The 144179-nt window shown below is 38.3% G+C and overlaps 1 protein-coding gene across 4 annotated transcripts; it reads left to right on the top strand.

Annotated features, from left to right (window-relative positions):
- The first annotated feature begins 27517 nt into the window (after window positions 1-27517).
- On the top strand, window positions 27518-135107 carry PLCL2 (phospholipase C like 2). Of its 4 annotated transcripts, XR_012041154.1 has the most exons (8): window positions 27518-27802; window positions 28578-29114; window positions 86435-88921; window positions 92408-92611; window positions 95173-95298; window positions 95786-95874; window positions 109306-109381; window positions 124925-124987. XR_012041154.1 is itself a non-coding variant. In XM_072854023.1 (7 exons), the coding sequence occupies exons 2-7, from the start codon at window positions 28797-28799 to the stop codon at window positions 134047-134049; spliced, it is 3375 nt and encodes a 1124-aa protein (XP_072710124.1). In that variant the 5' UTR covers window positions 27518-27802; window positions 28578-28796; the 3' UTR covers window positions 134050-135107. The 4 variants fall into 4 exon arrangements, 2 of the variants coding, with proteins under 2 accessions (XP_072710124.1, XP_072710125.1); XM_072854023.1 differs by lacking the exons at window positions 95173-95298; window positions 95786-95874 and adding an exon at window positions 133870-135107 and having other exon boundaries at window positions 124925-125034; XM_072854024.1 differs by lacking the exons at window positions 95173-95298; window positions 95786-95874; window positions 124925-124987 and adding an exon at window positions 133870-134007.
- The last annotated feature ends 9072 nt before the right edge of the window (window positions 135108-144179 follow it).

Genomic DNA, 144179 nt, shown 5'->3' with positions numbered 1-144179 from the left:
GAAAATATTCTCTGAATGAATGAGGTGAGTTATTCCAGCAGACAGAGAGCAAATGTACTGCAGATGAAATCATTGCCCTGCAGAAAAACTAAGGAATGTTATGTGGTTCGTAACGCATTGTACTGGGATTCGTACAACGTGAGTGGGCTCTTCCATTACGCATTCTTATAATGTCTAAGGGTTTGTCTTTGGATGCGGACATTGATGAGGAGTTTCCCACTAGGAAGACAGTCTTTTGGTTCATATGCAAAAAGTTTCAAGTGACTGAGCATCTAACTTTGGATAAGCGTTTGTATTATTGAAATCACATATGTAAATATGCATATACATAGTCCAAAAGCCATTTGTATATGGTTCTGGTTTTAGTGTTTAGAGGTGAAAATATAATGCACATTCTTTATTTCTTTCAAATGCCTAGTCAGTCCTTAGCCGTGAAGCATATTCTAGCAGTGACCTCTGCCCAGTGAAAGCTGTGTCCTGTTGTCTTTCTGCCACTGTGATGGCTTTTCTATATGCTGCCAAGGCTTTGTGTTCAATCAACATATCTGAGTCTTGAAAATCATCTTGATATTTTTCTCTTCAAAAAATAACCATAGATGAGTCAATAATAGGTTGATTAGCTTTCTCTGGAGATGTACCTTTTTAGTGTCTATTTATTGATTTCTTCTTCTATCTAATCTACAGCACAATAAAATAAAATGACAGAAACAATATGCCTAATTTGGTGATTCTCACTTAAGAAGCATACAAAAGAGGAATTAGTTTTTCCTCTCTATCATTGAAATCAGACGGTACAAGAAGGAAGTTAAAATTTTAGAATTACTCCTTATACCTATCCTGAAGTCTTTCATTTGCATTTGGCCATGTATTTATTTTATCACTGGGCAACATAGGGGGGAAAAACCAATCAAGTTAAAACCTTTTTTTCATATAGTCCCATTACTCCATCTTCATCTTGCTGACTGCGCTTGCTGCTAGTTGTTGTATACAGACTCTCTTTATTTCTCCCATTATATTATCACCTAATTAAAAGGGAAAAAAACCCCTAAAGTGAAACCCAAACAAGAAGAGGTGCCTTGCATCTCATCCAGGCCTTTAGATAGTCCACCAAGCAACTTCTTTGTCCATCAGCAGCTGAAAGACAGTTTGACTCCTTTGTGGCTTGGGTGGTGCTACGTGCCACCCTGCAAAATAGCAAACTAGTCCAGAGATGAGATTTTTTCTCGCAACCGGTGAGTCAGTCACACAGATAATACCCAGATCTCAGCTCTTCAGGCCACCTAAAAGAAATTGTGTTTTCCTCAGTCTTCTGATGGAAAGGTGCTTGTGGGCGAAACGGCTGGCTAACACAGGCTCTGGTTGCCTGGGAGGAAGGCATGTGAGGCCTGGGAGCCCTTGCTGGGCTTCCCCTCATGTGTGTCCTTCCAGATAACATCTTCCTAGCCCTCCAGCAGCAGTCAGACCTGTGGGAAGGCTTGCTGGGAAACACCATGCGGGAAGTGTGGGGAGGAGGATAGGAGAGCCTAATCTTGCTGAGCTGCATCTTTAGTGGCCCACCCTCATCATTTGTGTTGTATATTGTTGTGCTAATATATTCCTTTTTCCCTTTTCTTCCCAGCTGGATAGCCTTTAAACAGTCTATTTTTCCACTGAAAAGATTGTTTTCCAGTTTGCTTATATGAAGTCCCCTTCTGAGCTCATCTAGGTTCACTTCACAGAAGGGGCATCAGTGTGCTATCAAATGCTCCCTAGACGAGTGACAACATCTTATTTCTCCACCCTGTGTAATTTTTTAACTTCTCTTTTTCTCTCTTTATGATGTAAAATGCATTTGTGGCTTTTCCTTAGTCTCCAGAAATCCCAGAATTTACTTTCCTTTTCTCTTGAGTGATGCAGCTTTCAGACTGGTGTAAGACTTCTGGCTAAAGTCAACCCACTCCAGATTTATTCCAGCATAAGCAACATCAGACCATGCTGCTCAGTTGCTGTGTGGTTGTTATACTTCTATTCCTGTTTTTCTCTTCCTCTCCTTTGTTTTTATTATTTATAAGCAACAGTAGATTGAAGTTCTTTGAAGCAAAAAGCATTTCCTCATATGTATTTGTACAGTCTCTAACATAAAGCTACCCTGTCTTAGGGTCTCTGTGTAATGCCAACAGTACTATGTAATACACTGTAAAAACAATAAAAATACAATAAAACGAATAAAATACAACTGGTGGTAAATACAACTGTGTACACTAGGGAGGAAAAGTTTTCATTTAATTTCTGAGCAACGTTTTGGGGAGTCTTGTTTTGATGTCCGTTCCCCTGACTTAGGTAAAGATACATTTTCAGCTTTAAAATTGGGTCAGCAGACCTTGTACACAGGCAGCCAGTGGAGCTACCATTCTACCTGTCACACCTACCTCATCTCACCCCTTTTGACACTGAGCATTTCTGAAGGGCCTTTCAGTGTCATCCACCCTCTACCTCTGCTCAGCATATATATATAAGCCAGAAAACATTCCTCACCTATTGTTTCCCCTCTTCTCTTGGAGCATTTCATGTAAAAGCTTGGCATAGTCTTGCCCAAATTACCTGAAGTAATACAAAACGAAAAGTTGGAAGGTGGAGAAATATAAATCATTATTTCAGTTATCTTCCTCATTTATACTGACTGAACTGAGCTGAGGGTAATTCTGCAGTAGATCAAGACGGCAATTTTATAGTAGGAGTTGTAACTTCTGGTACACTGCTCAGAGTTTTACTTGGTCTTGTGGGTTTTGATTTGTTCCATGTAGAGTGTCAAAACTTTTAAAAAATTATTATTATCTTCTGCCTTCCTCAGCCCGAGTTTAGCTTAGTTCATTTTTGTAGTACTAGTGGTCCACATTAAAGTTTGGGTGGTTTTGTTTGTTTGTTTGTTTGTTTGTTTTTAAAACCAAGCAAAAAGCTGGATATAGACTTTTTCACAAAATAAGTGAAACTGTTTTTTTTCTCTCGGACAGTTTCTACCTATGCTAAATCAGATTTTCACCAGAATCAGAACATTAACCTGCTTATATTTTTTTGCGGACTTTACATTTCTAGGGACAAGGCATCATGTCACACCTGGGATGTCAAACAAGCCTTGTCCTTCTATTTGAAAAGGATTACATCTTTTCTTCTTTTGTCTGTGCCTGTGGGCCACAGTAAGCATGGCCGTCTGTGCACAGATCCGCTCTGTAAATAACGATCTTCAAGATACATTGTCCCTATGCACTTTCATCATTTACTCTCCTTCCTCTCTTTCAGGGTCTCTTTAATTTCTTGGGATTCTGCAAGTGAGCAGGCATAATGCATGGTATATACCTATGCTTGGTGCAGGAGGAGAGAGGATATGTGTGCATCCATCCTAAAGATACTGCTAACTGAAAAGTGTTTGATCTTGAATGTCTATGGCAATGCGCATGAGGATGGCACATCTGGAAGAATTCCAGCTACCTTTTTTCTCTCTAATTGCACCACACAAATTTTACTCCTCAAAGTCTGCACTAGCTGTGTATTCTGAAATGTCAAATTTCAGCTATATTTTCACTTTTTTAGCAGACTCCTAGATGTAAGACAATGGAACAAGTGGAATTTCAGAAACTCCAAACAACCACAAAACCATAATATTCCCACTTATGCAGACATTTCTCAGGCATAGAGAATAATTATAGACAAAATTGCTGCAAGTATTAACCAAGAGCCATTTAACCCTGGAATGTGCTTCATCTCTGGCTGCTGGAAGAACCAGTGGTGTTCCCCCCCTTGCAGTTTCAGATTACCATATTCCTCAAAATAGAACTATAAAAAATAAATTGTAGCCGGAGTACTATCCAAGCTAGTAAAAATGGTTTTTAATTGAAAGGGCACTTTGAAATCCCTGTCCTGAAAAGGCTGAAATCAGTTATGGGTGTCTTGGAGGGGAGGGAAGGAGGAAATGTTTCCAAGAAGAGCAGACTGTTCTTCCAATAATAAAATATCATCAAAACTACTGTTTAACATTTAGAATTTACAAGCTGGCAGCGGCATGCTACATGCCATATAGACAGTAATGAAAATAATCGGTCACACTCTTTAATGCAGTACAACCACTTTGTGCTATAAAATAATGGCAGTAGCTGGCCCCCTGACAGAGTAACTGGCACAGGGAGGATTACTTCATTTGAAGTGCGTGCATGCTGTAGAGACCATCTACCAACATTACTACTTCCCTCTCCTGGCGGTTGGTATATCAAAGCAAAGCAAGGGGGCTGAAGGAAAGGAATTCTCTGACCAGGTTTACTTGGAGACCTTTCTGGTTTTTGTGACCTACAAGAAGCTTCCTCTAAGATAAAGGGGGTAATCCTGAGCAACAAGGAGCAGCGGTGATCAAGAGTACAAACGATGGTTTACTTCAGGTTTAATCTTCAGATTTCTACCCTAACTGTAGAATTGGCAGCACTGAAAAATAACAGAGGGTTCATCCCTGGTTAGTGTTACAGACACATTTCTAAGAAGTTGAGATTAATATCTGTCCATAATGAAGGCAGTTTGGATAAGATCTCTTCAGCAATTGTTAGGGGAAAATGCAGAATTTGCCTTCACTGAGAAGTAACGTCTTGAACCTTAATATGCTAGATATGATGTGACTGGACTCTCTAATCACTGTTCTTCTTTTTGAGTTTTTTTTTTTTAATTTTGTTTTAGCCTGCTTGCTGATCATGAATCATAACTTTGTTCCAAGAGGAAGGGAAGATTCCAAACTTTTTGCTTTTCAGATACTTTTGCAGTGACTTTCAGACTAAGAGCCCTCAGGACTGGTGCTTACTGAATCTCATAAATACAGTCTCACTTTGAAGTCTAGACTAGAGGAGTTAACTGTAAGCCCAAGTGAAATGCTCTTGTTTTTCCCTTGAATATGAAAGGTTATACTCTATCTAGGAATACAGCTACTTTATTGGAGAATTGAAGCAAACACTGCTGTAATTAATTCCTCCAAAGAAGCAGCAAGCAGCTAGGCCACATATGACTTTTGACATCTAAAAAAAATCTAGCAGAGAATTAACCCTCTGAGCTGAAGGTTAAGTATGTAACCTGTAAAGCGGGCATTCCTAGGAGGAGAAAAGAGAAGCTTGACCTTGGTTTTAGAGACCTGGGACATTGGAAGGAAATGATGATCAAAATTATGTACAAGGCTCTAAGTAGAAGTGACCAAAAGAGCAGTTATCACCTAAAAGATCTTTGATATTTACAACAAGGAACAAGCACTGACAGATGAATGAGGAAATGGGGGGAAAACAAGATATTCAGAGAAAATGACTACTAATTCTTTGAGGATTTTAACCTAGCCAACATACTAATGAAAATCTCTATTGTTGGTTTAAATGCAAAACACTGCAGAACACCAAACTCTATTGAATGGGATTCATTAACCTTTGAGAGTTAGTGATTTCCATATAGGGGGAAATGTAATTCCTTATTCTACAATGAAACTTGATCTGTAAACAATTTGTCTAGAAAGAACTGTCTCTCAATAAATCTGTACTCTGAGAGGAGTTTGGGGTAAGTTGGTTATCTATATTTGATGTTGGATTAGTTATACATAAAAGAGGCAGATATACATTAAGGATAAATGATGCTGTGATACCTGAACCTCTAAATGGCAGAAAGCAAGGCAGAAATTTAAGATCTGCTAGGACTGAGGAGAAAAGGGGGTCGAATATGAAGGACAGAGACATTTGATGGTGAAACAGTATCCAGGAAGTGAGATAGGAAATGGAGATGTTTCCTTGCCCAGAAATATGAGAACTAGATCATTTTCTGGCAGCAAAAAGAGCCAGAGTATAGAGCAGAAACTGGATGGGCTTCAAGAGCTTGAATGAATCACGGGAGGGATAATAGGAGAAGATTGCAGGGTATGCAGCATGTACAGAAAGTGTTCTGAGGAACAGGGGACAGGGAGAGGCTCTGAGAAGAGAATGAAAGATGCAGGCAGACATTATGATATTTCTGATACTGTATGGAGGTAGGGAGTAACAAACAGTACAGAAGGAATGATTTCATATAGGGTGATAGCAGACATGAAGATCCTGGTTGTCAAAAGAACGAATGAAGAAAACAAAAATAGTGTGAAAAGATGGAGACTGGAGGGAGGGAGAGCATGGGGGCCAGGAAATGTGGGAGGCATTTAAAAATAAGGGAAGGAGTGGCAAAGGCAGATAAGGACAGTAGGGAGAGGGGGAAGGAGAAATTTTACAATGACCTGTAAGTATGCATCCACTGAAAAAAGCAATTCCTCTAAAAAAATTATATCGAATACAATGTCAACATACAATACAACGTACAATTCATTACACCTTTTATCAGATACTCCCTAACTCTTTGCAAGGCTGGAATAAATAGGATTTGAATTCTCTGCATAATCTGTCTTAGAGAGGCAGTCAATAAATTAACTATTTAAACAATATTCCCAATCTATTAATTCAAATCCCAGTTTGTGGAGTTTGTGTAATATGGTATTTAGTTAGTTGTAGTATCTGTGCAGATAGACTCCACTGCAGTAAAATGCACCACTTTACTTTGTGGCCTGTGGTAAATTTTAAAGTTATGGTACAATTTATTACTGTATTTTTAAATTATATAATAAAGGAAAAAGAAATCAAACACAATCTCTCAGCTGATGGACCCCACAGGCGAGGAAATGAGTCACACAGCTCCTATGTCTCCAGTGTTATGAATTATTTCAGCCCACTGGAGAAGAAGAAAAGAGTAGGGAAAGAACACTAGAACTAAAGAGTGAAGAGCACGCATCTTTGTTGGGCATAACCCAAACAGAGGATATGGGCTTGATGTAGATGGTTGTGTTAGGTTCTCTGGCCTGTCATGCCTGCGGCCAGACTAGACAGTCCTACTTAATTGCTCTACTACCTTACATACTCTACCAACATACTCAGTAGAAGATAACATGGGAGATAAGAAGAAGGTAACAATGAGAAATGGGATACAAGAAAGACAGTAACAAGGATGAAAAATTGATATTAGTACTCATCTGTTAAAAAAGTGCTTTCCATTAATAGATTTGAAGTAACTTTTCCAATAGACTATTGAAAACTTCTGTTATTGCCATTGCCATTGGGAAAACTATGCTGAATATTTCATTATTTTATAAATTACTAGATAATACTGTATCAGATGAGATCAGGGACATTCTTCAGCATCAGGATATGTAGTGATGTTGCCACCTCACAGTTGCATTGCAAGTCCTAATATACGTAAGGCTTGGCGCAGTGCTTGCTATACTCAGGGGGAAGATTCACTCTGACTTTTCCTGTGTTACAGAACCATTTCCCAGTTGCAGGAGTGTTTTCTATCATCTCAACTAAAATAAAAGGAATACTGTGGTTTCTACCTCAGTCTTATTCAAATCCAAACTTACTGGTGACATAGTAATTTTGTTGAATCCTAGACAAACAGAATAGCTTTACCAAGTTACAGAAGCACAAGACATTACTTGACTACCATCGGGGTGGATTTTGATAGCTTGATTCTTTCCAGTCTTTTATGGCAACATCTCCAGCCATACATTTGTTGGCTTGTTTATGTATTGATTACATCTGTTGAGGATTAAAGCATTATTAATGTATTTTGTTTAAGTGATTATATTTGTTCTTGGCATCTGTTTGAATAATGGCTGGAATTGTTTCCTGGTTAGCTTTAGAGCACAAATCGCTTGGGGAGATAGGGGGTAGATGTCATTTCTCATGACTGTTTTGTCCTCAGAATGCCTCACAAAGCAAGAATTTCCGAACTGTCAGTCATAAATTTGTCTCTCTTCCTTTACCAGCAATGTTAATACATTTTGAAATAACAGAGGTTCAAAAGTTCACTAGGAAAATATTGGTTTTCATTGCTCATTGAAAAAGCTTTTATCTGTATGTAACTGTAATTCAACATCATGATAACGTCATCAGCGTACCTAACACAGTAAATGCTTACATGTTTTAACTAAAACTCCAGCTAATTCTAATCTGATTAGTAAAATATGTTGATGGTTTCTACAGCATTCTCCATCATGTTCTTGCTGGTTTGCTCAGGCTTTTTCAAGTTGTTGTTGTTTGGATCGGGATGCTGGTGTTTTTCCTTGAAATAAAGCTGTCTGGAGTGACTGCATTAGCTGCCTGTGACAGCTAAGATTCTCAGTTTCTTGACAGTGTAATTCCAAAAAATGCATCTGGAAATTTTCATGGTCCTGTAATCAAATAAAAAAGATTCTAAGTAGGCTATTTTTAAAAAAGTTTGGGACATACTACTGGAGTTTAGGCTTCTGATTGTGAAGCTGAGAGGGAGAATAATAACCTGCTGGAGTAAGGGAAAGATCTGGCATATATGTTTGTAAAGATCATATTAGATTTCTCTGACATAAAAATGCAAATTCTGAGCAGGTTCCCTTCCTGCATGGACACCGCCCCTTCCTACTGCCTTCTGCTAAGCCTTGTTTTTGCTCTCCAATTGGAAATAATCCTTCCCTTGAACGTTGGTGTTGCCCCCAGGCCTGGATTCTTTCTCTGTCTGCTCTGCTGTTCCACTCTCTCTACTTCTTTTCCTGTCACAGAGAGGCCAGCAGTTGCGATATTTGGGGAAACATAGCTCTTATATGGAGTATATGGCTCCATTCCTTTACCTGCATTCCTGCTTCTCACTACAGTGTGGCAGTGCACAGTGCCAGGCTCCCTAACCAATGTAACACATCCAGCCTAAACCTCTCCCTGCAGCTGCAGGGAATGGAAGCATCTCCTGAGTCAGCAGTATTGGCCTTGCTGTCCCTGGGGTGGTCTGGCCGTGGCTGGGACAGCCTTATCGTGGCCATGCCTGAAACACACAGCCTGAAATGCACTCCAGAAGTGCTGTGGGCTCCCAGGAGTGTGCTCACCCTGAACATGGAGGTTGTGAAAGGGTGGCAGGGGTCTGCTTTTTCCTAAAAATCCTAAAAATGGGATGGGGGGGAAAGGAGGAAGAACACAGTACTTAGCTAGAAAGAAAGAGGTTGTTTTCTTCCCTCCCTTCATCTCATAATTTCTTTCTCTCAGTGCAACGCTCTGCAGCCCTCCTGCTGCTGCAGACTTCCTGAGACCTCTCTCTGTCTCCCCGCTGTTTGCCTCCGGGGCTGTGGCTTCTCTGCTCAGCACCAGCAGCCCACAGCTGGGAAGAAGCCTTTGGGGAAGGCAGCGAGGCCCCCGGGGCATTTGCTAGCAGCAATCATCCCCGCAGGCTCTGCCAGCCTCCAGCTGGCAGCTGCGTGCTCCTGGGAGCATTTGGTGAAGCCACCAAAATACAGATGCTGCAGAGCTGTCAGGCTGGAAAATTCCCACAGGAGTTGACTGCACTGTTGCTCTTTTGCCCAATTGGGCAACCCCGTCCACTATGTCTAAATTAGTCACTATTGGAATCTTCACATTTTCCCCAATACAGAAATCTAGATTATAACCAGTAGCTGAAAAATTGCCAATCTATTAGTGTGACTGCAGTGTTCAAACCAACTCCTCTATCAATCCGCTAGGAAAAGACATTAATCTACAAGAAAAGCTCTCCAAGTTTTTAAGCTTTCTCTGTGCCCCAGTCTCTGCTAAAATACCCTGTTTCTCCTTCTCCCTGGTGTTAAGGGCTATGGGCAGGAGTGAACGATATCTGAAGTGTCCTCCCTGGACCTGAAAAAGGAGTGGAAAACCTACGTAAGTGCAGAAGGAGCAGAGGTGGACAGTGGACAAGATAGGATGATGAAGCTGATGATAATTATATTACAGGCTACAGGTACTAAAGCTGGGAAAAACCAGTATGAACTGTAGAAGGACTGGTATGTATGGTTGGAGCTATCACCATGAGAGACAGTTTGAGTCCAAGATAAAGTGTGTCATTGTGAACTGTGAGACACTGTAATTAATGCCAGGCTGAAAGGGCCAGAATAATTTATGGGACTGAGAAGATACAGGGTTGAGAAGTGTACAATTAATTAATGTGGGATGGTAGGCATGTGGGAACTTCTGGTTGAGGATGAGGGATCCGGATTTAGCCATTTGGAATTTAGGGAAAAAATGAGTCTTTTGTGCGACCAGACAGAAGTCTGTGCAAATATATGTAATTTATGTGAGTTGTAGGATATTTGTAATTGTTGCAAAATGTGGCCTGTTTTGAAATGCTAATGGCATCTTGCATCACTGGGCCAAACTCTGCTTCAGTTACACTAGTGTACTGACAAATTCACCAGGGTTGCTCAGACAAGAGAGTAAAATGTAAGCAATTGACATGTTAATTTTTGAAGTCATGTTGAATAGCTGTCATTGACAGCATGTAAAAAACTTCTACACTGCAGTTATTAAATCAGTGTTTTTTCTAAGCTACAGAAAACTTGTGAAAAATCCTAAATGTTTGACTCTGAAATTGCATACACTCATTTCTTACTGATGTAAAACTAAAGATGCCCATAAAGTTACTGCAGAATTATATTGATAAAGGGGAACTATTCTCTACAGAACTGTATTATGCAAAATCAAATGCGAAGGAAATTTAGACTCTATTTAACAACCTGCAGGTAAATCAGAAGGATATTTGAATCCCTACTACAGGACTGTAAATGGAAAGAGGAACTATTTACAGCTGAAAAGAGATGCATCCATAGTTTCCCATGTCAAAACTAGCACTGTGTACTATCTCTAGGACCTTGTGTGGCAGCACATCTAGCAAACCTGTGGTGAGTTGACCTTGGCTGGATGCCAGGTGCCCACCAAGCTGCTCTATCACTCCCCTCCTCAGCAGGACAGGGCAGGGAGAAAATAAGATGGAAAAAATTTGTGGATCAAGATAAAGGCAGTTTAATAAAGCAAAAGCAAAGGCTGCATGCGGAAACAAAGGAAAACAAAAGATTTATTCTCCGCTTCCCACCCTGCCCCTTAGCTTTTATTGCTGAGCAGACATGATATGGTATGGAATATCCCTTTGGTGAGTTTGGGTCAGCTGTCCTGGCTATGTCCCCTCCCAAGGTCTTGCCCACCCCCAGCCTGCTGGTGAGGGGGGAATGTTGGAGAGACAGCCTTGATGCCGTGTGAGCACTGCTCAACAGTAGCCAAAACACTGGTGTGTTATCAACACCTTTCTAGCTACCAGTACAAAGCACGGCACTATGAGGGCTGCTATGGGGAAAATTAACTCCCCCTCAGCCAGACCCAGTACAAAACCCTATTGCAGAAACAGGAAGCGCAGTGGGGCTGGATGGGGCAATGGCAGCAGCGCTCCAAGGCCTGCTTGTGGCTGCTCTCAAACCTATCAGGGAGGATCTGTCTAGGACCTGTCTTCTAGGGCAGCATATGGTTTGCTAAATGTTTTTGCAACTGTAGGATGGCACACGTCCAGGCGGCTTTCATTCCCTGCCAGAATTTTAAAGAAATGTTAACAATGTTTACACTTTTCAGTTTTGAGTCTCTAAAAATTACCTATTTAAACCTTCTCTCCCTCTCTGACAACACAAGATGCAGCTCATCCTTCAGATGCGAAGTGCCACAGTGCTCACTCAGTTCTCGCTGCAGGACTCGAGGACAAATCCTGTTGGCAGTGCTGCTCCCCCTCTGCCACACCAGTGGAGCCTTGGTCAGTGCTGCAGCTCCCTGGGCTTGGGGCGCGCGAGTGCCTGTGCCCATGCCACACACAACTGAGAAATGGGAACATTTCTGCACTCAACAAATTTAGCACCTCAAATCTGTTTGTGGGAGTGGCAGCTTGCACAACAGAGGGCTGGGATTTTAACAGCTGGGGAGCTTTTGTATTGTACAGCCTTTCGTTTTTTAAAAAAGGGGTGATTGTGTTTAGAAGGAGATCAATCAATATTACAGGTGTGCAAGAGAAGCTTGCTTGACCAGGGTGTGAGTCTTGATAGTCAACTCTCTTCAAAGATAAGGAACTGCCCCTCATTACTAGATCAGGCACTTTCCTCTCATCCCCTTCTGAATAAACACAGCTCTACTGTCAGAATGATGAAGTCTGATTCGTACAATGTGGGGCAGACTAATGAAAGCCATGGAAAGTACCTCCCTCAGTACGTTTAGAAAAGGAAGATAACGAGACTTCTGGGAGATGCTGCTAGTAGAATACTACAGCACACCAGGGGGTGTTTAAATGAAATGTAAAGACCAATATTTTTTGCAAGGTTAAGGACACAGACTATAGCCAGAATGTTTTGCTTCCAAATGGACATCTGGCAAATATTGATCTACAATCGTATTTAGTGTGGCATGGAAAGTACAGGTTGTGACATGAGCAGTCAATAGTTTTTTAGACTATTGATCCTTACAGTGGCTATTGATTGGTTTTCAGGCAATAGCACAATCTATTTTTTCATTTAGCTTAGCTTAAAATAATTGGACTGCAAGTTGTGTGCCTGTATATGTGGAAAGGGACTCAATATGCAAATATTGTTTCTCATCATTGGCAATGTATAAAAAAAACCCACTTCATTTTTAAGTGCTTTTTTCTCCCCTGTTATTTAGTAAGACTACTCAAATATTATAACTTGGATATGATAAAAAGTGAAGTTGGCTTCAGGGGAGTCCAGATGCCACCATCTCCCTTCTGCTTCGTGACTTGAACTTTTTTCTCAAAAAAATCCTACTTCTATGAATAAAGTCAACTGTTAGAATGAACACATAAGGGATCTAGCTGATTTCTGTAGACACATCGTCTTTTCACTCACTCTCATCCCATCTGATTTAATTGTTTGCTTTCTTCTGCAGAGAAAATACGCTGTTGCCTACCGCTTGGGGATTTTATATAAGGTTCAGTAAGTACTCTTGAGTGTACTGGATTTTACGAATTGTAAAATAAGCTGATGATATTTTTTGTGCAGTTGAAAGAAGCTGTACGTGGGGAAGGACTGGCATACAAGAAATGGCAGTAAACTACAAGCCAGGTCATGCCTTGAGGTGTTAGTTCTTGTGATTGCTATTTATATTTCAGTGCAGACTGGAGCCTTTCTTTTGACCAAGGCATAACATTCCCACTACAGGCAATAGCCAGCTAACGCTCCAGCCATTCTGTAAATAAGTTAATCCAGTGTTTGCATTTGGTCCCTCCTGCAAGAGCTAGAAACAGAACTGAGGTGTTTATTGTACAGACTCAATGCTCATCTATGCTGACTTTTGGAGTAAATAAAGTGTCAAATGTATGCATTGAGCAACGCTATTTATGTTATCTAGACAAGCTGAGAATGCATCATTATGCTGTACTGCGCTTCCCAGATCCAAGAAAGCGAACCACAAATCTTTCAGCTATTATCTAGCAAGTAGTTGTATACCACTTTTACAGCAACAGCAGTAGGGAATGGAACTATTTTTTTCAGGTGTCATATATATCCTGATGCACTGTCTGTCCTGAAGGTCATGATTCAAATCATTCTGGGAACTGGTTTTTATCTAGGCTGAAAACACTAATCACTTACAGTTTTATATCTAAAATAAGGCAAACAAAAAAAGTTTAACAGAAGCCTAACAAAAATGAAAGCTACCCTTATAATTTAAATTAAAAAGTCTTATAAAATGATGCAATTGACCACTGCAGAATCAAAAACCAGGCTGTTGAGTATTCTGAGATTTCACCCTTGACATTGTTTTAATATAAATTTGTGTAACACACCTGTGAGGGCTATTCACTGATAGTATCTTTTTTTTTTTTCGAGACTGAGCTGCATACCTTCTTAGTAATTAAGAATTAGGGACTAAGAATTCAGTACATTGCATATTTTGGTGGGATGACATGGGATATTTTTTTATAATTAAAGATTCCTCTTTCGGTTTGGGAGTGAAAAAACTGCAAAAGCCTTCAATTTCTTATCTTAGTGTTACATAAAGGTGAATTTGACCCACAACATGAAATATGAAACTGAATCACAACTGCATAAAAGGACCTAGAGTTACTTTGGTCAAGACCTAGAATCAGACCTTTCTTGAATGCAGCTTGATTCCAGATGAAGGGCTGCAAGCCATCCCTCCCTCCCAATGATGATTTGGGTTAAGAGGAAGTGTGTGGTTAGATTGGATCTGGGCCCATCTTTAATAACTGGTATCGAAAGCAAAGATTTTGTGGCAAACTGCTGAACTTTCTTGACTGTTTTATTGACATCAAACCAGCAAACAAAACAGGAAAAAAAGAGCTTTGTCATACAGACAGCATTTTAGTCTTTAGGACACTGAAAAGTACTTTAACTTGATGTCTGTAACTGCTTCATTAGTTTTGCCTTGATTGTAAGATAAGGGCTTATGCAAGTGGCTGTAGAACCTAAAAGGCTGTTAATTGTCTGAAATAACAACTGAAGCAGCTTTCTTCTGCAGTGTGGTCTATTTTAGCGTTATAAATTCACTTTGGATGGGAGTTCCTCTATTAGAGAAGAGGTTTTTTTTCAATCTCTGCATTTCTATGAAGAAAGAAATCAGCATTTTAAGCGTTTAAATGTCTTCTGGGCAGTAGCTATTTATCACACAAGACAATATTTCAGGACATCTTTATTTTCTTTGAGAAACTCTGCAAAAATACAGTATAATGGCAGTTACTGCTGGATGTGCATGCAGAGCAATATTGTTCCGTTGCCTGGTAACCAAGTGAGAGGGAGGCACTTTGGAAACACTGATAGAAAAAGAGAAAGAGAAAGCTTAACTGCACACACTTGAGCAGAAGACTTATAAAACTGGTATTTGTTCCAGGTAGGTTTGAAGAGGAGTTTGGGTCAAGGTTCTCAGAGGGTTTTGTGAGGTTTTTTCCCATTAAAAACCCCAGCAGGTTATTTTCTTGTGTTAGAATTTAATGACTAGGCTTATTTTTTTCAAGCCATGTTTAAAATGTGCATAGTTTGGAAAGAGGAATGTTCCTTTTTCTTCATATACATTCGTGAATACTTTCTGAAGGTGTGTCCTCCTTAGAATAGTGCACTGATAGTGTTGTAACAAAATAAATAAGCAGAAGCGTTTTGAACTGGTATTCTTAACAACTCTGGATGATCACGAATGTATTTTCAAAGCCAAAATGCTCTGACAGTTCCTGGATTACTGAAGTGCTAGGCATTGTAATAAAAACAGTTAACAAACAGTAGATTTGCTGAGTCAAACAAACAAACATGAAAGAAAAACAGAAAATATTTTAGCTGGAATTCAGTCTGGCCGTAGCTTCCTGTTTTACATGCAACAGAAAGTCAGCATAAAATTAAGGCAGAAGAGATTAGTTCATAGGAACCAGTTTAACCTTTGGCCAAGCTCAGACAAAGTGCTCACGAGGATTTTAACTGGCTGGGTTAACATGTTCTCAGACGCCTCCCTGACTTCCTCCTTCTGACCAGGGTCAGAGGCAGACCGTCTTTTTTGCGTGGTCTTTCTTACCGTAGCACGAGCAGGAAGTGCTGAACGCCTGCGAGGCAGTTTGTTGCTGCAAGGTTTACAACATCGTTTTGAGAAGTTAAAAGGGTTGTGTAGCCCAAGCGCCATTTGAGACAGTCTTCGAATTTCAAGGTGTTAATTTGAATGGAACTGAATGCAACTTTTCTTTTTTCTGGCAGCTAGTTAAACTCAGAAGCTTTGTAAACCTTGTTGGTTTTACCTGTGGGGTAATGTTTTACTTCATGCCGAACATCGGTATACTATGAAGAAGGAGTGACGCATCTTTAGATGTTGATCACTCCACTGATTATTTTGTACTGGAAAAATTAAGGTCAGAGATCAACTCCTCCGCAATAACCTTCTGTGGCATTCAGCTGGTGGCAGAGAGTTCATGTGCAGGATGAACACATGAAGAAGATGATACCCTTCAAATCAGTGCATTAGCTTTTCACTTTTCCTCTTCCAGAACAACTTGAATATCATTAAAAAATATAAGTACACAAGCACTGGAAAATTCTTAATTATGATCTCACTGATTAATATTTCCTGTTTACTTATATAGGTAATGTGTACATATCAGGACCAAGAAGGAATTTTGCTCTAATAGAAAGCCTTGGAATTTTTGCTAAAATCATTAATCTGAGTTATTTGATGAAAGTCTTAAGGAAGCTGAAAGATGAGCACTGTTGTTCTGACTCCATGGTTGTGTCACTTGTTAACAAATTAATTCCTCCTAGTATAGTGGTTCACTGAGCTCTTAAAGCTTTGCACCCGGTATGTCACAGTGGAAACAAGCAGTGTCAGAGAGGTCTGTAAGGGCCAGACATGGCTGGACTTTCCTATCAGGCCTGATAAAAGGCATATCCTCTTTCCCTTCTGTGCTTGGTACCTCAGAGAAAGAACTGGCAAGTGACCACAAAACCTCATTCTTTGTGAATTTCTGTTAATGATGCTATACAGGAAAAATACATCAGTAATGAGGGCAGACAGCCATTCAGTTACTGTAGAGGAAGAATAAAAACTGAATCTGAGCTATGTCTTACATTGAATAATCGACTTGCTGGATTATAGGGCAAAGAACCAGCATTCAGCTGCCACACTGCAATACTAGTTTAAGATTAGACAGGCAACATAGTGCTGAGGTATACTGATGTTCTTTTTCCATCAAAAATGCTAGCAAGTTTGGGACCTGGTCATTTGCCTTGTTTTAAAAAAAGTTCCCTCACAAAGATGCAGGAACTAGCATTGCTGCAAATGTTTGCCCGACAGCAAACTAGCGGTGACAGAGACTTAGCCAGCTCAGTGGGGCAGATTTGAGGTCACAGTCAGTCCCTAGTACAGTCCCTAGTACGTCCTATCTTTTCAATCTCAACACCCCACAACACTGCAGAAATACACAATGACAATTAGAAATACCTTGTACTTATTGGAAGTAGTCGCCTACCTTTTTCATGGGGTTGGCATGAAGTTTGGTACAGTAATTGTTCACTGAGTATAAACTTGCATATTTCAAATAATTTGGAAGGCAATTATTATTGCATAAAGCATTTGTGCAATAATAATTGTGTATGATGTCATGAAGGGTTCAATCATTCAAGTGCTGAATAGTCTGCGTCCATCAAACAAAGTGTTTAAGGACAGGTTTAGCTTTACACAAATAAGTGGCCCAATTGACCTCACTAAGGCCACTCATCTACTTAAATGTCAACATGTATCTAAGTGCTTTCCTGGATTAGGGCCAGAACATTTTGTTTTCTGTAAGACAAAGCCCTAAGAAGACCTGTTGCAAATGGCTGTAGTCTGCAGAGTCCCAGAAAGGCGAAGCAAAATAAAACAGGACAGTATCAAATTATAACATAGTTGTTAATTTATTTAAGGAATGTAGTTTATCATTAATGATTGGCATTTACTGCAGAGAAGACTATCACTATATAAAGGCAGCAATACTAGGGAATGGAAAGGAAACATCATTAGGTATTTGAAACATGGAATAGGCCTGGAAAGCAGAGGGACTTTGACTGAGATCATGATTACCTTGTTAGCGACTCAGAGTTATGGGTTTTTTTGGCACTCATTTTGCAGTGGGGGACTATTTTCTGCATTACTGCTTCTGGAGTCCCAGCTCCACTGCTGGCAGCGGGGGGTCATATAAAAATGAATATAGCTTCAAAATTGGCTTGCCTGAAGTATGCAGTACACCCTTTCCCTCCTGATCCTTAGCTCTCTGAAGGGTCCCAAGTCCATGAATTGCAGTCCACAAAGGTTCAGTGTAACTGATTGCTCTTGGCCACATTAAAAAATGGAAAAATATAAATACAAGTGATCCTCTCTCTGTATTGATCAAAGTGAATATAATGTGAGCCCAAGCATGTCGCTATGAATTAAACAGAATTCCCTTCAGGGTAGCTAATGTAGCTGCAGTCTTGCAGGTCATACCCTCAGTTGGTGTAGCCAACCTATAGCTATAGCCTGTTGTACAGTATAGTTGGTGTACAACCTATAGCCAGACTATAGCTAATGATAGTCTGCATTTGAAAGAAAAGCAGCTCCGTATGTAGAATAGTATGTTTTAATACTTGGTGGATTTGTAATGTTCAAACTGTTGTATTAAAGTGTAAAATCAAGATGGACCGTTTGCTTTGCCTGGCAGATATGTCAGAGAAATTTGTGCTAGTGAACTGAAAGGTCAGCCTTTAACTACAAAGAAAAGAAAGAATTACTATGCAGTTTGTATATCTTACATTACTCCTGTTTAAATTTAAAAATATGCTAGACAATTTCAGGAAAACTAGTTCACATATAATGAAACCATCTTAATGCCTTAGGGTAAATATTTTTTTGCTGAATTCATTTTGGATTCCCACTGGATTTGTAAGCCATTCACATATTAAAATCTTAAGTTAATTCCAAAACCCAGAAATTCAAATAAAGTACCCATTTACGGAACCTACTGTTTTTCTGGCCAATTTTGCTCTTTTCCTTGGGCAACTCATGTTTACATTTACAGCCAGTATTTGTGAGGTGTTTCCCGTGCTTGGTACTGGGGAACAGTGCTGTATATTGTTATTTAGCTTTATTTGGTCCTTTCACATAGTTCGTCTTGCTGGAAACATCTACTTCATCTGCTTCATGTAACTTCATCTGTTTTTTTCCAGAGCACAGCTTTGTATTTTATTGGGAAAAACAAAGGATACTCACCACAGAATGTGGAAACAAAGGAAATAGTTGTGAACATGTGTGTGTGTGCATAATCATCATCCAGAGATCATGCTGATAATATGAAACAAAGCATTATTAATAATTCAACAAGGTAGATAGAAAAAAAAAGGTAAAGAAACTGTTTTTTTTCCAGCTGAACAATATTTAAACATTTTAAGTGGTACCTCCTCAGTCAGAAGTAATGACTGAAATCAGCAGAATTGGAAGTTCTGAGATAATTGGTCAGAAAAAGAGCTGAACTTAGTTCTAAAGAGTTGGGATAAACACACCTGCATTTCTAAATGCCTAGGGAGCCTTTGTGAGGCTTAAGAGATATGAAGTTAAGTAAATCAGTCCCTCAATTTCATTGCCTATCTTATGTTAAAATGCTGCACTTAATGAAGATTAATCAAGACAATTTTCCTTTAATTGACACCATCACCCTTTGCACCTGTACAGAATCATTTATGTAAAACGGCTGGTATTATTATACTGCCTCTTACTTGAGACTTCAAATAAGATTAGAGTGTATGAGGTGCCTTAAAATAATGCAAACAAATGAAAATACCAAGATGCAGACTGGTAGAAATCAGTGAAGCCCAGTGATGTACACTGGCAGATCCTTTAGGCACACTTCAGTTCTTCACTGCTCTTTGTCCTAAATTCCTTCTAGCTACACACATATGCACCAGAAGACATGTTTCCAGAGAAGAAAGATGATCAAGTGCTTAGAAAGGGGGTCAGGAATTTTGGAGGTCCCACATCCATTTTCAACTGTTAGACATTTCCTAAATCACCCAGAAAATGTCTATGTGGTCTTTTGCGAGCAGATGCAAGATCACACTGTTTGCGTTCCAAGATGTATGGCTATGTGCCAGCTCTGAACTGGATGATGTCATATATTTATACAGTGTCAGCGGCAGTCAGCCTTGATCTTGACTGGGGCCTTTAGCCTTTTCTGTAATGCAGTTAGAAATAACATTAATTTAAAAATTATTAAAATCAGTAATCTGATCTTATTCTTCACAGATATGCAAATTCATGTTCTGTTTCTTGCTTAGGAAGAACTTAGGAACTTAGAAGGGAAAAAAAGGGAATTTTAAATGGACCAAAACCCCAACATCCTCTTTCCCCAGAAAGTGACTTTGTTAAGTACTGAAATGACTAATATCAAATAGTCAAGAAGCATGCATCTAGGTCTCAGCTGCTTCTGCTGGACAAAATGCATACAGAACATACCAGTGTTAGCAATGTAGTCTGAAAGAGAAAATCCTTTCTTCAGCCTGTGTCTGTTACTTCTTCATTGTATCTGAACATAAGGAGCTCTCACATTCATAATCATTTCATGAGATTGGTCTAGTTTTCTTCTTCCTCTGTACAGTCATAACCCTTGACAGCTAAGTAAGTTCTTTGAATTTTATTACAATATTGTATCTCAATACATTCTTTGCAATAATATATTTTTCTTCCATCTGATCAACCTTTTTTTATTGCCTTCTGTCCTCTTCTGTCTGCAGCTCTGTTTTCCAGTTCCGGTGGCTAACAGTTCTTACTCCCTTTCTCCTACCATGGCTTTCCATTTACCAATTCCTTGACTTTATCTTCCTCTCGTATTTCAACTTGCCCTTTACCTTGCAGTTCACTCTTTTCTTTTTCCCTGTCACTACATCAGTGCTATGGATTATGTTGACAGTAATCCTGAAACCTGTTAAAAGCAAATGTTAATAGTTTTTACCATTATGTCCTTTTGTCCTTCTCTGATGTCCCTTTTCATTAATTTTCTTCATTCATGCTCTTCCCCTATATACTATTTTCCTAACTTTTCTGGGGTTTCTTCCTTCTGTCCTTGGGCAGTGACTTAGGAATGCTCAGAGGATTGAAATTGGTTGTAGATTTTTATCTTAGATGGAGGAGGAAGAAGCAATTTGTACAATAAGTTCAAGAAAAGTGAAACGTACGGATCCCTAACAGAAAGGAGGAGCTGAATGGGAGAATGAAAGATGGAAGGATTTTTTCTGTACAAAAAGGAGTTAGAGGAGTGCCAGCTGGAACAACTTTGTTTTCCCAGCCTGTTTTCCGTCCTAATGCATGCAGGCAAAAAGCTGAGAGAACTAGAAATTCTTCAAGTACTGCTTAGTCTTACCATTGCCCCACTAGAGATCCCTCCTCCTGGTGACTCTTCTTCCAGGAGTACACTGCCATAGCAAAGAACAGAAGTGGGGAATTTACCTTCTGTTTTTTGGCGGAAGAAAAGTGGTGCTTTCCCCTTACTTCAGCTGCTGTTTACTCAGAAAATGAAGTTGCTGTATATTAACAGTGAGGTTTTGTATATATACATTTATCTGAAAATCCAGAGAATATAGGAAAAGCTACATTAACAGTCAGGACCCTGCTTTTCATGGTGGTTTATGCAAAATATAAATGTTTCAGAGAAGTGAAGAAGAGTATTTTCTGCCTACTGCACTCCTAACAGTTTGTGGTGATGGTACAATAGATACTTAGTTAAAGCCTTCTGACCAGATGTTTCAACCATAAAGCTATTTCTAGTAAAGAAGTTTTGAATATGCATGTGAAAGCATCTATAAATACTGTAACTTATTAGCATTTTTAGAGCTAAAAATAAAGAAAACAAATATGACTGTTGACTTATGCTTCAGAAGTTGAAGGATTAGGTAACAAATTAAATGGTGGAATTGACTTCTGTTAAGACCTGTGCTGCTTAGTACAACGTACCCAAGCCTACCATCCCTATGGGACAAGAGCAGATGTTGATTTTACATATGTGAGCAATACGAAAGAAATTAATGGGATTAAGGAACTGCATTACAAGCTTTAGTACAGGATACAATCTCACTGGCTGTTGTGATGCAGTCTACCAGTCTCCACGTCAAACAGCATGAAAAACTGTTCCACCATGTGTTAGTAACCTTTTTAAAAACTCTTTCAAATAATTTGTGCTGTGTGATTTTTCTCAAATAGCTAAAAGGAAATGCATTTGTGTCTTGGAGTATGACGAGTTTAATCAACTCCTATTCTCATCTTTTGTGGGCATATACTAAGAATACCATATGATTTCTTGTAATTCAGAAAAGTTACTAGGCTAAAGTGAATAATGTGGATTTTGACTGCCATTCATTAAAAGAACTTCATTCTTCTTTTATACATACCTTTTCCTCTTTCTGTGGTATTGCGTGTCGTAAGCTTTCTAACAAGAGAAACTAACACCAGCATATAGTTAACTGTTTATCAGCAGAAGTGTGTATGTGTTAACTTTCCTATTATGTCTTCAAAGTGTGTATGTGTTAACTTTCCTATTATGTCTTCAAAGTGAAGACATAACACACTGCAATTCCTACTAAGCATGTGTAGACCCAGTGTTTACCTTCATGGACATGATAAAATGCAGACAATTTTAGAAGGAACTCGGCTGACAAAAGTCAATCTATTTTATTTACTTACTCTCCTATAATGGAAGAAATGCAATTTTCCTCAAAGCAGTGAAAGTATTTAATATTCTGCTATGAAGAGAATTTGCAAAGCATATAATCCTGAAATTACAAACTAAAAGCTTCATGTTTTTTCTATGTGAGAATTTAATGAAAGATGTTGATGGGTATTAACACTTTGGTTAGCTTGCAAGAGAAAAGTTTACGTTTGAAGAAGTTATAAAAGCTCATTGTGGGCTATTTTATTTGCATGCTCCTGAATAGAGTCAGATGCTTTAAATTACAAAAGTAGATGACTTATGAAATGCCTTATGTCCCAGAAGTCAAATGCCTTTGTATATATCCAATAGTTACTAACAAATATAAGGAGGGACAAAATGAAATCCAGTCCTTTATAGAATTCTGGCTCTCAGCCCATTTTGTAACTCTGTAACTTCTCCTTAGAGGGCAGAGTACAACACCAGAGGATGGCAAACGCTGTTTGTACGCTCTTTTTAATGATGCATCAGAAACACTTCAAGAACAGGTTTGTTGTTGCAGGCTCTCTGGTAAAACATATGTGCCTCAGCTGAAATGCGCATGATGCAAGTCTTACCCACTGTGTCTGCCTTTCCTAGTGGAAGAAAATACAAATTTTGCTCCATAGAAACCTTACCCAATATAACCTCAAATATTATTGTTACAAAACAAGTTTTTCCAAACAGTGATACTAAAATCAAACAAAAAAGATTTGATTTTCAGCCTTTTCAAGAGTGGCAAACAAACAACATGCTATTAGAGTACAATAAACTCTCGTTTCCAGTTCAGATAACTTCAGGATCCCCAACAGAGTTACTCAAAATTAGTGCCTAGGTCAAGACTTTCAAAGAGACTTAATTTATAGTTTGCAAACTGAGGCCTTAAGGGAGCCTGATTTCCAGAAAGTCCTTCATGTCTGCTCTTTAACTTTCCATTAAAGTGTCTAGTTCACTATTTTGAAAGGCAGGGAATAGTGTTGCTCAGTTTTGAAAAATCTTGACCTTTTTTTAAACATATAAACAAAGAGTCTAATTTTCAAAGCAATGTGATTTAAAGCTAGATTGCAACCAACTAACCCCACAGCATGACAGTCTTAATAACAGGCAGTTCAGAGAAGAACTTTTGAATGATCCTGATTTGGAAAAGCATTCCTTCTGGATTCAATATTCTGTAGGGGAAGAGTTGATTTACTGTTAAGCTCTTGTTAATCCTCAACTCTCAAATTTAGTAGGCTGGTAGCCAGACTAATTGGCATGATAGGCAGGATAGAAAGTAAACATTCCTTAGGCTGCAATTAATAGGCTAAAATGGTTGATCTGCTTGTTAAAAAAAAAAACACCTCATACTTAGTGCTAGTATAATGAACTTTCCAAAATTATAAACATAATTAATTTCAAGTACATGATGTGAACAAATGCTTTCCAGTAAACAAATCTGTCAATTTAGCCTATGTTTGCCTACCTACATTTTTGCTGTCTTTAGTGCACATCCATTCATATTCCCTTACTTGTACCGTCTGCTCTTTTTATGTGTATACGACACCTGCACTTTACAGATGTTGTATACAATAATGCATTATTTATAGCTAAACTTTGCTTTGGATTAATTATGAATTAGATTCCGACTGTAATGGGACTGCTTAAACATGTATACTTAATTATGAACAAGTATAACAAACAAGTATGTGCAAGACTGTGACCTGAACAATCAAGTCAAGCAATTTAAAAAATTATCACTGGAATTGTAGAGATACTTACAATAATGAAAAAACATATTCCAAGCAGAGATGGCAGAAAAGCAACATTTAAACAAGATAATTGCTAATTAAAGCTTTTCGTGTTTGGAATAAAAAATATTTAGGATGTTAGTAATAATCTGGTATTTGGTTATTTAAATACTGGTCATTTAGTCACTGGTTAGGGGTTTAAACATAGCCTGTTTCCTGGCAGGTGTCTACTGCCGCACTATTTGAGTTAGAAAAGTTCAATGGGTAGTATTAGCTTAGCTGTGGAACTCTGATATTTAATAGGATTTTATGAAAATAGCTAATATGTGCACATGACAGTAAGTACTCACAGTTAAATATTGTCACAGAGGTGTCTTTTGATTCCATTATAATCCTTACTTCATTTAACAATTAAACAAATAGAGCCTGCTGAGGCCACTATTGAATAATGATAACGAGAAAGTTTCTTCACCCCATGATCTTCAAAAAGTTGTGGCAAATAAAAGTATATGGTTTACGTTAGTATAACATGAACTACTTCGGAAACTTGAGCTCAATGGAATAAACAAGGTCTCTATTGAGTAGCCCAGTCTTGGCCATTTCTGGGACTTTGGTTTATCAGAAATGCTTCATTTTGTATATGGAAGTATTTTTAAACTTAATGCATTCAAAATGCATCTGAATAAACACTTTGCTAACGTGAGGAAATTCTGTAAAACAGAATGGGGCAATAATAAAAATCAGTGAATGGTCATCAGAAGAAATCTCAGCTTCGGAGTAATAATTGTTACCTCCATCTTTCTAGCACAACCTTTCTAGTTTAGTGCCTGATACCATGTTTTTATCAGTAATTAAATTTCAGTAATTAGAATAAACATAATGCCAGTACTATTATATTGACTTACGGGCATGTGTCTTTAAGATGAGGTTCAGAAGTTTTGCTGGTTCCTTTGTATTAAATCATCACTTTTACAGCCAAAAGTCTGGCAATGTGTGCAGGTCTTGATATCATTCATTACAGAACTGCCAAGGCTACAGTTAAATGATTTCTTTTTCAGTGGTGTTATCTTGTTTCTATACAGGTTGGACAGATAAGCAGAGTTGAAAAGGGAGAGTTTTTTTCTTCTTTTTGCTCTAAGACAGGACTGATCAAATTTTGCTAAAGGCCTTAAAACTGGTGTTTTAGTATGTGCATCTTAAGTAGCAACATGACAGAAAGCACACATCTTCTTCCTCATCAGTTTACTGTGACAAATGATTCTAATAACATTTTGTACCTGTTGTGTGTAAATCTCATCCTCCAGAAGAAACAGTGATGATCCTAATGACAAAGCGTCTCCTGCCGGGATGGTTTGTGATGTGCACATCTGCAGATACAATACTGAATGTTCCTTTAATATTCAAGGCTGCCTTTTCCTACTTAAATGGCAAGGCAAGATGTTCAGGCAAGAGATGTTCAGAGAAGGGCAAATGGTAAAATCACTGTATCTCCAGCTAATGAAAACCACAAATTTTGGCTATTTCAAATCTTAACTTCAATATTAGTGACCCTCAGTGTTTACAGCCTAAGTCCTGCAGATATCTAGGTTTTCATTTAAACTTCAGCATTGTTAATAGTTTGATTAAAATTTGGACCATATATGTGAGTGATGTAGTAGTGTCAGGTTCTGAACTTCCTCGACCCACTAGAAATGATACTGAATAAGTAATATCCTCCAAATAGGTTCATACTTTCCTCCAAGCTGGATCATACTTCATGGTCCCTTTTTCCTACAGTGACGAACACCATTGTCCAGACTTGCAGGCAGAATATTGCCTGCAAGTCACAGACCAGAGATTAATGATTTATTATATGTAATTATTATGCACTTGAAGCAGATTTATTCCATGGGACTGGCGTGGCACTTCCATGATACAAAAGCAAGTGGGTTCCCGTATCTTAGTTACTAGACCTCTCACCTCCAGGGTGAGTTGTTTGGTCCTTTCCTTGCTACCGAGACAATTATTTAATAACGCCCATGAGCAGATTACTGCTAAACTGCAGTCAAATTCCCACTCGTGCTTCGTCTTCTTTCTGGGCCAGCGTCTCTTGGTTTCTTTTCTACAGTGTGGCACAGCTTCTTGAGGAAAACGCTGCCACCAGAAGCAGTCTGTAAGTTGGCAGCTGTCTAATGGCAGTGGGGACACGGATGTGAATCCCTTCAGGAAGAAAGGGGATAAAAATAAGGGCTCTCACACTCCAGGTGGTCTAATCACTAAACACCGACAGAGGAAGGCGTCCACCCCTGCGGCTCTCAGTGTTCCGGAGGAGTGAGCAGCCCCTTGCTGTCGTGAAGGAGAAGATGGAGGTGCCTTCCCTTTGGAGACAGCTCAAGGCTGTGGGCCACCAATGAACGGAGGCACTGTCTGCAGTCCGTGGTAAGGCCCTGGAGCTGAGGGACAGGACTGAAAATGTGCTCTTCATTCCAGCGTTTCCACCATGTGACACTGCACCAGCACACCAAAGGGGGATATTTATGCTGCTTTATTCTAGGTATAGGTGTCTGATCTCTTCTCTGGTGCCAAGGCTCCAGACACAGTCAGCGATCTCCAAAGGGCAACTGGGGGAACCTAAATTAAAAGCATAGTGCTTTCGTTTGCCTATAATCTGAGTCTAGCTCCTGCATTAAGCACTTCAGCCAAATGCCGGAGGTCAGATGGCATGGGCCATCTTAGGTGTCTCTTTGCTCAATGTGACTCTTCGCACTCCGATTTCTGCGATTCCTGATTTTGCCTGTGCTCCCAATGTAGCACCTCCCCGTCTGACTCAACTTCTGAATTTCTAGCAGAGGGCCAAGTGCCTCAACTGTGGCATTTCATTTCCCTTTATTCAACTTAATCGTGAAATATCAAGCTCTTGCAATACGCAGCCGTGTCAAGAGGTAAAAATAAACATGCGGCTCTTTGAATTATTCCGCATACACGAAGTCACTCGTGTTTGTCTCATGGCAAACATAAACAAGTATGTATGGGGTAAGTAAGGGAACGCTGGCCGTGCTTGCTTTGCTTACGGTAACCGTAAAGTTGCAGTTTTCGTTAAGCTGTTAATATTCCAGGACTCCGTGCTTCTTTCCTTTACTAATGAATGGATCGAACTGGACTCGTCAGCTCCCGCCCGCCGAGAGCTCCGGAGAAGCCCCGGCGGCAGGGCCAGGCCGTCTCCCCGGCGGCGGCCGCGGGTCACCTCACGGCGCGCGGGAACGACCGTTGGGCCGCCGCCCGCGCGCCCTTCCTGCGTGCCCTGGCGGCCGCCGCCCCTTTGACGGGCACGGGCGCGGGCAGGGACGCGGCCGCTGGGCAGGGCGGGTGAAGGGCGCGGGGCCCCGACGGGAGGGGTGGGAAGGGCTGGTGGCGCCTCGGGAGCCGCCGTCCGGTGCGAGCAGCGCTGCGCCGACCTCGGGGGAGAGGAGCTGGGAGCGGAGGATGCGGCCGGGCGCGGGGCGCCGAGGAGCGGGCTTTCCTGTGTTAGCCGGCAGCGCCTGGGCGGAGAGGGAGCGTGTGGAGGAATCCGGCGATAACCCCGCGGCGAGGGAAGGGGCCGGCCGCCGCCGGGGCGGGCGGGCGCGGGTCCTGCCCTCCGGCGGAGCGCCCCCGAGCTGCCGGAGCGGGGTGCTGGCGGCGGGGCCGCCCAATCCGCGCGGGGCTGGCCCCTGTGATTGGCAGCGGCGGGCGGAGGGGGGGCGAGCCCGGCTCGCTCATTCTGCCTTACCCGGAGAGTTTCCTAGCGGGGGCGGCCGGGGCTGCCTCTCCTCTCGGCGCTGCTGGCATTTCCCCCCCCGGGGCTGTTGCCGAGCACTGAGCCGGGGGAGGCGGCGGCGGCAGCAGCAGAGAGCGAGGGAAGCAACCACATGAATCAGTTTCTCTCTGTATCCGGCTCCGGGCAGAGGCGGCGACCATAGCGGGGAGGAGGGGAGAGGGGGAAAAAGCGGCTACTGCAGCGGCAGCGGCAGCAGGGGGGCTCCCCTTGCCACCTTGCCGCCGAGGTGGGTAGCGGGGGCGCAGCGTGCGGGAGCGGGCCGGCTGCGGGGTGGAGGCACCGCGGGTAGCGGCTCGGGAGGGTGGGAGGGCTGGGGGTGCTGCTGCCCGGGCCGCGGCTGTAGCCGCCCTGAGGCGGCTGGATGTCGGCAGGCAGCGGGGAGAGGAGAAAAGTTGCCGATGGCGCCTGGGAGGGTGCCCCGCGGGGCGGCGGCGGTGCTCGTGTTCCGCCGCTTGTCGCCGTCGCGCGTGGCCGGAGAGGGGCTGCGGCGGGTCGTCCCCGCGGTGCGTGGGACGGGCTTTCCCCCGGGCTGGGGCCGGAGGGTTTGGGGTGTGTTGTTCTTCAAGTTCTCTTTTCGCTCCCGCTTCGTTGCTCTGCGATTGTGGGTTTCACCGTAACGGTGAAAATACCGCCATCAACGTCTCTCTTGTTTTCCTGGTTGAGCAGCCCGAGCAGCGCAGTTCCTCCGGTCCCCCCCAAACCTTCCGCCCCCCGGAGCGGGCAGCGGTCGGGGCGGGCCGGCCCCTCTCCCCCGCGGCGGGGCTGCGCTCCGTGCGCGCTCGGTTCCCGCGCGGCGCTGCTGGCGTGCTGCGCGGCCCCCCGCGGCGCTGTGCCGCACCGGACCCGCCGGGTCGCGCCTGTGCCTTGCGTGGCGCCTCGCGGAGACCCTCCCCTCCCACGCGTGTGCGTGTAGGGGAGCGCGCTGTGGGGTCACGCTCCCCCGCCCGCCGCCGCCTCGTGTGAGGGCAGGCTGTCACGTTTCGTTTCTTTTCCTTCCCCAGGTGCTGAAGGACTGGTGCTCGCCGAGACGCGGCCGAGACGTTTGTCCCCCCTCCTGGAGCTGCGCGGCCTCAGCTGCCAAATGTGCGGAGGGGAGAGACTTTTGCTCAAAATCCCCCGATCGTAAATATACAGAAAGCGGAAGAAGAGCCACCGCCGAGCAGCTGCAGGAGGAGGGGAGGGGGACAGCAATATTGTTTCTGCCGTAGGCAGGGAGGCTGATGGCGGAGTTTGGCAGCGGTGGCGGCACCGGCGGCGGGGGGCTCCCTTCCTCCCCGGGGCCGGTCCAAGGGAAGGTGGCCTTCAAGGCAGGAGATGGGGAAGGAGGAGGCGGAGGCGGCGGCGGCGGCGGGAGATCCCGCTTTGACAGTGGAGGCAGCCGGGTCTCCAACGGGGACTGTGCCCTAGCGGGAGCCGGCGAGGAACCGGGATCAGCTCCTCCTGCAAGCCCGGAGAGCAGCAGCAAAGAGAAAGGATTTTCCACCGGTCAACAACGAGAAGGCAAACCCGGCATCCCCCGGAGGAGCAGCATAATTAAGGTAAGAGCACTTGCTCCTCCCCATCGGGGTCTTGGCTCTTTCTCTGTGACAGGGAGATGCGGGCGATAGATTTGGCTCACAGAGCCTTGGCTCTAGATGAAAGGATAGGCGGCTTCCCCCCCCCCCCACCGCCCCTCCCCTGTGGTGAGGAGACTTGATTTTTCCTTCATCAAAAGTGGACAACGGTGAGAGGGTGGCTTTGTACACATCCACGCTTGGGGGTTGGGGGGGCGTGATGTTTTGAGGTTTATTGAAACAGAAGGCTCTAACTCCTGTTGGAGAAGGCGAGAGAAACTAGCTGGCTTGTGAAAAGACAACATGGGCACCAGCCTGGCAGGGAAAGACATGGATTACACGGTATCCTTGTTATTTGGGATGCACCTGTGCAGAGCAATTTTGTGGTTCCATTGGCTTGTGTGTGTGACAGGCACACAGCAGGTGATGAGAGATTCGGGATCTCATTGGGCTGGGGGTGGGAGAAGGTAGAATAGGGAGCATTTTTCTTGTTAAAAGTGACAGCTCGTTTAACAGTAGGCTGTGTTGTACTTCACCTACAGAAACATCTTTATTTATACTTAGCCCTGCATATTCTGAATGCTAATGTTGCAGCTTGAAAAGTAGGAGGAGCATCAATGGTAGAATGTAGATTAGGGAAAAAGGAATGGGAGTGTTTTTTAATACAATTATTTATACAAATACAGTTCTCTTTTCTTAAATGCACGGTTCCTGAAAGATGACACTTTGCCTTGGGTTAGCTTTCTCAACTCCAGTGTAAAGGTTGAGAGAACATAGAAAAATTACTCTATTGGTATAAGGGCTGTACTAGCCGTAAAATGAAGCACAGCTTCAAGTACTTAAGAACTGAGTTTAATCAAGATCAGCTAGATCAAAATCAAAATCAGCTAGATATTTATATGCCTCCAGAATCAGCGTATGAAGTTCTCTTGGCTGGATGATAGAAAAACACATGTGGAAATTCAAGACTAGTAGTGTATCTCAAGTTGTGTTACTGTCTCCTGGACCTTGCTATAAAAACCAAGGGGAGAGCAAGGGCAGTCAGCAGTGGAACACATTTGACAGCCTGCACCCACCCTTCCTGTTCAAGCAGTGATGTTGGGTGTGTACGTTTGTGTGTGTGTGTGTGTTAAAGAAATTATAACAATAGACAAGGGGCAACTGAGCTTGGTGTTGGAATAACTTAATATTTACTGGATTTGCCAGTGATTTTTTTTACAGGTCTCATATTCCCTAACACTGTTTTTTTTCTTCTGTGGTAGCCCAAGAAAGATACTAGCATTGTTTGCAGTGTGTATCATGCCATCATACTACTTTGTAGTGTATGATTTGATTATACAGCAACCTTCTGCCTCTCTGGGGACCAAACAAAGATACCATACCCAGGGATTCGTGATGTATTAAGATCAAGAAGCACGAGATAAGGGAATATGTTTTGGATTACATTTCATGAATACCTAAGTCAAGGTTCTTAGTTTCTACAGAAATGATGGCACTTTGGAATATAAAATTATTCAACTTTCCGGTATTATTACTGATGAATACTTTTTTGCAAATGTGAACAGTAATCTGTTTAGCTGCCAAGACCTGATTACTACAACTTTGTGTTACCGTTTGAATAATTATGACATGAGTGGAAAAATTTGACAACACTACATTTGAAGTTATGTGGTCCATATTTATTTTAGATATGACTGTTTTAATACTTCTGGGAAGAATCACTTGTCTTCGTATATAGTGAATATTCTTCTGCCTGCTTAGTTCAGCAGTTCACAGGTAGTTTGAATCTGGTTGCGTAGGTGCCTAGTTTTCGATATGAAACCTTTTGGAAAATCTGGCATGAGTAGTAAACCTTAACATGCTTCTTGTTGTCTGCTCTTGAGAGCAAAAGTCTGTAAAACAGAGTGGAAAAAGTAAAATGTAATCTATTTTTGGAAAATGTTCCTGGAGTTTTAAATAACCTAAATCAATGATGTAAAACGGCTCTTAAAGAATATATGGAGTAACCTCAGGAAAAACAGGTCTGTGCCATGCAGATGCAGATTTCATACCTTCATGCAAAACACAACATTGTTAGTTGATCTGTAAAATGCATGTTTATGGAATATCTAGTACTTCAAATGTTTTTCCTGCCGATTACTGTGTAGGCTTTCGGGTCTCAAACAGAAAATGGATGTTTGAATAATAGTTACAGTTGAGACTAAATTCTTTAGAACCGCATGTTTGTGCATGAAAATTAGGAGCACAGAAATGTATTTTATTTTGGTTTTGGTCTGTGCTTCCAGTGGTTGTCTATTTTCATAATTCTTCTCAGAGCAGTTGCTGCCTTTTTTCCCTTTCCTTTTTTACGTGCAGTCTCTGTTCTTTCTCTTTTTTCACTGGTTCCATATTTTTTTCTTTCTATATTTATTTTGTGCACCTGCATAATTTTGACTTTGTTTCTTGTTTGGTACAAGAGGATATACTCTTCGAGGTTGAAGTGTCATCTAGGATGATGACAGGTGGTAGGGCCACTACTACTGGAAAAACTAATACGATCTTCATACCATGGTAGTTTACTTGGCCTTTCACTCTTGTATATAAGCTGCCTTTAGGCTGAAAGTGTTAAAGGTTGTATCCTTCATTTGTAGCGATTTTTATGGAATAGCCTATTTCATTGCTTACCTTTGCTGAACCAAACTTGAGGGCTAGGGACTGTATATCTGTGTTTACAGAGACTGTTCCACTTTCTATTTCTTACTTTCTGTATTTATGAGATTCTGATTTTTCAGAGGTGATAGTCATGACACATTGTGCATTCATGGGATTTAGGCTCTTCAGATACGTGATTTGTGAACCAATTTATGTACTGCTTATTTGTATGTAGTGGGTTTTTTTGGTCACTATTTTGTTTTTCCATAATATTTTCCTTGGTGGAACTAGCTATGGTTTCCTAGAATGTAATTTCCTACAACAGTTCATTTAATATTCTGTAAAATGAATTTATGGTGAGTCCATCTTGCAGTTCAAAGTGGATTTAAGCATGCTGTGAACTTCTTCTCTTAGGTGCTCTGACAGTCGGCAGTGGGCTTGCTTTATTTTTGTGTGAGGTTCCTCTGCATCTTTCTTAAAGAGGCTTTGAGGTGGTAGGAGTTTGAGAATCTTTAACGTGGCAAATGACTTGTGTATATTTTTCCTCAGAGCTGCTTGCTTGCAGGGGTCTCCAGTAAATGCTTACGAAACCTCACAGTTTGTCAGAACTATAGACCTAGACAGAAAGAGATCCAGTGGGATAAATATGTCTTTATTAGAAGAGATGTTACAGTGATAAAATGAGAAGAGATACACTTAGGAGAGACTGCAGTTATTTAGGAAGACAACAAAGAGAAATAAATGGAGAAAGGTGGCTTGGCATTGTGTGAGCAGGAGTGTTCTTATCAACATGTGTCTGGAAGCAAAGTCCAGGGTTTTTTTTTTTTTGCATATAGTAATACTGATCTTAGTGTCAATACGTTTCTTGGCCGATAACTTAAACAAATTTGTATCTCCCTTTTTTATTCTGGGTCTAAACTCAAGCTTTCATTTTGTAAAGTCATGCACTTCCTGAGCATTGGCAACTCCTAAGTTTCAAAGTCTGTGAGAAGAGAGGAATCAAATTTAGCAGGTAGATATTCTAGGGTATAATTTTCAGCAGAGCTTTGCTTTTGAAACTAAACATTCTTATATCTGTGTCTTTCTGTGACTGGGGAGTTCTACAGCATGTGCATCAAGATCTTCTTTTTTCTTATTAAAATGCCAGCATATGTTACTATCTCGTTCAGTCTTTTATGATGTCTAGTTCATACTGTATACCTGTTTGTATCAGGTGTACAAAATATGAAATATGGAGAATGTTATGCAGGATTTTCTACCACTGTGATTGTTTTAAAAGCTTTAATAAACCCTTTTGCATTCATGGTAAACTGTAACGTAGTATTTTCAGTAGATCTAGGTTCTCTGCAGTCCTAAATTACCTTAGCCACAGTGGCGTGTTAGCAAGTCTTCATGGAGACCCAGGAATAGATCAGCTTTCACCTGAAAGGATATAAAGGAGTTAGGTTGCTGGAATCAGTTTAAAGTATATGAAATTACCTGATTTTTCAGTCATCTTTCATATTGGGAAGGAAAACTGTGTAGTGACACTGTTGAGATAACGTGTGTGTGTATATATATATATATGCATTTATGCCCAAGTAGCTTTGCAATGTGCTGGACATTTTCAAGTAAACTTGATTGAGCAGTCACAGGCTCAAAGATGCTAAGGCTCCTTAAGTTCAAAGAAAACAGCCATATAGAGGAAAGGAGGAGAAAACTAGCATGTATGTACTTTCTCCATGCCCTTTCCCCTTGGAAACAAAAAAGATATGGTATGAGCTGAATTATTCCTAGTTACAGAAGATCCGCGTGGAAGAAAGACATGAATGTCCCAACAATAGGAGATATTTTGCTCAGAATGCACATGCTAATTGACACCAAAATTTACACCAATGCTAACTGACACCAAAATTGACACCACAAAAAAGCATATCTTTAGGAAACAAGGCTGTGATCGTTGAGCTACTCCTACGTCTTCCCTTGGGCAGGCTTTCAACTAGACAACCAAAGTGTAGATTTTTCTGAGGAGCTGTTTCTGGATTTGTTTTGTTTGTTTGCTTCTTAGTTTCTTCTTGCTGATTTATTGTAGATCTATCTCATCTCTTTGGTTTGTCAGGTAGTACGAGAGATCTGAATGGCTAACTGCAGCTTCATAAATCCTGGAGTTTTCTTTTAGAGGATACTTTCTCTTTGAGTTGTTGGACTCTCAGCTAGACTATAGAAGGTTACCAGCACCTATCAGTATTTATATTCCTCCTTTTTCATCCTCTACTACTTATTGGGTACTGGCTTTCTAATTTTAAAAAACATAATCTATATTTTAAAACAATACTTAACACCATATAGTAGCTCTCCCTAAATCATGTCTTCTGTCATACAAAAGCTGTATACCTTAGGTATTTGCATGTAGTATAGTATATATACATTAGACATATATAATCAGGCATTTTACTACTTGTTAACAGTGACACTGGACTGGGATATGTGTTATGTCACAGCCACTGAGTATGTTGTGCATTGCATTTGGTATATATTTTTATTTGCATTAGTACTTTCTATAGACCACAGTAATCAAAATTTTATTTGGATATATGTAATACTATTAAAAAAAAGAAACAAAAGGTGTTTGTGAAAACAGATACATGACAGTATTCACTTTACCCAAGTTCAGCATGTAATTTAGTTAGCTTACTTACTATAGCCCATGAAGAGAAAGTATTTTTTCCAAAAGATGACTTGGAACGGGAGCTTAATTTGGATGAATTTAGCTTCTCTCAGTTCTCTTCTGGAAGAGTTTATCTGCCTATTTCTGTTGACTGAGTAAAGAGCTTGGCTAGTGTGAATAATAGCAACTCCTTTACCCCCTCCACCCCCAAATCCTTAGAATATCCACAAAACATGTTCAGTCTGTTCAGTCGTGAAAAAAAAAAACAATTAATGGAATTTAAAAATCATTATGAATACCTGATGAGGTTTTTTATGCCTATTAGCAGGCTTGATCAGACTATTAGTTTAGGGTTTTTTTTAAACTAGGAATTAGAGGAGTGGTCTCCTACCCATGGCTCACAGAAATACATTGTGCCCATGATTTGATTGCATTCATGGAAGATTAAAAAAATTAAACTGAGACTGACGGACAAGTTAATCGCATAGTTTCCCAGTCTTTGCTGGTCCATGGGTGATAATGCCATAGGTCTTTATATTATTCTGACTGACTCTATTAAAAAAAAAAAAGCTCTAAATAAAATTTGCCGATTGTGTATCTTAAGGGCCAAATGAACTTAAAATGTGCGTTACAATACTAGTATGTTGATTCTAAAATATTTATCTTTGCACACAAATTTGGGATTTTGTTCAAAATTCAGAAATCTAAATATAAATAGACTAGCAGATAGATTTCAGGGAAGAAAGATGTATAATAATTTACGTTTAACATACCTGGAGAAGAGGAAAATATGATAAAAAGCAGCAGCATATGTGCATTGAAGAATGCTTAAAAATAGAGCTGGAAGAGACCTGAAGAGGTCAGTCTACTCTGCTCCACTGCTCTGTTACAGGATCAACTGTTAATAAATGTCAGTATGATGCTCTTTGTCTTTTAATCACCTTTTGTTTGTGATCCTTCTATGCAGAACTGCTGGCTGATTATTCCTCTTTGTATATGGGCAAAAGCAATCATCTGCACAGAGATTAAAAGCTTGTACTTGTCCTACTGACCGCATTCTAATTATTTCAGATCATATCTTCAATTTGTCAGGTTCTTTCTGATTTGAACTTAACATCTAACATGCATGCAACTCTTCCATCTTCAGGTGAACAGCCAGATGTAGCTATTCTCTCATTTCCATCATACAATGAGATATGATTTTTTTTTTTCATTAAATGATTGTAGTTTATGGGTTTTAAATATAAGTTCAAATTTTATACTCCATGGTTAAACTAAAAATCAGTTATTTTTACTCTTTACCACCTGTAAACTGGGCAATATGATGTTGCAGAATCTAGTTCAGAAATATAATTTATGAGAAAATGTCTTTCCTTCTAAATATATTAAAATAATAGACAGTAAGTACAAATTTATAATATACCTACTAGATTGCAGCGGTGGCATAAAAAAGGCTGCTTTGAAAGGGGCTGGTTTGTTTGTCTTTAAGGAGAGTAAGTAGCAAGTGTCATTTTCCCTGTTTTGCGGTTGTGTTTATAAAGACTATCATTACTGTTTTACAGTCGCTTTTCACATCTGGCATGCCTTTTAAACATGGGGTAGTGCCATCACTATACTTACTTCTCCCTGTTGTAGGAGATTATGTATGGAGCGATCCTTTGGAAGGATATGTTGCCCATCTTGACTGCAGTACATCTCTTAATTTTTACTTACTAGTTACTTTTCAAGAACTGTCAGTATAGGCTCATCTATCCCTTGCTTCTGAAAATGAGCATGCCTGAGTTCACCCACCTCTTGCCTCCTAGACCTTGACCCCACAAAACGTCAGTGTTCAAGACAGTGAAGAGTGCAATATAGCACGTGACTGGAAATCAGCAGTACTGAGGATCACAGTGTTAACTGCTGCAGCCTTGGGAAAGTTAAATAGATGTGATTCATGTCTGCCTCTCGTGGGATTTCTTTTAATGTCATTTGACCCTTTGGAATAAGTAATAAAATATCCCTGAGTACTTCAGATTGTATACTGTGCTCAGGGATCTTTTCAGATCCCAAATGTTCATGTTCTGGAAATTGTAATACATAGTTCATAAGTGCAGGCAGACAGGAAGTGCCTTTAAACAAACAAACAAACATCAAAACCCTTTGGAAAAATATAAAATACAAGATATTAAGCCACATTTCCAAATTGACTGTAAAACTATTTACTTCAATAAAATAAACTTATTTGTGGGTTTTATTTTGGTATAAGAAATAGGTATCTTGCAAATATGCAGCAGATAATTGATACTAAGCATATTAGTGTCATGACTGTCCTAATACCTTTGCTAAAATTGCTGAAAATGGTTTGATATTTCTTCTAGTTTATGAGATAATCAGTATTGCAGAAGAAAAATAATTGCTGCTGTTTTGTTAGAAAGCACTTTCACAGAATTTTCAAGTTCTCTTTATGGTTGAGCTTCTGTGATTATAACTTCTTTTTTCTTTCCCTATTTTCTTTTTTTTTTTTGTCCTTTTTTCTTACCAGCGTTATTATTTTGCCTTCATTAAAAAAGGCAGAGCATTATAAGGTTCTGTGTGTGCTTTGATGTGTTGGCATCCATGTGTGTGAACATATCCTCGTCCTTTACCCCCTTTTTTGCGCAGGATAGGAGAGGAAGAATGATTGTGAAATTCTGCAGCAGCAAAACAATCTGCATGGTTTTTGTTTCGTGAAGCACCTCTTGTGATGGAAAATCCCGGATGCTTGATGTGTTTCATTACCTAGTTCCTGATGACAAAAATGTTTGACATTGTCTGTCAACGGTTTACTCTAACCACATTTCTTAAAATAAAGTGTGAATGACTGTTTATGTAAATAAAAAACCCCTTAATTTCATTGCTTAATTCTTTATATTATTAAAATGTAATTTGGACTAAAAGGACAGGAATTCAGCTCACTGTCAAAGCTTTTGTTTAGATTGTTTTCTTCCTACAAGTTATTGTTGGTGTTTTTAGGATAGGCAGTTGTTTAGGTAATTCCTGTAAACGGTACAGGAACAATTTAAAAAAAAAAAAAGGGCAAGGAAGTGACTTTAATTTTATATACTTTACCATGCTTTTTCAATTAGTAAATTAGAAGAATGAATATATTTCATGTATATATTGTAGAAAAAGTTAGTTTCTGAGTTGCTGAAATAATACTTACATTCATTGCCATATTTGTGTATTTACAAATACATACATTTTTGGTATGTAGGCAAGAGAAACTCAGAAATAGTTGGAAATAAATAACTTCAGGGAATAGCTTGAATCAACTGAAATGTATTTTGCCATTTACAGAGAATGGTCACTAAATCTTTTTTTTTTTAGATATGCTGAGAGATTGTTGCAAAAAGCATTTCCAGTCTGAATCCTAGAGTTACAGACTAATATTTATGTGAAATGAGAACATATTTAGTCATGGCACGTTACTACCACATAGTGGAGAAAGCTAGAGCAGACATAAGTAGTTTGAGTTTGGATAGCGTTATGTTTTTCTTGCTTTTGAAGAACCCCCAAGAGCATTTTATGGCTTACTGGATGTACTTTGTTTGTTAAACTCCAACTCTCCTTTATTTTCTCTTTGTTCCCCGTTGTAGCAGTTGCAGTGATGCATCTCACAAGCATTGTTTGAGGGTGACACTTGTCAGCTTTATTTGTTCCTCATCTTAAATAACACGTACCATATGCCTCACGCTTTGTCCTTCTTCAGTGAATGGCCAGCCTGATTTGGAATCTGCTCTGAGAGTGGTGGTATAGTGTGAAGGCACTGAGTGCTTTTAGTTGTGTTACCTTTTGTAGATTTAGAAGTAAGGCTGTGGAAGAAGTCGTATCATTAGTCTTTTACTATCCTGCTTAGCCTGGTTCCGGTTTGTGTCACCTTGTCTATTGCGTCACCCTGTCCGTTTGTCCTTCCCCTTCTTTGGTCTCTCCCCGTCCCTCATACAGCTTGGCCTTTCTGCTTTAGCAGCAGAGACCACAGGCTGCCCATATTCTGCTTTTCTTGAGCAGCTAGTGGAGATCCTTCTATTCCCAGCAAAGTGCTGGAACAGAGCAGAGCTCTCCATGTGGCGTCTGCAGTACTGCAATAGTTCAGGTCTGCTTGTGAATCCCCAAAAAGGAGTAACAGAAAGAGAGTACAGGTTCCAGTGCAAGGCTGTTGACCTTCACAGTGGGTTTAAGTCCCACAGGGTTTGAGGCCTGAACCTGCGATGGAGGCTGACTGCACAGCTTAGGGTAGATGCATCTGTTTCCCCCAGTCTTCAAAAGTTGCCAGCCCGTGTCAATTTAAGAAAGGCTGTCCTGGCTCAGACTGAAAGTCCATCTGGCTCATCAGCTTGCCTCCAACAGCAATGGCTATGAGATAAAAGAGTAGAAAAAGCCTCCTTTCCTGACATCTGCTCCCAGCCTTAAGTGATTTGGAGTTAAGGCATCTTTGTGTTTAATAATCCTTACAGGTTTTTTTTCCATTAATTGTCAAAGGCCAGTTTGACTTTTGTAAGCTTTTCACCACTGTAACGTCCTATGGCAGTTTCTTAACTATGTGTTGTGTGAAGAAGTCCTTTTCTGCCTGGTTTTACCTGGCAGGTACTTACTTGTTTCCCTGATAACCCCTGGTTCTTGTGTTAGAACAGATAACAAACAATGGTTTTGTACTCACTTTCTCTATTCCACAAATGAGTTGAAAGGTGTTAATCACATTTGCTTTATGTCATCTTTTTTTTTCCCCAGGCTAAAGAGTCTTAATGTATTTAGTTGTTCCACCTGTTGAAGCTTCTCTGCGCTTTTTTCATTCTGGTGCCCTTTTATGCATTTTTTCCTTCCATTTTATTAAATTTTTGCAATGTGTGACTAAAATGATATTCCAAATGTATGCCAGACAAAGGTGTAAATCCACTATGGCATAATGAAGGTTTAGCAATATTGTGATACTACATTGGAGTGTAATTTATTTATTTTTAGTGTTGTCATCATCAAAGATTTGAATGGTATCACTGTCACTAATGGGAGAGTGCTGTTAAAACCTTTTACTAAATATTTAAAATCTTCTCTTTGAAGAACTGTGTAAGAATGTCTCGGCTGGTGATGATGCTTGTGTTGGAAGTGGCTGGCATTAACATCTTTGCAGGAGACTGAAGTTCTGTTAGAAATCTTTTAACACATTATAAAGTCTTTTTATGGTACTGGTGACACAAGACATTGCCGATTAGCACATCTAGCTTCTAGCTTGACCATGTAAAATACATTTGTTTGCCCAGTAACAGAATAAAATAGCATGGACGTTGCATAAAGCTGAAAAATATAGTACTAAAAAAAGTGGTTTCATTTTATAATAAGCTGTTAAATATGAAAGAGGAAGGACCTTGTTTTTGAAAATGCAGTCTGATAGTATTTTGGATGTCCTAGATTTTTGGATTTTAAGTTTCTTGCTCAATACTCATGTTAATGGATTATTTTAGCCAATCTTTTATTTCTTTTGCTTTTATAGTGTCAGAGTGTGTCAGAGTCCAGAAGAGCCAAGAGGCATTTCTAGTCTTTAGGAAACTCACCCAAAGTCTAACAATGAGATCAGATAGCTTCCTGAAAATAGGAAAGCATCTAATGTTTCACTTCAGAGAAGAATTTGTCTGAGGATTAAAAAGGTTATTAAATGGTTACAGTAAGCAATGAAGGATAAAAATAACTAGAAGTTTTTAGGTCCCACAAGATTGGTACAACAGCATTATCTTGGAAGGAAATCCCAACACTTTGTCACTTGAGCTGTTGAAAATAGAAATGGTGTGAGGTGTCTGTTAGGATGCTCTCCTGAGTTTTTCTTAGGATTATCTCCTTTTTTTTCTCCATCGTTTTCTTTTTTTTCCTTTCTCCTTTGAGGAGGGAAATTGCTTTGTTTTCTTTTTCCCTTCTTCAGAACTTTCTGGCTACTGAAAAGGAGAGTAATCCCTATTTGCCTATTCCTTCTCAATTGGGCTGCTGTGTTGAGACAGGAGAAGACCCCTTTGTTATTCCTGAGTTCCTGAGGATTCCTGAATCCTCATGCTTTTGTGTGTCCACTTTGTGACAGAGTCCAGTGCCTGACTTATAATTTCTGAGCATCACTGTCAGCAATATTACCTTTATGTAATTCTTAAGTTTCAAAGCTTCAGATAATTCTACTGCTTGTTTTAGAATGTCTGATTACGACTTATTTTTCTTCTGTTGGAAAGTGATACACACTCAGTTGGAGTAACAGGAATAGAACGTGACATGGATTTACATTGTTTTACATGCGGAAATTAATATTTCTATCCATAAATATTGAACTTAACCTCCCAAAATAGTAGCTTAGGAGTTCCAGCCTTGCCAGGAGAAAATTTACCTTTTTTGTCCTGGTAATTGCTGATTAATTTTTATATTAACCAGAAATCATAGCTCAAATATATACTTTCAGTGTGGTTGGCTGCAGCAAATATATTTTTTTTTTCTTCCACATCTAATCCCAAATTCAATTCTGTCCTTAGTGGATATATAAAATTTACAATAATAATTTGGGGAGGGGGGAGGTAAGAGGGATAAAAAAGAGCCTTGTGATTAAAGCTTTGGCCTCTAGAAGATGATTTGCAAGATTAACCACTTGCCACAGACCTAAGAATCTGGAATTAATTTTATTAAAAAAAACCAAACCTCTAATGTTTAGATTTATAGTACAGTCTGCAAACAATCCCCGCATATATTGGAAATATTCTTAAGTGAATCATTAATTACTGAATTTATTTCAGGTCTTTTTCACTTTTTCTGGTGAATTTAGTAAAATTATATTATGAAATACCATTAACTAAATGCATCTTTTGCTGAAAAAACATACCACCCTGTGATTTAACATGGTGCCTAATGGTCCACCATGAAATAGGTTTTATATTAATTCAATAGATGCTCAGAGTACTTGATTAAGTGGTACTTGTGGCTGAGGTGATGGAGAAACAAGAGTTTTGTGATACATTCTGTTAAAATACAGCGTAGCTGTTAAATGTTTAAAAAGTTTTTGTATAAAACAAATACAACTGAAATTATTTAGTATATAAAACAGAAATGCAGAGCCAACATTATGTTTTTTTCTGTTTGGTTCAGAACCTTACCCCTATCTGCCATGTCACTAAATTTTGGAAGAGACAAAATTGGTCATAATGAAAGCTACTCCTTTTTTTTTTTTTGCTTACTACTTAAAATATTAAATACATAAAATACAGTTCTGTATTCTAGAAAGGCACACCTCATAACCCTTCCTTATTTTAAATGTGTGATCCGCACCACGTACAGTGGTTGACAGGAATAAATCATGGGCTTCTACTGCAAACTTCTGTCTGCTGCTTTGATCATAAGCCAGGTGGGCTCTTGTGTTTGTTTACTTCTTTATTCCAGGATCTTTCAAAAATGTAATACAGAGTGAGCTCTTAGTCCATTGATTAAAAATCTTACATAATTGTTAACAATGCAGTTGTATGAACCTTCCTCTTTTAACTTGCCTAGAAGACATCACTAACAAACTTCTGCAGGTCCTTGCAGGACAATGTAAACAGTATTGGTCTTGCACTGATCAGCTGATCACGCAGTTTAAAGCCCTTTGTAACCTTCCCTATCCTTGAATTCTGATTGTATTCAGGATAAAACCAGTATTATTGAATATTCCTGTCCGTGAAGTTGGCTTGCAGTAAGTCCTCATGAAAAGCAGGCTCATAAGCATAGTAGTAACTTCTTCAGCCTTATCCTTAGGCTTTTTGGGACTCCCCAGCTGAATTTTCTTTCCTTTGTTGATCCCCCAGTTGCTTTAGATAGTGCGTACTCTTTGAGATAAAGTGTATGAAGTACGTTTTGCATTCCTGTTATGTTTACCTACAGTACTGTCTAACCTTAACATTCAAATATCACAAGTCAAGTCCTCAAACTCTGATTGTCTTTAAAAATCATAAGACATGAAAATTAATATATTTGTTTCCTTTCAGTGGTCCTTTGACTTAAGCCATTCTGCATGTGCACTACATTTTCCAATTCTTGGCATAGGAATGTGTGAATACATATAGAATTCAAGTGAATTTGAAGATTCTGAGATACAAGTATCCATAAGAACTTTAAGAAAACACCAAGTATCATGAGATTTGCCATAATATTTGAAAGACCATTTGATTATTATACAGACAGCTATTATGTTGGGCAGATAACAATAGATAACAGAATATAATACTGATAAATCATTTTACTTTTTATCAATTTACATACTTGGTCTTATTATTTTGTTTCTTTTTTTTTTATTAGCAGGGTGCTAATGTATATTTTAAGTAGTTTCAAACTCTTCCTCTTAGCAAAGATTTCATGAGTTTTGTAGTTAATTGTCTAATGTTTGGTTATGTTTAGGAAGAATGTGAATTGTTCTTTAAATTGATCCTATATTTAAAGTATTTGTTTCAGCAATTTGAGAGCAATTACCATATATTTCTGAATTTTGTTAGAATAGACACCCTGCAAGCTTTATCTACCTACTGTGGTGATAACAGGAATCAGATGCTCACAAACTTTTCTGTTTAGCTGACTATTTATGAAAATTTCTCTAGAGGAAAAGAAATTAGGATAAACAGTTCTATAAAATTCTCAAAACTTATAACCAGTTACAGAAATCTGAGGACCTAAAGTATACCAGTTAAAAAAAAAAAGTTCCGATAGTTAAAAATTCTTAAAATGCTGTTCTTGACAGGCAAAACTTCAGAAAAAAGTGAGGCCTCAATTCAAAGCTCTTCATTTGTTATACTAGAAAGGGAAAAAAATACTTCTGTATTAGTTCAGGCCAGCAACTTGGCAGGAATTTAAATCTGAGTTCAAGGTTTCTGAAACCAGAGGCTTGAGAATGTTAGCAGGTTTTAGGGCTGGTAATGAAGGGGAAATACAATGGTTTCACAGATAGCTGAGATATAAATCACAGTCACAATGTTTAAAGGAGTTACTTGAAAAATGTAGAATTACATATGATAACAAACAAAGAGGTGATAACAAACAAAGTTAGTGTTGCATATGTTCCTTGTTGCTAAGTAGTAAGGCAGTTTTTGAGAGCTGGTGAAAAAAATAATGGCTTTTTGGTCGTGGGTCAGGATGAGTTTTATGCCAAGAATAACGTGACTGAATGAGGCAAAATATTTTTGAGTCCTTTACCTACAACTTTGGTAGCTCATAAATGATTTCAGTATGGTATAGCATTGTGGAAAGCTACACTTACTTGTATTTTGTGGTGGTGTGGTTTTTTTTTTCTTTCTGGGATGCCAGTTAATTTCTTGCTGGAGAGTGTCTTGGGAGATCTTATTGTGAGAGGCAGTTGTCGAGCAGCAGCAAAATCCCTCTGACTTGTCAAATCATCTTCTCTCAGCATTACAGAGTATGAAATTAATGCGACATTTCTTAACCCTCCTTATGATGGTTCTTAGTTTATAAGATTTCTTTCTTTGTATAGGTGGAATAAATTTTTGCTTTTAATGAAAGTCATGGTCATCTCAGGGAGGAAGCTGCATTTTCTCTCCAATGTTCCAGTGGGAAAACAAACAGGACTGCCATTCTTGCATGTGCTGCACTGAGGAAAGGGAGAAAGACAACACTTTAGAGAAAATAAAACATGTTTGGACTTCTGTCTTAAATTGCACTACTGCTCAGGGGTAAGAAACGTTCTCATCCAGCTATGTTTATGTAGATGATACAGGAGAATTCTTTTCACTATGTCTGTGGTCATTCTGTGCATACACTAGCTGCAGTTCTGTGAGGCAGAAATTATGCTGCTTGAAACTTCCTCATTTCCATCACTGTTGTTTTTGTAGCTTGCCAAACTCATTATTTATTTTAAACCAGCAATGAAAAGCCATTTCTCCTTGCGTCTAGGAAATCTTTGTTTTAATGTAATTTGTTACTGTAAAACATGATAAGAAAGGTACTAAAACTGTAGGAGACTTTGAATCAAAACTGTTACTGAAAAATGTACTTATCTCACATTTTACATTTTCTTTCAATATTCACAATAACTCATTGGGAGAAGGTGACACCTGCTAGAATTTTATAACCCTGTTTTGTTTATCTGTAAGAAAAAAAAAAAGTCTGGTTTTAAGCTGTAACTTCAACCATGAATACTAGAAAAATTTCAGTTTATGGGCGTCTTTTCTCCAGTTTTTCCTTGACCAAATTATTTTGAGATTCCTTACTAAAGGTATTGGTTACGCTCAACTTTTCACAATCTATTTTCCTCCAGTTATTGCAAAGCCTATTAGGGATGAGACACTTGTTTGCGCTTGTATATGATAGAGAAACAAGGTCTCAGAAATCAATGTAAGGGACAGAGCCGTGATCAAGAAAATGTTACTTAACAAATACTTTGGAAAGAAATCTGGCAGTTTTTCAAATGGAGAAGGAAATAAGCACTTGATGCAAAAAGCTGTCTTTTAAGGTGGCATCATGTAAGTCCTTCACTTTTAATTCCATCCACACATCATCTTTTTTTTTTCCTTTTTTTTTTGTTTTGTTTTTGTGTGAGACTGTGGGGAGTCTCTTCTCTGGCCTGCCTGTTACCTGAGTTCTAGTAGTTGACCTGTGTTGGTAGCTAAGAACAATGAAAAGAATAGTGTAATTTTATTTTTCTCTACTATATGCATAAAATTATTTTATTATATGTGTTTCTTCCTCTCGTAGCATGCGTGTCCATTGTGTATCATTCATGTTTTTGGAACATTTTCTTTTAAAAGGGAGTAGCATAAAGTTTTGTCATTTTCTTGGGCCAAACTTGTAAGCTTGTTCTATTTAGTTCAATGCCCAGGATTAATTGAATAGACTACTTTTATTTTGGTGGATATATGTATTTTAAGGGGAAGACAATTTACCAGGAAAACAAAATATCCTATTTAATATGAGTATCGTTGAATCAAAGTTGTGGTTTTCATGGTATTTGTTCCTGATTCATAGAATGTTCTTGATTCATAGGATTCATTTGAAGAGCCAGATGTGTGAATAAAACTACTTGCATTTCTACTTGCATTTAAAATTGTCAATATAAACTTAGAAGCAGAGAGATTTAAAATATTCCTTATTTAATTTGAGACTAATTAAAAATACTAGTTACCCTTCAGGTTTATTTTGTGGCTTGGAGATGATTAACTACACAGGAAGCGAATGTTGTGTTGCTGTGGTGTTCCAAATGGGCTAACTGCCTTCTGGTCCATAGTGATACCAGTTTGCTGTTCCAACAAGTTTGTATCGTTAAAAAAACACACCACAAAGCAGGTCAGAGCATTAAGGGAGACTGTGTATAGAAAGGGAAAGGTACAGAGTATTAGAGTTGCACATCTCTTGTGCTCTGGTTCTTCTACATCTCATTTTCCTTTACGCTTTGATACAGCCAAGGAGAAAAGAAATGAAAGCAGCTTAAAGCTACTTTATATATTCCTCTTCTCTTGGGGCCAGCCACAGATGTGGTAGTAGGATCCTTGCCATGAGTGAAAGTAGCTTCATGAGTTGTTGCAAAAGCTCTGTATGTAAGTTCCCCAGTAAAACTCACTTCCATCTAGCCGATGTTCCTGTTAGAAAATAAAAGGTGGGCTTTTGGAAGCTGTTGAACTGGTAGCTGCTCTGTTCCAGTGGTGTGCTGTAAAGCAAGCATGGTGGTGCAACAATTCCATCATTTGAAGTGGGTCAGAGACTTAAAAACTGGAATATAAATTCAAGTTGTTTATTCTGAAACACATCTCTTTCTTAAGGTTTCTTAAGTCTTCTGTTAAGAGTGGCCTTTCTGCATCTAGCCCATCCTATCTCCAGTGAGAGTGGGCATGGAGAGGAGTGCTTGAATGCAGGCTCTGAGAAGCATGCAAGGAAAGCAAACCTGAAGGTCATCTAGGCAAAGTATGAGCAAAAGGACAAAATAAACTGATGCTTGAGTGCCCATGGAATAGATACTAGGTGGGGACAGTCTGCTCAGAAAAGTATGGCAAGGGAGTTGCATGGCTTGGCAAAGGCTGAACTCTTAATAATTGAAAAAGAGAACTTGGTGCTGAATGTCCAGGCTGCCCTGTCCCTGATCGACAAGCACGGGCTGGATTCTAGCACAGGGAAGGACAGGGTACCAAAGTACTACATTGGAGCCCCTCCAGCAACCCAGGTGCTTCACAACGAGGTCACCTGGAGGATATGGTCATGCTAGGGCCGGTGCAGCCATCACTGCTGCCTTTGTCTCCTGGGCTGCCTTGTCCATGAGCTGTTGACTGCAGTCAAGGCTGCCAGCCTAGGGAAGCTGTGTGAGAGCTTCAGCAAAGCAGCTTTGTGAAGCCAAGTATCCAGCTGTGTGGCCTCGTCACCTCTGCGGAGTTTGAGAGGCCTCAGGGAGGTGCCCAGGTGCTGTGACAGCCCCTCGAGCTCCGCAGTGCTTGGGAACAAGGACAGCATCCCCCGTTGTCTCAGAACCCTCAGCGTGGAGGAAGGAGACAGGCAGTGAAGCCCTGGTCTGTGCTTTGACTTTAATAATAACAAAGTTCACTGCTTTTGCCCCCGCCCCCTCCCCTTTTTGCAGAGAGAAGGGCAAGGATGAAATAAATATGTATCACTCTCCCTCGGCATTGATCTAGTATTTCTCAGTGGCCTATTGCTCAAGGGTTTTCTGAGTCAGAGGTGGTATTCTCATACTTAATATCTCATTTAAAGAGCAGGTTTTGCTCCCATTATTGTTCCAAGTTTCTTTTTGAACCCTGTACACTTTGGCATCTGTAGCACATGCTGTGGCTCAGAGTTCCATATCTTGAATGTGCTTGTAATGAAAAGGTACCGTCTCTTTTTTATTTTGAATCTGTCACCTGCTAGTTTAATTTGATGTCTCCTCAATTCTTTTTACAGGGTGAGATGGTGAACAATCATTTCTTATTCATGCTCTTTATTTCACTTTTTAATTTATATTCTGGTGTCACATTTGCTGTCCTATAAAGTAGTAATGTATAACTTAAAAGATTTCTTCAGATCTTGGAATCATATTTTGAACATAACAGCTGTCCAGTCTGCTTGGAAAGAATGGAAGTCTTTTATTAATAATGTGCTGTGCCCCTCAGCCTCTTTTTCCTCAATATGTGAAAGTGTCTTGGCCACACCTGGAATCTCAATGCATAGGGATCTTGCGATATGTGTTGACAGAGTTAGTTTATCTGATTTAACTGTAGCAGAACTTCACCTTTCACCTGTAGCAGAACTCTTCCACACTAACAGCTTATTCTGACTTTGTGAATCTGTGTGCTGGTAGTAATTTCCCACTGATAGTCTTTGTTACATTGAGTTTCTGAAACATCTGTTACATCAACATCCTCATTTAAAGTTCAGCATTCCTGTTTCTCCATTTTGTTTCTGTTTTATCCTCATGGACTATTGAAGTGTAGTCACTTTCTATTCTCTCTCTTACTTGAGTATACAGTGTCACTGTGATTCTTCCACAAAGGATTCATCATCTTAAATTGTGTGCTCTTCAATCCTTAACAGCTTTTCTCAGCTATTAAAATTTAAAAGGTCACAGAAAAGTATTGAATTAAATTGCTGACACTGTTCTTTTTTGGTTTAGATGAAGCCTTCTTCCAGTACGTGCTCACTCTGTTTCTTCTAGTTTTGGCAAATCTGCTTGGAATTATTCTTCCCAGAATTAGTCTCTCTAGGGCTATGAGCTTTATATTCTTTTATTTATTCTCCTTCCCTTCCATTCACCTCTTTTAAGAAGAAAACCCATCTTAGTTCTGAAAATTATTGGAATGATTTCATGACTTCTGCGTGTGGGAGAGAGGAAGGTTATTTTCTTCATTCTTGATGCCTTTTTCTCTTTTCAAGGAGTTCAAGCTGGCCTTTTGTTAACAGAAATTGCTTGCTGGTTGAATCCATTAACGAAGTTCTTGCATTGAACTTAAGATACCTGTGGCTATCTCATGGTGGGTACTGGAATTATTTCTTCATGCTCAGTGGGGGGGAAAATGTGGTGTGTATGAGAGATGAAAATGAACAGAAAACTGTTTCGTGATTGTCCATAGTATTTAGTAATATACTGATGGGAATTGATAAAATCCAGTTGATCTGGAGGGTCCTTAGCAGGTCAGTCTGAATCATTTGTAACTGGAGAATATTCTGCAGACATGAAAATGACATTTCTTAGTGTTCTTCCCTAAAAGCTGAGGCTACAAGAGAGGATTTCTTCCACAGCTCCTGCTTTGGATTCAAGCTTTATTGCTGCCATGTTTTTATTACTGATTTAAAGAAAGTAACATAAAAACTATTTGTATTATTTCCATGCTTTTTAAAAAAATTATTCTTAATTTTTTTATTGTAGATCCAAGTTAAAACATAGAATTAAATACAAACCCCCAAAATTTAAGGAAGATGACCTTGTAAATCTGGTTGCTTAGAATGGCAGAATCTCTGCCCGGAGGATTCACAGGAATTGTAGTTTTGTTTTCAGTGAGAATTCTTTTGTTACTTTTAATACTAGTTGGAGGCTTTGAACTCTGGTGTCTGTCAAGACCTTTGGGAGAAATCCCCTTTTCTCCCAAGGGAAATATGGAGAATGGTTAGTTCCTCAGAAGATTGTTGGACACATTTTCTCTCTAGAGTACTAGAAGCCACGGATAATTTGGAAGTAGAATCCAGAAAAAACAATCTGGACTGTGACTGGTTAGACTAAACAAATGGCAGTTTCTGGGGTACTGAGAAAAAATTTGGAAACACTTTGGCAACACAGCTGTTGAACAACGTGGTAAAATGACTCTTTCTAACTTAAGAATCTAAAATTATTTCTGTGACTTATAGAAGTGTATACAGGTTTAGTATCAAAATAATGAGGATACAACCCCAGAAGAAATTGAATTGGTAAGTTTTCTTAGTCAGAAATTTACTCATTTTATTGCTTGCTCTGCAGCATTTTTCTTGGCTATTTTTTCTCCATAATTTTTTTTTTTTCCCTCCATATATTGGCCTTTTAAATACAACAATGACAGTGTTATTAATCCCAAGAAGGTGCTAGTGATGATCCTTTTAGTAGAAAACAGGGCTGTAAAGGATCTTGAAGTTACCATGTGTAGTGGGTTGACCTTGGCCAGCAGCCAAGCACCCACACAGCCGCTCACTTGCCCTCCCCTCCCACGGCCAGAGGAGAGAGTAGGAACAGCAAAAGCAAGAAAACGCGTGGTTCAAGATAAAGACAGTTTAATAAGTGAAGGAAAGAGGAAAGAAAAACAAGTGATGCAAAGGAAATCACTCTCTGCCTCCCACAAGCAGACTGATGACCAGCAAGTCTCTGAGCAACAGCCACCTTGGAAGACAAATCCTCCCCTTCTGCCACCTGAGTTTTATTGCTGAGCATGATGTTACACAGTATGGAATATCCCTTTGACCAGTTTGGGTCATTTGTCCTGGCTGTATCCCCTCCCAGCTGCTTGTCCACCCCTAGCCTATTTGCTGGAGTGGGGCCAGAGTGAGGGGGAAAAAAGAGCCTTGACACCGTGCAAGCACTGTCCAGCAGCAGCCAAAACATTGGTGTGTTATCCACACTGTTTTAGCCACAAATCCAAAACACAGCTCCATACAGGCTGCTATGAAGAAAGTTAACTCCATCCCAGCCAGACCATGGTTTTCCCATGTCCCAGAGTGGAATCATCAGAGTAATACACTTCTCCCAAATAAATACATGTATGTATGGGTTAGGGTTTCTCTGTGTGTGTATTTTGGTTTGGTATGCTGATGTCTTTTAAATAAACCACTTCTTGCGGTTTGGTGTTGATGAATGTAGGGAGTATGATAGATTTGTGATCAGAAAACTTGCATACAGCTAGTATGGCTTTGAAAAGTGGTTGCCTTTAAATGCTTAAACAGCTCTTTAGAGAACTTGATTTTTTAAGTATTACATACATTAATTAAATATTTTGGCTCAATCTGTGATAGAGATTGAATCATTGCAAAGCTGGTGCAGCATGCAGGCCATCAAGGCTGGCTTTACAACTGCTCTGTCTTCAAATTTCCCTGGCTGCTGCTAATACCAGTTTCTCTCTCTTCTGCATTCGTACATGCCTCTTCCCTTCATTTTGCCAGTTGAGAATAGTGGTGTTAATAAAAAAATCTTAAGGCTAGCATGTATTTTCAGTCTTAACAAGAAAAAAAGACAGACTATGATCATTTGGAAAAGGGTGACGATTCACTCCTCTCAGTGCCAGAGAGCTGAAATCTTAATGAGTTTTTCAAAGTACAAAGTTTAATTTTAGTAACAGGGAGAGATTTTGATCAATTCTAATTTTCATCTCACAATCTACCCAGTGCATCAAACTTATAATTTCAGTAATTGTATGTCAGTTTTTAGGGATGATCTAGTACATGTAGGTCAAAAAGTCTTATAAGATAATAATATTTTAATAACATTTGAAAGCAATTAATTGCTCCTAAACGGTCAAAAACTCATCTTGAATTCAAAGAGAAAGTGCTGTGGCTTGCAATCTACAGTACTGATATATTTGTGAAAAGTAAGTTTATCTTTCACATAAGAACTGTTACACAGAAACTGTCGAGAAATGACCATAGTTGTTTCATTGTTCAGACTGCTTTATTTCCTCTTTTATACAGGTGAGTAGCTTAGCAGGAGTTAGTTTGAGAAATAGGTCCTAGATTTTGTATTGCCTGTTCTTCTTCTTTTTCCGTGTGTGGGTATTTAGAGCAGGACCTTAAATTAACTGCTCTTGAAAGCCATTGTGTATTTTTGTTCTTATAAAATTTTGATTTAGATAGTTGACTTAATATAACTTACAGGTAAAACTTAAAGTTATTATCTTTGTATAAACAAAATGAAAGATTTTTGATTCTCCTAATTGTTCCTCAGTGTATGTGGGGATTTTAAAAAGTGATGTTTTAAATGCTTATAGAAAATGCAAAGCTTGACTTGAAGTGTTTCCCTGTAACTAACTACATTGGCACAAATAGGTGCAATTTTATACATGAATGGTTTTGAATTAAATGAGAGATACACCAAGTGCTAAATTAGCATTAATTAAATTGGCATACATCTATTACTACTTTCTGTAGCCATCAGAATATTGCCAGCTAAAGTGCTCTTTGGTTGACATGTTGTACATTCTCTGACTAATGCTTCTTTGAATATTTTACAAAACAAGGCAGTGTTAATTTTACTTCTGTATTGTTACAGAGCTCAGTATGTGAGTGCCCTTAGTATCTCAGGCTCTTCTTGTAGTTTCATGCAACACAAATGGAGGAATTGGAAAGAAAGCCCTTTTGGTATAGAAGAACTTGCACATTGGTTTACCGTGGAGTATACTAGCCTTGCATGCAGCAGCTGAACAGGCTAGCAAACAGGTCATCAGAAGGCTTGAGAAACAGACAGCCGGGAAGGCAGCTGTAGACTGAACTCTTACTGATGGAAAAATACATTCCCGAGCTTGGCATCTGAGTCTGCCACTGCCAAAAATATCTGTGAATGGTCTGTTCTGAAACACATTAGGGAGAAAAGGTTAAAAAGAAGCACAGTATTAATACTACAAGCAGGAGGAAGCAGTGCCAAGATAGTGCTGGATTTATCCTCTGGCCAGTTTTCTTTCTAGCTGCAGTATGGTAGAAGGCCAAAGTGTGAGTTGCAGACCATGTTTCATTCACACCATATAGAAGTTGCAGAGAAGAGATTGCTGTGCAAACATCCGTTATCAAACAAGTTTTCGTCAACTATTACTGAAATGCCAAATAGGTGGGTTTTTTGTTTGTGCATTGTTAGGGAAAGTTTATTAGTCCTGTTAAAGCATGTTAATCCTATTAAACCCGATATCTTCAAACAGGAGCGAGAAACTGTTCTTGTTTTAAGATTTATGAATAGAAGATTACTAGAATTGTTAATGCTGGAACAAGGATATTATGCTATTAAAACAATCTTTTGAGGTGGGTATTTTTATCTGGGTTTTTTTGACTGTCTTACACTCCTTAGTTGTTGTAATTTAACATATAAAACGTGCCAAAGTCAAATAGAATGTGGGAAGAACCTACTTGTTCTTAATTTGCATCCATTTAGAAATTGAGGAATTAGTGGTGGGGAAAAAAGACACTTTGCAGAACTTAATATTTTTGCTAGGTTCTAGTACTTATATCTGTTACTATGTTCTTAGTCTTTGAAATATAGAATAGTTTGGTTTTTTAAAGTGTTTTAAAGCTTAGGAAAAAGATAATGTTTTATAGATGACGGTAGAAGGGAAATGTGAAATGTCGTAGAATGTTAAAGAGCCAGTTGGATTTTTCTTGGTACAGTGCTGAAATGAAGAAGCCAAACCATACTGATATCGCACTTTGCACTCACTAAAGTAGAAGTAAGTAGCTGTTATATAGCTCAGTGTTAAACACAATAGTGCAAGGGTCGTAAAAGCAAAAAATTAACTTCCCGTGTTGTGTTGGAGAATTTTTGCACGTGCTGTTCTCAGATTAAGGCCTGACCTGAAAGGTAGTGTTTGCTGTTCTAAGTAATGAGATAATCGTTATGCTTTTCTGCATTGCCTCCACAGATGTGACTCAGTAGTTGGCTTCCCCCACCACCCCCTTCGTTGAAGGAGACTTTTAGCTAGATTTTGTGGTCAGCTGAACAGCATTGCTTTCTTGACTTGAAGTCAGAAACGATAAGAAAATTGCAGATGAGTTTCAGTACTTTGATTTCAAAGAAAATGGTGTGAGCAAAACCATCTCTCTCAATTGCAGGAGTATATAGTTTGAAGACACTTGAAATTAAAAATGTAGCTTTTCCATTTCATTTGAACTTTTATTAGAGTGCTTGTAGTTTTTAGGCAGAACCAGTGTGTTAATAAAGCACAGTAAAATAATAGAAAAATCACTCAAGGTTGAAGATAAATAGGTGATATTCTTGAGTTGCTTGGATATAATTCATCAAAATAAGATACCAGATATACACAAATGGAATGACCACTTTAAGAATCTTTTTGTAAAAAGATTTGTACTCTTATAGAGACAGTAGCAGGCCATGGCAGCTACTGCCCTAATATTGTCTGTTCTTGGTCACAGTATAAATGTACCTTTGAAAGGAGTAAAAAAACCACTGCAGTCTTTAGTTGCAGAATTACTCAGCTAAGATGCACATGTTCAGAACTACTGATTATTAGTGAGTACTTATTCCAAGGAGTAAGAGTGAAAGTAGTTCTATATTGCTGTTTATAAATGTGCCTGTACAGCACCATTCTAACGCTGGTGCATTTGCCTTGCAAGAGACTTGTGTGCTGGGGAAGGGGTATTACCTCTGTTCTATGAACATAGTTTCTAGAGATTGAGTTTCATTCCACTGTTGTGTTGTTTTTCAGTGAAAAGTGGCCCAAAGGTTACATTAGTTACCATGTGAAACATTGCTGAGAAGTCACCACTTCCTTCCTTTCTTCCCCTCTTTTCCTTGTGAAGACTTCTTCAAGCTGCCTTTGCCTTTTCTTCCAGTTCCATGATCTTGCAGATCAAGCAGAACTGCTTTTCCCATCTTCATCAACTTGCACTAAATGCCATCTTAATTTCTTAAAAAAAAAGAACATACAAAGTGAATATGGCTTTTGTCATCTTCTTCACCAGTGCTGTTCATTTTCCTCTGGTTGCCCTCATCACGCTACTTGTTATAGTGATGCAATACCTTTTTACTTCCCTCACTTCTCCATGCATCATTTTCCTTTTATTTTACTTACGACTTCCCTAGGTTCTACTACTCTACAGTGGGATACCCTCAAGGACTCTTACCTCTCTAATGACAAATACTATCTTTACTCTCTCTGGCAAGTTGATTCTGTGTGCCCTGTCAGCAATGAAAGGGAGTACACCTCTACATGATTTGATACTGAAGGATCTCATAGCTCAATGTATGATAAAATTCCTGATCTTGAATGACACCTTCAGCCTTATTGTTTAGCAGTTTATAGAGTGCAGAACAAAACCTATGGACTCTTGATTTATTTTTGTAAACTCTGGGACTGGCAGTTTCTAATTACTGTGTTCAGGTGCCTCCCCTAGCTGTGCATCTAGGCATGGTCACAACATACTATAGTAATTGTTTAACTGACATAGTTTTGCATCCACTTCTGTTTAAACTTTAGAGGACAGTGGAGAGGTTATGTCTCTTCCTACTGCTGGCCTTCAGGAATTAGCCAAATGTGTGCAAACATTTGTAATCTCTCACCCAAGAGCAGAACAAATTTGCCAAAATAATTCTGTAGTCAGTATGCTTGCAGTAGCTGTTAGTATTTGCTTAGATTTTATAGCATGGCAGCTAGAAATGTATGTAACTAAGAGAAATTAGTTAATTACAAAGCAGCAGCTTGTACCAGTTGTAAATAATGATAGGCACAGAATGCAGCACTAACTTTAGCAGTTTGTTTTTGTAATATGTTTATGTAAGTATACTATCTAGATTGTATAATTTAGTAAAGCTTAAAAAATATTTATATTGGCCCTACTGACATCTTGGTTTTCTTGTATTTATTTCAGTGTATATATGGTTAAAATGAAACTGCAAATATGATTTGAAAATACTCTTACTGTATTAAACTATACAATGCATAAGGCACTGTTTGAAAGCTACTCCTGCTATTTGTATAGAATATCCTCCTTCACTGGGGACCTTGTCAGTGGACAATTCTACTGTTATATATTACAAGCTATTAGTAATAAGGACATGAATTTGACAAGGTAATATACAGTGTAATGACAGAAAAATGGGTAGGAAATTGACTTTCAAGTACCCAAGTATAAATGAACGAATGTAAATCAGTGTTGCCTATTGTTATTAAGGTCTGTAATGCAAAGCTTCCAAATCAATACAGATACTTAAATAGCTTCATTAAAAATTAGAACTTGAAAATTATTTTTGAACTGGTGTTAACATTTTAAGGTATATCAGGATATGTCTAACCATTTACACCATGTTGTGACAGATTCTCAGTAAAATGTGGGGTTCAAGCACATTCCTCAGTGCTTTACTAAGAAGCAGCAGGATTTTTTTTTGTTTGTTCGGTTGTCAGTAGTCTCAGGAAGTAATTTCTTCCTCTCCTGACCAAAGCAATTCCACGTTTGGCATTGAAAGTCGTCTGAATTGCCCTAATATCTCAAAGACTTGCACACCCTTCGATACTGAAACCTTTTTTGTCTATCAGATCATTAAGATCTATATCACTAGAAAAAAAGAATGTAATTGTTTTCACGCATTGATTGTGGCTGCTGCCCTTGTATTAGTATAGATAGGTAGTGTAATACTGAAAGTGGAATATGTGAACTACCGATTACTCAATAAGCATTATTACTTCAATTACTTATGTTTATCTGAGTACTTGACTGTGTTTGCTGCTGATGCAATCAGAAGTTTCAGAATAGCTAAATCTGTTGACATTTTGTGTAGTCAAGTACGGGTTCAGAGAAGAGATCTCTGAAAAAAGTTATATATTCCTAATGCAGATGTTATAAAAATTACTATAAAAATGCCTGGAAGTGAAAAGTGTCAGATGAGGGTTCACTTGGTTCTAAAGTATTTTGGAAGTATTCTGAAGTATTTCATGTAATTCTAAAGTATTGATAGGTATTGCATTCTGCTGCAGCCATCAAATCCTGTTGGACTGGGTTGTCTGAGGGAATTTTTTGCAAATGTAAACATATACCAAAAGATGAATCTGCCTTTTTTTATGTTTCAAGAAATAAGGTTCCTGGTCAACAAGAAATCTTGATACCGATGTTGTTCTTAGGTGGTAAAGTTTTATGACCTCATGTAAGAGTAGGTGAAAATAAAGTTTCTTTTTGGCCCTACAGCCGAGGAAATCCCAGAACTTGGAACTTGTTGCCAGAAGAGGTAATAACAACTGTTGACTTTGGAAGGAAGTATTCAGGAAGTAATTCAAAATAACCTTTTTTTTTAATAGGTTTTCAGAACTTGATGTCCTCATTTGCAAATTAATTTTAAAGGGAATAAATAAATGTTACTTTTTGATATTTGGAAAGTAAAGTTGAGAGAGAATTTCATAGTGTTGTGATTTTTTGTTTCAGGCTTTATTTTTTAGAAGCACTGGACACTTATGAGGGTTCTATACATTCGTATGTGCACAGGAATAGATAGCAATTAATAGAAAACATGTAAAAGCTGTAGTCAATATAATGACTGTTATTAGCTGACAAGAATCCAGTGTTTGGAGTCAGCTCCCCTCTGCCCCCCGGACAAAGATTAAAGTCAGGAGTAATAATGCTTGATTATTTGTTAAGGGACTCATGCTGAATCGCTGTTGAAGATGTCTGGGAACAAACCAGAACATGTAATTGGTTTTAATATATCTCATTACCTATCAACAGCGATCAAACCTCAGATGTATCATTTTCTGCCTTGAGTAAGTAGCACTAACTCTTAAATTTCAATTTTTTTTTATTCTTAGCTGACTACAATTCTGTAAAACTCAAAATATGCCCATAATAGCGGTAGTAAGACAAAACATGCTTTAAAAACTGCATTTGTAAATTAGAAATTCTAGTGTAAAATTGCAATTGCATAAGCTTCAAATGAATCTGACTTTTCTCAAAACTGCATTAACTTCATCATAAAAATACTCCACTCCAAAAATATGAGATGTAAGCCATTGCAGCATAGTATCTTTCTGAGCTTTCTATAATCCAGAGAAACTTCTGATATTCCATAATCAGTTCTACAGCCCAGGGGGAATGGGATATGCTTTATTTATAGTACGATACACCATGAGGATATTCTGGGGCTGATGAGAGATTCCTGATTACCATCTGCTGCAACTACTCAAGTTTCAGAGTGGATTAACTACATATACCGAGACCGTAAGATCCTAAATCCAGCTGTAGGCTGTTTATCAGTAGTGGTAGACGGCATAAAATCTCCTTGAGCAGAATGTCTGAGCCCTTGTCTACAGCAAAAGAAACTTGGCACTTGGAAGTCACAGTGTTAATGAAACAGTTTCTCAGTCAAACCACAGGTTTTTGTTCCTTAAATGCTACTTTTCCATTTTGGAGAAGATGAAATTGGAAATTGAATCTCTTGGGTCTGAAGGTGAGACAGTGGCCAAAATGGCTTTGTAGGAGTTTGCCAAATCAGCAGCTATGGTTTTGGTGTCTAAAGAAGCTGAAGATGAGGGTAGAATATACTTTTGTTTGAAATTCTGAATCTAAGACATGATTCAATACAGTTCTTAAGATTCTTGAACACTTGACTTCTGTGCATCTTCCTGGTTAGGAACACAAGATGTTTTACGGGTAGTAGAAAAAATGCGGCTTTACAATAATAATTGTAAAGTTTGATACGTATCTTTTAGAAAACTAAGAACTTTACATTAACAACTGTGAAGTTCTCCTGTTAAGTCCCATTCTTGAAGAGGCAGCTGTATAGGTAGCTATGGCTGTGCCAACTGGGTGATGGGTTTTGATGAGCAGCTTAATTTTGCCCAGTTTTTCTAGTGAGAAATACTAATTTGAGTCTCCCTCCTTCTCACACCAATTTTTAGGAAAACTGCTGGAATAAAATGATGGTAACAGATGTCTGTCTCCTTTTTCAAATTTCATTAAGATAGGCTAATACATGTAAAAGCTATGAGTAGGGGACTGTAAGAGGGAAAGACAGACAATTAGGTGAATATTTAAAGTATTTACGTAATTTATGTGTTCTTAGAGAAAGTTTAAAAATACAGACTTATCTGCTTCTGAAGGAAGAAACTTAATTACATCAATAAGGATAAACCCCCTTATTTTAGAAGAACGCCAAGACCTTATATAACTTTTGTTGTGTTTCATTTGTCAGTCTGTTACAATTTTCCTGCTTGACAGCCTTCTACGGGAATTTGCTTTCTTTTTAGGGAGGCTTTTTACTATTGATACACGATAGCAATGTAACTCTGGTACTAGTGAAGTTATATAATTTTTTTCATGAGCCGTAGTTCATAATTGTAGCTTAACTGAAGTAGCGAATAGATTTTGCCTTCCTGCAATCTGCTGCATCCTTACCTAACTCCTGGTGCCTGGTTACTCTGTTAGTTGAACCCTACAGCCTGAAAAGGGAGCAGGGAAGCTTTTTAATCTATTCTTAAAACAGCTGCAACAGGAAAGAGAATAAACTGTGCTTAAACTCTTTTTGGCCCACTGCTTTTCCAAGCTAATTTTAGTAAACATGTTTTGTAAAGGCTGTAAATTTAAAATACATGCTCTGAGAGCTGTCTTTTTTTTTTGTTTTGTTTTTTTTATTGCAGTGGTTGATTAATTAATGTTTGTGGTATGATCAATGGCCTTATGAGTGGTAGTTAGAGGCTCTTGTGGTTGAGGACTTGGCAAATACTTTTAAAAGAAAAACACTGGCTACTTTTTGCAAAATGGGTGGTAATCTTTCCGGCAAGCTAAAGTAGCATTAGTGGAGGAAGAAATATTTTTACTGTTGACTAAATAACTTGCTTTCTTACTTCATGTTATCACTTAATTAATAAAAAATTGTTTTCACTCTTTCTTGTCCTCTTAGTTGCCTAGCAGCAATTGGTTTACAATATCAGAAAGTACAGAATGGTAGAATTTAACAAATCAGACAGTACTGTGTTCAGGAAATGGTGAATAATTTTTGCTTCTTCTATCATGATTATTGTTGTTGGGATGCATACTTCTTTACTATGAAGATTTTTGTAGTGTCTGCAAGGAAAAAAACCATCCATGAAGTAAAACTCGTACATATTAAAGTAAATTTCCTACAAAGTTATATGAGGAGGACCATGGAGACTGTGAACAATAGGATCATCAGTTAAATTCTAAAAATGGCCAGAACAAGCTGGTTCTAGGGTAATTTTAAGACTATTGAGTCAAATTCTGCTTAGTTACCGTGCACTGAAAATCCAGAATACTTGATTTTAATGTTTGATTTGAAAGCAGATCAACAAGGAGAATCTGGATGCTGTTCTGCAGCTAGTAGTTAGTTAGAGAGTGGTTAAGCAAAGAACTAGTTTCTGTTGGTGGAATTAGATACAGGGTGGAGTATAAATGTCATCAATTTTGGAACCAAAAGTTCTTATTCGAAAATTGTTACAGATTTTTAAAATATTTTTTTAACTTCAGTTTTTGCCTGGAATTTTTTATAGAATTGTTTCATGTGCTTTGCAGTAACTCCTAGAAGACCTCAGGTAGGGTTTCATTTTGCAAATTGCTAGCACTTAGCTAAGAAATTTAGTTGAAGGCAAATAATATATGCAATAAGAAGAGGGGAATAGATCATTAAGTTTGATTCATATCTAAAAATGTGGTAATATATTTGATTATAAGTGCAACTTTTATTACATTGCATTCTAAATGGTAATTTTTTTCACATAGAATCATTCTTATAAAAGGAACCCTTTCTTACTCCACTGTAGTTTCTGCTTATTTGTGGATGCTGACTTTACAGGATTAGAATGAGTTGCAAAGATGGGTTACAGAGCAGACATGATCTCAAAATCAGATAGTTTTGTCATTGTCTGTTTTGTGTGAACTGATTAAACTTATTTTTAATCATCACTAATTTTCCTTTTTTTCCTGTTTTTACAGACAAAGTTATTTCAGGTTAAACCTATAGAGTCATGTGTTAACCAAGTTGACATACAGAATTTAAAAATTATCTATATCACAGAAGTTCCAGATCAGTCACTTATGTACGTGTCTGTGTATATGCTGTGGCTCTCTAAATGCAAACACTTCTAGAGGATGTTAAAAAATCGTTGTGATTCTGAAAATCTAGAAAATCATTGTGATTCTGAAGTAGATGGATCAAAATATCTCTCCCTCTTCCCAGTTAGAACATGTAGCTAACACCCTTCAAAATGTTTGTTCCAAAAGTACAGGACATTCCTTTGGGAGTAATCTGCTACTGACTTTATAGTAATTGACTATATCTACAAATATTTACACTGAAATGTGAAGTGCTAGCACTCTTGGGGGGGGACACTTTCAAATCTTAGAGAATGTTGGGAATGTCAGTTTATGCAACAACAAAGAAGTTTCTGCTTCCAGTCTATAGCTATGATCACTTGACTGTATATTTAGAAGTGAGGAAATGCCTAGAAATTTTTTCTGACTCTTACTCCTGTGTGTTAGTGAGAACAATATTGCGTATCTTCATTATTACAAAATGTAGAGAATGTATTGTACAGAGGTAAAGATGTAGAGAATGTATTGGGTAATACTTTGAGACCAATCTAAATAAACATTTACAATTCAATTTTATTTTTCATTCCTTTTCAGTATATTTCACTGAGCTTTTGGAGTGAACACCAACTATTCTTTTTTCTTTCCCACTTATCTGGTGCTCCGATATTATATGCATCATTTGGGCCTTAGATGTTGTGGGCGAACCTTGTAATTCAAATAACATTTTTAATTGGAAGGAAAACTACTATGTTTCTAGAAATTCTTGTAAACTGTTTTTCACAGAGCTTATGTCTATAAATTATTGAATGCACTCAAACTGCCCATAATCTTACAGATCTGAGGAATTCTTGCTAATTGTAAAGCACTGAAAAATCAGCTTGAAGTATGTTTTGATTAAGTTTTGAAAGCCTGTTGCTCTGAAATCAGGGTGCTACTACACGTGACAAATTGTATGCAAACATTCTATAAAGTTCTGATGCAATCATATTTGTATCATTAATGCTAATGAGAAGAAAGCACATAGTACAGGAGACACATAATACAGGTGGCGATACTTGGCAGGATGTAGTGCCTTGTGCTTCTTTCCAAAGTAGGAACTATATGAGACTGGAAGATGGCTATTCCCCATTCCCTTTTATTTATTTTTGTGTTTGTGTGTTTACATGCATGTACATGTACACACCCAGAACCCCCTAAGTTTCTGTCCCCTCCCAGGTAGAATCATTGCTGTTTCATTATACTCTTTTATTCATTTAGCATAGAGCATGGTGTGCTATGCTTGAGAGTCCTGGCTTGGTCCCACTGTAAAAACAGGTCCTTTTCTCTTTCAGAAATTTGAACCTGTACTGTGAAGAGTTTTTAATTCTAATAAATAAGATGTGGATAAGAGATTATTTTAATATTGAAAATAAAAAGTATAAGAAAGCCAGAATAGTCTGTCCTTTGCTTTTAAAAAGCATATTACTTTTTTTGAATGAATGGAAAAACTTCAAGAGAGTCTTCACTTTTTTTTTTTTTTTTAATCAGTTTTTAAGTTTAAATATAATGTGTTGGGTTTTTTTTGTAATACCAGTTATTGGAGAGTGTGATGATCAGTTTTTCCTCTGCTACCACTGTGCTGAAGAGGAATAGGGTCAGCTATTTTGAAAGTGGTTCCGGAGCTGTGCTTTCTTCTGTCTGCAGTCCTGAGCTCGGAGAACTATGCCAAAACTCTTACTGATCATCTCAGTGTGTTTTGTTGAAAGCTTTTATAAATAAGAGAACTCCACTGGATTTTTCTACTGAACTGATGGCATCTTCTACAAATGAGCTTTTTCTTTGTACTACAGGCTTGCTCGGCTAGTCTCCTTCCAAAACCAAGACATAAAGAGGAGATACTCTTTTATATTGCCGATTTAAAATCTTACCAAAAGGCTTATAAACTAAACTAAATATAAAGCTGTGATTCTTTCAGAGAATAGTGCAAATTAGTTTGAAAAGTAAGAGTGCCTATAGTGAAGTAAACAAATTACAAAGTTCAGTGTGACAGTGTGACTTACTGTATAAGCACTAAAATATTTTTCATAAATGAGAAAACACCCCAGGTTTTACTGTGTTTTCTCCAAGTCTGTAGTCTTTTCTCTCCTATAAAAGCTGTTTTTTATAAAGCCAGCAGGAGACGGATCTTTTGTATGTGCTTCCTGTCTGGAGTGCTCAGACAATGGAAAAAATAATTTGATTTTTAAGGTCCTAGGATGCTAAAGTAAACCCTTAAGAGGATTTATTTTTTGTTTTTTTTTTTTTAAAGAGGTAAATGATAGTTGGAACATGTTTCCCATATAATGTGTTTTCCCTTTGACAACTGGGAGATCCAGACAGGTCACACCTCCTTACTTACATGGGAAAAAAAAAAGCTGAAAGACAATGAGGTGTATAATAAACTAGTTACCTTGATACCAGAGTTTAATCCAAAGATTCCAGTTGTATTTATAAAAGTTAGATCACAATTCTATGAGAAGATAATTTTCTCAGCCAGGTTTCCCAAGGAAGTGAGTTACTGCATCTGCCTGCCACTAGCTAATTTCTACCAAATAAGACTAAAGGATAGAGGTCTCAGACATAGTTTAGTTTTTCTAAATTTCATGGACATTTACAGCTGGGTGGAGAAAAGAGACACAGTTTATTCTTCATTACAATAACTCAGGGAAAATGCAGTCACTGTCTGTTCACTTAGTAGTGATTTACTGAGCAGGCAACACGTCTGCATTGCCTAGCCTTTCAGCACAGGTGTTGTTCCAAATGAGCTACAACACGTGCTGTCTCTTGGTTGTCCTGCAAGCTCCGTAAGCAGAGTACAAAAGGAAAGGATCAGGATTCACACGAGGTAAGTAGGAGCGTTGCTGGGGTTCGGAGGGACCCATAAAAGACGGGAAGAGGTAGTGGAGAGGAGTGCATGTGACTGGGAAGATGAGGGATGTGATCGAAAATGAGACTTCGAGCAGTTGTGGAATCTGGCAATGTGAGAAGACGTGGCTTCAGGCTGTGTTCAGACGTGTGGAGGTTGAGAATGATTGTTTTCTCCCCCTGTTCCCCTCTGCCAGTTCTGTTAAGAGGAATTCTCTCTGAAGCGCCGTTCTGGGCTTGGGCTGTCTTCTAGTGCTGCAACAACTGTACTGGCTCGATGCGGCGCAGTAGGCTGCATTCATGCACGGCACAGGCAATTTGAACATAAATTGGAATCGCTTGAAACTTTACAGTAAATTTTCTCTTGAAAATTACAGTAGCTGCCAGTGACCTCAGAGGTTGCTGCGGTAACTGGTGTCCCAGGAGGCTCTGTAAATATACCCAAAAAGTGGCCCAAAGTCTACATGCCAATGCAGTAAGTCTAAAAATAGTGAGTAATTATGTTTATATTTAAAACTGGTTATATCAAGGTGGTGTTAGTAGCAGTCTCACCTGAATATAAAAATAAGAAAAATCTTTTAAGATAGCATGCATTTTGAAACTTTTATGTGGGTTGAAAATTCCTAAAAAGACCTCAGCAAGCACTCTCAAAGCAAGCACTCTCAAAGCGAGCACTCTGAAAGATTACCAGGTGAACGTTATGACCATATCAAGCAAGCCTCAGAAGGTCACAGGTTCTATAAATACTGGCCTGCTGTGGCAACATACAAATAAACCAAAGAAAAACATATATAAAAGTCCTACTCATCTGTGTTGCTATGTATTACGGAGCTGACTGTGAGATAAAGGATACATGATCAAGCCCCTTGTCTTTTATGCTCCTGAATCTTAGTGTTATCTTTATATTCTTCATATTCTTTATCACTCTTTATCTGATGACAGCAAATAAGCCTGTCCATTTTCCTCAGGCTTTGGACCACATTTGTAACATTTAAAGTAAGTTAAAACAAATTAATGGCACACAGTGAGTTAGAGTTGCAGTCTGAATTTGGAACATTTTCCTGAAACTTGTTAAAGGCTTTGGATGAAAAGCCTCCAAAAGATTTACTGTTGTTTACCCTTCGGGTTCAGCTGTTCAGTTTGTTTCTGGAACCAACCAAGGACAGATGTGCGTGCAGTCTCACCATTAGCACTTGTTGCCATCCAGTTACTTGTTTTTATGACTTCTCCACATGCTGCAGGATTCAGAGCTGTGAGAAATCTGTCAGTTTTTCTTGAGGAGTCTTGTATTGCTAGTGTGTATGTTGTTCAGTTGTGTCCATGAGAAAAGAATGTGTATGGCAGACTTGCTATTCATAATGTTATGTATACACCTAGAGTCTGGTTTTGGAGATAGTAATTTACTTTTAATCTCAAGCAGAATTGCAGTCCTATTACCATACAACATAGAATTTTAGGAAAGTTGCCTGTGTAAACATTTCTTTTTAGCTGCCAATGTCTTATAAATCAGTGAATAATAATACTTGCATGCATCCATAAAATGTATGTATTTTCTCTGCATAATGTTTTTTCAATCTGGCATATGGGAATGAAACTAGAATCATAATTCTGTAGCTGCGATACATTCATAGCAAAGTGCAGTGAACAGTTAAATGGAGTAGAAAATTTTGGATATGTTTTCATACATCTTGAAATGTAATATTGGTGTGATGATACTGCTTCAACAACTATTAATTAGTTAGGAACTAAACAAGGATTACAGTCCTGTAAGATTTACCTGAGGTTGAAGATACTCACATGAACATAGGAAGTGATGATGGTGTTGGACTGTTCATTTTGGGGTGCCTGACTTCCAGCACCGCCTTAAAGGAGTGACTGATTTTTGCTAGGGGTCAGGAAAATAGATCACTTGAAAAGGTTTGGTGGAAGCAGCTGAAAGTTGAGCTCCAAAAATCAATAGCTGCTCCAGAAAGTTTGGGGCTATGTAATAACAACATTTCATAATCTTTTTGAACTTAGTGGGTTTTTTTTCATGCATTTTAGTCCTGTCTAGTTTTTAGACCCCGAGAGTTATCTAGTAGTGTTACTAGAGGGAAAGTGTCTAACAGCGCTCTTGCTTTGAGTTACCTTTCATGTATCACTTAGAAATGATCCAGAATCTCAGAGAAAACAATAGACTGTAAGTCATAAATACTGAAGAGCATAGAAGATATTATCTTGAGGTTTTTCAGAATGTTTATAATCACCGTTAACAAGCTAAACAGTAAACAGTGGTATGTGTAGTGTTGTTTTGAATGATTTCCAGCACTGCTTCTGTCGGTGCTTTCTCATTAACCGGTGGGTAGGCTATGTGCTCAAATGGTATCTTTTCTCTCTAATTTACGGAACATAGATGTGTGAATCAACTGATCATTGGCCAGGACCAAAGAGTTGTGGTGAATGGAGTTAAATCTAGTTGGCAGCTGGTCACAAGTGGTGTTCCCCAGGGCTCAGTATTGGGGCCAGTTCTGTTTAATATCTTTATCAGTGATCTGGACGAAGGGATCAAGTGCACCCTCAGTAAGTTTGTAGATGACACCAAGTTGGGCAGGAGTGTTGATCTGCTTGAGGGGAGGAAGGTTCTACAGAGGGACCTGCACAAGCTGGATTGATGGGCTGGGGCCAACTGTATGGGGTTCAACAAGGCTAAGTACAAGGTCCTGCACTTGGGTCACAGCAACCCCATGCAACGCTACAGGCTTGGGGAAGAGTGGCTGGAAAGCTGCCCAGCAGAGAAGGACCTGGGCGTGTTGGTTGACAGCCGGCTGAACAGGAGCCATCAGTGTGCCCAGGTGGCCAAGAAGGTCAATGGCATCCTGGCTTGTATCAGAAATAGTGTGGCCAGCAGGACTAGGGAAGTGATCGTGCCCCTGTACTCTGCACTGGTGAGGCTGCACCTCGAGTACTGTGTTCAGCTTTGGGCCCCTCACTACAAGAGAGACATTGAGGTGCTGGAGCATGTCCAGAGAAGGGCAACGAAGCTGGTGAAGGGTCTAGAGCACAAGTCTGATGAGGAGCAGCTGAGGGAACTGGGGTTGTTTAGTCTGGAGAAAAGGAGGCTGAGGGGAGACCTCATTGCTCTCTACAACTACCTGAAAGGAGGTTGTAGAGAGGTGGGGGTTGGTCTCTTCTCCCAGGCAGGAAGTGATAGGACAAGAGGAAATGGCCTGAAGTTGTGCCAGGGGAGGTTTAGATTGGGTATTAGGAAAAATTTTCCTTCACTGAAAGGATTATCAAGCATTGGAACAGGCTGCCCAGGGAAGTGGTTGAGTTACCATCCCTGGAGGTATTTAAAAGACGTTTGGATGAGGTGCTTAGGGACATGGTGTAGTGGTGGACTTGGCAGTGTTAGGTTTATGGTTGGACTTGATGATCTTAAAGGTCTTTTCCAACCTAAATGATTCTGTGATTTTAGGATTAATGTATATACTTGTGTATGTGGTTTTGTTAGAATAAAATGCGTTATGAATCTTGGTGTCCTGTGAAGATATACTATAAAACAAAACTCTGTGTTAGCTGCATAAATATTGTGAAGATAAAGAAATTTCTAACACAGTTTATTAGTCAAACTAATACAGGCATAGCCAGTTGCTTTCTCAACATGCTTTCCTAAAAGCACAGCTTTTTCTAGCATTGATATGCTAGAGAGAGAAGCGATTTTCCCTATAAGAATTAATGTAATGGACAGGGCATGTCTTTCCATCCTCCATGCTGTATATACTGTCCTTGAAATTGTAAATGTTTTTTTAAGTCTTACTGAGTTTGATATATTCAGCTGCTTCATCTCTGAGGCTGATAATGGTTAGTGGAACAGGCTATTAAATAATAAGCAAAGGAGTTCCTAACAATGGATAAAGAAACCATGGACAGTGTTCTCAACCTTTGTTCGTTGAGAACACAAGTACCTGCTAAATTATACTAAAATTATCATATGTTGCACCCGATACGAACCCTGTGCATAATGAATTTTCATTGCATTTATTTCACTGAGAACACTACCTTTAGGAGCAAAGCTCCTGAAATGGATTGTGTTTACAACAAGCAAGTACATAGAAATGGTTCTTATTGTGATAAAAATCATCAATAGTATATGTATCACTAATCTGTTAACTCAACTTTTCTTTTTCCTCTTGACAGTCCTTTAGTTATTTTTCTCCTTCAAGGCACTTATCAGTGAAACATGAAAATGTTCTTACTTTCTTGAGAAGGACCTTGGAGTCCTGGTGGATGAGAAGCTGACCATGAGCCAGCAATGCACCCTTGCCGCAAAAAAGGCCAACAGTATCCTGGGATGCATTAGGAAGAGTGTTGCCAGCAGGTCAAGGGAGGTGATTCTTCCCCTTTACTGAGCACTGGTGAGGCCACATCTGGAGTAGTTGATCCAGTTTGGGTCTCTCCAGTACAAGGAAGATACGGACTTACTGGAGCAAGCCCAGTACAGGGCTACAAAGAGGGTTAAGGGACTGGACCGTCTTTCATACGAGGAGAGGCTGAGAAAGGTCGGACTGTTCAGCCTGGAGCAGAGAAGGCTCAGGGGAATCTTAAAAATGTGTATAAATACCTGGTGGGAGGGAATGAAGAAGAGGGAGTCAGACTCTTCTCAGTAGAGCTCACTGACAGGGCAAGAGGCAATAGGCACATATTAAAAAAACAGGAATTCCATTTGAACACAAAAAGACATGTTTTTACTATGAAGGTGGTCAAACAATGGAAGAGGTTGCCCAGAAAGGCTGTGGAATCTCTCTCTTTGGAGATACTCAGCATCCAACTGGACATGGTCGTGGACAATCTGCTCTATGTGAGCGTGTTTGAGGAAAGGGGCTGGACTACATGATCTCAAGAGATCCCTTCTAACCCAAACAGTTCTGTGTGTCTGTGTCAGGATGGGACTTCAGTGATACAAAAGTTAAAGTTTGGTATGGGCCAATACACAAAGGCTTTTCTGAGCCCTGTATGGATGCTATTGTCAGGAATATGCTAACGTTGACTACGCCCTTATAACATTTTTTTTTTCCTGAGTTTTGCCATATGTACATAGTTCTATCCAGCCATTTTTGTGTGATTTCATCTAACCAGTGGTCACTGCTTCTTCATTTTTCTGAGTCAGAGACAGTCAGTAGATGAACAGCATTAATGTGTTTTCTAATCTTTGTGCTTTACAATGTTCTGGGGTTATCATTCATTAATTTACAGGTGTAATATCTGCACTGAAGACTGGATAGAAAAGGTCTGCAAATACAGAACAGGTGCTGCTGAAGTTGTCCTTTCTAATTTATCAATTACTAAGTGTCCTTGGTATATTTGAAGCAAAAATTATGAAGGATTATTTATCCATATGTAATGAGTTCTCCAATCACTATTAACCTTTTAACAGGTGTGCAGTATTAAGTTATATTAGCTATCAGCTAACAGTAAATGTGATTCTAAGTATCATGAAGTTATTTACTTGGGTGTGGGAAGATAAGCAGCCTATGTAATTGTTAATGGGAAGGGAAGTGTTACCAATTAGTTCGTCCAGGTTACAGAATTCTGGCCAATTTATTACACTCAAACTCTTCTTATGAGTGAAAGGAGATACACCTTGAGGGAAAGGTAACAATTTATTGTCAGCTTACATAAAATCTTAGCAGTCAAATGAGAGAATTCTTATTAGTCCAGTTATGATGGTAACACAGTTCAAATTATGTATGGTTAAAGTCCTTACACACACAGTTTCTAGTATATACCCTTCTCTGATGTTATGGTCAGACTTCCCCTGCCCCTAGGGATAGACACTGCAGTCAATGGTTTCATTTGGGGATGAGGCCAAGTGTCAAGGTAAGTTGTCGTTGTCAGCCTTGAGTTGTCGTGTCAGCAAGCTGTCCTTTTTAATGAAGAATATGATGATGGGTTTGGGGTTTCTTTTTGCTGTTTTTTGTTTTGTTTGTTTTGGTTTTTTTCCACCCTGGGATCTTCTTGGGGTCATTTTAATGTGTTTTAACATGCTCAACATCTTGCTCTTACCTCATCATTTCAAGTTTTCTACATATGTTCATATTTGTTCTTTTTTGCCTTAAAAGTGTTCTTACCCACTTTCCAAGGCTTCATTCCTTTGGCTAACAGTAATGGATGGCCTGTTAAACTCTTTGGGTGTCCAGTATCGTCCTGTGTGTGTACTTTCAAGGTCCCTGCTGTCTTCCCAGCTCTGTGCTCTATGCCGTGTTTTTATTCTAGGGTCACGGACTGTTTATTCTACACAGGACATCTACTCCTTATTACTGTCTGTTAACTACAAAAATATATAGTGTTACATTGCACGGTTGACCAAAATCTAAAACAAAGCAGGTAATAATCACCTGGTCATTAGGTCATTGCTATTACAACTAGACAAGTTAAAACAAAGCTCCAGGCAGGCCAAGACAAATCCAGACAAAACCTGACACACCTGAGGCTTTTGGTGTTATTTTAGCACAAAGCCCGTGGCCCTTTAGTAGCAATGTCTACAGAAGAATACTTCAGTTAACCTCTTATGAAGCTCTGATCTCTCCTAAGAAAATAAATCGAGATAAGGGTAATCTGTACTGCATTAAGACAAAGAACTCGTTTCTGAAATTTTGTGGTTTAATTCAGATGTTCTAATACAGGCAAAAGATGTGTCTTCATAAAAGGAAGTTTTGTAACTCTTGTGTGTATCCACCACTTGTCAGTACCTGCTAAGGCCAGTGGGATGGGTGGTTTTGCTTGGATGCAATTTACAGCTGTCTTGGTAGAAAAAGAGGGTGAATCGTACAGTGCTGGTTTTACGCACTTCAGGCAATACATGAATTACCTACATTGAAAGAAACACCTCTTTACTACAGTAGGGATTTTGACACAGGTTAAGGTCTGTTCTGAAACCTTTCCTGTTCTCTCTCAAAAGTGACAGTAACTTCTGTGGGAAGACAGCAGGCCATGCTTAGATGAGATAAGCCTCTCTGTGGTTTCTTGCCTAGAAGAGATAAGGAATCTTAGTCTCTGTAGTAGCGTTGTCTTAGAATAGGCAGGTGCTCTACACCTGCCCTTCTTGGAGCAGGGTTTGGTTGATAATGTTATACAACGAGCTTTTGTTTTTCTTATCAAGCCCTTGGGAGTTCTTGGCAGTGCCGTAATGTCTGCTGAGGAAATCTGAGCGAGAGGCAGTAAAGAGAGGTAGTTCACATGTTTAGATCTGAGCATTGTCTATCCATTTAATTTATGTGAAGCCAGAATGAAGAAAATTAAGGGCGAAAATTGTTCTTTGGACTAAAATTTTGCTCGCCTCTGGGAGACAGGACATTGTGGAAAGCGGCAGGATCTTTTCTCTGCTTTGGACTCAGTTGTGTCTGCCACAAGGTTAATGACGTGATCTCCAGTAGGATTGTGTCTTCTTGGTTGACTTGCGGATCCAAGGAGTCTGAACTCTTGATCTATGCTTTTTTTTATAACCTGAATTCTATTGATTCTTTTTTTCTTCCTGGCTTCCTGGTTTTGGAAAACTTGTGGAGCCTAGTTGTCTTTAGATCTCCTCTTTTGTCAGATTTAGTTGAAATCAAGAAATAAATTCTCAAGTTAGGAGGAGGGATACATAAAGAGACACACATAGACGATGTGATCCCTAGGATTATTTTCCTAGGAAACCATCTAAAACATAATATATGGTTCATTGGTAGCCCTGGAAACAGCCTGCTTCTATCTCAATCACTTTTATCATCATGAAGCTTACTCTGCCATGATTTTCTTCTCATAAATCTGTAGCTTGCTTTTAAGAAGTAGTTTTTATTGCAACTCAAGGCCGTTGGGAGAAGTGGTAGGGAAATGCTGTGGTAGGGAAAAGAGTAAAAGGTTCTATGTAAACTGGGATATTTCTGCTGTGTTTGAGTGCAGACCATTTAACAGAGGTTTCTGAAGGCTGAACTCCTTAACATTCTGGAAATAATATTGTGCTGGATGGGGCCTGCAGGAGATGAAGGGTATTTAAATGAAGGTTATTTATAATAAATTACTGAGCCCAAAATGAATCCTTTACGATGTAATGCATACAACTGCAACTGTTCTTAAAAAATGCTTAAGTAAATAATCCAGTGCAGTAGGCTGGGACCAAATTGTTGTTGATTTTCCAAATTTATAAAATTTGTGTACTTTTCCATTGTAAAGTTAGTTTGTTTCCTATTACTACAAGTTTAAATAGCTAACTTATACTTTGGTAAATGATTGAAATAGAGTTGCAGCATAGAGCAAGTTTCCGAAATAAGGTTTCAACATATATTGAATGAGAAGTTACCAAACATCAGTGAAATAGTTATACCACTTACTGTTTTTTCTTTCCTTCTGAACTATACTGACAGTTAAAATCCAATGATACAGAAAAATTGGCCAGCAACAAGTTACTACAGATATGAATAGACAGTTCTGATAATATTGCCAGAATGCCTTTGCTGTGTTCAGTTGACTTTGTACCTCAGAGAATTGTTTGATTTATAGCATTTTCAATTATAATGTGACTATTTTTAGTTCAGAATTCAAAATGGGTAATAGATAATGAATTCTATATTCAAATGTATAAAGACGCAAGATGCAGTATTCAAATAATTTCATAATTTTGTTAACTTTTCAATTAACCATTGCATCAGATTAATTCAGCAAATTATTTTCCCTTACGTGTATTCTTTCTAGTCTGTCTTAGTACAGAAATCTAAATCTTCTAAAGCAGCATTCCACTAATGGCGCATCTGCTCCCTCTCAGTTTTTATGCTTCCCTTTGGCTCCTCTGTCATTTCGGGCTTAAGTTCTGTTGAGTCCAACAGGGCAAGTCATGTTGCAGCATGAATTTACCGAAATGTGTGGAAATCCGGGTAAAGTTGGTTAAAAATGTGCTTTTGAAATGTTTTACATACAATCTATTTTTAAAGCAAAAAAAGCAAGAGTTTTGAATTTTAATGTCAGTGCTTTTCATTGCTTTTTTAAACTAATAATCTCTTTGGCTTTGTAAGAATTTAGAAGATTTACTGTTTTAGTCTGTGTATTAGTTAAACTATTCTGAGAGTTGTTTAATATACAAAATGTACTTCCTTCAGTTTTTTATGATAGCACTTGAATGCTTGCCTTTATTCTCAGGGTTCAAATGTAAGAATTAATACCGAAGGCTTGTCTGCTTTTGACTAGATTTATTGGTATAGGTGACATGAGGGGCAGCTCTATTTTTAGGGACTACACAGATTCTAACAGCAGGCTTCTTTTGCTGGCATAATTTAACTACTGAGAGGAGTAAGCTAGGTAACCAAAAGACGCATTTGCAGATATAACTATGTCCATTCTAGTACTTTTCTGGTACACTGGTGTCATTCACAACTGGGATTTTCTTTATGTTACTGTCCGCTGTACAGGCAAACTTTCAAATATAATCTGATTATACTCTCCACCACATATTGATTGCACTATGTGCATATGCTTTATGTACAAAAGTGGTTACTGTGGTTTATTTTCAGTTCTGGTTAATAATATTAGGAAAAGAAAACATTTTTTGCACAAATGTTTCCATGTTGAATGTGAGTGTTTAAATAATTTTGAAATAATGCAGTATGTACTACTGAAATATTAAAATGTGTTTGGAAAGTTTTGTTAAATCAGTAATTAAAACAAAATAGAAAATAAACAGTTGAATGTAGGAAGCTGGGAAAGTGAGGGGGATTACTGTAATGGCGCAGTTCTAGTTTCTGTCTCTCTGCTACATCGAACAAGAACAAAACTTCTCATGAAGTCATTTTAATTGCTGTGAGGTTGCATTGTGGGTGGTTATAAGGTTGAGATAAGGAAAATTTATATAGTTTCTAAGTATTATCTAAACTTTTCTTCAGCCTTTTCTTGACCACCCAAGGCACGCTCATTTTTTCCCATTGGTTTAGACAGATGGGCCTTTGTGGTGGGACACTGACCTGATTTCAAAGGACAGGGCTATCACTCTGTGCTGTGAGCAGAATCAGTGGAGGCCTTTGGTTTCAGAGTGAGCAGACAGTAATTCAGTTCGAAGTAAATGGATGAGAAAATTGTTTTTCTTCTATGATTGGTTTTAGTTTTTAGATGTCATTTGAGTTAATTTTTGTGCTCTACAATGTGACTTCTTGAGTATTTGTGATGTGCAAGATATTTAGAAAGCTGCATACAGTGTATTGAGATATGGTACATGAATATTTTAATGAAAGATTCATGATATTTCCCTAATATGTCTTAGTGACTGAAAAAAAATTAGTCCTGTTTTCCTAGTAATTGTCTTTTCCTCCACAGAGCACAATTATGGTATTACCGTATTTTCATTATCACCCATACCAAGTGTTAAATACAATGAACTCTGAAAATTAAAAGTAGGATTATTTTTACCTGTCATGTTATACTGAATTTTGAGTTCATACTGGATCCGTGGCCCTCCTCCACATCTAGAAGGATTGTAAACTTTATTTTAAGATATTTGAAATTCTTGCATACTTTCTTACTACCCCAAGTGCTAGAATTCTAATCTATATCAAGAATTTGTGTTAAGATCATCAACTGCTTGCTAAGATGCTGCTGTTGTAGATGGGATTTCAGAAATTGTCGTCAGTGTATTTGCTCTTGACTTGCATCCTTTAAGTGCTTGAAACCGTAATGTCCTGTAGTGATGCTTATTCAGCATTCCTCACAAGGTAAACTTGTAGCGTACGATCAAAACAGACCCCTTTAAAATAGAAAAAAGTCTGGAGAAAACTGCTATACCTGGTAATTTTTATTTGTTTAATTGTAACTGTTTCATAAAGCATACAGATGACTTATTAGTGTTGGTTTGTCAAAGCTATGAACATGTATGTAAATTTAAAATCTAAGGAGCCTATGCCTTGCTTATTGTTTGTTGGCTTAGGATAAAGAAATACTTTCTACTATTTGATTTTTGTAGTCTCTCTCATATCTTTCTGTTACAGGCATCTTGTATTAAATATTTGTAGCTCACTGTTCTAAGTGCTTGTAACTGTTATGCATAATTAAAGAACAGAGTTAAGGGGGAAGAAGGGCATTGATGTAGCATTCAGAATGAGAATTTGCTATAATTGTTTGACAATTGCAAATCACATACATCTGAAAATCAGCAAGGAAAACATATCAGAAGCAGCAGTATGTGGTTAGCAAAGGTACTTGGGTTCACCTCTTCTCTGCCTGTGTGATCACTGAGTGATGGTAACCTAATAAATATTTTTGGTCTAATTCAAAAGAATTGTCCTCCTTAAAAATAAGCAGTTAATTATCACTGTTTAATTATCATTGCCATCTACATAATGAGGCAGAAGTAGCAAATCAAAGATGAATTTGCAAGATCATCTTTGTTTAGCAAGTAGTATGTTTCAAAAAGTTCCAACTTCTGTACTTAATTTAATACTGAATTATGTACATGAACTCTTCATGGTATTGAAGAGTTAATATTGGTAATGGCCACTCTCCTACTTGACAAAAAGTAACTTAGCTCAAACCACAAAAGCAGAACAATTTAGCTTGTGAAGTTCCACCTCTTTAGAGTTATCTTATGAAATTTGCTAGTCCAATTACTGTTAATCAAGAAGCAGATCTGCAGACACCATTCACCATCACTAGAATGAAGGAAACCAGTTGATGAATAGAAAGCTGCAGGACAGAGGTAATGATAGTTTTTAGAATAAAAAAAAATTCTACATTTTATTCCTCTTAAGCCTGAATGTTTTACTTGGATAAAACAACCTTTAGGCAATGATTTGACTTCTGTGTTGTTCCTGGGAAACACTCAGCGACAGGAAAGGACACAAAAAGACACCAGAAACTGTCCAAGAGAGCAGATGACATTTGGATTGAAATTTGGACAAAATATATGAATTGGCAGTACAGGTGGAAATGAACTTTTTGCAATATCAGTGAAAGTGAAATTGTGTGATTTAGTCGTAACCTTGTGGTGAGAGGTTGGGTGGGATGCCCTGTATGGATGTGTGAAAAAGTCAGTCCTTTAAATTACAGAACACATCCATGGTCAATCTGCTGCTCATTTTTTGTAAGCAAGAGTTGTGTGACAGTTAGGGGAATATCATGTAGACTACTTACCACAGTAGAGGAGAGACAATGTACTTTTCTGCTTTCTGACTAAATTAGTCATTTATAACAAACACAATTATTTTCATTTGTTGGCTGTATTTGCAGCATTGAAAAATATGAATCTTATCTGCATGGAGTAAGGTGTCCTTTTCCATATTATTGTTTTTTCAGTATTTAAATTTATGTAACTTCAGTTGCATCATGGAGTACGTACCTGTGATGGCACCCTAAGATGCACGCTCTACAAGCTTGTTTTTGTCAGGTGGTTTGTCCTCTTGTCTCCCTTAGCTCTTGGTGGCATGCAGAACATGGGAATGTTGATATTCATAAAATGAAACTTAATACAGTTAATTGCAGAAGGGCTTGGGCACCGCAGCTCTCACGGAAAATAACTTCCCTCTGGGCATTGAAAATGTCCTTCAGCACGATCCCTCAGAATGAATCCTTACTTGTCTTCTGCAAATCTACCATTTTAAATCATACAAAAGTGTGAAATGTACCATATACATACAAATACATAGAATTATGTTACTTTTAATTATTAAAACTTAAGTTCTAATTATTTAGAAGTAGTTTAATTTGCTAGGAAAGCTGTAGAGTTAGGTTCGTGAACTGATTCTCAAAGGTAACAACTGAGAGGCTGGCACATTGTTTCCCTGTTTTGTGAACAGAGGACTGCCACTTCCATCTTCATGTTTCAAAACACCTTCAATGCATCTTGCTTTTTTTGCACCATTGTCAAATTTTTCAAAGCCTCATTTAATTCTACTTTGCTTATTTGGAAGTAACGTAGAAACAGCAGTCTTTAACTTGTGATCAACACATTGTGTTTGCACAAATCTGCACAGAAAATTGCCTTGTGGGTTGTGAATCAGATAGGATAGTGTCTGGGCCTGCTAGGTAGGAAAGCTGGTAAAAAAAACCAACCCCAAAACACAACAAAGCCAACCCTTACATCTGTGGGAAACTTTGGAAAAGCTGCTGGGAAGGCTTTACCAACAAGAGTGGGAAAGGGTAGGGAGGCTTGAGCCAGTGCTCACGTTCACCTCTTGCTGGTTCTGCTGTTGGTTTTGCTTTCCTCTCTGACGCTGAAGAGGAGCAGTACAGGGAGAGGTGACGCAGCTTTCTGCAGAGCCTGTGCTGCATCTGAAATCACAAAAATTTTAAACACGGTTATTGTGTTACCTTTATAAGTCCCCCACATGCTGTATTTTTGCTTTAAACTGTCCAGCCTGACAGCTGTGTTATGGAAGTTACTTATTTTGCCAATTCAGTCAAATTGTTTATGCCTGAAATGAGAAATGGAAAAATGCTGTGCTTTCTACCAGTGGAACTGACTTGCAGCTATGAATACTTGAAAAAAAACTGAGATTCACCTTCAGAATGATTGCTGTAGTAGTCTGCATGTTAAATCTTGTTGATAGGTCTTGATTAAAATGTTCATGAAAGTGTATCTTAGCTGTAATATTTGGATATTTAAAACATTATTGAAGAACTGAAAATGAAAATGCTCAGAGTTTAAATAGCTGTGCATGAAAGAGCGTCTTGCTGCTTTTAAGGATAACAGCAAAGGCTCAGAGGCTTCTTCACTCCTGAGCCATGCTGAAACCTGTTGAACCAACTTGCTTGTTAGAATCTTCCAGTATCTTCTCCTGCAGTGTCAGCTTTGTCATCTTCAGTTATTCTTTAAGCTGAAAGCATATACAACTATTATTCCTTTTTCTGATCATGGATGACTGAAAAAATACACACTTATAATAAACATGAGTTTCTCTATAGTAGTTAAAATGGTCTGTTTCCCATAGTTCAGATATAATTTCTTAGTACATGAGAATTTAGGAGTGTATAAAATACTTTCTACTTATTTATCTGGGGTTATTAGCCTTTTCACGCCGTTAAGTAATTTTTAACAACTTTCTGTCAATGCAGTTTTCTCAGTTTAAGACTGAACAGTACATAGTAGCTGCTGGTTTTCATAAATAATTATTGTAGTTTATATGAATTTGGTTAAAATATTGCTTGTTTGGATCTGAATTACACATTTTGCTTTTATCGAGCTTGTGAAAACCAGATACCTCTTTTGCTCCGTTGGAGATGTAGCCCAGAAGCCTGAACTGTAACTGACTCAATAAAATTAAAAACTTAGACATTCATGCCAAGCATAACTCAGGCTTTGGCTCTCTCAGTGCTCACAGCAGTCTGGGCAGTTTCCTTAGATGCTTCTTATTTATTTTCTTTTGAGATTAGTCTTTTCTTTTCCCCTTTCCCCTCTCATCTGTCTTGTAAATTAACCCCTGAAACCAAATACTCCTTTATTTTAATATCATAAATATGCAGATGTGCTTACATATGAAAGAATGCCTCAGTGGTGTTTGAATGTAATTTTTACTACTGTATTTTAATATTCAGATATCATATTATTAAGTTCTGTCACTATGCGTGTTGCTTTCTAAACATAACCGCATTTGTGTGAGTGACAGTAGTTGCTGCTATAAGGCAAACATATTTGGCAGCATGAAACTGCAGAATGCAGAAGTCTTAGTTACTATAGCTGATTTTTTAAGTTTAGGTCAAAATCAAACACAGTGTAAGTAGTTACAGCTCCTTTATTTTCAGTAGACTAAGCAATATGATTGTTTTCTTTCTTTTTAAAAAAATATGGATTTGTGTGTGCTGAATTATTATAGTGAAATACCACTTTGATTTAATACTTTATTTATAAAAACCTGACTAATTGATCCTCAAGAGATCAGGCATACATTTTGCCATTAGATATAAGATGAGATGGCTAAACTATTTTGGTATGTAGCCTCTTAAGGTTAAAACTGAGGCTCAGAATTAAAACTTCAAAGCTCCAGTTGAAAATGAGGAAGACCAGGAGTGCTCGCTGTTCTGTCATTTAACTGAAGAACATTTTCTAAGCAAGCTGTCATTTCTTTTTTAGTTCTCTTCATAGAACATAACCAACATGACTTGCAAACGCTAACAGAAGGAATATAATACAGTGTTTTGAGATACGAAGTGTGTTCATGCTGCTTTAGCAAGTTTTAGCATTGGAGTTAGGACATTCTCTTACTTTGCTCAGCTTGCGTCAGCTTTAAGAGCGGAGCGGGAAGGAGCAAGCAGCAGCATGCCTGTGGATGTCTTGGGCATCTTGGGGGAAGAAGCGTCTGCCTCATAGCAGAAGTTCACGGAAAGCTCCCTTGCAACGTACTGTGAGAGCATTTGAACTTTGAAGAACCTAAGGATACTTTAGACAACAACACAAAAAACATATTAAAAGAAAAATTTTCTTTACGCTTGGTAAACTGATCAAATTACTAAATAAGCTCTTCTGTAAGAAGTTCTACAAAGAAAGCCTTAGTCTAGACTTTATTTGCAAAACTATATCCTGTTATTTCCTTGCTCATCGCAGTCACAGTCCTTAACTGAGTTAAATTGTCTGCTCTAAGAGCAACAAGGACAATACAGCTACCATTTTTCTCTGCTCTTTCTAATAGGTAGTGTAGTAGTAGTCTCTCTCATGTAATGTAAATTTTCTGGTGGCCTGTTTTCTTGAAGCAAGGCAGAAGAAAATGAGCCAAAGGAGCCCTGAGAACCTCGATTCTGTTATTTTATGGTGTTGGTAGTTCTTCCTTATACTTTGCCTTTATGTTGAGTGTGTTTATGAAATTATTGATGTACATTCTGTGAGGTGGACCAAAATGAGAGATTTTCTTTTCCCTAATGACATAAAGTTCTCTTGTTAGGTCATATAGGATCTGATTTCAACAGAACAGTTTCAACTGCATTGATTTTAAACGAATTAATTTCTTGGTAAAAGTGAGTGATTCTGTTCCATCCTCCCATTTTTAATAAATTCCCTGTTTCTAGTGGTTATTTTGAACCAGCTCTGATACTTACCTGATCACATGGCAAATTGTTTCAGCTCACTAAAATTGCAGAAAACTAATTCAGCAAAAAAGGGATTTTTTTGTTTCCTGAGGTAGTGAGGTGAATCCCTTACTGTGTGACAGTTGCTAATGCAAGCCTGAGGAGCTGGGCTGAGGAGAAGGGAGATGCAGCTGGGGCAGGAGGAAGAAGAGGCAGGACAGAAAATTAATGTTTTGAAGAGGGAATTGGTTTAGCTGTATCATGAAACCATGCAATTAGCTGATCTGAAATAAAGTAGATAATTTTTGTTTGAATATTGAGCGAAGACTTGCCCTTGTGTCCATATTCCTTTAACAATAGAATTCCCTTAGTAAAAAAAGATTTAAAATAAAAAAAAAAATTACTTGTTACTTGTACAGCTAATCTTCATGTTTTTCTCCTCCCCCCCCCCCCCCCCCCCCCCGTTAGTTGTAACATTGCGTAACTGGGTCTGGCTGGGGTCAACCCACCACACATTGAAAAAATATGTTTCTCTTAAAAGATTTCTGCAAACAGCAGATATGCCATGAATACCAATTTGGCAAAATATTTAAATACTGAGCTCAAATATAGTGATTCACTACGAGTGGGAGGCCTTGTGTTTTCCAAATAGCTGATGTTTTGTCTCCCTCCCAAATGCCTATTATTTCAGTTGAGGACTCTTTACTTTGTCTTCAATACAACTGCTCAGTGCTGTGTACCATTAAACAGTGGCTACAGTTCCGTTCAGAAACTATTCTACATGATGTGATTTAATATGTGCCGTTTCTGAAGTGTTTGGGATTCTGTTAGCTGAACTGCTAATTACTTGGAGAGTTTTTTCTTGTTTTGATTTTCACGTGCTCTGCAAGCTTTGGACAGCTGTGTTAAAGTATTATAAAGTACGTGCTTTTTAGTGAATTTGGGTCACTGTGTTAGTAAGAATCTCCTAGTAATGGCAACTTAAAAGGTACTGACTAGGAAGAACGCAGATGCTTGGCTAGAGGAGAGAAGCTAAATGGTGGCTGTCAGCAGATTCTTCTGCTGTTGTTGATTCCAGGAGAATGAGGCTGAGAGAGGGTGCACCAAGGACATAGACCTCCTGCCTTCGAGGGTATGGCTCCTAATAATGAAATGCCTTTCCTGCCCCACCTTCTCTCTTCTTTCCATCCCCCTTTCTCCCCTTTTCCCACCCTCTTCCAAAGAAGACTCTCAGTCTGCCTTTAACTGCATATAACTTTTGAAATCAATGCTAAATTTTGTGTAACCAAGATGAAACGTTGCTGATTTTAGTTACCTGTTATTTTCCTTCCTTTTTTTCTACTGACTCCTTCACACAAAAACTTGCTTAGCTTCTTTTATAATGCTGCATGTTATGTTCTGGAATGAGCTGGCAGCTGTACGTAGGCAACCTATACGTAATAATTAGTTCTTTTTGTGTGGGTTTGCAGAAATAAGTGGTCCTGTTTATTATTGCTGTATCAGTTAAAAATATTTTTTCAAAGAAAACCCTAAATGTTTTTGCAATGAAAATATTTATAGAGAGAAGGATAATATGATACTGACATTGTATTTGTAACTCATTTGCTGATCTATGTCTCCATTTATTTCTCTAAAACCACAGGTGAAACCTTAGAAAAGAACAAATTACTGATATTTTCATATTTTCATTAAAATGCATTTAGAAATTGAATGTTTTAAAATATTGCCTTAAATATCTGTGTTGTTTTCCTTTGAATAGACCTAACTATATATAGACATACCCGAATGCTTTCTTAAGTATAAATTAAATCTATAAAATTCAGGGTTTTTATTTTGCAGGGTTCTGAAAAAAAATGGTTAGGAATCTTAATTAAATAAATGAAGCTTCAATTTTTATTTTTTTAAACTAACCACTTCCTGAAATAGGCTTATATTATACATCATGTTGTTAAGCTAGGTGATTTTGCAATTGCTGCTGAATTGCATTTGATGAAGACAGGCAGTTTTCCTACTCAAATTGGCTACTTAAGTATCACATGCGCTATAAAAGCAAGTCATCAATGAGTTGTATAGTGTCAGAAGAGTAGTTCACTCTCTGTTCATCATGGAGATCATTAGGCTCTCTGTTCTCATTATAAAGTAGTGAATTGTATTGCAACTGTTGGCTACAGATGTACGTTAAATTACTTCTGAAACAGCTTTTACGCTATATGACATTAAATAGTAGTGTGATTAAAAAAAAATAAAATGAACCAAACTTAGGCATGGGCTGTGTTCTCACCTACTCACCAGTAATTGTTCAGAGTGTTGCCACAACACTGACCCTCAGATTCACAAACATGTCACTTAATTCAGAACTTACATGCAAAAAAAATTTGATTTATTTAAAAGCTCTTGAGACACTGTACGTGATTGCAGTCTTGTTACTACACATGTACGGACATTGCCATCTTTGCTAGGCTGAATGGCTCAGCATCCATCTTGTTTCTATTTAAGAAGGCATTCTTGGGACTGTGGCTCCTGCAGACTGTGTGCCATCGTTGCCACAGGGTCTGTGAGTTTCTTCACACATTGTCAAAGCTCAGCCATTTACAGTCAAAAAGCCTGCAGCGAGGTGCTGGGGTTGAGGGGAGGTGTCTTGTGCTCTGTTTTTTTATGTAGTTGCTTGGTTGGCAGAGCACTCACGGACTCATTGAGTGGCTGGGCTCTAGTCCTTCTGCCTGGGGACCTTCAAACGCTCAGCTCCTCGTGTGCTAGCCACATGCTCTCAAGACTAGGATGGAGCTGCCTTCCATGCTTCTGATGAGCCTCTGGTATATAAACACGAATGGAGATTTTGTATGGTTAGAGGATAAACAGGAAGCAGCAGGATCTGTCACCTGGGGAGGTGGGTATTCCTCTCAGAGGGCAAAATTCAGTGTTCAGGTCCCTGCTGCATGGGCTGTTTGTACGTTTTGCATTCAGGGTCACCAAGTGAAGTGTTTATGGAGTAATGACATCAGGGACTTTCACTTTCCAGACGAGTGTGCTAAAAATGTGTCATTCTGCCACTTCCTCTTGTTACCATTGTCTTTTCTTTGTACAACCCTCTGTCCCAAAAGGAGTACCTTAGTGGGCTAAATGCGGATAGAGGCCTTAATCTTCAAATCCCAGTTAGCATGAATACTGCATCAAAGCTGCAGGTAGCTGCTTTAGTCATGGCGAGAGGCAGGATCGCAGACACCCATCTCCGCGGTTTGCATTGGCGAGCCTAAGGACCGCTCTGTATTGGCAGATGGAAGGACGGTCCTGCGCAGTGCTCCAGTTGCAGCCCCTCACTTCCCACCTCGGAGGGGTGGCAGGCCCCTGCCTTGGGCTCTAAGTTACTTCCGAAATTGTTCTAGATTCCACTGTACTGAGCAGTACCTAAACTTCTTGGTAACTCTAGGATTGAATGTTTTTTGAAGTACTGCTTTCCCCATGGTGTCTTCTGGGGCATGATTCATTTGGGCATTTACAGGTTGTAAAGTTCATTCTCTGCATCCTTTCCTTTAGTAAATATTTGCAAACCTTGCACTGTTCATTGTTTCCTCTGTCATCCTGATCTATTATATTATCAAATGTCTGTTTGAACTCCACCACTGTCCTTATCAGTACCCGTGGTTATTGGAATTGCTCTTTCAGTAATTTTATCATAAAGTTGCATGTATTAAAAGCTTTGCTGTTCAGGAATGATGGGCATATCTCTCAACATCCGATTCAGGATTCGTTGTCATCTCCAGAATTCTGTTTTGTAGATAGTGCTGTCTTAGTCACACAACCATTTCTTTGTCTGTACCTTGAGGGGAATAAAAAAAAAGTTATCATGGAAATACTCTTCCCTGTTTGCTCTTTTAAGCCTATTTCTCCAGCTGTCTCTGTCTCTTAAGTGCTGTAGATGTCAGCTGGGATTATTTCTGTTTTATAAACAGCTAGAAACTTTGCTTTCTGTTGCTACCAACTCCTGGATAAACTAACTCTTTGTGTTGTCACTTGTAGCGAATATTAGCAAAGTTTCACAACAGTTTTATCTGTTTCTCAAAACTTCTTTCAGGTGACCTTGGATGTAGTACATATGGTTGTAGGAAATGTATTGATGAGGTGGTCATTCTGGTTTCATATATAAAGTCTTCTGAAGAACAGGCAGTCTTTAGGGGAAGTCCTGACTTGTGATTACAGTACCTGTTATAATCTGAAGATTGACATGGTCTTCATTGTGTGAGAGATCCTAGAAGGACTCTGAAAGTTGTTTCAGCACAAAAATTGTAGCTTCTGCCCTGGACGGAATTATGCATCTGCCCTGTAGAGCCAGTCTCACTTCAAGCATCTTGAACAGCATCAAGAACTTTTTAAGTCTTATGAATGCCGAGAAGTCACTCCTGTGTTCGTTCAGATACATACAGTTTTCTGATGTGCCAGTCTTTTTGCTTCAAGGCAGACTTAAGACCATGAGAGACCTGACCCAGTTCATGAATGTCACTCCACTTTCAGGGTGAAATCCTCCACATCATATAGCAGAATGTATCTGCCTCCTTCTCCATGCCAGACTATATCTCTGAGGCTCACAAACCCATTTAATACAGTTTGTGCACACTCTATGCAATTGCATTCTCAGCTTATGAGTGAGAGTTTCTTTTCTGTTTCTTTTCAGACAGGTGGATAATTCAGAAGGGTGGATAATTCTGGCCAGCGTCTTTGGGAAAATATCCTTTAAGTTCTTCTGTTTATGCAGATTGATTGTGACTGCTGTGTCTCTATCAGGATGGGGACTCGCAGAACCAATCTAGTAGCTCAGGATCATTGATCTCTGGAGAAGCAAAAACTTATGAAGGGTGTTCTGAAGCTCAGAGCTGTGAGAAAATCACAAGAGTATTTTAAAATTTGTCTTCACGGTTGTCACATTCAGACAGTGATGTCTACCAGTATCAGGCTTTATATGAATAAGCCAAGTGGTGAGATTGCTTGAATGTTGAATGCAGAATACTGTCGAACTGGTTTCAAATTAATCTGGCAGGAAAGCAAAATAGTCTTGCAGGTGTGGTAGATGGAATTATTCCTCTGATCTGCATGTGTAAACTCCAATTCAGTCTTTAGGTAACTAGAGTTGGGAATGAGGTTGCCTTGAGATGGACCTATTTACGTCAGATGGCATCAAGAAATGGCAGATTTTTTTCTCTCTTACCATTCAGTGTCTTGGATCAAACACAATCCTGATCATAGAGAAAGGCATAGAGCTTTCTTCTGCTTGGAAATACTCATCATGGTCAGGCAAGGTAATACTTCCCAGGCCTTGACAGTTCTGGTGTCAGGAGGTTATCTGTCAGCTGTCTCTCACTGAAGAGTTCAAGAAATATATTCCCCTCCTAGATCTGTGACTGAGAAATCTGGAGCATTAAGGAGTTTCACCATGCTTCATTCCAAGCCCTAAAATACTGGACAGGAATGTCATTGCTCATTTCTGTGGGGCTGTCCCTTGCCGCTTTTTCAGGTTAGGAGATGTAGATAGACAGGTAGCCAGACAAGAAGCTATGCTTAAAATAGAACAAAAATCTTTATAAACAAAAATCACTTTTTTTTTTTTTAAATTAAAGAAATTTGCTTTTGTTTGAAAGCAATCTCTTGCCCAAACTACATGTAATGAGATTCCAAGAGTCAACCCTGTGTGGTATCCATTTCAGGTGTTTGATCTGGAGTTAGAAATAAAACAGTCCTCTGTAGGGTTATTCACTTTTACTGGTCTCTTGAGAACTTGCATAAAGCAAATTCAGCTGTCATTAAAGGTGCAAGAATTGTATGGTTGATTAATTTTCTCAAACACGGAACAGCAAATATTGTCTGCTTACTTTACTCATCATTGTTTTCAGTGAAAGGCTTTTTGGATGCTTATAAATTAAATTACAAAACCAGAATTCTGCATTTTTAATTTAATGAAATTAAACATACAGTACATATGCACTGAACTGGAAATGCTTTCTGTAATGGATGGTTTTTATTTGAACATCTGTTCAGCGTAGCAATCGTTGAAAGTTTTCTTTCCCTCTCCTTTCTGCCATGCAAGCAATGCTGGTTTGCACTGGAACGTACTTCAAATGAAAAACTATTAGAGGGAAAATCAACATGCTTTTTGTATAAAGCTGGAAAAGTAGTTTTTTGAGCCGTTCTGGAATATAAGAACACTTCTAAATAGGGTATCTAAAATAAAAAGATTATTTCATGGAAGTATTATTTTGGACTAAAAGTTAGCTTGTCAAGACACATGGTGCTTTAAAAAAAAACCCCAAAACACAGCATTTTTTCAGTCTCAGAAAATGCAGATAATGAAAGCACACAGTTCTCCTAAATTCAGTTCTTTCTCATGAAATGGATTATACTTAAGTGATCCGTTACCGATTTATTTGCACTTGTTTGAATTAATACAAACAGCAAGTAGAGGTAGCTAAATGACATTATTTTTTTGTTCCTTTTTTAAAAAAATGGCTTATATATATGGTTTTCTACCCAAGCTTTCTCTAATAAACTAAGACCTCTGGGTTATTTAATTGTTTTAAGAGCAAAGGTGAATCACTTTTGCTTCCCTTCCTGACCAGGTCTTGCATTTTCCGTTCAAGTTCTTTCTAATGATACGCAGCTTCTTTGGAACCAGTTAAACTTTAATCGTCTGAGACTGTTCCCTCTTGAGTCACTGTCATATTTCCTGAAGCTCAGAACTTGCAGTGAATTGTATCTGCTCCAGTCCAGTCACTTGTGTTCCAGCGTAGCTTCTTAAGACTAACGTGGATGTTTTCCTAGTACAGGGGTGGGATGCATGTGTCAATGCTCCGGGCAGTCTGTGTCAACATGGATGGGTGCAGTAGAAAAGGGAGCTATGCATAGTAAGTGCTGTTAACGTCTTGTATACTTAGATTAGGACCATGTCCTATGGATTTTATGTAGTTAATTGTGTATTAATGTTTCTCTGGTGTTCATGAGGACCCTGTCGGCATGGTATTAAAGCCTTATATTCTATACTGACAAAGTTCAGCAACTATCTGTAGGACTGTATAAGGACTCAGAGGAAAGCTTACTTCCTACTGCCTTGGCTATAGAACCCATTATCTCTGTAAGTAGGTTATTACAGATAAAATGCATGTATACAGCATTATTATTTCATTAGCATTCAAAATTTGCTTTTTTCAATTTTCTGTTCATATAAAATATATTTTAAAAAAACAACCAAACCTTGGAAGATTATTTATATAGGCAAGAACAAATATTAAGCCATTATTAGTATTTTCATTTGTGATGATTCCAGTGAGAATTTCCATCTTACTGGTCATCGCACAGGTGCTAGACCTTTTTGAACTACTTTATGAACTTTCAGCTGTAAGTTGAAACCTATTTCAATGTTGAGCAATATCATACTGATACATGTTTTATTCTTTCCCCCCTTGTTTACCAGGATGGTACGAAACAAAAGCGAGAACGGAAAAAGACCGTGTCATTTAGCAGTATGCCAACTGAGAAGAAGATCAGCAGTGCAAGTGACTGTATAAATGCGATGGTTGAAGGCTCTGAGCTCAAAAAGATTCGATCCAACTCTAGGGTGTATCACCGATATTTTCTCCTAGATGCAGATATGCAGTCTCTACGCTGGGAACCTTCAAAAAAGGATTCTGAAAAAGCAAAGATTGATATTAAATCAATCAAAGAAGTTAGAACAGGAAAAAATACAGATATTTTTCGCAGCAATGGAATATATGACCAGATATCAGAAGACTGTGCATTTTCAATTATATATGGAGAAAACTATGAGTCACTAGATCTTGTTGCTAACTCAGCAGACATTGCAAATATTTGGGTTACTGGCTTAAGATACCTGATTTCTTATGGAAAACATACTCTAGATATGATAGAAAGTACTCAAGATAATATGCGGACTTCATGGCTTTCACAAATGTTCAGTGAATCAGATGTAGATGATTTGGGACATATACCCCTGTGTAATGCTGTACAGTTTATAAAAGACTTAAATCCTGGTTTAAAAACTAATAAAATTGAACTAAAATTCAAGGAGTTACATAGATCCAAGGAAAAAACTGGTACTGAAGTAACAAAAGAAGAGTTTATTGAAGTTTTTCATGAGCTTTGTACCAGACCTGAAATCTATTTCCTGTTGGTTCAGTTTTCAAGCAATAAAGAATTCCTAGATACCAAGGACCTCATGATGTTTTTAGAAGCAGAACAGGGTATGGCACACGTCACGGAAGAAATAAGCCTTGAAATTATTCAGAAATACGAGCCAGCCAAAGAGGGCCAGGAAAAGGGTTGTCTTTCTATAGATGGTTTTACGAATTACCTTACTTCACCAGACTGCCACATATTTGATCCAGAACATAAAAAAGTTTGTCAGGACATGAAACAACCTTTATCTCATTATTTTATAAATTCATCTCATAATACATACTTGATAGAGGATCAGTTTCGAGGGCCTTCTGACATCACAGGTTACATTCGCGCTCTTAAAATGGGTTGTCGAAGTGTTGAACTGGATGTATGGGATGGTCCGGATAATGAGCCTGTGATTTACACAGGGCATACAATGACATCGCAGATTGTCTTCCGTAGTGTGATTGACATTATTAACAAGTATGCATTTTTTGCTTCAGAATACCCTCTTATTTTGTGTTTAGAAAATCATTGTTCTATTAAGCAGCAGAAAGTTATGGTACAACACATGAAGAAAATTTTGGGGGACAAACTACATACACAGTCTCCAAACATTGAAGAGTCTTATCTTCCATCACCGGAATCACTTAAAGGGAAAATACTAATTAAAGCAAAGAAGCTTTCTTCTAATTGTTCTGGACTAGAGGGAGATGTTACAGATGAAGATGAAGGAGCAGAAATGTCACAGAGAGTGGGGAAAGAGGGGGTAGAACAGCAGAACTCGATGACGGGGAAGCGATTTCAGCTCTGCAAAGAACTCTCTGAGTTGGTAAGCATATGTAAATCAGTTCAGTTCAAAGAGTTTCAAGTTTCATTTCAGCTCCAGAAGTACTGGGAAGTGTGCTCGTTTAACGAAGTGCTTGCTAGCAAATATGCCAATGAAAACCCAGGAGACTTTGTAAATTATAACAAACGTTTTCTTGCGAGAGTTTTCCCCAGTCCTATGAGGATTGACTCTAGTAACATGAATCCCCAGGACTTTTGGAAATGTGGTTGTCAGATAGTAGCAATGAACTTTCAGACGCCTGGCTTAATGATGGATCTTAACATTGGTTGGTTTCGGCAAAATGGAAACTGTGGCTATGTCCTTCGTCCTGCTATCATGAGAGAAGAAGTATCCTTCTTCAGTGCGAATACGAAAGACACCGTGCCTGGAGTTTCGCCTCAGCTGCTTCATATTAAAATCATTAGTGGGCAAAACTTTCCTAAACCCAAAGGATCAGGTGCCAAAGGTGATGTTGTGGATCCTTATGTCTATGTTGAAATACATGGAATCCCTGCCGACTGTGCAGAGCAAAGGACGAAAACTATGCATCAAAATGGGGATAATCCAATTTTTGATGAAAGCTTTGAATTTCAAATAAATTTACCAGAACTAGCTATGGTGCGTTTTGTAGTACTGGATGATGATTACATTGGGGATGAGTTTATCGGGCAATACACTATTCCCTTTGAGTGTCTACAGACTGGCTATCGGCACGTTCCTCTGCAGTCTTTAACTGGTGAAATTTTAGCACATGCTTCCTTGTTTGTGCATGTGGCCATTACTAATCGAAGGGGTGGTGGGAAACCTCATAAGCGGGGCCTCTCTGTGAGGAAGGGCAAGAAATCAAGGGAATATGCTTCTATGAGAACATTATGGATTAAAACAATAGATGAAGTGTTCAAGAATGCTCTCCAACCTATTCGGGATGCCACGGATTTGAGAGAAAATATGCAGGTACAGTTTTTACAATGAATTTATCAGTTCTTACGTGAATTTCTGTATTATGATGCATATGGAATATATATTTTTAAGAGTCTTACTGCATTTTCTAAGTTAGGTTATTTGAGTCCAGTGCTGAACAGCTTTAAAAACGGATTATGTCAGAGCAGCCTTTTAGGTGATAACTGTCTACTGAGGTAACCATGGATGCATATGCGTATTTTGTTGAAAGTGAACTGGAAATGCGACTCCAGTGTTAGAACTCAAGCCTGTTGACTCGTCCTATGTCTCTGAAGGAATGTTAGATATACACTAGAGGAACATATGGCAATATTTTAGTTTTAGAAAATTAAGTTAAATAGAAATGCAGGAGGAAAGTACAGCTGATAGAAAAAGGAGACTTTACTGCTTATTAGAAAACTTCTTGTACGTGAAAGCGTGGTTAGCATAGTTTCATTGAGGTTTTGTTTTTTCCTCATTCCAAAACAGAAGGTAGTACTTTCAGAAAGACCACTTGCTTTCCATGATTCTTCCTAGCAACAATATGTTAGAAATACATGGAATTAGAAGGTATTAGAAGACATCCTCTAGAAGAAATTACATTACCTTAAAGGTCACATAAGGTAAACACATTGAATTTCAGGAAAAAGTACAGGCTGAGGTGCTTGTTTTTGTGGAAGCCAAGAGATCCCACTTCAAAAATGCATTGTTTGGAGATTCCAATAAAGATTCCAGGTAAATAAACCCTTTTGGACATAGATTAGAGTGAGTTGTAAAGTTGTGTTTGTTTTATTTAATAAAGCTTTTAACTATCTATAAAGTTCTGATGGAATACTAGCAGTGATCCGTAAAATTAAGCATAGTCATTTCAAATGAAGTGGCCTATTAAATCCTCTTACTCTTATGTAATGTTAAGGGGAAACTGATTAAAGGAAAAGTCTGAGACGATTCTGGATTTTAAAGGCACATCAGTGTAGTTAAATTTTCTTCGTGAATAATCTTATATTGAAGAGATTTTAATAGTAATACAGTTTTAAAACTGATTTTTCTTCATAGGAAAGAAGAAATTAGTACAGCATTATGAAGCTTTCCTATTCCACTTGGTATATAAAACTGCTATACTAAAAAGATTATTAAAAAAAAATACGGGGATGATGTTTTGACTCATAAATGTTTCACATTATGGGCTACATATAAAGTGAACTTTACCTGTAGTTAACCTATTGAAGGCTAGAATTCTGTTATATAAAGGATGCTGTATTTTAAGATACCTTTCAAGGAAGAGCTGAACCTAAGATTTGAGGAAACAGTGAAAATATACAGTCTTTGTAGCTACTTTAAACTCTTTACTGTATATGCTGCAGTATTTTCCAGAACTGATATAATTGAAAATGGGCTCTACAGTGTGGTTTCTTTGAACAGGATATATTAAAAGGTATTTTATGTATTTTATTCTGTCAGTTTGAAAGTTGTGCTATCAACTAAATTCATCATTATCATCTCTCAACATGCTATCAAGAAGATATTTTAGGTACATGAGGGAATATTAGTTTTGCATAGCTTTACTGACAGATTATATAATTTAAATTTTATTTATAGAATTTAAACTCTGCGTAACTAAGGTTTTACAGCTCATAAAAGTAAATAAACCACTCAAAATAAATATCAACTTATGTTAGGGAATGTGAGATTTGTTTAATTTCTGTATTACTGAAATTTTGCCTTATAAATTGTTATGATTTTTATGATGTCCCCACAAGCTAGATTATAAAGGGCAAAGTTGTTTTTTTTTAAATATAAGATGGAAGAAGAGAAAAGAAGAAAGTGTGCAACAGTGAGTTTAATGGTTTCTCTAAATCTGTATACAAATAGCCTTTTTTCTTCCTTGTGTACTACACTGTCGTGGCAACGGTACTACATTATCGTGACAAAAGCTGATGTCATAACTTGTTGTTACATAGTAGTCCCTGATAAAAGTATAACATGAGTGATTAAACTGGATGTGATGTTGCATGTTTAAATTGCTTGACAGTATGAGGGATAGTCTCTGGATGTAGGGTTGGAAGTCCAAAGGCAAGAGTTATAGCTGTAGTTCTGTCCTGCCTGCCATTAGTTAATATATACATTCCCTGGGTCCTCGTTAACCTCTCTGTAAAATTGTTGTTCATAATGTCTTACCCATCATGTTTATCTCAAACAAAATCTGTTTGAATGGGCTTCCCAATGTCTGTGTTTTCAACTACGTAATTATTGTGTCTTTAAGGTGTAGTCCAGTTAATAAAAGTAGTTTCTGTTTCCTGGACATGTACTAGATGCTACTAAACATTTACTTAAAAGTACACTGTAAGTGACTGTAGTAGGTGTCATTTAGTATTCACATAATTTTGCATGAATATGCTATATATATGTGTTTTGAAGTCTACTTTGGGTATTTTGTCTCAAAAAGGGACAGCAACATATTTCACATTTGATTCCTGTTTGTATTAAGGTTGGCATTATGTCTCTCTAAGAAATTTGTCCACAAATGAGTCTTACCATGCCAGCAAGACGGAAAGTGGTTCTGATTCAAATGAAAATCTGTGTCAGATACCCTGCATGGGTAAGACGCGAGAGAAGGGAGCACTGAGCACATTTGTAGCTTAAATATACCATGTTTTTGTTTTTGTTTCCTACAGGAACACAAACTCCAGACCTGCCATAGATCACCAGCTCCCACTTGGTACAAAAATCCTAAATTCATTACAGTGCTGAGAATATTCCCATCATGGAATTTCAGTGGCTACTTGGAGTCACATTGTATTTCTAGTACTTGAAATTTTCTTCAAGTTTAAACGTCTGGTTTTATATTCTACCGTATTGGATATAAAATACAACTATAATAAATTTTAGGAAAAGGTACAAAATTGGTATTTAAGTACCTTAAAAATTCACTTAAGTGTGATTCCGTGATAGGAATGACATCGATAGTGGAGTGCTGGGTTTGTGAATCACACCAAATGGGAGCCAGCAGATCCACAGCACGTCTGGACTATAGTTCAGGTATGTTTAAAGTTACAAATGGGCTGAATTCCTCCTTCCACTTCACTTTGCTTATTTGGGACAATCAGCACATAATATTTTGTTTCTCTTGGTGGCACTTTAAAAATTACTTTGAATTGTCTTTTAGAATTTTTCAAAATATATAACCAGTATGTTTTAGAATTCATTTATTTGCATGGTTAATTTTAGTGGTGATAGAGACCAGACATACTTGTTCTAAATAGATTCCCCCCCCCTCCCCCCCCCCGTGACAAGTATAGAATTCTGTTTGAATTTTTAACATTCTTGGTAAAATGTATGTGTAATATTGGTTGCTTTGGAAAACTGCCAGTTCTTCAGGGAAAAGCTGTGGTAATTCCACATTGTATCTCAACTATAACAGTGAAGTATTTTATCCTGAAAGAATGAGACATTAAAATGCATATTTAACTGTAAAGAAAACTCTTTCTTTCCTTTTTGCAGAATGCTGTAGTTTCATTCAAAGAATTATGTGGCCTCTCTCCTGTAGCAAATCTTATGCAGTGCATTTTGGCAGTGTCTACGCGCTTGGTTGGGCCTGATAATACACCCTTGGTAGTACTGAATCTCAATGATCAGTATCCGACGATGGAGCTCCAAGGGATTGTTCCGGAGGTCTTGAAAAAGATTGTAACAGCATATGACATGGTGAGTAGTCCTTTGTGGTTATTTTATATGCTATTTGAAAGACTTTCGTTTTGTAATATACAGTACCATGCCTGTTTTGAAAGGTCATTTTAACTGTGACTTCCTGTTTCATGCTTCATTACACGTGCTTGAAAGTCGTTCCCATGAAGGTACAGCAACTGATAGTGTTTTCATATTGAGTAAAGCAGAGAGATTAATATACTGCATGCAAATACATAAGTGTTTGTACAGTTCAGAAGACAAAGAGATTATAATCAAGAGGATTTAACATGAAGAGGATGTATTAATTTACCTGTTTTGCAGTAACATGAAACTTTTTGCATATCTATAAACCTCTTACATTAATTTGCTACTTTACATTTTCCAGTTTGTGGACCTTGATTTCTTTTGGCTTTGACTCAACATAGAATAGAAAAATGTCAGGAACTGCTTTTAGGAATTGTAGTTTTATAAGCACCTTGAAGTGTTAAATTCTACACATACCTTTTCATTTTCCTTTGCTATATCTTTCTTATAGATCTCATTTGATTAGGCATTGTTACATCTGTAAGCAGCTGTAATGTTAACTTCAGCCCTTATACTTCAGTAAATATGTAAATTGTGACTTTAGAGACTGGAAATTAAACATTTTGCAAGAAGGAAGGAATAACTAATACACAGAGAAATACTGATTTACATCTGCCTTGCATTAATTTAAAGTATGGAAAAAAGATCCAGACAAGTGTGATTTGAAATGTCCTCCCTACTTCCACTGAAGTAATCTGGCACGGAGTAATTGAGCCTTTATTTCTTTATTCAATGGTTTCTTTAATTTGATATATCATCTGACAATAAGTAAACATTTCTAGGATAATTTTGCTATGATTTTGTGTGCTAGAATGGGAAACCTCACCTGGCAGGATCAAGTCACTGTTTAAAAACAGTCCTTGCTATTTAAAGAAAGAAAATGAAGGAAAATAAACCAGTAGCCCAGTTTCATATATATCTTTTAAACCGCTTTCTAAAGAAAAAGTAGCTTTAGAATAATACTATACCAAAGTCCAAAAAGCACTCATTAGTAATTAGCAATTTGGGTAGAGTTTATGCAGTTCAGTGATGATGTAAATACAAGAGAATTTGATTGGAATGGTAGCACAGTTACAAGAAGATAGTGGTATATCCTCTTAGTGGCAGCTTATAGGATATCACTATAATTAGGATGGAAACAAGCTTGATTGTTGGGATTACACCTGTAACACGTACGTAATGAAGTTCTGTCTTGTTGATGGAGATGTCTCTACCAGCAGTTTGTTCTGATGTGGTGATGCTGCTTGTTAGTTATTAAGCTCTTCCAGATATTTAAAATCTTTTTGTGAGTCTGGATTAAATATTTTGTTTGAATGTCGCTTAGATAGAGGTGACTCATGACTCCAGAAATCTTTACAATCTAAGTTTGGTTCGCTCTTTGTCTCTCACCTACGTTTTTTTCCCCTGCATCCTGTAGTCTACACATGATTTTAATATTTGTGTACTGTAGAAATCTATACTTTATTTTCACATGTAAGAATAATGGAATATTTATTTAGTGGCATGTTCAAAACATTTTTCCATCTCCTGTTCTCTAAAGGATAAAGACTCAATTTTATACAAAGACAAAGAGTATGATAGTGCTTCTAGCTCTAAATGATATTGAAGATAAGTAAAAATTAAGATTATTTTTGTCAAATAAAACTCATAAATTAAAATGATGAGATGCGTTTCAATTTGTGAAACTTTGGTCTTGCCAATACTCTGTCCAGTTCGACAAAAGGTTTTAAGCAAATAAAATCTGTAGGGTATACTGGAAAATGAAGTCAGCCGTGGGAGCCATAGTCATAGCTCTTATTTCTGAAAACACATTGTGAAACAGTGGGAGACATCCATATCATCCTTTTCTCAAGGAGAGCAGAAGAGATGTGAAGCTCTTTAGCTCATATATTGATATTTGCTATAGTGGCAGATGTTTAGAGCCTGATACTATCGTGGATAGTGTTCTTTTTGTGTGTTTTTGGTGTAAATTAATATAGTGAGCCCTCAAAATGACACATTTTATCTCAATGGTTGGTTTTGGCTTGGGGACTTTTTTGACCTGGTTAATTAACAGGTGGGTGTAAAATTCAGCTTAATAATGAGAAGCCTTATCTAGAATTAAGAAAGGGTAGATGTACTGTCGAAGTAATGATTACCTGTCTTATTTTCTGCTGGCTTAGGCCTCAACATAGGTCAAAACTGTATAACTATGTTCTTCCAGTGTGTCAAGTACTGTAAATATGAAATCATGTTAATAACAGGGATTGTGTTAAATGTTTATTAAATAAACCTTGGCTAGTACCATAAATGCATAGGCTGTCATTACCTTGTGTGCATTCTCAATGTGGCACATGTAATGATATTCCCAAAGTACTGCTGTTTCAGGATCACGGTATTTTTGGCTAATGGAGGGATTCTTATTTGTCAGAAATACTCTCCTTTTTATAAAATTATAATAAACATAGAAAGCAATATTCAGCCAAGATTTTTAATTATTCAGAATTTGTTTACAGTGGGGGTGCTTAAAGGACTCATCGTTGCTCTGTAAAGTGAGAAAGGATGTAAGACCGTTACAGTGGAACAGTCAGTCCACATGGAAATAATTACAAGAGTGCAATACTGCAGGGGCACATGAAAAGGTGAGAATATCTTCAGCATAGCACAGGTACATACATTTTAAAAAGAAATAATGAGGCAAATGATAAGTTAATTAGCATATCACTAGATACTTGGGTTTTTTACATGTAAACAAATAGCACATAATGCTTTCTTAAAATGTCAGCATTCACTATGACATTAGTGGAGGAGCTGTAAGTGATAAAGGCTAGTACTATTCAATGGTTAAAATATTTTATTTTTTAATTTAATGAGTAATTTGTCACCAGCATTATTGGAACCAGAAGTTTACCCAGGAAATAAAAGGATCTTTTGCTTTTATCCATGTTATAGGAGCTGGGCTGTCTTTTCAGAATAATGAAACCCAAATATAACTAGGAATTTTTGAGAAAGACAGAAGTTTAAGTTGTGTTTTTCCTTAGCTTCTCCATGCTCCTGAGTATTTTTCACCCTAACATCTTTTCACTGTTTAACGATGTTTTATTTTTCCCTCTCGTTCATGAACTTCAGCTTCCTTTATGTGATACTTCAGCATGCACTCTGTTGGTGTCATCACACCCATCACTGATCAGTGCTGCAGACTGAAGCTTGGAGTTAAGGCAAGTGCCTCTTCCACACCATTGCATGTTTTTTTTTAAATGTCTTATAACCTTTAAGATAAACAGTAAGTAAACCTTAAAAAGTTATGCTATGGCAAGAGAAAAAAAAAATTATCTCGTCCTAAGTCTGCAGCATTATTCAGTGATGATTATAATAGCACTGCAAAGATATTCTAGAGGATAATACAAATGAAGCCAGATATTGTTGAGAACTTGACTGTCTCTGTCTGCCCTTAGTGGAGGATGAAGTGTCCCATCTGATGAAGATAAGGTTTTCTGAACCTTGCAAGCAGGCATTTACTTCTAAGAGGAGAGCTAGCACAGAAAAGGCAGAGAACTGTACCTGTGTGAAAGAAGATAAAGTAATGCTGCTACAATAATTAGGATTAAATGTTACTAAATCCTAATTGATAATGCTGCGAGATCAATTTTTTCACAGTTTCTGGTGGTGGGTTTTTTTTTTTTTAATGTTGAGGTTATGTTGTAATTCAAAATGTCTGCAGACTACAGTATAGGAGGTCTATATTTGATTCAAATCAAATAAGATGAATAGATTTTGTATACACACCCTAGGGATAGGCTCGAAAGCAGCGGTGTGTTTATTGGTGGTGGGGTTTGTGAGATGATGAAAATGAGAGGTACAGCAAATCTAGTAAACTGGAAAACACCATATGATTGGTGATTAGTAGCTCTATAGTAAGATTAAATCCAGTTACCTTATTGTTGGCTCATTTCAGCTACTGACTCAATACAGCAGATTGCATATGCAATCACGTGGAAGTTAACTTCATGTTATGGAGTTGCAAATTTGGCCAATGACATAAACTAAATATGATAGCCTATATTTTGAACTTGAATGTGTCCATCCTGTTGAGAAGTAGATAGTTTGACACTATACCTTGAAGAGTTATAGACTAGATTGGTACTAGTAGGGCTTATTAAAAGACTATCTAAAAAGAACTGATTGTCAAGGTTTTGGTAAAATGTTAATACTCCTCTCATACTTTAGCTACTGCTCAAAACCCTAAATATTCTTGACCTTTAAAACTCATCTTGATATCAATATAGATGAATTGTGTGGGGCAATTCTTTATTGGGCATGTTGGATTGAAGCTCATAATTCTGAAGGAAGTAAAGAATATATCCATTGCCTCTTTCACAGGGCCTAAAAAAGAATGATTAGCAGATTTGTTTTGAGTTATGCTTAGCTCGTAAAATCTGTATTAGTTACCTTGTTGATGTAGGTCCTTGGTTATGGTTACTTTGCAAAAGAGATTTCAGTCATTCTGCTGTGGTTATAGAATTGTATCTTGAGAGAACAAGTAGATGAAGACTTTTCTACTTCATCTCAGCTTACTAATGTGCCAGACTTATTCAGTTGAGCAGCCTTTGTTCCACAAATTACACTTTGAGGTTGCAAACTTCTGGGGTAACCAAAAAATACTAGATCCAGTGCTTAGATACTAGATCCAGTAATTACCAGTTTATCTCCTAAAACAGAGTGAGTGAATAGGGTACTTTTAACTCTTGCATAACTTTCTTTTGATCTAAATACTCAATTTTTGACTGTGTCAGAGAAAGCTGAGTTCAAGATGGTCACCAGTCTCCTGTAATCGAAAGCAAACTTTGCATCTTATGTTTTTTTAAATCACGTGATAGCATCTGACCACTGTTTGCTTTGTGCACCTGAAGAAAGTCCAGATTTTTCCATTTGGTACCTTTTCTGAGGAATATGTGACTGGCATGGACTGTGATAGCTGTGTTCTGTTTCCTGTTTGGTTCAGAATGTTGTTCTTGAGCCCATGTCTACTGGAGTCCAGCTCCATGGGTGTTCCACGTTACAATTTAAATCTTAGCATCATCTGGCTTATAAAGCAAAGAACTTAGGCTTTGCACAGAAGATTGAAAAGCTGTTATTCCTTGCTTTTATATTTAAGAGCATAACTACATAAAAATACTCTGTAAAAACAAAAAGGTAAGAGAAGTAGTCAAAAGAACAGACATCACAGACACTCTAAAGATAGCACACAGGGGGCTTGAAGTAAATATGTGCCACTTATCAAAAAACACTTGAGGAGGACAAAAAAGAGGAGGTACTGTTCAAAAGAAGGCGGCATCTTCCAAAAAGCTGAAGTCACGTGCAAATGAGGAAGATAGGATAGGTATTTAACCCTGCCATGGTTCAATAAAAAATACAAGAAAGCTGACAGTGAAGAATTTCAGGAACGACCTGCACAGACTTAAAAATAACAGTAACTTCTTTTCTGAAAATACCAGAAGCAGGAAGCCTGTCAAAGTGTGTGTATGACCACTAGTTGATCAAAGTATAAAAGAAAGCCCCAGGAAAAGAAATAAAGCCACAACACTAAATTAGGTTTTGCATCCATTTACCTGTGGAGAGTAAGGTTTCACATGAAACACTCCTTTATGAAGGTCTCATTGGAGAATTCATCTCTAACTGAAATGCTGATGGAAAATATTACACAGGAAAGGTGAAATGACTGAGAAAAAAAATTACCAGAAAGAGGTGATATTCATTCAAGGGCTCGGAAAGATCTCAAGAGTTGATATATCCAAACTGCTAATTGTTATGTGTATCCTCTCACTTAAAACTGCCTATCAAAGTTGTTAGTGTGGTGCCAGTGTTTTAAGAGATTTCCAGGGAAGATCATGAAATTACAGATCAGACAGGCTGACATCTGTACTGTGAAAATGGGTAGAAACTGTTTTGAAGAAGAAAATTAGAGGAAACATGGAGAACCATGTCGTGTTGGGGAAGAGTCAATAGAGCTTTTATAAAGTGAAGGGCTCATTAATCTCTTGGAGTTCTTTGAAGTCAAGAAGCATGTAGACACGGAAGATTAGTCTCGTTGGATTTTCCAAAAGCATTTGACAAAGTCCATTTTCAAATGCTCATATTGAAATGAAGTTACTATTAAATTTTTAGCCTTTTAAAATTCTTAGCTCCTCTCTGATAGCTGGAGTAAGTGTTGAACTTAACCTGATGTTGAAACAGGAAAAGAACTGTTAAACACAGTTGCTTGTGTTGATTTTTGCATTTAGGGTATATTTTTCCAGTAAGTGGATTAGAGATAAAAGATTTTTAGATGAATTTAAATAGTTACTGATTGCGTAGTTTAGTTAGTCTATCACAAAAACTGATGGAAAACAAAGTCTTGATGGAAAATACAGTGAATAGCTTAGGCAGTTTCTTCAAAAAGAGTTATGTTGCTTATTATCAGTTTTTATTTTGCTGTTTTATAACAGGACAGTCATTCTAAACTGAAGGTTGCAATTATGCTTCCAAAAACAGAGCTGCAGACGATAACCTCAGCTTATGTTGGGCTTTTCAGTCCACAAGGGCAGAAACAAATGTCTAATTTTGGATATTCAGTCTCCAGTGCCAAGTGTTGTAAAGTATGAGCTGTTTTACATTGATTGAAAAGCTCTTATAATGACAACTTGATGCTTCTGGGAAGTCAAGATTTCTTCATTTTTGTTAAGAGCATGAACAGTGAAGCTTTTTGTATCCTCTCACTAATCCCATTACAGCTAATGGCTGACTCACAGTATTCATAAGAGCATAAAATAATATGACTACTTAGGAAGAGGAGTTCATCTAGCTTACTGTCCTGTTTCTAATGTAGTCCAATGGAATGTTTATGGAGGAGCATAAAAATAGGTCAGATGCATAGCAACTTCTCTTAAATGTACTCCATATTTCCAATAGTAGTTCTCCTTTTCTTTCTCAATAAATTCTTAATCTTCTGTTTGTCTTTTTGACTTCTTCTGTGTGAAAAGATTGTGGTTATTGGAACTGTTACTGACGGATTTAGTTTCGAAAATAACACTACCTGTTAATTTTTTCACAAGGATGATAAATTTCTGCTTCTCTTTGCAGGTATATTTTCCTTTCATTTATAGGTGCTTCCTTATTGTCCACTTTTTACATAGTGTTTTCATTCTATCAGCTTTAGTTTAAAAATCATGAAAATAATTTTGCTGTAACAGCCAGCACGTCAGGAAAGCAAAGAGAAATGACTGTTGGATTTTAAAGAGTTTAATGTCATTGTCTGCATAGTTTAGAAGAGAGCTGCTGATTATTTTATTTACTCTGTCTTCAACCTAGTCTTTCTCAAATACTTTACTCATGAGGAATTAAGACAGAATGTAAGACTTTTTAATGGAGAACTTGTGGACTGTTTGTTCCTTTGGTAAATTTTCTTGAACTGTGGGAAATCTAATTCGTTTTGGGATACTGTAGAATTAAGAACAGATGATGTCCTATTTTTTCTCGGGCCTACAAGAATTAGTTTTGGTAAGTGGTTTTCATCTCTTATGCTCCTGCACTGCATTATGGCATAATCTCAGCTTGCTTCTTTCTGAAGACAAAAAAACCTGTTCCATGTATGTTTTCTAGAATATAAAACATCTCAAAAAGAGGTGAGAGAGGAAAGGAGGGCTGAAAAAGTGAAACCATGAGTCTATTCCTATATTTTTCCCACTTACGGGGATATACTGCCACTGTCAATTCGGTACAGTATTACGTTTATATCCTAATATGCCACTGAGTTCAGGAAGCATAATGGAAATTTCTGCTGCATTTGTCTCGGAAGAGGACAGTGTTTTAAAGTCTAGAAGGGAAACTTAATGATGCCATAATATATGATATATGTTATGGTTGAGGGATGTGATCCTTCCCCTCTATTCAGCACTGGTGAGGCCACACCTGGAGCACTGTGTCCAGTTCTGGGCTCCCCAGTACAAGAGAGACATGGACATGCTGGAGAGAGTCCAGCAAAGGGCTGCAAAGGTGATGAAGGGACTGGAGCGTCTCTCTTATGAGGAAAGGCTGAGAGAGCTGGGACTGTTCAGCCTGGAGAAGAGAAGGCTTGGGGGGGATCTCATCAATGTGTATAAATGCCTGAAGGGAGGGTGCAAAGAGAACAGAGCCAGGCTCCTTTCAGTGGTGCCCAGGCATGAAATAGTGCCTAGGAGAAGAGGCACGAAATGAAACACAGAAGGTTCTGTCTGAACGTCAGGAAACACTTTTTGACTGTGCAGGTGACTGAGCATGGGAACAGGTTGCCCAAGGAGGTTGTGGAGTCTCCACCCTTGGAGATACTCAAAAGCCATCTGGACATGGTCCTGGGCAGCCTGCTCTAGGTAGCCCTGCTTGGGCAGGGGGAGTTGGACCAGATGACCTCCCAAGGTCCCTTCCAACCTCAATGACTCTGTGTTTCTGTGCTAAATTTATTTTCTTGCATAGCTGGAGAAATAATTTCTAATTTAGACAGCATGTTTGCTAAAAAACTTACTGCTTTGAAGCAAATTTAGTTTGATGTGAGGAGTCCTCTGTGTGTAGAGAAGTAGCAGGTAGCAGCTTTGTTTTCTTATCTTGGCACTTTGGGCTATACTTGGGTAGTAGAAAGATCAGTTGTTCTTCATTATAGAGCAGCTTCGGACTGTCTGGGCAAACCCACACACTTGATTTTTATCTATAATGAAGCTATTATTGCTTGTTGTCTTGAGCCAGAAAGTTCAGTTCTAAAAATTTCTTTTGATTTGAGATGTCAACTTTACTAAAATCGTTATTTACATAGAATCACTGAGGTTGGAAGACACCTCTGGAGATCGTCTAGTCCCACCGCCTTGCTCAAAGCAGGGTCAGGTAGAGCAGATTGCCCAGGACTGTGTCCAGTTGGCTGTTGAATATCACCAAGGATGGAGACTCCACAGCCTCTCTGGGCAACCTCTTCCAGTGTTTGACCACCCGAGATTCTCACTGAGCCTTCGCTGCTCCAGGCTGAACGGTCCCAGCCCTCTCAAGCCTCTCCTCATATGAAAGATGCTCCAGTCCCTTAACTCTCTTTGTGGCCCGGTGCTGGACAGTAAGTCCGTATCTTTCTTGTACTGGAAAGCCCCAAGCTGGACTGAACACTCCAGATGTGGCCTCACCAGTGCTGAGTAGAGGGGAAAGACCAACTCCCTTGGTCTTCTGGCGATGCAAGTCCTTAGGTATTTTCAACTTGTTGTCCACCAGGACACCAAGTCCTTTTCTCTGAAGGTGCTTTCCAGACAGTCAGCCTCCAACCTGTACTGGTGCGTGCATGGCGTCATTCCTCTCCAGGTACAGGACTCGGCACTTCCCTTTGAACTTCATAGGGTTCCTGTCAGCCCACTTATCCAGCCTGTCAAAGTCCCTCTGAGCAGCAGCACAACCATCTGCCATATCCAACCTCCTCCAAGTTCTGTATCTTCTGTCAACTCGCTGAGGATGCGCTCTGAGCCATCATCCAGGTGATAAATGAAGATGTTTAAACTGTAGTAGCTCCAGTATCAACCCCTGCTGGGGCACACCACTACTGACTGTCCTCCAGATGGACTTCATGCTGCTGATCACAACGCTTTGAGCCTGGCTGGTCAGCCAGTTTTCGGTCCACCTCACTGCCCACTTATCTGGCCTCTACTTACTTCCTTAGGTTGTCTATGAGGATGTTACAAGAGACAGTGTCGAAAGCCTCAGTAAAGTCAAAATAAAAAACATCCACTGCTCTCCCCTCCTCCACCAAGCCAGTCACCTCATTGTAGAAGCCTGTCAGGTTGGTTAAGTGTGATTTCCCCTTTGTAAATCCGTGCTGACTTTCCCCAATCACCTCCTTGTCCTTCATGTGTTTGGAAATGGTTTCCAAAAGGATTTACTCCACCAGCTTCCCAGGGACTGAAGTGAGGCTGAATGGCCTGTAGTTCCTTGGTCCTCCTTCTTACTCTTCTTGTACATAGGAGTGAAATTTGCCTTCTTCCAGTCCTCGGGAACATCCTCTGATTGCCATGACCTTTCAGTGACAACTGGGAGTTGCCTTGCAATGACATCAGTCTCCCCCCTCAGGACTCATGGGTACATCCCACATATATGTCTCTGCGTTTGATGAAATTGTTGTTAAACAAGACTCAGTGTATCTATTGCCAATCAATTACCTGCTTTACATAACATAAATTACTCAACTCATGGACTGGCTGTGGTCTTTCTGTGTTAATTTCTTAAATTTCTCTGGGATTTGAAGAAAAACTTTAAAGGAAAAATAATAAAAATCTGTTCTGCTGGGGCCTTTGCAGGTTTTTTCATGTCTCATGGCTTGTCAGTAGTAGTCATCAGAAAGTTGTAATCTCTGAAAACTGTTCAGCGATCTTTTTTCAGTTATCTTTTCTATGCGACTTAACAAGGTATTTTTCAGATATTTTAAAGCTCTGCTAAGGGGTCTTCTGGAAGACTGTAACTTGAACTTGGGACAGAGAAAGGTATATTGTCCTGTCTGTTAAGATGCTACTTCGCAATCACTTCAACATATTTCTTTACTGTATATCATTCCTGTTTGAACTTGAGGATCCTTTACTCTTGAAAACTGAGTAGCACTGATCTAGTGGTGCTGGCAGTCTCAAGGGTGGTAGGTGTAAGGTTTTTATCACTGCTTACTGAGTTTTGAACTGAGCTCAGTAACGTGAGCATGAGTCGCCTGCTTATTAGAAGTCCAATTCTCTTGTTTATGGTGGTGCTGGTTAAAAGTTGGACATTTCAGACTGCTTTCAGTGGCATCCACACCATTAGAACAATTCATTTGAGTTCTGAGGTTTAATATGAGTTTACAATCTGATTTTCCAGTCATTTCCTTCCTTATTGCTATAACACCATTATTCTCCAGCGGAAAATCAAAGGCAGCATGTATAGTTCAAAATAACTCTTTATGCAAGTTCAGAGCAAGCTGACCCTGGCAGTTGTCAGTGAAAGGACTTAGAACAATTCTTTTGCTTGTTCCAGTGCCATAACAAAAATGCCTTCTGGTGCATTGACATTGAATACTGGACTGCTTGGATACAGTTTATACATATATTTAATTAGAACTGACCATATTTTGTTTGAGTTCCTGGTACATATAATGGTTCTTGAGAACAGAAGTGTTTATATGCTGTCCCTACCAGAGTTCCTTTCCTTGCTGTTACTGCTTGGGGCAATGGTAGCAACTTCTGACCCTCTCTGGGTCACACACATCTTTTGAAATGGTGCAGATACTATTAGCAGTTTATATATTGTAGTTTGGGATGCCCTGTGTTTGGTTTCCTTTTTTATGAAGTGCTATTTGCTATTGGTGCTATTTGTACTATTCTGGACTTAATAAAATGTCTGGAAAATGCAAATTACATTTTTATTACTACTGTTAAGAGCACTGGTTTGGCTGCTGAATACTAAACTGCTTTCAGAAATTGTGTAGTTTGTGGTCTCAGAAGTATATCTAATGTGCTGAGATTTGAGACAAAAGGAGAATGTGAGCAGCATTTTGTGGAGAGAGCCATTTTAATAAAGATTTGGTTTATACCTACTGTAAGTATGGTTTCAATTTTACTGTTGGAATGTAGGTCTAACAGTATTGGCAACACATATTCACAGATTTCAAAATGTAAATGTGCAGTGTGCTTTACTTGCTAAAAATAAAGTTCGTCCTTGGTATTCCAGCTCTGTCAGTGAAGGTGTTTTCTCTCACTGAGTTTCAGCAGCCAGACACAGTTTATCATTGGCTGTTTTTTCCATTTTAAAATGCAGCTGATGTCTCTCTTGGTGTACTACCAACCAGTTCCACATGCAGAGGAATTGATAAATCCTGGGTTTTTTTTAAAGATTTCTTTCTCAAGGTCTCTATTCTTTATTAAATGTGATGTTTAAAATATTTAGGGTTGAGTTCAATCTACATCTTTTCCCTAATTTGGGGACATAAACAGGATGTTCTATCTTCTACCGGAAGACCTGTCTTCATGAGCCTAGTAGAAGTAGATCTTCACTTGTTCAAATTCAGCTGAAATTGAATGAATGGTCTCAAATACATGCATGTGTACATATGTGTGAGCACTTACATGCATAGACATACACAGTGTTAGTTCATAGCACTTATCTCTTTCATAAAACAACAACCAGACTTAACAAAGCTTTGCAACATAAAAAATAAGCCTAAAGGGTAGTCTAGACATGTATATTCTGTTTTTAATTTTCTGTAACTGTCTCTCTTAATGAGAGTTCTATTTTGCTGAGAAAGAGGATGGATACCTTTTTAAAGTATATGACTTTTTCATTTGGTTTGTGAAGACACTGTCACATAAGTGGTGAATGGTACTATTAGCAGCACAGTTCCATCAGTTTGAAGCAAGAATTGTTTCGATTTCTAACCGTTGTCATCATGCTTTTTAAGGCAGGGACAATATATAATAATACAGGTTTCTAATCCTCACTGAGAACTCTGGGCTAATAATTTCGTGTTTATTTCTAAAACCCCTTAAGAGTAATTTAAATATTTTTTTTACATCTTTCTTGACATTTGTCCTTTTGTTAGAATTACTAACAGTTTTTCTGATAACTAGGTAAAATGGTTCCATAATTTAACAAAAAGTGCTTGATGAATAGCTCAAACTGTCAGCCTCGTCTCTGCAAAAATGTGATGACTTCAAGGCTCATAAAGCATACCATTCTGCATTTCCCATTTTCCACTGACCAAAAAAAAAAAAAGGAAGATAGTCCAGTATGTAGTGAGTACCAGAGCAGTTCTCTGGTCATACTAAGATCGGGGTGGGGTGGGGGGGGCAGGAACTGAAGGGAGAGTTGAAGCAATTCCAGCAAGTGTTATACATTATGTATTTAAAATATATTTGTTGGATATTTGGAACCTTTACTTCCAGAAAAAAGCAACATAGGTTAGAGATGGGAGTTTTAGAGATGGGAGTTAATATTATAAAAGACTTGCTAGAAAGTATAGCTACTAAAGTTCATACAATATCTTTTCTTTTCTTAGAATAGGCGTGGGTAATTTGCAATACGTTTTTAATGATCAGCTGGTAACTGGTTGTTCCCTATTAAGTTTGTTTGCATTTCTCTTTCCAGTTTTGTCACTGGTAATATTCTCAAAGTTGGCTGTGGTTAGCAAATGCCTGCTTATTGATTGGCTTGTTTAGACTATTGTTAGACTAGTCTAATACATACTAGACTCTACTTGGTCTTTCTCCCCAATGTCCACAACTGATTTACCTTGAGAATTTAATTTCTCATTCTGCTACAGACATACTGTTTTTTCACACTGAAGCTCCTGCTTACTCATGATTTTCTACTTCACTTTCATACCAAGCACACACATACATATAAGTATCGTTTGGATCAGGCTAATTTTCTGTTTAAATATAACCATTTATAGTCAGTTGTTCCATGTGCTGTGTCTACCAAAAGTCTTTCAGTCTCTGTTAATATCTACATGAATATTTTCATAATGTTATAATTTTGGCTTGAACGCCAGAAAGAATTTATATGTTCAAACACTCCGTAAGACTGATTTAACAAATAGCTGAATACATACTAAAAGGTGACTGCGTGGTGAAGAGCAATATAAGAATAAAATTATAATGAACTAATACTATTACTTTATTAATCAAACAACTAAAAGGTGACACCTACTCATGCACACAGCATACTGCTCCTTTATTTCCTTAGTGAAGGGCATCAACAAAATGGGGTGTAGCATAATATTGATTGAATGGTAGTGGCAATCAACCCCTGAATTATTGCTGCCCAATTTTGCTTAGTGGTGCTGTTACTCTTAAATACAGCTTTGTATGTATTTTAGAGACCAAAGAGAAAGCAACTGTTACTGACCTTGGTAATATAAAAATTGATATTAGAATAATTTCTGTCACATGAAATGCATTGACATTTTAATTCAAAAGTTGCAAAGATGGCGTTGCTTTTGATCTGAGAGTATTTAGGCAAAGCAGCTTTCCATACCAAAACTGTGAAATATTACATCCGCACATTATTATAAATTTTTCTTCAATGTTAGCCTTGCTGTGATGGAAGAGCACTAATACAGTGATTAGTTTAATTTCCTTTCATCTGCAGAACAAGTACAACTTTCTTGCTTTATCAATACAGAAAGTAAACAAAGAAGCAGTGGTGTGAGCATTTTTATTCATCTTTGAATTATCTTATTTCTGAAAATCAGTGCAGTGTCTCAGAGTAAGTTTTCTAAGAGCAAGTTTTCTAATCTGCTGAGACTTGTTCTCCACTATTTCTGAATTACCTGATGTGCATGTAGAATGTATTGTATGAAGGAAACAGAGCAGATACAGATGTTCTATGTCTGGAATAGGACCTAACTGAGATGACTTAGAAGTTAAATTATTATACACATGGGGTCAGCAACACAGAATAGACTAACATAGGGCAGTTGCAGTATTTCTTACAGTTCCTCCAGAACAAATACCTTGAATAGGCAGCACAATTGGTCTCTCTCTTTTATGAACTCCAGTCAAAAGGGTTCTTTGGTGAAAGGATTCTTATTAACAGAGAATCCCACTGTAGTCCTTATTATTGTATCTTAGCATCCTGACAAAACAAGACCCATACATGTTCAGCATTTCATTTTTCAAGGTGATTTTCAATGCAGCAAAAGCTCAGTGGAGGATGCTTTACAGTATCAGTATCCTTTTCAGCCACTTAGCAAAATAACATCAGTTATTAGTACATTTGCGATTGAAGTCAGCTGTGTTTTGGTTCTCTTCATTTAAGTGCATTACAGAAGCAAATGTGTTACATGACATACGTATTGAAACAGGTAAAATCCTTGCCGTTCAAGCAAATTTATAGTGGCTTCATTTCAATTTCTGAATACTGTTTTAAAGACTGAATAGTAATGAAACATAGTGAAATGCAGCTTTCTCCTTGCAAATCAGGAATAGTCAGTTTGCAGTGCTCCCTATAGAAGCCTATCTGGGCAAAATATAGTATTCTCTTATTTAAGTATGCTTCTTTTAAAAATAGTTGTCTTCAATTTATTACACCTAATTAGTAATTGGCATAATTCTATTTATAGGCAGTTTTTTGCTTGAGTGAACATTGATATTTATATTCAAAGAACAATCCAGTTAGAAATGGGCAAGCTAAAGTATTTCACTTGCAGCTTAGCAACCTGAACAAGTTATTTTTTCCTCATTTATTATAATTTGCATTTCTTTTTTTTAAAACTGACATAATATAAATCAGGATAAATAGATACTTTCAAATTAAATACTGATTAATCAGGATGTGATGATTAAATTATCTGGTATGATGACCTCCACATACTCTGAAGTTGCTTGTTCATGTGTTGTTTATAAGTAGCATAAACTAAAAATTTTGGGGTTTGCATAATTTTCTTTATAATTTTAAATTGAAATAATAGAAACAGAACTAGAATTATTTTTAAATGCTTTGTCATTTACTTAAACCAGATTTTTCTGTAGCTGAAAATAATAAAAGGTCTGTAGTTTACATCTATGTACATGTTCTTCCTCCTCACTTGCTTGTACACTTGCCATGATTAAAAATCTGAGGCTTACTTGCCTGCTTCTCCAAATTGATTTATGCCTCACTTAGAGCAGCGTTCAGAAAAACAGCCTCAATGTCACTCAGCTGGAGAAGGCTCCTTCTAATATGTGTGAGGAAGGACTACCGTAGTCATGCCTCTTAAAGTAATATTTCTCTGAGGAAGAGTGTTAGAGAGGTTTGGGGTTTTTTCCCTGCAACATGCAGCATTCCTGCTCATAACAGCAGTTGTGGTTTCCTAAGGAAAAGAAAGTTCCACATGAACACCCACATAAGTAACATGTCAAACTTTAGTCATTGTTTTAGTGCCAAGAAATCTGTCTGCTTGAGTGGATACCAGAGACGTCAGCGGGTAAGGTGCGAAGCAAAGTTGTTACTTCTCAATACATATCCTAGGCTGAAAAATCTGCACGGTTCCATCTTAATCAGTGTGCTTTCAGCTGAGCTTCCATGAAAGGCTTTTTGTTTAGAAAGATCAGGTAAAGGAATAATTTATTTTCCTTATCCTCCAGTACCAGCCTTGAGTGATTTGTTTTCCTCCATAGACTGTTATCTCATACATATGTACAGGTCAAGCCACAAAAAGGGAAAATGTAGAGGAACAAATCTGGAAAAGCAATGGGAGTAGAAATCCCTAGGAAAAAAGAAGCACTGGGTGGTTGAGTGGTCATCATCCTGAATGTTGGAGTGAGTGAGGAAGAGGAAACCTGTGTCCAGGTTATCTCACCCAGGCCACCAAAAGTGAATTACCTGCTAAATAGCTGTGTAATTTCCACGTGCTTCGATAGGCAATGAATTATGGAGTAGACATTTTACTTCAATGTTCACAGATTCCAGCCCAAACTCATCGTATTTAGGTTAATTTAGAGTACTTCTCTCTCTGGTCATGACCAGGAAAATGAATGTATTCATTATGTTAACAACAAATATTAGATTATCAAGTTGAGTTCAAATTCAAGCATCTTTTACAGATTAAAAAATTTCAGTAAAAATTGAATTTTACTGATATTTCTATATATTTTAATTTATTTTCTCTACAGATGATTCAGACCATCAGGACTCTAGTTGAAAATACAGATAGCTTATATGAGAAGATAGTACAGTGTCAGAAAGCAGGTAAGTACAAGCTGTTTTTTAAAAATATTATACAGAACTTACTGCATTTTTCTTTATTTCCCAAAACTTATAATCGAGTTTATTTATTCAACTGTAGCAAAAAAAAACCCAAACCCAACAACCAAATAACAACAAAAAAAACCCAAACAAGAAAAGATATTATTGTAATTTAGACACATACAATAACAGTGAAAAGGACATTTCAAATCATAGAAATCAAAGATCCATAGAATTATAGCTTGACTTTGGAAATCATGAGCATTTATATATTGACAGTAGCTTGTCAATATAGTCATTTCCACAAATGCAAACATAGGATTACAGGAAAGAACGAGAATGATCTTCCTTCCCAATTAAGTTTTTTAACCATTTACTATCTCCCCTTTTACTATGTGAGAACTTTTCCTCTTTTGTCATGGTAGCCTAATGTCTTCAGGAGCCTTGCCTTCTGATGATTACATGACAGTAGTTCAGATATTTCGTCCCTGCGTTTCTCTAGATCCATCGGGTGTATACCCTCTGGTTCTGCTGATTTGTTACTATTTTATCTATTCAGAGTAAAACTGGTTTTGCAGGCAATTACATCTTCTGCGGCAGGCTTTTCAAACCACGTGGATGCAGAAAGTCTTTTTTTTTTTTTTAACTTTGTTATTACCTGTTGGTCCCATAGATTCTCTGAAAGTTTTCCTGTTTCTGATATATATTTGAAACAGATTGTATAGTTAGCTCTTAATCCCTTCACAGATTGCCCCCTTTTCACCTGATATATTCTAATGGTTTTCTCATTTGGACACAACTGAGTTTTGAAGGTTTCCTTCTTGTTTTGAATAGCATGTCTGACCTTGCTGTTTAATCATGCTTGTTTTCTTTTGGTCTTGCTTAAATATTTTTTAAACAATGTTAGAAATTTACTCAGAGTACTGATGCATTGCATTTTGCATCAGAAACAGGAAGTCTGCCAGAGTCAGTCGAAGTGTCTACAACCATGTCTTGTGGAACTCAGTTGGGACAAAGGCTTTTTATATACAAATACATTTTTATCTATCTGATATTCAGCATCCTGCAGCTCCCATCATCTTGCAAGATTTTCTTCTGTTCTTTGATCCGCTTCTCTGCTCTCCTATAAATTTCAGTCTCTTTTCTTCATTCTTTTTTCCTGAAAAGAAAAAAATAATGCTCTTCCACCCTCACCCTTCCTTTACAAACTCTTTTCTGTTAGCAATGTCTTCCAACTCAGATCAGCAGCAGGAAGGCATACCCACTCTGAATTTCTATATCTCCCCCTTATTCACAGCACACATGCCTCAGACTCTGTGAACTTCAATCAAACCACAGAATTGTGAAAATCCTTGAAAATTTTAATTTGTCCGATTTACTTCAAGCTGTCAAACGTAAATAATCATAAATACCATGAGTGACAAAATATTATTTCACATATCTTCTTGGTAGATGCAGAGATTTATCTAAAATACCAAACTCAAAATATATCACGCTGCCATAAGGACATTGTCTTGTAGACTTGTACGCTTACTTCTTGAGTCATCTCCCATCTTTGTGGTGATAGTGTGCCATATTTTTTTAGCTTCATCAGCATCTCAAGCAGTTTAGATCCTTGGTTAGAGGTAAGGCAAAAGCTAATTGCCTGTTTTACCTCATATTTTAGAATTGTTGCCCTTCAGGAAAGATTGCTTTCTACTAGCTCATACAGATTCCAGTAAACTTGCATATATCTGATTTTCTTGAGTCTTACCACCTCATTTTACATGAAGTGCAGCTGGGTCCAAGAATCCTTTGTTTAAGAATGCTAAAGACTTAAAGCCCATGTTAAATAGCGAAGAGATTTTGATCTCATTTAAATGAGAAACCTCCAGCATGGTGACATAAGCCTAAGTATGGATTATGTAATAGATCCTGCTATTTAGGGCAGCTTTAGCCCTGCAGGGTCAAGGTACTTTTTAAGATGAATGAGCTGAACTGAATTACCTTTTAATATCAATGGGTTTTGAAGATTTTCTTATGACTAATCGATCTCATGATCTCAGTAGATGCTACTCTATTTAATTCTGAGTAAAAGATTATACATTTTCCTATGTAGTTTCTTGATAAGGAAAAAGCAAAATTATGCCCTTGTCTGAGCTTTTTTGTTCTGTGGCTCAAAGAGTGAAAAAGCTGCTAAAATAAGAAGAAACACTCAAGCTGCCAATAGGCAGTACTTTGTTGTTGTGAACAGGCTTATAAGAGAAATCTGCTAAATAGGCAAAGTGGACTCACTCTCTTAAACCATTTTCTAACTTAAGTTTAATAATAAGACTTTTGGCCTCCTTTAAAATTCAGAACTAATTTTAAAATAAATGCACCATTATTTCTTACTTAGGTTGATGGCCTATTGAATAAGCAAAGATATGATTCTTGAGACGGCTCTTTCCAGAGTTCAGGTGCTTTGCTATTACTATTCTCTAAGAACATTTAACTACAAACTTCTCTCCTCATTTTGGTTCTTTAAAATTAAACCATATGAAAAAACTTCTCTATTTTCTTTATATCAGGATATTAATTTCAGCTCAACACATTCTGTTCTTAATTAAATAGTCTTTGAAAGCATTTTAGATACATTAACTAATGAAAAGATATGGGAAGACAATATTGCTTTGGTTCCCACTGTAATTCTTATTCTTTAACAGAATTGAGAAAAAAATCTGCATAACTTCAAAATGATTGCAATGCCATTTATTTTGTTGCTATTAAGCCAGCTGAAGATCCTGCAAGAAAACAGAATGTAGGTGCTTAAAGGGAATTTAAAGATAATCCAGTCCATCCCCTTAATCTGTTGAAGACATAAAGTGCTCCTGTATCTTCTCTAGAGTAAAGAATTTGAATGTCCAGGTCACCTTACCCCATCCCTGGCCTCCTTTGTACCCAACTCACATCATCATTGTACTTCTCTTTTGAATCTTCCATTGCATTCTTTTGCTTTATAATTTAAACACTGCCTGAGCTCATCACTGGTTAAAAGAGAGAAACACATCTTAGGAATTCCTTTTGGTGTTCAGCAGTGGGAGCTCAAAAGGACGTGTGATATTCCAAGTATTCATTAAATGATCAGGGGGGCAAATAATGCACGAACACAGTTTTCTGGTGACAAAGAATTACTGAACGTAATCAAATGTAGATCTGACTGTGAAACAGTACAGGAGGATCTTGTGACACTGAGAGTTATAAAACCAGTGTGTGAAATCTAATATCAGTAAGGGTAAATTAATGTGTGTAGGGGAAAAAGTAGCATTGACAATACCTACAAGAAATGATCTCTTGAGTTTTCTGTTTTAAATCAGGAAATTAAGTTATTGTATACAGTTCTAACAGTGTCAATTTACTTCTAATATCATACATAAATATGCATTCTAGCACTGTGTGCTCATAATTCAGATCTCTTTTTTTTCTGTATGGTTTTAGAGATATAACCTTCCCTGGTCATCTGTGCAGCCAGAACTCTTGTTCACGTTCTTATATTCTGGGATCTCAGCTACGCTATCCTTTTCTCTGAGTTTGACCATTATAGTTTTGCTTTTTGTACGTCATTTTCCTGGCTGTCGTTTTGATGATGTCTGTCCCTATATTAATTTCTCTACTTTTTCCTCGTACGTCAGGACTGAGCTGCTTTCACTTTTTTCTTGTGTTTGCTCATTTGGTAGCAAGAGTTTCCACTGCCTGATGGATTGTCAGCTATCATCATCCATTCTCTCATGTTGTCCCACAGGCTCACTGTAAACATCCACCAGGCTACTTCCTTTGAATTGACTTTTAAAATTATCCCACAAGTATAGTTGGATTGACACATGCCCTCCTACCACCTTAACCGAAATAGTTTTCATTGCTTCTCTGCACTCCCCACTCTTTCTTTATCCATCTGTTCTCTTTTTTCCTCATACTTCAATTCTAAGTTGTTGGAGCAGGGACTGTCTTATTTATTCCATCTGTACAGTGACTGAAACAGGAGGGACTTAGTTTCTTAAATAATGCAAGTAGTAAAATACATAAAATGAGTACATTTTCTAACATGTACTCCAAAGCAGTCCTTCAGCAGTGTCAGAAAGAGGATACAGTTTCAAGAAGGGGAATATCCAGCCATTCTGGATGCTGTCAAAGATAAACACAATGCACAGCAACATCCATTGGGAAAAAGTTACGTCTGAGCTGCTTGCAGAAAAAGATGATGGCCATACAAGCAATGCAAATACTTTTTGTAGTTGAAAATTAAAGTAATAAAATCACTTTTGTTCAAATAGCTGTAACTCTCAGTTCTCCACTGTTACTGCTTAAGCTTTTCAGCAAAACATGTTTACTGAGCTGTTTCTGTTACTATTTGTTCCCATTATTTGCATTCTAAATTGGTTTTAGACTTATGGTCCACCAAAACAAAGCATGTAAGATGCAGAAAAAGTAATATTCTATGTTATATGTTATGTACAGATTAGATAATCCATTAATAGAGGAAAAAAATTTGATCTAATTCAATATTGAGGAGCACTTTTGACTGGGTATATAGGCATGCAATTGAGTTTTTATTTAAACAGTGAAAGGGAATGACTAGATGAGTTGTTCTCAACATTTTTGTAGTTATCCCTGACTTGAGAGAGAATTTGCAGTGTTCATGGTCAGGATACTGTGGAGTTTACACAGTCCAGCAGAACTTCTTAATCCCTGTCTTCTGAAATACTGCCTTTCATCATCAAGTCTTGACTTTTGATTAGAATCCACTGCATTTAAACTATGGCTTCATATGTAGGGAGTGAAGAAATGCTGCTTTATCTGTTACTGTTGGACTTCATAAACTCCAACATCACCTGCTATGACTAAAACAGCACTTTGAGGCCCCTGTCAGCCAGTCTCTGCTCTTCTGAAATACCTGCTTTTCCCTGTTTTCTCCTTGTTCCCATTTTTTCTAAGCCAGCTATCAAATTGTTTTAACTCCTTTCTCCACACTTGTCACAACATCATTTTGAAGGTCTATTAGCACAATAGACTGTCTCCGATAGTTAAGGAAAGGTGTCAATAAAGGGCATATTCAAGGCAATCCTTTTCTTTATATGTCTCTTAGATTTCTTTCTGTGTTCACTCCATCGTTTTTACCTGTTTTTTTCTTTCCTCTTTTACTCCGTCTGCTCCATTTTTTCTACATTTTTTCTTCCTATTTGTCCTTCTTCCTCAAACAATTCCACTAAGGTGGAATTCTCCAGGTGCAGCTCCACAGCAGCTCAGGTTATTCTGTTGTTGCATATACTCCCTGGGTCTGTAATCCTGTTCCTCTCCTGTGCCTTGAATATTCTTGAAGCCACATTCTACTGTGGGGGAGGGGGAGGGAAGTGAAGAATTGCACTTAGATCAACTTGGGTAGCATAGGTGAATAGATGATTGGTCTTTTTTCTTTGTGTTCAAATCTGTCTCTCCGTTGTTATTCACACCAGTCATACACCATATTTTTCATATATTGCTCCTCGTTCATAGCTCACTGGAATACCTTGGATGGTGGTGTTTTTTGGGGGAATCTGATATATTTTGAACAAGGGTGGACGATTCCTAGGATACATCTCCCATACTTCTAGATGTTCTCAATGATCTCGCTGCTCCAGGGCAAACATTTAAACTAACACAGACTTTTGTATTGTTCTCCTGAGTTTGCCCCTTCATATGAAGCCTTTTTTTCCCTACTGTTAATGCAATTCTAGCCCAGTAGATCAGATCATATTAATGATGACTATCTAGAGCTGTATGTTCAACTTTCAGCAGCCTCAGTGAGCAAAAATGATTGGGAAATTCGGTTATGTACTGGAAAACAGAATAAAGTTGTAAGAAGCTAAAACAGAACTCTTGATTTTAAATAGCCTTTCCCAGTACAGAAATATTTACACAGTTAATCTGTTATATTAGCTTGTAATTCATATTTTTTAGCAGTTGCCTTCTACCTGCTAAAATGATTAAAGAGGCAAGATTAATTATATCTCTTAAGATATACAGAAGTATACTAGAGTGCACAAGTACGGCAGACATTTTATCTCCTAAGATTGGCTCAAAGGCTACACTGTTATCGTAACTACAGTCTAATCCAAAACAGTAGGAAAGGATGAGGAGTCCATTTATTGCCCCGTGGATTATCTGTGTCTACATGTGACAACATAACTAGTACAACAGCTGCTGACTGAGACTAACCAACAGTTCCAACCTATCCATAGATGGGGGTTAAAAAAAAGCAGAGTTAGTAAAGTGTTATAATCAGTATGGTCGAAAGAAATTTTGTAATATGCATTATTAGCTGATGCGCTGAAAAATTGAACAGGCTTTCAGGTATACATGCCCCTTCTTCATATTTTAAACAATAGCAACAAACAATAACAATTATGTGTTGGGGAAATGGCTCTTGGTTTAACTAATTGTGTTAACCAGGCAATTTGAAAGAAAAAGGTACCCAACTTCTACAGAGCAGAAAGTGATATTAAAGAAGGGAGAAATTACGTTCCTGTGGAAGCGAAAGAGATAGTAATTACTATTGCCAGTGAAACAACCGTGGGTTTAGCAGGTTCTGAAGACTGGGAGAAATTATAACATGCCATAAATCAATGTCTTTATTAAGTCTGCTTTCTAGCACTCAATAAAATCAGGATCTTTTTTCCTTAGACTTTCATTGGTCTCTCTTGAGGATCAAGGCTGATAAATAAAAGATGGAAACAGCAGTCTGTGGAAAAAATCCTCTCCCTCGTAGCTCTGTGTTTCTGCCCTTTATTGGCAGCATTAATTCATTCTCATACATGGTAGTGGCTTAGCTTCACCCACATTGAGAAATGTAGTCTGTCTTCATGGAGGACTGTCCTTGTGGATGAAAGTTTTCCCTACATTGGGGGTGAAATACCAAGATTATTATTTTCAGAGCAAATGTTTTAATATGTGAAGGCATGGTTCTCTGTGTATTTGGTAGGACTGCTGTTTTGGAGGTACACAAAAAGTGTTGGTGTGTGGGTTTTCTGTGTTTTGTAGCTTGATACGCATTTTGTTGACTTTGGTGTCTAGAAGGTTAATGTTACACAGGAGAGTTCTTGAAAGTGGCTGAGGAAGGTGGAGCTGGTTACTCGACCCATGGAAGTAACTGAGTTTTAATTAAATCAAGGCCAAATGTCAGAGATGTCCTCTTTGTAACTTCATAACAAGCATAAGCTTCGTGCTACAACTACTTTGAATCTCTTCTGACAGTGGTTCATAAAGAAGTTGGTGACCGTCTTGTGTCATAAGTGGTTCCTCAGCATTAAAGAAAGTGTCTTATGTTGAAAACTGAATTATTGTGATTGTGTATGGAACTGGATGAGTCTGGATTGGAAGACTAAATACTAATTTAATACTTGCAGAAAGGATGACTTTTGGCAGGCTGTGATGCCATTGTCATTTGGGATGTTGGGATAAGAAGGTTATCTCAGGCATAGAATTTGTCTTTGCTACTTTTAAAGAATAAAAGGGCAGCAGGCACCAAAATATATTTTTAACCATCTAAGTAGAGGCAGTACATGGCTGTCTTTGTCTGGGGAACATTTCCACTTACTACAGAGATACTGCACATTGCCAAAGAAGTTGAAATAATTAAAAAATACTGAACAACTAATTTAATTAATCTATTATTTCATCAAGTATTAATCTAAATATTTTGAATGCAAATAATTCAGACTTGGAGCTTCTTGAAGCTGAAGCACAGCACACTCAGAATCTGCAAAGAAATTCTGATTCTCTAGTTATGACGTAAAATGTTTTGGGTGACTTCAGTGGGAAGTAGGTGCTTGGAAGTACTTGAGGATCTAATCCATGTTCCTGTTAAGACTCAGTTTTTGTAGTTAGTAGTGATACTTAGATAATATAGAGGTGCTCTATTAATTTATTAAGTTATATTTTAAATCTTTGTGTGAAAAGTGTTCTGTAAGCAAAACGTGAGAATTTACAAGTATAGTGACTTCTGTTGCTTCTCTAATATGATTTATTTGATTTGTTGTTGATGTGATCTGGTGGCCAGACTCCTTTCCCAATCACTTTTCTGATAAACTTTGTTTTAAGAGGAAATTGTTTGTGAGGTTGAAATACCTGAGTGTTTAAGGAACATAATCTGAAATAAAAATATTAAGAAACATATTTAATGCTGTAAAAAATTAAAGCCCTGGCTTTCAAAGATGTGGCCAAGTGTAGCAGTTGTATGTGCAGATTAAATATTTATATGTGGAAATGAGTACTTACAGCGTACATTCTTTCCTAGAATTCTTTCCTTTCCTATATTACCGTTTAACCTACACAGTGTAGGAAGAAATATTTTAATGTATAAAGTGCTTTCTTGGATTTTCTTTCTTGTAAAGAACAAATCTGTGTAAGCAAATTATTCACAGAAACTTTGTAAGCATTTGAGATGAGTGTACATAGTAATTGAGCTGCAATGTGGTAAATGAATCAAGAGCTGTATGGTATTTTCCTTCCATTTTAAGAATATTTAATGTTTATTTCATTTTTATTACTTATTTATTACTCTTTTGAAAAGTATTTCGTTTGCTTTTGAAACAAAGTGCTCTACCAAGAATGAAATGAAATATATTTGGCTTGACTGAAGTGCTTACCTGCAGTATTAACAGTGTGTATTTTATATAGGTATAGATAAACATTGTTTGCTACCCTTTTCATATTAGGCCTACTCAGTATATACATTTATTGCCAAAGTTTTACCATGGTGCTATTTCATTGATAAAGTTCTTTGTTAAGAGAAAAAACCTATACCAGGAGGAGCCCACTGCTGTGTAGTCACGTCTCAGCTAGGTTGTAAATCATGCTCTTGGCAAGAAAGCTTTCATCAAAGAAAACAAACGAGTATGTCAAGTAGAAATTTGGCTTTAGAAATACAGTATAGCAAGTGTTGTGCTCACTGTTTTGCTAAGGATTCCTTGAAAATTCGTATCTCAACTCTCAGTTAAAGAAAAGGTGTGAATTTTTTTCCTATAAACTGAGGTTGTATGCCAGGGCTTTGTGATGGTAACTCTTACAAAAGCAAACAAATCTCAGAGTTCCAGTCTGAACTCCTGCCTTACACACACGCACTCCAAGTCTCCATGTTTCAGTCTCTCTTCACATCTTGATTTTAATAAATATGTAGTTATCATCAGAGCTTTCCAACAAATATATATGTATGGTACAGTACAAAAGCAAAAATAAAAATATATGAAGCTCAGTGACTTAAGGCTACTTGCTTTTTTAATATATGGCTCTTAACTAGTTTAAAAATAGCAGAATCACTTATGCTGCTTTATATGTCACATTTTAATCAATCTTAAGTGTAGTACCTTGGAACTATAGTGAAAGCCCAGTAGTGGGAGGAATTGCTAACCAACTTTCAACAGGTGTAATTTCTAGTTAGTAATTAAGGATAGTGAGTTTCATATGAGGTTATTTCATTCTGAAGAAATTAAGAAACTGTTTTTCCAAGCTAAATATAGTTGGAAGTTAGTAACTTTTACTAGTATCTACAACGTTATTTCTGAAAGATATCCCCAAATAAAACTTTTTTCCTGAAGATACAATGCACTACAAAGACAACATATCCAATATGCAGGGCAGCAACAGAAATGCATCTTCCTTGTTCCAGCATTTCAAGCATCAGCAAAAGAATAACATAAATATTATAAGCTCACATGCTTGTAAGTTATGAAAGGTTTTGTATCTTCTGAACATATTTGTGACAATTAAAATACTGATTAAAAAATCCAGGACTATAAAATAAGGCTAAGGTTCTAATCTGGAAGTTACTCTGACAAGTGATAGCTCAGAATTCTTATCAGCCCATCAAGACTGTTGTATTGCCTTGTATGTTTTATTTAGGAAAGAGATTTTTGTTACTGAAGTATGTCATAGCAATAAGACACCCCAGTTTCGATACTGTCGTATCAGTTCTTGTTTAGTTTATGGACATAAACATTCCATCAGAATATACTGAGCATAAATTAACGCAGGTTTGAGGTCTGCCATGTAATATTATTTAGAGGATTCATCATACAGCTGCTTGAGGAAACACAGGACTGGAAGGTCCTGAAGTTTACTCCCAGGTACAATTTTTGGAAATTGATCATGTCAAGCTCTATTTTAAAATGAATGTGAGTTTTTTATTTGAGTCATTTTCTCCTTTTCAAGGCTGCTTACAGAACCTACAATGGTTATAAATTTTACATAAATTCAAATTTTACTGATGGACATTCATCCTAATATTGTCATTTAGCTGAAATGATGATTCGTTGATGTCCAAGGTCTTACCTGACTGATGTGTGTCCAGAGAGCAATTACTCCTCTTCTGGTTTTCTTTTTGCTAGACTAACTAAGCAAGCTCTTATTAGTGTCCTCACATGGTATAAGGTTCCTATTGCATTGATCAACTTTATAGCACTTCTCTTTTCCTCATGCTGTTTGAAGTTAGTGACATTGAGTGAATAGAATTGTACATAAAACTTCAGAAGAGCATCTTGAGTGGTAAGGTATTCCCAGGAGGGATGAAGACGTGTTAAAGCCATCTAATACATTCCAGAGGTGGGAGAGAGGGTCTGAGAGAGAAGGAAAAGCTGAAACAATAATGAAATCCAAACTAAACTAATCAACATTCACTGCAGAACCAGAAAGAGATTGTACACTGAGGGGGAAAACTAATTATTAGAAAATACTGAAGAATTGCTTATGAGAATGTTTTAAAAAAACAAGTGTACTGCAGTGGAGAAGGATATGCTGTGAAATCTTTGATTATGATTGGGAAAATTTGTTGGTAGTATTTTGTTCAGTTTTAAAACCTGTTGAATCATGCTATTGCTATTTTGTTACATATGTAACAGTGTATTTACATGACTTACAACAGCTGGGATGAATGTTTCACTGAAAAGCTGGCCCTTAACATGGAAGACTTGAATCATATTATGAAAGACGGAAGTGTTTTTATTTTGCAAGCACTTAGGAAATTGTATGGCTTCTGCCAGCTAGCACTTACTTACAGTGGAATAGAGGTGACGAGACTTCTTAATGCAGCTTACGCAAACTAAGTGCCCTAATATTCCACAAGCAGAAACTCAGAAGGGAATCAAGTAATGACATTTGAAACCTCATCACACTGTCATAAGAACTGGAGTTACCACAGTTCAACAAGATTAAGAAGGGTCAAAAGTAGGACCAAGCCAGTCAGCCTCACTTCAATCCCTGGGAAGGTGGTGGAGTAAATCCTTTTGGAAACCATTTCCAAACACATGAAGGACAAGGAGGTGATTGGGGAAAGTCAGCACGGATTTACAAAGGGGAAATCACACTTAACCAACCTGACAGGCTTCTACAATGAGGTGACTGGCTTGGTGGAGGAGGGGAGAGCAGTGGATGTTTTTTATTTTGACTTTACTGAGGCTTTCGACACTGTCTCTTGTAACATCCTCATAGACAACCTAAGGAAGTAAGTAGAGGCCAGATAAGTGGGCAGTGAGGTGGACCGAAAACTGGCTGACCAGCCAGGCTCAAAGCGTTGTGATCAGCAGCATGAAGTCCATCTGGAGGACAGTCAGTAGTGGTGTGCCCCAGCAGGGGTTGATACTGGAGCTACTACAGTTTAAACATCTTCATTTATCACCTGGATGATGGCTCAGAGCGCATCCTCAGCGAGTTGACAGAAGATACAGAACTTGGAGGAGGTTGGATATGGCAGATGGTCGTGCTGCTGCTCAGAGGGACTTTGACAGGCTGGATAGGTGGGCTGACAGGAACCCTATGAAGTTCAAAGGGAAGTGCCGAGTCCTGTACCTGGAGAGGAATGACGCCATGCATGCACCAGTACAGGTTGGAGGCTGACTGTCTGGAAAGCACCTTCAGAGAAAAGGACTTGGTGTCCTGGTGGACAACAAGTTGAAAATACCTAAGGACTTGCATCGCCAGAAGACCAAGGGAGTTGGTCTTTCCCCTCTACTCAGCATTGGTGAGGCCACATCTGGAGTGTTCAGTCCAGCTTGGGGCTTTCCAGTACAAGAAAGATACGGACTTACTGTCCAGCACCGGGCCACAAAGAGAGTTAAGGGACTGGAGCATCTTTCATATGAGGAGAGGCTTGAGAGGGCTGGGACCGTTCAGCCTGGAGCAGCGAAGGCTCAGTGAGAATCTTGGGTGGTCAAACACTGGAAGAGGTTGCCCAGAGAGGCTGTGGAGTCTCCATCCTTGGTGATATTCAACAGCCAACTGGACACAGTCCTGGGCAATCTGCTCTACCTGACCCTGCTTTGAGCAAGGCGGTGGGACTAGACGATCTCCAGAGGTGTCTTTCAACCTCAGTGATTCTATGTAAATAGCGATTTTAGTAAAGTTGACATCTCAAATCAAAAGAAATTTTTAGAACTGAACTTTCTGGCTCAAGACAACAAGCAATAATAACTTCATTATAGATAAAAACATTTGTGCAATGGGCACAGATGAAAAACCAGGAAATTCCATCTGAACACAAGAACACACATCCTACATAATCTTCATGATCACGTAGAAACTTATGGATGATATCCTTTTTAACATCTGCCAGTAAAAATGGAAAACATGAGTAACTTGTGCTTTTTGGATTAAGCAGCTGGTATATGCAGAAATATATTAAGAGTGATAAATCAGGTTAGTATTATGTCTGTTGTCATCCAGGAGCTCTCAGGCAGTTCAAAATGACTAATGGACTAATAATTGTAGAAGTAATTAAGCCTTGTAAAGGTAATTTGCTTACTATATCTTAATTTTTACTTGCAAGGAGATAGAAAATTATGTGTATTTATTAAAAAAAAAGACAGTTAACATCCAGTTATCTTTCACTAATATCTTAAGGGCACTTTTACATGAGTTTATATGAACGTATTTTTCATTTTATTAATTTAGCTGAAAATGAAAAGCTCTTTCCTCTTTTTTCCTTGTTCTTTTATCTTCTAAGAAGTCCCTTTTGTTTTTGAATTTAACACTTGTTATAACCTTGCCACTATTAATGCATTAAATAGTCAATTCCAAGACAAAATGCAAGAAAAACAAGCAGGAAGATAGAAGGGGAATACCAAGAGAGATGCAGTCAACAGTTAAATGCTGTGCTGCATTCATACATAGAAATTAAGTTGCCCATATGTTTTGTAGTGAATATAATTCCTTCCATTCAACAGATGGAAAAACTGAGACTTAGAGGTGAAATAATCCATTTCAATTTATCAGGCAAGCTAGTAATAGAAACAGAAATAAAATTCAAATCTACTTGTCCCTGGTGGTATGTTTGGGCTTAGAGTAGGATAGCTTTAGTTTAGCATGGTAATGGGGAGTTGCCCAATCCAGTCCGTAAGGGATGTTGAGGAGAGGGGTGTGACAAGTGCTGTTTAAGCAGAAGGCACTTGTGTGCCGAGGGTTTACATGTGTGTGCCCTGGTAGGATGACCTGACTTTGTTTCATTTGCTGAAAAAGGGAACTGAGATTTTGCTGCTAACTACCAGGAATATTTAGCTGGAGTGGAGTGGCTTTGGCAGAACAGAATTGTAACATGGCATGAGTGTAAAGAAGGAAGAGAGTCACCATAGAAGGTAGTTAGTGAACCAGAAAAGAGCTCTTCTGGATAGCAGAATATGTGGTCACCACTGTCTCCGTGTTTGAGATACTAGTGACTTTGTATACGTAAGAATAATCTGAAATCTGCAAAGCACCAATTTCACATCGATCATGCAGGCCCTCAGCATTATTCTTAATCTTTCTCTGAGCGGCTTCAGTTCAAGGTTATTATCGATCACTAGTGCCTGTGGATTTGAAGGGCAATATTTATAAAGATGGAAATGAGGTACAGAACTCCAAGAGTTTAGCAGTATGGTCTCAGAATTCATGGTACAGATCAGGAAATCTGTATTTTTATGGTGGCTCTAGATATGTAATGTTGTAAATATGGATCTGTGCATAATCTTTCCATGATCATATTGGGAGTTTATGTTTTTGGATGATGTAGACAGGAAATGGATACTTGGAAACAGTGATGGATGAATGAACTTTAATTTCTCACCTGGTTAGAAAACTGTTTTGGGGAAATATAATATGAATGATTTACTTGAGGCTGTACTCTAGAGGCAGAGTCAGAGCTCTAGAGAAGTATTTGAAATAAAAATGATAGGGTAGTTTAATTCAGGGAAAATATTTGCCATTTATTTTCCTTGTAGTAAAATTTGAAATAGTAAGAAAAGCTAAAAAGAACAATCTTGTCTTTCAGGTGAATTTATGAATAATTTTTAAAATGTGTGTGTGTGTGTATATGGGAGTAAGGCAGGGGAATGTACAGTGAAAACATTTGGTCATATCTCTTTCTTGTAATGAGACATGAGTGTGGGGTAGAGAGATTACAAAGAATAGATACTATAATGTCCTTAAAAGTCATTGTGCTCTAGGATTGACAGCCAACACATGTTTGTATGCTTATTCCATGATAATTGATTGCATGTAAATTTTGAAGCACGTATACTCACTGGGCAAATAGAAGATCTCAGTCAGCATAGTTAAAATTATAATTTGGAATTAAGCTATATGGTTTTACATTCATAGGTGTAAGTCACAACCACTTGCCAACGTTTGCCCTCAAAATACCCTTTATGTTATTACTGATGGAGATCCTGAGAGCACAATTTGATGTATGACTTCCATGGGACAGTTGCTGTAATCCGTGGTGGGTTAATGTGTGTACCCATGGAAGGACATCTTACCTCCCCTGTATGAAGGAAGCTGTTTCAAATGTATTTTTATATGACTTGTAACAGCAACATGGAAAGTAAATTATTTGTCTTGTATCTGTGGAGTGTGCTGGGTTAAAATTAAAGCTCTGGTCACTCTACTCAATGTTTGGATCAAGCTAATCTGAATTTTGCCAACAATTTTTGGTTTGGAGTTTGTCAGATACAGGTTTTGTGGACACAGTAGTTTACATAGGTGTGGTAAAATGTCCTTGGTGGTTTGCTTGGCACTCCTCCTTCACAGGGAGTGCCTTTTCTCCTCAGGGGTAAGGTGAGAAGGTTATTTTCTGAGCTGGCCCCAGCATATAAGCTGTTGGCTGGACAACTGTGATGTAAATTAAGTGCATAAAAGAGCAAGGCACAAAATAAATTTGTTGGGATAGAGTATTTCATGAAATTACTGTTTCCATTCTATAGCAACTCACAAAAGGGTTTTTACATATGGTGCAACAAATTCAGTTGTGCTTAAAGAATACTTTTGTACAGTAAATATTTGCTTGGCTCTATCTTTGTGTGGCAGTGACCCAACAGGTACTTCAGTGTGGATTTTAGCTTAGAGAGATTTGTGTATATTGGCATGTTGTATAATGTTGCACGTTACTAGATCACATACATTTGTGCTTGAAGAGTAAAATTTCTGAAGCTTTTTCACTGTCCTTTTGCCTTATTAGTTTCAAATCACTATCTCTGTGATCACAAAAATGCATTAAAATAGATACTATATTCCTCCCTCTTTTATTCTCCACAGCAATGGAGTTTCATGAAAACCTGCACAATATAGGAGCAAGAGAAGGCTTAAAAGAAAGAAAACTGCAAAAATCAGTAGAAAGTTTTACGTGGAACATTACAATTTTAAAGGTAATGTGTCTTCCTTTGGTTAGTTACTGTATTTTTCCATTCACAACTGGCATTCTAATATTGTTACTGGTCATTATTCTGTGGATTTATAACAATATTCAGTTTAGTTTATACAACTTGAAAACTCAGCAGACTCTCAATGTGAATTTTTCTTATTTTCTATTGTTGCGGGGGGTTGTTTCATTTAGTTTGACATTTTCTTTTTAGCACCTTTTAATGTTAATAGGATCCACGGTAATCTTGAATACATGGGTGAAACAGTGAGTATTGATTTCTGTGAAGCGATTCAGGCTGGGAGGAAGCTATACTGCTGTTTAAACTCTGCTTTGTGATTTGAAAGGAGGCAAGAGTGTTAAGGTTAATGCAGTTATTGAAAAACAGAAGGGAAGCTGTTGGTACTGTGGTCAGTGATGAATGGTGATTAATGATACATACAAATTATATTAGTAATCCAGACTGGAGTAAGTTGAGTGTATATGAGCTGGAGATTCCCTTTGCATTTTGTTGAGCGCATTTGCTTACCTTTTGACACAACAGTAAGTGATGAAGTATAAAAAAGCTTTCAGCCAGAGACCCTCAGGAAACTAGAATGTGGAACAGTTCAGTTTCTTATCATTGGTCTTTCATCTCAGCAGAGTATATCAAAATTAATAGAGAGAGCAAAACTGCCTCCCTTAATTTATTCCCTTGACACTATCCTTCTAGCCCAAATTATTCAAGTTTTGTGTTTACATGCACTAATGAGTTCCTCTCTCCCACTCAAATATTTCATCATTACATTGAACTATAAAGTCTTCTAATTATAAAGAAAATTATTTTCTCCCACATATTTTTTTATTTTTAGTTCTTATTGAAAATAGAATTCCCTATCACCTCTTCTTACAGTGAACTACTACAGAAAAGCAGTAATACACATGTATTTGTCTAGCTTTCCATGTTAGTTTCAAATGTTAAGCTTTTCACAGTGTTGCTTGGTGCTCTGGCCCCCCTTGTGTTACACTGCACAAGGCCAGTGCAGAGGAGAATCAAAAAGAGGTTAAAGTTGCTACAGCATGTACAGTTAATACATTCTAAAAATATGCATGCAGATTCTGCTTATAGGTAAAAGGACCGGACTATCACTTTTCCTTTATTAGAGTGGAGTTTCCTGAAGACAGTGTATGGGATGTGTCAAGTACTATTCCTGTGCTACCTAGGGGATAGAGAGGACGGGAGTCAGTTCAGTGGGTTTGGGCACATGTCAAGGAAATAAATTCTTAACCCTTCTTTACTTTTCTGTCAAAGGTATCGGATATCAGCTTGGATGGGCAAATCCATTTTAATGCTGCCTGAAACAGCAGTACTTTGCTTCATCTCTGCTTTCCGTTTAGAACGTAAGGGTTGGGGGAAAGGGGGAGGCAGGTTTGCGGTTGATGAGCAACTGAAATGTGAAGTCGTGATTTCTGCGTAAGCCAGGAGTCTGAGAACCCGCATGGTAGATCTGGCTCTTCAGAGCATTGAAGGGCTTTTGTGCATATCCTTAGGATTAACGTAATTATGAAGTTAGAAGGCCTTCCTTTTGAAGAGTTTATTGAGAAAATCTCTTCAACATTGACTTGTTTTTTCTCTACTCGCAGATTAAAGTCCTTTCTGTAGGAAGGTACAATTTGTCCCATAATTAATACTTTATCAAAAAAATTGGTGAGATTTAATCAGCCTGTTGTCAAAACTTTAATGGGAGGTGTTACAGAAAGTTCCGGAATGTTGTGACATCTTAAAAGTTATTTACAAGTATTACACTTCACATAGGCATCTATTAAGTGCTGTTATTCACATTTAGATGTACAGAAAGTCAGAGGTTGTGATTTGTTTGAAGTAACACACTGAGCTTTTTCACTCCAGACTCTTAACTATAGGCTGTAACCATAACTTGTCTTGCGTTACATAATTAAATAGAAAAAGTTTATCAGTTTCTAAGACACTACTCTTCCTGTCTGGAGAAAAAGTCCTACAATCATAATTTTGATCTAATACTATGTTTTTCCATTTCCATTTTTCCAGTTCTCTAAAAAATATGTGAGGACAAGGATGGAAAGTGAATGCCCACATTTTTTAGAGTAAAAATTGATCAGGAGAGTGACAATCTGAGCTGCTTGAAGAAGAATTTCATTTTTCTATTGAATTCCCTGCCTACATCAAATTAACTTCCCTCTTGAACAGCACAAAAATAAAACCCTGTCTATTCAATGGCCGCAAATTTTGCGGTTCAACAAGCAAGACAGATGAGCAACCAACACACCGGAGGCAGTGCCATACTTAGTGGATTTAACTTTTTATTCTTCTTGTAATTAGGAACAGTATTTTGCATGGCTATGCTTTAGGAATTGCTGTGTGCCTCTGAACAGCATTACTAAATAATTCTGCATGAGTGCCATCCTCAGGTCCCCCACAGAGGAATCGCAGGATGCTCACATGGTGTGGCTGATGTATTTTCCAAACCAATTAAGCTGCATTTTACCCTCAAGGTACATATTGATCTTTTTTTTCGATTGGGACGTTTTGACTACAGTTGATGCAATGGAAACTTTGATAAAATAACAAAATTGACAGCTTAATTCTAGGGGAACTCTTTGTTTAGAACATCTGACGTAGCTATTAAATATCCATATGTGTGTGTGTGCGTGCACACATGTTACAGTTACTATTTTAAAGGATTTTATTTTTCCTAATTTGAAGCCATGTGGCCAAATTTATTATTGGAATAGTATGTTTGATGTCAGCTGAAATATCTCTGTTCAATTTGTGTATGTGTATATGCACACATTCCCATTCTTATGCACCCCATATATGCACATATACATATCTGTTTAACTTCAGAACATCACTTAGAGTAAATTTAGTCTGCTTTAGTGAACTTTGTTGCCTAGATTTAGATTGTACAGTATTAGAATATTCCTCTCTTTCAAATAGGCAGTTTGCAAGGTCATTTACTTGCAATTTATTTATTGTTATTACTCAGACTGATAGCACTTACATTTTCTAAACATAGATAATCACATTTCCTGCTAGAAAGAGTACACAGTTGAAGAAAGAAAATTACTTTAAGTACTGTTGCAGCAGACTCCTACACAACCTAATGTAACAATTTACGGACTTTCCTGGCATAGCAAAACTTTGGAAAAAACCTATATAGGCTCAGAATTTGAGGTGCCCATAGGAAGAGCATAACACCATCTTTAAATTAGTCTTTACAACAAAGAGCTGTTCTAAACACATAGGGAGGGTTCGATGGAAGTACTCGGAATGAAGGTGGGACTCCTAACTCCAGCATTTGTTAGATGCTTCTTGTTGGCTATGAGTTTTTAGACATGTCACATTAGACAACATGAATTACTTTCTCTTGAAAGAAATGCCAAGGCATGGAGTTCATGGCGTCCATTATCTCTGTAATTACATTGGTTCTGCACCTACCTTATTTTTATAAATGTATTTATAAATGGAACATTCAAGGCATTTATAGAGGTGCAACTTCTTAAATATATATTTTTAAAAAAAATAATCTGAATTTTATGGACCAGATCTACAAGTGGATTCAGGCAGCACTGTTGTCACCATGGGGCATTTGTAAAGCCTCTGATAGCTGCTGCCTAGTCCTGTAGGTGCTCAGAAAACCTCCCACATCCCAGTTCAATTTAAATATCTAAAACTACCAGTCTCTTGATGTTGCTGGACTGATGGGATTTTGGCTCCTAATTAAATCCATATTTAGAAGTTAAGAAGTTAAGTCCTTTATGTCCTGATTCTGTAAATGCACTCAGAGCACGTCGGCTGGGCAGGAGCACGGCAGTATGTCCCATTGTACCTAGCAGCCACTGCTCAGAGAAACGCTTTGAGAAAGGGATACTGGATGCTTACTTTTCCTGATACAAGCTTTGGGTCCCAGAACCTGAGCTAAAGCCCAGTCATTACTGATACAGTTTCTCAGGATTTTCGGGGGAAAGGGTGCTCATGCAGTTATTTCAAATGTCATCCCTACAATTTTACTTTCATGTTCACACACTCACTGAAGAACCTGTTAACCAAAAATGATGAGTGAATACGTACCAAATTATAAAGTTAGCTCTGCTGAGACATTCTAGTTGACACTATATCCGATTGACTCTGAAATGATGTCTCATTTCACAGGTATGAGAACCGATAGGAACCATTTTGGTTTTGTTTTTAATTGCCTTTTGGGAGCTATGATATAAAAACACTGCCTCTTAGCTGAAAGCGTCAAAACAAACAGAAGGTTTTTAATGTTGATTTAAAAAAAACCCAACAGAGTAGTTAATGCAGGCATATTGGGACAGAGAGGTATGAAGGATATTGAATTGGGCTTCCACATTAATTCACATCCTTTATTGTTGCTTTTTATTAAAAGCTTATGAATGAATATCAGTTTTGTTCTTTGATGTTCTTTAAGGTCTTTTTCACGTCTGCCTACAAAACAGCTTGATGCTTGATTCATTTTCTGAAGCTTGTAAACATCAATATGTGAAATAGGTATTCAAGTTACATAGTTCTCAGTTCTGCTAGTGAATTTTAACCACGGCGAAGGAAAGGGAGCAGCGATTGCTGTCTGCTGCTGTGAGGACAGCGCTCTTGCAATGCTCTGCACTTGTGACGTGCAAGGCCTGTATTGGTCCTGTTCCTAGATGGGAATTACCACAAAATGCCTGTTAACCACAGTCCTGGGAGTAAATCTGAGTGTTGTGGTGTGTTTGCCAGACAACACTAAAGGACTGAATTCATTTACAGTTGCCTGAGGTGAAAGGCTGACAGAGCCAGCCCTACCATATAGTGAGAAACATTATATGGGTTTGGTTCTGCAACTGCTCCAGATTCCAGCATTGAGTTGTCTCTATGGACCAGCTTTGTCTCTTTGAATGTAGGGTTTTTTTATACTTCCTCATGATACATCTGCTTGACTAAGGTTTGAGCCGTTGGTAGGTTTTTTGTATTGGCTTTACAGGATACATTATAAGAGCAAGTAGCGTACGACCATTTGGGGCTGGTAAGAAGGTGGAAGGCCTCCGAGTAGGCCATAGATGCGAGAGATTAGTGTGTTCCAGCTTGTAGTCAACTGACTGTACTATTAATTTACTTACTAAATCAATGGCACAGGGTCTTACGCAGCTACAGAATGCATAGAATATAAAGAATTGAAACTGAATCTAGAGAGCCCTTGGACAAGAGACATTTGATATGTAACTGGAAGGAAGGTCTCTGAGTTCTTTTAATTGTGGGGGCAATTTTTTCAGATCTGGATGGCTTTTTTACTTTTCTGCCTTTCAGATGCGTTGTATTACTGTTCAACAGTGTTCACTGTGACTACAACTTGAATTTTTAAGATGCATACTGCTTTTTTTCCCCAGCATATGGCTTCATGAAGGTACCTCAACAGAGCTAGGCACTTTACACCAATTGCGCAGACCTCTCTCACTTGAGCTTGTGCCATGTTTGGTAGCAGTGGTTGGCTCTTGTTTTGTCTTTGGATCAAGACATGACAGCAGATAATGACAACACAGTTGGTTTCACAAACATTTTTCTGAGTTCAGTGGCATTCAGAAATCAATTGTTTCATTCTAAGTGTTGGAGAAGAGAGTATCTAATTTACACAGATTCATTTTTCTATTTCACCCTGGTCTAAACTTGATCCCACTTGGCCAAATGTGTTTAGTCTGAACCCCTGTTGTCTGCAATAATCCAGCCCCTTATCTCAGATCGTCTCTTGTCTACAAAGTTCATCTTCCCTGATCAGTCTTGTCCAGACACTCCCAGTTCCCTGCTGAAAATCCAGCAATTCCTGCTAGCCCCTGGCTTCCTCCTTCCCCTCTCTCCTCCATCCAGTATTCTGTTCACACTTGGTGCCTAATTTTCTCTTCTGGCAGTTTTTTCGCATTGCTTTCCAGTTCATATTGCCCCCTCTTCAATTCCTCTAGAAATCCTTCCCGATGAGTCTTAATTTTAGTTTTCTCATCACCTTACCTGATTTCATTGTATTCTGCAGTCTTCTCCCTGCTCTGCATTTTTGTTTGTTTTTCTCTCTCACCAGCTTTTAGTCTCATTACCAAGCTCTCTCACTCTTTTTGAGTTGTTAGTCCTTCTACTTGTCTGTCATTTTCGGGCTTCTTTCAACATGGTGGATTTTGTCAATCTGTTTTCTTTCTGTATTCCAATCCCAAATGTTGCCTCAATCTTTCCCTTTCTGCCCTCACCTGTCTGGTCCAAATTCAGTGTTGCCGCACTGTGTTCGTTTTTCATTATTTCACAATCTCCTCTTTCAGTAAGATCTAGTCTCTGCTTTGTACAGTACAGTCCAACTTCCCTTTCGGCAGTCCTAGACTCCTTGCCAGGTCAGTCTCAGAGATCGCTCTTGCCCCCTCCTTTTCTCCATCCACCTTCTCGCCAGAGTCCCTGTCCCAGGCTCTTCCTTCCCCTCCTCCAGTCTGGCTTTTGGACTGCCTGCATTGGCAACCAAATGTTGGTGGTAAGACAACTTGGAGAAGCCATACGGGAAAAACCCAACTCTTTCTTCTAACACATATTCATTATTGTGTGGGAATGGAATATGCATTGTCTTGCCACATTGCTGGAGCTGTCAAGAGATGAAGAATGATCAAGAATGAAATCCTGAGTGATTGTACTAACCACATTCAAAGTCTGATTTTTGTTTATTAAAAGCTCATAACTTGGATCCACTACTTTGGGTCCGTGAAGTCATTTGAATTACAAGTCCCTACCCCAAGTGGGAGTGAGGAGGGAAGGATGGAAGATTGTTAAAAAAATTCTGACAGCATTTTCCTGTCTTTATTCTCAGAACTGAATGAACCATATGGATGAGGTTAAAGAATAATATTAAACAGTAATAATAATAAAGTCTGCCAGTTGCAAAAGTCCTGCATAGAGCTCTCTGTGAAGCTCTCTATGAAGTAGTTAAAAGTTTGGCAAGCCTATAAGCAACTGAAAGCAGATTTTTTTACATGAGAAGTTTTGGGCAACCTTATTAATAGACTGTTGCTAGCAGCTCTGCCTATAATAAACAACTTGATTAAAGTTCCAGAACTATATTCTACTAATCCATGTGAAATGGAACTTGGGCTAGAAACAGATGCACTCCAGATATGACTCATTTAGTCTGCTGGAGTGTTTTAAATTAGCTTTTAGTTGTTTGTCAGTTTGGAAAAAAGTATGTGATTTTAAAAAAAAAGTAGCCCTGGTTTTCTGTAGAAGAAAATATTACTGAAGCTTGTGCTGTGATTGCTGTGACTGGTGAACTTCTAGATTTTTTTCTTGTCTGGTAATCAGAAAAAAAAAACCACTTTGGCTATTATAGTCTTGGATAAGGGGAGGGGGGGCATTATATCTTTGAAGAAAGCAATATTTGTTTTCAATTTGTGTGCCTCAAATGCGTAATTCTGCTTACTTCATAGGATAGCACTTATGTTGTGAGTTACTAAAGAAGAAAGGCTGAAGTATCACACCATGAGTGCAGACATGTTTTTGTCTGACTGCTGTCCTACCTCTCCTCCTTTATTTTTTAAATCAAAAAGTAAAGTTGGATTTCAACCTTATTTGGCAGAGAAGGAGAGGCAACATAGCTGTTATGTCTCTAGAACAGACATTAGCATCTCTTCAAGAGAAGTGTCTGTCAGGAGCCAGAATTTACCCAGGACAGACATGAGTACCCCAATTACAGGAAAAGGTGCAGTCAGTGTTCATACCTTATTAGCCATTATAGGAACTGACAGTCTCAAGGAGTTATAGTACTTGGGTTTTTTTGTTTGTTTGTGTGTGTGTTTTTTTCCCCTTCAGTTGGAAATGACACTGTTTAAGATACAGTATTTTTGAAGCATCATTTGCTTTTCTGTAAGCTGTGGGGCAGTTCTCCTTCAGGAGTGCAGACATAGCACGATCCGTTTGGCCCTTGCAGACTTCTTGCACGTGTTTGTGAACTTTCCTGTGTCCACCAGTAAGGCACGTGTGCTCACCATGTGCTACAGGCTTGTTCGTTCCCTGCGTATGGGCAGGGTAGGCAGGTAGTGGCTGCAGAAAAGGCAGTCCATAGTCTGCTAATGCGATCTATTGCTGTTAGAGGGCTTTAATCAATACAAAGAGATGGAGTAGCTAATACTGCAGGACAGAGCCAAGTCATCTAAGGCTGGGACAGTTTCTCCTACAGCTTTACTTAAAACTTAATTACTGTGAAGAGAAAGAGTGCAAGTAAAGAGGGATAGTGATAGCACTGAACTGCAAACAATCCTGTGAAGTCTTTGTCATCGCTGTCCTTTTTACATGTTGCTTACCAACCTGTATTTTCATATTTCATGGTTTGACAAACATTGATCCTTTACCATGCTACTATTGAATGAATCACATTGCTAGGAAAAAAAAATCTCAAAGAACCAAAAATGAAAACAATTTAACTGCTCCCTGAGGTAGTAAAATCAGCCTTCACAATTTTCGCTATGCAGAAACATTTACAGTCCCCATGGATTAAAAATACAGCACAGATTACTTTCCTGAAAGCTGTTAGGTAGAAATGATCCCTATATCCCTTTGCTTATGCAACCGCTTGGCTCCAGAGAAAGCAAAGAGCTTGGTTCTTACTAACTTCAAGTAATCCAGTTTTGAGTTTTATTTTGGGTTTTTTTGAGGGTTTTTTTGTTTGGTTTTTCTTGTTTGTTTGTTTTGGTTGGTTGGTTGTTTTTTTGAGCAGGGCAACTGTATCATTAGTCTGAAACAAACAGAAGGGAAAAAAAAAACGAGAATCCTATTATCAATTGTGTATTCTAATTGCATTTTTTCTTACAGGGACAAGCTGATCTTCTCAAATATGCTAAAAATGAAGCACTGGAGAATCTGAAACAAATCCATTATGCCACTCTTTCATGTGGACTCAATAAGCCAGGCACTGAAAATGCAGAAATCTCAAAGCCCCGTCGAAGTCTGGAGGTCATACCTGAAAAAGCAGGTGATGAAAACGGAGAATGAGAGAACGCTCTTCTCGTAATTATGGAGTTTATAACTCTGTGACCAATTGTAGCTGCATAGGACATTTGCTTTGCACTTACTGTTGGAAAATATTTGGAATTTTTAAAGCACAACTGGAGAAGCTAATTACAATCTATTGAAACTGTGAATGTATGTAGCAACTCTGCTTGTGAAGGCAATGATATTGCGTAACATGGAAATTACATTATTGGCCAAAATATAGTATATATGTAAAAGATCTGTAATTCAGTAATAGCGTGCTGAAAAGTTCATTATAGTGCCGTAGGGAAATGAACATTTTTAAAATGAGCTGTAACTAGAGGGAAATCAGTTGAGAGAATTTGACAAGATGCCTTGATTTTCAAATGAATTGGATGCACAAGTCCTTTATTTCTTTGCACAATTCGTTAATTGTGCTAGTGAGGTGAATTATTCTTTTGAAAATCAGGTCCAAAAAAGTAGAATCCACGTCTTACACTTTATGTAATTCAGCCGCTCAGATATTTGGGTTTGAAGTGGTATTGGTTTTATTGTTGAGCCATAAATTAAAATGAGAATGTAATTAGACAGTGATCACTGACTTCAGTGCACTATAGGAGAGCCATTATATAAAAGGAAAATGTGCAATCAGTCTGATAGCCTATGTCAGAAGAAGATACATACCTATTTTGCCTAAGATCTTCTGCAAATGTGTGTAGATAATGTGACCAAACTGCAAGCAAAATGTTGTAAATAGTTTTTCATTTTGTGAAGTGAAGTGCTCATATTAAAAAGAGTTTTATGAGATTGCTCCCAGACAAGTAAAGCTTTTAACTAAATTTTAACTTTTTTATTTTTCAAGTATTTTCTTCCTTACAGAATAGGTGATATCTCAATAAGCAGGTTTGTCAAAAAAAAAAAAAAAAAAAAAAAAAAATTGTTGTTCTGGTTCTGTTTTGGTTTTCTGACAACATTAGGTAAAGGTATTGTAGCTGATATGCTCATTGTAAAATGACTATACCAACCTAGAGTGTTCTCTTACTGTTTCTGATTTAACAATAAAATGGACTATATAATTACAGAAGCTAATAAATTTGAAGAAAAACAAACAAAATCCTACAGAGATCAAAATGCAGTTTTTGTTCAGTTGTGGGGAAAAAGGGGAAGATGGTCATGTCTGTTGAAAAGCATTGTTTTAATTAGAGGTCTTCAAGACATACGTTCTACATTTTTATTTTTTTAACCAATTCAAGATGCTGTTTCTGCATTCAGCTTGCAATGAACATCTAGAACATCAGTATACTTGCACTTAATCTGGATTGTTAGGGACTTTAATTTATTTTCTAGTCATTATAAAATTAATGGGGGGGAGATAAAAACAATTTGCATAGTAAATGTCATATCTTGAGCCTGCACTTTTAAATGTCAAACTGCATGGGTTAGGGGCAGTGTTAGAAGGTGCTAAGCTCTTTCAGTGCCTAGTGACAGATTGTATGCCTCAATATTACGATCTTGCCAGGAGTGAGTTCTGTTCTGTGTTGTACAAAATGAAACATTTAACCTGTGGTAAACACCTGCAAGCATTGCTTTTTAAACAGTCCTTCTCTGTGTTGTCAGCTGGAAGTCTTCCAATTGCACCTGAAGTTGATGGGAAGCAACATGAAATTCACTGTTGCTAACTATACTCTGAGCCAGTATGAAATTAGTCTTCCAGGGCCAAATCTATCAGATCTAAATCTGATTTATCTAAAGCAAAATAACTGTGTTACATCAAGATTCAGCCAGGCCATAAATATACAAGGTCAGTTTCACTTTGTCAAAAAATCCAAAACCTAGACTGTTGGAATTTCAGACTTTCAGTCCTAATTGAAAGGTGTAGACTGTGGAAAAATGTCAGTACAGTTAGCATTATACTTCAAAGAGGCCTAAAAGGCTGTAAAGGTCCATTAGCAGTCCTGGCCCACCACTGTTTGTATGGCATTTACAGAATGACATAATTTATATTGCAAATTAAGCATTTCTGTAGAGTTTTTTTCTCCAACCAGGTTATCAGAATTGATCGCTTGGGTATTCTTAGCATTTGTATCTGTTCAGCACATTACATCCTTGAAAGAGATCAGGGAACTTTGAAAAGATTAAACACAGGTTGGTGGTTTTTTCTTTGCTTTAAGGCAAAAAAAGGTAAGTGAAACATCAGTATCACATGAGCTAGGGCTGACAGATTTTGTATGTTAAACTCTACAATATATATATAACTCTGCTTACTCTGATCGTGTTCTGTCTTGTTAAAAAGGAGGTTAATACTTTTTTGGAATAATATCTTATATAGTATCTACTTTAAAAAAAAAAAAAAAAAAAACAAAAAAACAGTTAAAATATATGCATTTAACAAAGTTACCATTTAAATATGTTTGGATTCTAGTGTAGTGCTGATTACATAAAATGGAGGTCACTTTTGTGCATTATTCATACTCAGTTCAGATCTGTGTGTACCATAAAGCCTTAAAATGAACTCAGTCAAGCAGATGCTTTGAAAGATGATGTGTAGCTAAAAATCCTTTAAGGAGTTTACATGTTGCATGTTAAAATAATGCAGGATAAACACCTGCAAGCAAAGTATCAGGTTCTATTGTTAACCCAGTGATGATAATTTCAAAACCAAATTTATTAGCATATTTTTCTCAGTTGTATTTTCTTAAAGCATTCTTTGCATCCATGATGCAATTTACTTTTATTATTAGTCCATTTTTTACTGTGCTTATTTTATATTACATGGAAGAAGAACTACCCAAGATCTGGTGAAGTATTCCAAATAAGATTAATCACAGGTTGACTTTACACTTTTCTTTGCCTTCATTTTCTTAAATGGGCTGTAATACAGTTGAACTGCTTACATAGTTTCGAACTATGAAAGATGGAGCCAAAGTATAAGTGACTATTTATCTGACTGCCTTTTTTGCTTTTGTTTGGCTCCAGTAAACAGTGAGTGAGTATGGGTATGTATAGAGACCTAAGTCAACATATTGCTCAATTTAAAAGAAAATGCTAATTGGGAAAAGAAGAGTTCACACAGAGATTAACCATGTAGACAGGAACAGTGAATTCTTTTTTTGAAGACAAGAAAAAGGATGAACAGTGCCTGTTTGAAAAAGGAGCATCTCTAAGCCTTATCTGTGTTCTTCCTGCCTAAGCTCCCCTCCTCATCGGTTGTGCTTGTTGAGGTACATAGCAGCTATTGGATATTTAATTACAGAGCCTGGGACCATGCCCTCCATCCTCTGAACACACCAGCCAACTACAGAAGGCAGCTCTGTTCTCCAGGAATTCCCCCGGCAGCACGTCCTGAGGGGCACTGCTGAGCCTACTGGTGCCACCAGAACAGCGAAAGCATTCCAAACAGAGCTGGGGGCCAGGCTTTACTGGTGAAGTTGTGGCCCTTCTGCTGTCGGTGGTAGTCTTTTACTCAAGTCAGTAGGATCAGGATTTAAGTACGGTGTTGCAAAATTTCCCCTCCATTTCAGGTCTCTTGTTTCATTACCTTCTCTTCACATTCTTCTGTTGCTGCAGCAAGGAGTACTAGATTGGTGCCCCGCACAATTTCACAAATGTGCCAATGCACGCATGGTGAAAGATGCTGTATGAGTCAAGCCTTTTTTCAGCTACTTTGTACAGCACAGGGATATTTTTATAAGACTCCATGGCTGGTTACTGTATTCACTTTTTCCTGTTTTGAAGTTGAAGCAGCAGAGAGAGAGATGATTCAGAGCTGCCAGCATGAAAAATGGAAGTGAGTTCCAAGAAGACTAAAAATTATAACTCTGGTCTACTAATGAAATGAACTGATCTGAAAGGACCCAATCCTCTACTCTTGCAGTGCTTGAGTTTCCTAGTTTTCTACTACATGAATGTTGTTTTATCAGTAACACTGATTTCTTCTTGCTGTATGCATTGTTTGCTGCTCAGATCAAGGGAACTCCTGAATGTCCTGTGCACGGTATAATCTTTCATTAAGCCTTAGCCTACCTAGGTTTACACTTGTGTTAACCGAAGGCTCAAAATGAATGTAAAGAGTAATATTTGCAAAAAGGGCGATCATACAGCCGTATTCATAGCACAATATGCACATGCAGTGGCATGTACTTCACTGTGAAGTCATTTTATCCCCATATAGCTAACGGTTGGAGACCTGCTCCTGGAGGAGGACTGGCCCATGGGGTTTTAATACCGTGAGCAACATTCTGAAACTGGTGAAGTCACCAGCTTGCTTCTTTTGACTGTAATGGGTGTTGGACTTTACCACTTTATTTCTATTCACACCTACTCACTCTGACCAATTAAGCTTTCTAAATGGAATATTTAACAACTTGGTTTAAAAATTTATAGATCTGCATGTATCCTATAATGACCTCCAGTCTTTTGAACTCCTGTAAACATTTAAAAATAAAATCTCCACAGTTCTTACCACCCCCAATTCCTTTTGCTCTCAGTATTTTGAAAGCAGCTGTGGGACAGGTCAGTTTGATAATTTTCAAAACTAACCCATGTGACGCTCTTTATTCATTACAACTTGTTTGTTCTCAATAAGAAAAAGGCAGTAAAACTCTTGAGGTTTTCTGGTTATTTCTGTTTCTGGGCACTATTAAACTTCCCTTTCTGACTCATCACCTCTGTTCTGTGGATGGCTGGGGAAAGGCAGAGTAGCAAAAAGCAGCACAGCAGAAAGATTAGAAATAGGACTTGAGTACAAGAGCAACAACAAGCCCTCACAGGCACAGGGGAGCATCCATTGTAGTCAACCGAGCTGGAAAAACAATTAAGGACTTAAAGGCAGCAGTGAGGAGGAGGAAGATACGCAGAACTGGATGTCAAAAACAAGTAAAGAATTTTAGCCCAGGAGTATGGGCAACCACGGGATGGCACGGTCCCAGTGCCATCCTGCGTCTTCCCTAATGCTTCTCGGTGGCACTAGAAATATATCAGTACCTTGGGACAAACGCGTAACGTTTCTTCCCTTGACAATATTATCTGGTGTGGCAAAGAGGGCAGCGATGCTGGGAGGGCGGTCAGGTGTGAACGCTGAGCTCTTAATTTAGCTTTCCGTGCCCAGCTGCGTGCGCTGCTTTGGCACGGGTACTTGTGCCACTTTGGCTCGTAGGAGTTCCCGCTTGGTGCCGCTTCGGCACACCGAGGGGAGAGGAGAGGGCAGGGGGTGCGTGTGTGTTATCAGGAGAGCAGTGCTCGGGAGGCGGCGTGGGAGGGCAGGGTGAAAGGAGGCAGCTGGAGCGGGACTACCACAACCAAACAGAGATTCAGCTGTCGTGAACCTCTCCTTGCTTTCTCAAGAGCAATCCAGCCTTGCTGAGCCACCTGCAGTTTGTGGAAGAGCTTTCGGAATGAGCGTAGGTGTTTTCTGAGTTACCTGTTTTCCATGGAGATAGACGTGGAGGAGCAGAGAGCCCTCTCGGCTGGGCGCAGCGCTGACCTGTGCGTCGGTGACCGTCTGGGAGAAGGAAAGCAGCAGGGCCAGGAAACGGAGCGCAGGAACTTGAAGGCCTGGGCTTTGTTCTCCGGTACTCAGCTTCCTCCATCGATAAATTGGAGGAAATGACACCTACCACTTTTTGAAGTAGCAGAAGAAACATACTGTGTGACTGCAGAAAAAATATAACCCCCACAGAAGGCAGCTAGGAGTGAAATAAACTGACCTATAAATAGCACATCGTGAGAAGGCAGCGCTTTTCGTGTTTGAATGCCATGTATGTTAGCTTTCACTAGAGACTGTTTTACAAAGTGCACTGATCCCTCCATAGTTTTTCAGTGGCATGTACTTAAATGTGCTCAAATACTCAAATGTGCTACCGATTGGTGAAGAGGGTTTTGAAATACAAATCCTATCAGTTGATTATAAACTAAGCATGTCTGTGTGGGGTCCCGAGTCCTGGGGATTTCAATATTTTTACTGTCTAGTAAAGAGAGTAAAGGAAGATTTTGTTAACACTCTTATAATATGGGCTTTATGCTGTGGCTCACAGCATGAGCACTTCTTTTTATTTCAGACGTTATTTTATTGATCAAAAAAACCCCTCCCAGAAATCTTAGAAAAAGCCCTAGGATTCAGCTCCAGATCTCACTCTCTGTCCCAAATTCCAGAACTGAAGATACCTGCTGTGATTTTGACACAGCCTTAACCAAATGATGATTACATTTCTCAAGTCTGAATATGTAACAACATCTTCAAATATCTTTTTATATAATGTACTGGTGCTGCTACTTGTGCCAGGACTACTGAAGAAGAATTTCTTTGGGTGTAGAAGTAAGGATCACCTCCTAGACCAGGAATCTCTAATTGTGGAGGTGGGTAGGGAGCTTCCCAGGACAGTAATGGCTCTCCCTCCATTTCAGAGAGCCTCATGCCTGTGACAGGGAGCAGTCGGCAAGCAGGACTGGAAGCAGCATTTCCTAAACATCCTTCTCCAGGGTGCAGTATTTTGTGCTTACATTTATTTGCACACAGTTCTACAGAACCATACACTTTACTCCCATTTTTTTTCTGAGCCTTGATTCACAACCAATATTCGAAGTTTATTCGCTTGGAGAGAATTTTATCGATTTGCTGAGTATTTTTCCAGCACTCTTTCCAACGTGATTTTAACAGCTAATAGCTCACAAATAGTAAGAGCCCGAGTGCATGAAGAGCACTAACAATGTCAGCACTGTGACAGGACATAGTTTTGGACTGGAAGTCTGGTCACTATAATGTGAGCACAGCTTAACACCGGGGGAGCCTGCACTGGAGACAGTATGAACTGAGGAGACCTGTTAGCTCAGGAAGGGGAGGCGGCAGCAGTTATGAGATTCAGGACAGAACTGGGTATGAGAGATAGGATATATTCAGTCCTGGAGGAGGAATCAGCTACTAAATCCAGCTCCTTCCCTCCCCCGTGTCACAGGCGAGACTTCTCAGACATGACAGTTCAAGATAAAAACTCAATTTTGTATTAGAGATAATTCTCTGTAAGTGATGATCCGTCACATGTGATGGAGCACTCTGACAGCATCTCCCCAGAATTCTGGCAAAAGAAAAATGGCATTTTCTACCCACATAAAATCTCTGCCACAGCTCAAAGCCCAGAGGAAAACTGCAAGAACAATGATCAGATATGAACAGTGTGTTTCAAGCTAATCAGAAGCACAGTCATATGCTTTGCCTACCATAGCCACATTACCAAAAGTAGTATGATCCTAGGAGTAGGACCCTGGAAAGCTAACGTACCTATACTGGTGGAGATGCACAGAACAGGTTGGAGCACTATATGCTCTAAAATCAATCACCTTCACTGTTTTCATAATCCACATAGAAAAAGACATCCTCAGTCCAGTTTCCAAGCAGTGCTATATTTTTCACGTACTTGCTTTCTTGTACAGATGCAAACTAGAAAGACAGTTAATAAATAACGCTGTAATGAGCAATGCTGGAATTGCAGCTTTTGCAAATTGCCTTATATACTTATATAACACGCAAATGACATTGATGCAATTCCCTCAAGTGCTGAGTCTCTCTGCAAATCAGACCCTCGCACTTAAGATTCTGTTCATAGACTTTTCATTAAAGAACCAGATTACAATTATCTTATGGTCTGTGCTGCAAGTAATAGCATCTATAATGCTATAAGAATGGCTTATTTGATATTCAAATATTACTGGTTTTAGGTTCTTTTGAACTCTTTCAAATGCAGATAAGGTAGGCAAATAGGGCAACCCTTTAATAAAATGAAAGGCTGAAAAATACAGAAATCCATAAAGGCCAATGCTTTCTCTTTATAGTAGGTAGTAGTCACAGCCACAAGATTTTGTTGAGGCCAACTTACTCAGCAAGCTCAAGAAGGATACCTTGCCATTTATAGAGAATCTCAGAGTTACAGTGTATTGCACTAAACAAGGGAAGATTAAATGTCATACTTCAGAGCTAAAATAATCTCTATTTTGTAACAATTGAGAGAACTTTGACCTATCTGCTGAAACAACTGGTGCAGGTCAATGGCCAACACTAGCTGCTGCAGTAGATAGATCATGCATTTAAAGCTACATGCTAATTCCTGTGGTTTTGAGCAAATTTAAAAATATTTCTGGGATATGTTTAGGGCACATGACTTAGAATTAGCATTATCATACCACAAAAATGTTAAAAACAAGCCTCCCCCCCAGCATTACTGACACTATGAAGGACTAGACACAGATTTCAGACCTATTCAGGAGCACTCTTTTGCACGGAGTCCCACAAGCCTGATTATAAACTGGAATGCAGAAGCCAGGTTGTGTATCTAAATGAGTTTCCCAGTGGAGTAGCAAAGTATCCATGAAATACCTGACATCAAGAAATGTCTTTAGCTTAGCAATGCTGCTGATGGCCGCTGCTGGAGAACCAATTTGAAAGACAGAGGACAGCAGCAATGAAAGACACCCAGCTGAGGACATCCAGGTCTCCTTCAAAGTCCTCTTTGTATTTATCAGCTCATATGATGATGCTCAAGAAAAAAAATAATAATCTTTGAATCCTTTTTTCTTGCTTAGGCCTGTGATATTTCTGCTGATTGCTACCGGCTACCGGTAACGCAAAGGTCCTCGCCCTTAGTGTACTGAGAAGGCAGCAAGCACAACTTTGCTTGCAGTGCTCTGACAGACTCTTCTCAGGGAGTCCAGAAATGTGGTTTTGTCACACTTGTTTTTCTCAGTGCTGACATCATTGAGGTGCTTAGGGACATGGTATAGTGGTGGTCTTGGTACTGTTAGGTTTACGATTGGACTCGATGATCTTAAAGGTCTTTTCCAACCTATACAATTCTGCGATTCTGTGATCTTCCAAACCTGCTGCTTCCATCACGGTTACTGTCCTCTCCTCCCACAACTGCCACCAACCTGGCAGGGCTGCGGCAGGGCTCAAACCGTCCCGCAGAGCAGTTTCGAGGCAGGTGAAAGAGTCGCAGAGATGAAGACATACAGCTTTGATGAGCTGCAGACGAACTGCAGGACCCAGCAACCGCAGCATTATCAGCTGTAGGAAGGACTGTTCTGCAAGATCTCGGCTGAGAAAGAAAGGGGCCAGGGGCTGACAGTGAAAGCACTTCTGAAACAGGAGCGAGGGAACCCTGCAGAATGAGGGAGCAAAGGGTCACAGAGAAAGGCACTCGAAGAACTGGTGCTTTTCAGATGTCCCGAGCCTTTGTTCCCACTGTCAGCGAGGACTCTCAGTCTACAGTACGTATCAAATGACTTGTAATATCTTCAATTAGTCTGGAAGGAAGAGTAATCATTTCTGAACAATCAGTGTAGAAGAAAAGCAAGTGATGTTTGGAAATGCAAAGAACAGGACTAAAAATATTCTTATAGTGATTCTAGAGGGATATAATGAAACAGAAAGGGGTGAGAGCTATCCTGATTGTCCATCTCCAGTGTGGTGTGGCATGTTCATACCTTGGACTTAACTATGGTTTAGGGAAAGACAGACCCTAAATGGAACTTTATCACATTCTAAGTCTTCCCAGCCAAAATCAACAGCTACATACAGCTAAGCATATATTGTCAAAATTGGACAACAGCTTTGGCCTGGGTCATTTCTAGTTGTTTTAGACTGAGTATGGAGAAAAAAAAAGAATCCTTTTGCAGTAATGGGTTCTGCTACTGTACTTATCCCCAATTTTCTGAACTGTCAAGCCTCATTTCTTCTGTTATGTAGATTGACAGTCCTCTCAATAGTAATTCTCATTATGGTTTGAAGGACACCATGGCCTAGTTTTCTGGGGTAGGCACTGAACGAGGGAAACGTAGCCTACTATTACTTTGTCCATGGTGTTCTGTAATGCTGATAATGATATTGGGTTCCTTCTCATACGCTGGCAATTTGCTAGACAGGACGATTGACAGAGCTGTAATTCATCAGCCACGGGCTTGGGTGTAATAGACTGTGGCAAGGTGGCAAGTGTCCCAGTGTAGATGATTCGAGCTGAACAAAACCAGGGGGGGATTTCAAAGGTCCAGCTGCTGTTTTCATGTATTTTGATGCAGCCACATGGAATAATAATTCACTCAGGATTACAAAGGGAGAGGATGGGTTGCTAAAGCGAGAAGAGGAACTTCCACTAAACCGTGTGGTG

This window comes from Ciconia boyciana, chromosome 2, assembly GCF_034638445.1.
Source record: "Ciconia boyciana chromosome 2, ASM3463844v1, whole genome shotgun sequence".
Lineage (NCBI taxonomy): Eukaryota > Metazoa > Chordata > Aves > Ciconiiformes > Ciconiidae > Ciconia > Ciconia boyciana.
This window is presented reverse-complemented; position numbering and strand designations above follow the sequence as displayed.

Excerpts from the sequence above, each read along its gene's own strand:
- PLCL2 (XM_072854023.1), top strand. The coding sequence starts at position 28,797 with ATGGCGGAGTTTGGCAGCGGTGGCGGCACCGGCGGCGGGGGGCTCCCT. Across the intron at positions 88,922-92,407 it reads ATTTGAGAGAAAATATGCAG|AATGCTGTAGTTTCATTCAA; the intron begins GTACAGTTTTTA and ends TCCTTTTTGCAG. Across the intron at positions 125,035-133,869 it reads GGAACATTACAATTTTAAAG|GGACAAGCTGATCTTCTCAA; the intron begins GTAATGTGTCTT and ends TTTTTCTTACAG.